General features: G+C 44.8%; 2 protein-coding genes across 6 annotated transcripts; one reads left to right on the top strand and one right to left on the bottom strand.

Annotated features, from left to right (window-relative positions):
- Positions 1–23,525: 23,525 nt before the first annotated feature.
- Positions 23,526–103,338, bottom strand: ARL13B (ARF like GTPase 13B). Of its 4 annotated transcripts, XM_088442032.1 has the most exons (12): positions 103,184–103,338; positions 101,645–101,808; positions 100,871–101,071; positions 96,184–96,254; positions 83,881–84,130; positions 45,685–45,790; positions 44,584–44,786; positions 44,142–44,253; positions 43,502–43,745; positions 35,508–35,624; positions 34,833–34,901; positions 23,526–24,132 (listed from the first exon to the last, which is right to left on the bottom strand). In XM_088442032.1, exons 3-12 carry the CDS (start codon positions 100,930–100,932, stop codon positions 24,056–24,058), a joined length of 1,311 nt encoding a protein of 436 aa, XP_088298158.1. In that variant the 5' UTR covers positions 100,933–101,071; positions 101,645–101,808; positions 103,184–103,338; the 3' UTR covers positions 23,526–24,055. The 4 variants fall into 4 exon arrangements, with proteins under 4 accessions (XP_088298158.1, XP_088298159.1, XP_088298156.1 ...); XM_088442033.1 differs by lacking the exon at positions 34,833–34,901; XM_088442030.1 differs by lacking the exon at positions 23,526–24,132 and having other exon boundaries at positions 34,447–34,901.
- On the top strand, positions 59,646–76,288 carry STX19 (syntaxin 19). Of its 2 annotated transcripts, none has more exons than XM_088442053.1 (2): positions 59,646–59,792; positions 75,289–76,288. In XM_088442053.1, the coding sequence occupies exon 2, from the start codon at positions 75,345–75,347 to the stop codon at positions 76,206–76,208; it is 864 nt and encodes a 287-aa protein (XP_088298179.1). In that variant the 5' UTR covers positions 59,646–59,792; positions 75,289–75,344; the 3' UTR covers positions 76,209–76,288. The 2 variants fall into 2 exon arrangements, with proteins under 2 accessions (XP_088298179.1, XP_088298178.1); XM_088442052.1 differs by having other exon boundaries at positions 75,284–76,288.
- Positions 103,339–103,596: the final 258 nt, after the last annotated feature.

The raw sequence follows: 103,596 nt of genomic DNA, 5'->3' as shown, positions 1-103,596 counted from the left end.
TCTTATTCCAAAATGGAATAAATTAATTGTTGTCTTCAAAATTCTACACACAATACCCCATAATGACAACATGTAAAAAGTTTTTTTGAGATTTTGCACCTTTGGCAGCAATTACAGCCTCAAGTCTTTTTGAATATGATGCCACAAGCTTGGCACACCTTATCTTTGGGCAGTTTCGCCCATTCCTCTTTGCATCACCGCTCAAGCTCCATCAGGTTGGATGGGAAGCGTCGGTGCACAGCCATTTTCAGATCTCTCCAGAGATGTTCAATTGGACTCAAGTCTGGGCTCTGGCTGGACCACTCAAGAACATTCACAGAGTTGCCCTGAAGCCACTCCTGTGATATCTTGGCTATGTGCTTAGGGTCGTTGTCCTGCTGACAGATGAACCATCGCCCCAGTCTGAGGTCAAGAGCGCTCTGGAGCAGGTTTTCCTCCAGGATGTCTCTGTACATTGCTGCATTCATCTTTCCCTCTATCCTGACTAGTCTCCCAGTTCCTGCCGCTGAAAAACATCCCCACAGCATGATGCTGCCACCACCATGCTTCACTGTAGGGATGGCGTTGGCCTGGTGATGAGCGGTGCCGGGATTCCTCCAAACATAACACCTGGTATTCACGCCAAAGAGTTCAATCTTTGTCTCTCATGGTCTGAGAGTCCTTCAGGTGCATTTTGGCAAACTCCAGGCGGGCTGCCATGTGCTTTTTACTAAGGAGTGGCTGCCGTCTGGCCACTCTACCATACAGGCCTGATTGGTGGATTGCTGCAGAGATGGTTGTCCTTCTGGAAGGTTCTCCTCTCTCCACAGATGAATGCTGTAGCTCTGACAGAGTGACCATCAGGTTCTTGGTCACCTCCCTGACTAGGGCCCTTGTCCCCCAATCACTCAGTTTAGATGACCAGCCAACTCTAGGAAGAGTCCTGGTGGTTCCGAACTTCTTCCATTTATGGATGATGGAGGCCACTGTGCTCATTGGGACCTTCAAAGCAGCAGATATTTTTCTGTACCCTTCCCCAAATTTGTGCCTCGAGACAATCCTGTCTCGGAGGCCTACAGACAAATCCTTGGACTTCATGCTTGGTTTGTGCTCTGACATGTACTGTCAAGTGTGGGACCTTATATAGACAGGTGTATGCCTTTCAAAATCATGTCCAAACAACTGAATTTACCACAGTTAGACTCTAATTAAGCTGCAGGAACATCTCAAGGATGATCAGTGGAAACGGGATGCACCTGAGCTCAGTTTTGAGCTTCATGGCAAAGGTTGTGAATACTTATGTACATGTGACTTCTTAAGGTGCGTACACACATAACGATTTTTTGAACGATTTAACTATAACGACGTCGATATCGTTAAATCGTTTGTAAAATCATTCATCTTTTTAAGCTGAACGATGAACGATAATCGTTCATGCGCGTTCACATTTGTAGTTCATAGTCCATTCCGACTGTCCAACAAATGATTTTCGTTCAGAAAATCATTCATGTTGTGCAGAATGAACGATTAACGATGAACGATTTCCATTCACTGTATGCATGATTAAAAAATCGTTCATTTTTTTAAATTGTTCATTATTGTAGTAACCAACGATTACTACAATAGAGAGAGGTACTGGTAGTATAAATGTAGAATGCAGTCATAATACCGGCCGCAGGGATTCCGGCTCATTAGAATGCCAGCGCCAGAATCCTGACACCTGTCAGAATCCTAGCGCCGGCATCCTGACAGTAAGTATTTCGGTTAGGTTTAGGCACCGGGGAGGAAGGGTTAGGGGTAGAGAGAAGGGGAGGGTTAGGATACAGACCAACAGGTGTCGGTATCCTAACTCTGTCAGGATGTTGGCATTTTTATTCTGACCGCCAGTATTCCGAATGCCGGCATCCTGTACCCAGCCCGAATGCATCAGCTTTGAAATTCATAACGAAAATGGGTATAAGCAGAGGTTGGCTTTAAAAAAAAAGTTTTGTTTTTTTTTCCCCAAAATCTTTTTATTACATTTTTGCAAAGTGTTTATTTACATACATCAATAGATATGCATGTTGAAACAAATTCAATCTATACAGCAATACACAATAAATTCAAAGAGTAAAACACATTAAGTTATATTCCCAAAATATTTTGCTGTAATTATAATCAATATTCAATACTTAAAAGAATCCAAGAGATGTAAACAGATAAAAGGTAAAATAGGGGAGGGGGAGGGAGGTCCCGTCTGGACACCATTTTAAATTTTTTCTATACCTCTTTGCAGTCAATAGCTCCATAGACGTATATCCATACATTATGGCAGCATCGGTAGACCCACTCATTTGTTATAAGAAGGGGAGGGTGGAGAGAAGATATACCCATCTGCTTATGATGAGGCGGAAGACAGTCTTCTAGTCAGTGGCGTAACTAGGGCAGGGCGAGCGGAGTACGTGCCCTGGGCGCGGTGGGACCGGCGGCGCGGGGGCACCGCCGGCCACGGTACCGGCCCGCCCTAGTTAGCCAGTGTAACGCCGACCACAGTGAGTGCGGTCAGCGCTACACATTTACACAGGACCGATGCTAGGCTTCCAGCGTCGGCACTGTGCTGCACAGCTGAGCCCCTTCCCTCCCCCTGAGCACTTGCCCAATAGCGCCAGGAGGAGGGTGGCAGGCGGGCGGGCTCAGACTGTGCTAACACACACATCGCCGCCAGCACGGCAGCGATGCGTGTGTTAATCAGCAGCCAATGAGAGTCAGATAGATGCTCATTGACTGCTGTGCGCCCACTGCAAGAGCCGGCTCCCGTTCGGCTCCTGCAGTGGGTAATGGGAGAGACGTCATGATGTCTCTCCCATAATGCAGAGCGCGCCAACCCGGGAGGACTGATGTGCGGCGGCAGGAGCGGTGTCCGGAGCAGGAGCGTGGATTCAGGTAAGTGTATTTTTTTTTTTTGTAACTTGTGTGTCTGCACTATGGGGGGGGGGGCTACTACTACTGGGGACACTATCACTTGGGGGGGTGCTACTACCGGAGACACTATCACTTGGGGGGGTCTGCTACTACTGGGGACACCATTATTGGGGGGGCTACTACTACTGGGGACACTATCACTTGGGGGGCTGCTACTACTAGGGACACCATTACTGGGGGGCTACTACTACTGGGTACACTATCACTTGGGGGGACTGCTACTACTGGGGACACTATTACTGGGAGGGGCTGCTACTACTGGGGACACTATTACTGGGAGGGGCTGCTACTACTGGGGACACTATTACTGGGAGGGGCTACTACTACTAGGGACACTATTAATGGGAGGGCTGCTACTACTGGGGACACTATTACTGGGGGCGTCTGCTACTACTGGGGACACTATTACTGGGGGGAGCTACTATTACTGGAGACACTATTACTGGGAGGGGCTACTACTACTAGGGACACTATTAATGGGGGGGCTGCTACTACTGGGGACACTATTACTGGGGGCGTCTGCTACTACTGGGGACACTATTACTGGGGGCGTCTGCTACTACTGGGGACACTATTACTGGGGGGAGCTACTACTACTGGAGACACTATTACTGGGGGGGAGCTACTACTACTGGGGGCACTAAATAGGTAGGACCACTACAGGGGGCCCTGTAGGCATTGGATAGGGTGGATCACTGCTGGGGGCCTGCATAAGGGGGATCACTACTGGGGGCACTATATAAGGGGCTTACTACTAGGGGACCACTACTGGGGGCACTAAATAGGGAGGACCACTACAGGGGGCACTGTATAAGGGGCACTGGATAGCGGGGGGGGGGGTCACTGCTGGGGGCCTGCATAAGGGGGACCACTACTGGGGGTATTGCATACTGGGGGTACTGTATAAGGGGAACTAATGGGGGGCTGCTTAAGGGGGACCACTACTGGGGGTACTGTATAAGGGGCACTACTATGGGCCTGCATAAGAGGGACCACAACTGGGGGTACTGTATAAGGGGCACTACTGGGGAATAAGGTGCATATGGAAAGTAATGTGATGATAAAGGGGTGTGTCATGTTGACACGCCCCACTTTTAAGTGACCACGCCCATTTTTCGCCAACCTCGCCTTCGGCGCACTCACATTAGGTCAATTTTTACATTTGCCCTGGGCTCCAAAGTCAAAGACCATGTAGTAGTTAAAATATTTTCATTATGTCAGATTGTAGTGAGTTATTTAAGTGTTGAATAAAAATTCCCCATCTGCTAAAGAATCTCTCCACTCCCCTCTCTATATCTGGAAAAGTGGATCGTCTATCAAAGTATAGAATCTCCAGCAGATTAGCTTGAACTGCTGACAATAAGGGGGCCACCGGCTCTAACCACATTCGCAGAATCAATTTCTTTGCCACCATCAGTAGAACAGTAACAAAAGGAGACACCTCAGATTTGTTATGGTTCTGTAGAAAAGGCACCCATATATCGAAATTGCAGAAGAGCATAGGTATGATATGCATAGGCAATCGCAGCTGCAATATTTCATTTATATAGTTCAAAATTTTATTCCAAAAACGTCTGACTTTCCCCAGAAGCGATGGTAAAAGTTAGCTCTCTGTGCCTTGCATGTCAGACAGTCCCCCACTGTATCTGGGACAAATTGGCTTCTCTGTGCAGGAGAAATATACGCTTTGTTAATGAATTTAATGTGGGTTTCCTGCTTTAAAGAGCTACGTAGCTATTTCAACGTATTGGGATAGTATTTTAAGACATAATCAGATGGACAGTGTCCCTCTGTGTAGGGTGTCCATGCTGCGTAGGTAGTGGACCATACTTTGGTTTGATCAGTCTCTGAGAGATCAGCATATAACAGTTTGATTCTGTATGGGTTAGTTTTAAGATAATGAAGTAATATTTCTATAACACCCGAAGGTGGCAAGTGATTAAGTGACGAAGTGAAAGTGAGGGCGTAATGTTGGACTTGTAAAATACATAAAGTAGTGTGTGCGTGGTATAGTGTATTTATCCTGAATTTGTTGGAATGAATACAACACACCCCCTGGATCAAATACATCCTTAATCTGAGCTATTCCTGCTTCTCTCCACTCAAGAAAAATTTAATTTTGAAGCCCTGGTTCAAAGCTTGCATTTCCCCAAATTGGAGTGTATCTATCTGGTCAAGATGTCCGCGCGACCCAGTTTTTTTATTTATAGTCAGCCATGAGAGATACGTATCCTTAAACAACACATTAAGGGGGTCATTCAGACCCACTCGCAAGTGGGTCGATGTTCCCCACTGCGCATGCGCACGACGGAGGGAGCTCCGTCGTGCGCATGCGCGAGACCCGGCGAGCGAAGGACTTTCCATCGCTACGGGTCTCGCACCAAAGGGGGTGTGCTGTCGATGTTGATTGACAGCACGCCCCCTTTGGTGGGCGTGCCGGGGGCGTGCCTGCCAGACGGAGGCGTTCCCATTCGAACGCCTACCGTCTCAAGCCGGCCCCACTGACATCACTAGTGATGTCAGTGGGAGTGATTTTGGCTCTGATAGAGCCAAAATCACTCCAGGGCTTGTGGTTGAGAAACCCGACCACAGGGTTTCACTCGCAAGTCCGATGGTCGCGAAGGTCAAGACCATCGCGACCATCTTGTTGGACGCTCGTATATGCTGTGGGTGGTGACCCACAGCTATACGAGCGTCCAGGAGGACGCTCCATTTTAATGGAGGAGGGCCCTGATTCAGAGCGAGCGCTTTGGTCACAGCGTCCGGCTCTGAATCAGGGCCAATGTAGAAACTGCACAAGGATCTTATGTCTCGGCGTCAGCACAAGAGCTGCCGGTGAATAGGGATGGAATAGCGCATTCTCCAGTTCTAAATTTGCAAATACTGATGTGTTGAGAAGCCGGTCTTTGACATATTTAAATTGTGCTGCATTCTGAAAGGCCAACAGGTCTGGGAATCCTATCCCTCCTTTCAATTTATTCTGAGTTAATTTCTTAAGAGCCACCCGGGGTTTTCCCCCCTTCCACACGAACTTCAATAACTGTTGTGTGCATCTACGTATGTCAGCATTGGACAGTCGGAGAGGTAGCATCTGCATACGGTAAGTTAACTTAGGAAATAGGATCAATTTGACAACCACCTTTCAGCCAAGGAGTGATAGCGGGAGATGCTGCCATTTTAATATTAAACTCTCTATAGAAAGTAAAACTTTGTTGTAGTTGGCGAAAAAAAGTTTTTTTAATATACAAGTGAATTGAAGAAAGATGTTACAGGTCAGTTACAACAGTGTTTATAACAAGGGTTTCACAAAATTAGCAATCCTTTTACTGAGAAAACTCATGCTCGTACAATTGACATAAAAGCAATATGAAAAAGAATAAAATACTGTATACAAAGGAGCTACTAGTAACATTGACATACAGTCATATAGTGTGATGTGAGTTTTTATATTATTCCAAATAAATACTCTGTGTTGCTACTGCTTTTTTGTCTATGGAATATATATATATATATATATATATATATATACACACACATATATATATTAGGGGTGTGCACCGGCCACTTTTCGTGTTTTGTGTTTTGGTTTTGGATCTGGATCTTTCTTCGTGTTTTGGATCTGGATTGGTTTTGCCAAATCCACCCTTCCGTGTTTTGGGTTCTGGGTTTTGTGTTTTGGATCTGTATTTTTTTGAAAAAAAGCATAAAAACAGCTAAAATCACAGAATTTGTAGGTTTTTCTGCTCCTATGCTATTATTAACCTCAATAACCTTAATTTCCACTCATTTCCAGTCTATTCTGAACACCTCACAATAGTGTTTTTATGTCCAAAAGGTTGCACCGAGGTAGCTGGATGACTATGCTAAGCGACACGAGTGGGCGGCACAAACACGTGACCCATCTAGGCGTGATACTGCAGTGGCAGACAGGATGGCAGTTTGAAAAACTAGGCCCCAAACTGTACATAATGCAAAGAAAAAAAAGAGGTGCAAGATGGAATTGTCCTTGGGCCCTCCCACCCACCCTTATGTTGTATAAACAGGACATGCACACTTTAACAAACCAATCATTTCAGCGCCAGGGTCTGCCACACAACTGTGGCTGAAATGATTGGTTTGTTTGGGCCCCCACAAAACAAGCTGGCAATTAATCTGTCCCTGCACAAACTGGCTCTACGGAGGCAAGATGTCATCCTCATCCTCCTCATCCACCGATTCCTCTCCCTCTTCAGTGTTGTGTACATCCTCATCCTCACAGAGTATTAATTCGTCCCCGCTGGAACCACAGGTCCCTCTGTACGTTCTGGAGGCTGGTCTCCCTGGAAGAGTTGATAATTCATTTTATGAACATCATCTTCTCCACATTTTGTGGAAGCAACTTCCTACGCCTTTCGCTGACAAGGTTCCCGGCTGCACTAAACACTCTTTCGGAGTACACACTGGAGGGGGGGCAACTCAGGTAAAATAGAGCCAGTTTGTACAGGGACCTCCAAATTGCTTCTTTTTCCTGCCAGTACAGGTACGGATTGTATGACATGCCTACTTGGATGCTGTCACCGAAGTAATCCTTTAACAGACATACGCACGCTTGTCGCTGCTGCTTTAAGGATGCAGGTGCGGCTACAGCCCACACAATTCACAAAGACAGAAAAAAAGAAGAATATTTTTATTGTTTGTGTAGCACACTTTGAGGGTGTCACCACCCTTTAACAGACAGACGCACGCTTGTCGCTGCTGCTTTGAGGATGCAAGTGCGGCTACAGCCCACACAATTCACAAAGACAGAAAAAAAAAGAACAATATTTTTATTGTTTGTGTAGCACACTTTGAGGGTGTCACCACCCTTTAACAGACAGACGCACGCTTGTCGCTGCTGCTTTGAGGATGCAGGTGGAATCTAGACGGAATTTGGAACCGGGGACACACTACCTCCATCAATTGTCTAAATCCCACTGCACTAATGGCGGATACCGGACGCACGTCTAACACCAACATAGCAGTCAAGGCCTCAGTTATACGTTTTGCTTCAGGATGACTGCTGTCGTACTTCATCCTCATCGCTAGGGACTGTTGGAGGGTCAATTGTTTAGTAAAAGTAGTGATGTTCCTACTTCCTCTCTGGGATGATGAACAACTCCCAGCAGCAGCAACAGCACTAGGAGGAAGTGGTTCTTGATCTTTCCCTATTTTATTTTTAACGGAGAAAGTTTGGTCCTCCATTTATGTTATATTGATATATACGTGCGGCTAAAGCGCACACAAACACAGAAAATATTTTTTTATTTTTGCTGGAGAGTAGTGCACTTTGTGGGTTACACCACCCTTTAAGAAATGAGCCAGCCGGCTCTTTACTTATGGGACACAGGCGCACGCTTGGCGCTGCTCCTTTGTTGATGCACGTGCAGCCACAGTGCACACAAGTCACAAACACAGAAAATATATATTTTTTTGGTTTGGACTGGAGTGTACTTTGGGGGTTACAGCACCCTTTAACGGTCAAGCCAGCCGGCCCTTTACTTATGACACAGGCGCACGCTTGGCACTACTTTGTTGATGCACGTGCGGCTACTGCGCACACAATTCACAAACACAGAAAATATATTATTTTTTTAGCACTTGGGGGGAGCACCCCTGATGGACAGAGCACCCCCTGGACAACGCTACAGCACCCCTTTAGGACTGGGACACTGCACAGGACTTTGGAGTGGACACAGCCCCTATGGAGAACTGACTGCACAACACAGTCCAGCCAGCCCCTATGGACATTGAAGTAGTGGACACAGCCCCTAATAACAACAGCAGCACAGCACAACACAGCCAGCCCCTATGGACTTTGAAGTAGTGGACAACAGCAGCACTACACTACACAGCCCTAACTCCCACCCTCCCTCTTCACTGTCCACAGCCGAGTGAGAAAATGGCGCCGACGCGGGTACCTTATATAGGATCCAAAACCCGCGAGACTCGGAAGGCGGGATGATGACCTTTTGCCTCGATTTCAGATCCGAGTCAGGCGGGAAAAGTCGAGCCTGGATCGGACTCGGATCGGGGGGGCTCGGATTTCAGAAATCCGAACCCGCTCACCCCTAATATATATACATATATATATATATATATATATATATATATATATACATACACACACACACACACACACACACACACACAGTCAGGTCCATAAATATTGGGACATTGACAGAATTTTCATGTTTTGTCCTCTATTCACCACCACAATGGCTTTGAAATGAAACAAACAAGATGTGATTTAACTGCAGACTTTCAGATTTCATTTGAGGGTAATTACATCCAAATCAGGTGAACGGTGTAGGAATTACAACGGTTTCTATATGTGCCTCCCACTTTTTAAGGGGCCAAAAGTAATGGGACAAACTAAACAATCCTAAATCTAATTTTCACTTTTTAATACTTTGTTGCAAATCCTTTGCAGGCAATTACAGCCTGAAGTTTGGAACGCATAGACATCACCAGACACTGGGTTTCATCCCTGGTGATGCTCTGCCAGGCCTCTACTGCAAATGTCTTCAGTTCCTGCTTGTTCTTGGGTCATTTTCCCTTCAGTTTTGTCTTCATCAAGTGAAATGCATGCTCAATCGGATTCAGGGGATTGACTTGGCCATTGCATAACATTCCACTTTTTAGCCTTAAAAAACTCTTTGGTTGCTTTTGCAGTATGCTTCGGGTCATTGTCCATCTGCACTGTGAAGCGCTGTCCAATGAGTTCTGAAGCATTTGACTGAATATGAGCATATAATATTGCCCGAAACACTTCAGAATTCATTCTGCTGCTTTTGTCAGCAGTCACATCATCAAGAAATACAAGGGAACCAGTTCCATTGGCAGCCATACATGCCCACGCCATGACACTACCACCACCATGCTTCACTGATGAGGTGGTATGTTTTGGATCATGAGCAGTTCCTTTCCTTCTCTTCTCTTCCCATCACTCTGGTACAAGTTGATCTTTGTCTCATTTGTCCATAGGATGTTGTTCCAGAACTGTAATGGCTTTTTCAGATGTTGTTTGGCAAACTCTAATCTGGTCTTCCTGTTTTTGTGGCTCAAAAATGGTTTGCATCTTGTGGTGAACCCTCTATATTCACTCTTGTGAAGTCTTCTCTTGATTGTTGACTTTGACACATATACATCTACCTCCTGGAGAGTGTTCTTGATTTGGCCAACTGTTGTGAAGGGGTTTTTCTTCACCAGGGAAATAATTCTTTTGTCATCCACCACAGTTGTTTTCCATGGTCTTTTGGTGTTGCTGAGCTCTCCGGTGCGTTCTTTCTTTTTAAGAATGTTCCAAACAGTTGATTTGGCCACACCTAATGTTTTTGCAATCTCTCTGATGGGTTTGTTTTCATTTTTCAGCCTAATGATGGCTTGCTTCACTGATAGTGACAGCTCTTTGGATCTCATATTGAGAGTTGACAGCAACTGATTCCAAATGCAAATGTCACACCTAGAATCAACTCCAGACCTTTTACCTGCTTAATTGATAATGAAATAATGAGGGAATAGCCCACACCTGTCCATGAAATAGCTTTTGAGTTGATAGTCCCATTACTTTTGGCCCCTTAAAAAGTGGGAGACACATATTGAAACTGTTGTAATTCCTACACTGTTCACCCGATTTGGATGTAATTACCCTCAAATTAAATCTGAAAGTCTGCAGTTAAAGCACATCTTATTTGTTTCATTTCAAAACCATTGTGGTGGTGAATAGATGCCAAAATCTGAAAATTCTGTCAATGTCCCAATATTTATGGACCTGACTGTATATATACACACACAGTCAGGTGCATAAATATTGGGACATTGGCAGAATTTTCATATTTTGGCCTCTATTCACCACCACAATAGCTTTGAAATGAAGACAAAACTGAAGGGAAAATGCCCCAAGAACAAGCAGGAACTGAAGACATTTGCAGTAGAGGCCTGGCAGAGCATCACCAGGGATGAAACCCAGCGTCTGGTGATGTCTATGCGTTCCAAACTTCAGGCTGTAATTGCCTGCAAAGGATTTGCAACAAAGTATTAAAAAGTGAAAATTAGATTTAGGATTGTTTAGTTTGTCCCCTTACTTTTGGCCCCTTAAAAAGTGGGAGGCACATATAGAAACCGTTGTAATTCCTGCACCGTTCACCTGATTTGGATGTAATTACCCTCAAATTAAATCTGAAAGTCTGCAGTTAAATCACATCTTGTTTGTTTCATTTCAAAGCCATTGTGGTGGTGAATAGAGGACAAAACATGAAAATTCTGTCAATATCCCAATATTTATGGACCTGACTGTGTGTGTGTGTGTATATGTATATATATATGTATATATATTAGGGGTGAGCGGGTTCGGATTTCTGAAATCCGAACCCCCCCGATCCGAGGCAGATCCGAGTCAGGCTCGACTTTTCCCGCCTGACTCGGATCTGAAATCGAGGCAAAACGTCATCATCCCGCCTTCCGAGTGGTGGTGAATAGAGGACAAAATATGAAAATTCTGTCAATGTCCCAATATTTATGGACCTGACTGTATATATACACATATACATACATACACTACCATTCAAAAGTTTGGGGTCACCCAGACAATTTTGTGTTTTACATGAAAACTGATTTTTATTTATCAATTGAGTTGCAAAATGAATAGAACATATAGTCAAGACATTGGCAAGGTTAGAAATAATGATTTTTATTTGAAATAATAATTTTGTCCTTCAAATTTTGCTTTTACAGCATTGCAGACCTTTGACATTCTAGCTGTTAATTTGTTGATCTGAATTTGTAATCTGAAATGTTACCCCATGCTTCCTGAAGCACCTCCCACAAGTTGGATTAGCTCGATGGGCACGTCTTGCGTACCATACGGTCAAGCTGCTCCCACAACAGCTCAATGGGGTTGAGATCTGGTGACTGCGCTGGCCACTCCATTACAGACAGAATACCAACTGCCTGCTTCTTCCCTAAATAGTTCTTGCATAATTTGGAGGTGTGCTTTGGGTCATTGTCCTGTTGGAGGTGGAAATTGGCTCCAATCAAGCGTTGTCCACAGGGTATGGCATGGCGTTGCAAAATGGAGTGATAGCCTTCCTTATTCAAAATCCCTTTTACCTTGTACAAATCTCCCACTTTACCAGCACCAAAGCAGCCCCAGACCATCACATTACCTCCACCATGCTTGACAGATGGCATCAGGCACTCTTCCAGCATCTTTTCAGTTGTTCTGCATCTTCTGTGTAATTCACAAACATCTCAAACTTCTAGGCGTCTGTCCATAACACTTTTTTCCAATCTTCCTCTGTCCAATGTCTGTGTTCTTTTGCCCATATTAAGATTTTCCTTTTATTGGCCAGTCTCAGATATGGCTTTTTCTTTGCCAATCTGCCTAGAAGGCCAGCATCCCGGAGTCGCCTCTTCACTGTAAACGTTGACACTGGCATTTTGCGGGTACCATTTAATGAAGCTGCAAGTTGAGGACTTGTGAGGCGTCTATTTTTCAAACTAGAGACTCTAATGTACTTGTCTTCTTGCAAAGGTGTGCACCGGGGCCTCCCACTTCTCTTTCTGTAAAAATACAATGTCACTGAATTGGCTTACTACAGCTCAGCTGCTGCACTGCTAGTCCATGTCACTTTGCTTCATCAGTGGGACTTCCAGCCAACGAGGGATGTGTTTCTTTAGGGTCAGTGATGTTGTTGCAGACCGGCATCATGAAGTTGGCTGTGCCTGGTGGGTGGCTGCTCCTGTACTGCTGCTCCCCCCGTTAGGTTTTCTGAGCTGCGGCTGCAGGTACAGAGCAAGGAAACGCAGGTGCAGTGCAATGACGTAACAAGGTCCTTCATATAATGCAGAGCATGGACCAGACCAAGTAACAGGGGTAACTGGGGGTGGCTTATTGATTTTTTTCCCCTACTTTCGCCACGCCGAACTGGTGGTAGCTGTAATTTTAGAAAAAACTATTAGATTCAGCAGCCCAGTTTTGGGGCCCAGAACCTTGGGGCCCAGGACAGGGGTACCCTTTGTACTCCCCTGTCGCCGGGCCTGGTGTGGCATTCAGAAGAACATCTCAGAACGCACAGTACATCAAAGTGGCCACTGAGAGTACAATACAGAGAGTGTTTTTGCATTTTCTGCTGAATTGCATTTACTGGGAGTAACTTTTCTTGTAACACACACAGCATCACAATGTGATGGGATGCACAGTCAAAGTACCGCTCTGCTTGGTAATCAGCCCCACCAATGGTCCTCTGTGCTGCTGTTACAGACAATCATGGCATTGGGCAACTACCATTGATAAATTATTGTGACTGGGTTTCAAAATACTCCTGTATACAGGTAAAATAAATCAATGAGGTTTTCTGCTGGGCTGACAATCAATTTGATAAAATGCCACTGTGCTGCAGACTGTGGGGGAAGGGGAGTGAAGCCAGGTGTAAGGATTCCGGAGCTGAATAGCACTGACACTTTATCCTCTCACAGGGCCTGATCAGAGGTGCACGCTAAATGCAGTGCACTCAGTAGTTGAGCGATTATTTGCTACTGCTCATGCATCACACTGAGTGAACGCACAAATGCGATGTTGCATAATGGACCACTGGTATCAGAATTGGCAAGGAAAAACCATGGGCACTCCTGGGTGGTAACTGGCCTGAAGTCTATGCAAAAAAAAAAAAACTGTTGCGTGTGCGTGTTGTGGGAGTGTCAGTGACAGCTGCTGAGTTCTCATACGCCGAGCCGCAGCCACAGGGGCCATGTTCAGATGGAGACACTGCACCTGATATAGGACTGGTGCAAGACCTAGATCAGTGCACGTGATGGTGTATTGTCCAGAATCACCAGCGGTGTTGCAGCGTGTAAGGGCATTGAACGTGGGCGTCTCAGGCCTTGCACATTCCAGTGCACCCTAGTATACAAGAGAGGCTGAAACTAGCATTTGCATATTATCAGGGGTGCCTGGGCTTGTTGGAGGGGCCCGGGTCCGCCGCCGCCCCCCCCTCCTCCCTGTCAGCTGAGCAGCCCAACACAGCTGCAAAGGGAGACTGCTTGCTGCCACGCCTCCTCCACTTGGGCCGACTCTTGGCAGCCCTGCATATCATCGCCGCGGTACCACATAAGACGCGGCTGCGACTGTGTGTACCTCTGAAACAGGCCCACAATGTTATAGCTGAGCTAAACAACCAGCTGATTGAAGACTTGATAATAAAGCTAAAAAACTTTTACCGACAGGGGAAAGCAAAAGAAAGATCTCTAATTGTGCCTCACTTGGAACTTCCATTTTCAGACTCATCGTATTGTGTAGAACAGAAGTGGTCAACCACGGTCGTCAAGGCACACGAACACTCAAGGTTTTAAGGATAGCCATACTTGAGTACAGGTGACTTAATTAGTACTTCAGTTATTTTGATTTAACCATTGTTAGGGTGATGAGACTTCCTACCCCTGGATCACAGTATGCAAAACACTACTCCTGTTCTTTATTTTCCTTCCAGCCAGCTGGGGAGATGATGAAAACTCAACACACACTTGTGATGAATCCACTCAGCTCTCAGAGGCACATCCCCTTTGAGCCGTCTTTTATAAGTTCAGAAAACTGCTGTCTCAAACATTTGCCAAAAATGGTTTGACAGAAAAGAATACATATGATTGGTTTAACAAGTACATAGGATGTGTCAATGCATCTTCAGTATGTCTTTTTTTTCCCACAGTGTCCAGACTTTGTAACCTATCCTGGGATCATTCAGCTGCTGTTGTCTTGTAACATGCTCGTTCAGTATAATGCTGGCTTAATCTCATATTTGTGCAAAGGAAAATGGCTTTTACTGATGAATCATACAGTATGTTTTAAATAAACACTATAAATGATTATAGACTCTCACACCGTCTGTGCTCAAGCATGGATATCACTAAAAGCAGGACTGTCAGTGTGCCTTGAGGACCGAGGTTGGGAATCAAAGCTATTCCAAAGATGACGAGATGTCGGGAGGGAACCTTTTTCTGGGATCTCATCACAAAAGTCAGTGTCTGAATTATGCTGAACATGGATAAGTCACAAACATTTTTGGAGCGAAGTCCTGTGTAATAGAAATTGGACACAACCACAAAGTATACACTTGGAGAAGTACATGTGAAGCATTTGAAGAAAAGGACATCTCGCCAACTGGGAAACATGATTTGGATTTTGTGTAGTAGCCATGAGACAGGAAAGAAAGACATTTCAGAAAGGAAACCATATAATTGGTGTTCTGCCAAATTGGGTGAGAAAGTGTCCAAAAGCAGAAAGACTTTTCTGGCTACAGGAAACATGGAGCTGTGATTTCTGCTAAAGGACAGTACAGACTGGCAGGGTGTCCAAGTTTGGCACTTAAAATATAAATTCATCAAATAAAGTCATTTTCGTTTCAACTGTGCAGAAATCGACCATGTTTATGTCAAGTTTGTAGCAGTGATGATTGTATTCACCTTATGCCTGCATGCAATTTGACCAAGGATGCCTAAACTTTTGTGTAGAGCTGTAAACTACAGTGTGTATATATACACACACACGCAACACTGTCTGTGATCCCAGTCTAAGATATACTGTAGGTGACAATGAATTAACGTTTTCTGTCTGGGATCCTGGTTCTGTTTTGCAATCAGTTTTATAAACCGTTGTCCATTTTCTCATTAATAATAGTATTCCTTTAAATTACTGAACTGTTTTCTACAAAATAACATAAATTAATGTTGTTAAAAACATAATAAACAGTATATAAGTAATTTGCACAAAAGTGTACAATGATGGAGGTTTATGTAATCTTTTCCACAGTTAACTGTGATAGACAGTGACAACCAATAGCAATCAGACTTTTGCTTTCAGTTAGAATCTGGCTAGTTGATTGGTCAGAATCTCCTTTTCAACATTAAAACAATATTCAATAAACATCACTCAGCATGCTTTCTTCAAAATCAACCGCAACCCTCAAGTTTTCACATCAGGCCATGTTTTGAGGATTTCGGTCTGTGAAAACAGATGGGATAATTACTGACCAAGAAAAATAGATTACCTCACTTGCACTTGTGTCACCAAAGGGTTGCGAGCTGCACCAAATGACACCATCCCAGGGGGTGACACCAAAATAGCAGAGCTGCTCTGCTGTTTTGGTGTCACCGAGCAGTCACACTGCAGTGAGAGGCAGGGGGCTGCCCAGCAGCCAGGCTTACTCTGTGAAGCAGCAGATACCGGGCAGTCTCCAGCCTCTAAGCCCATTGAGTGCAGAGAACGGGGGTCATGACATGCGGTCACTCCTCCAAGAGTGGCACACGAGTGGGCGTGTCTTCGCAGCATGAGACCGCGCAACAGGATCCCCGATCCCTGCACTGGGTGTCAGAAAGGTTAGTGACGCCGCTGCTCACCTGTGCATGATTAACCACTTGAATGGCGTGGTCACGTCAGATGCGACCAGTCAGAAACGCCCAGGGGGAAGCTGCCAGAAGATAATCTTCCAGCAGCCACCAATCTCAGCTGTACCTTCCAGCTACTCTGCACCCACCCCCAGTGTCTGCCGATCACTGCTGGTGACAGTGATTGGGCAGCCCAGTGGCACCCTCCCTGTATATACCTTACAGCTGCAGAGAGGAACAGACGCTGGGGAAATGTAGCCTGGCAGCGTGCTGCAACCCTCTGAGCAGCACCAAGCCATATAAACATAGCAGAGCCCCAGCCGTCTGTGTTTGCGCCGCATATCGATATTTATTTTCCAATATATTGAAGAAAAAAAAAATCGCTTTTGAGGTTTTTTTTTTTTTTTTTTAATATAGGTATTAACATGAAAATATGAGATATGGTAAGAACTTACCCTTGTTATCTCTATTTCTACAAAGTCCATTGGGTTCCACAGGATACCTTGGGGTATAGGTGTGACGTCAGTCGCAGGGCACCAAAGAGTTAAGCTTTCAGCCTCCCAGGATGCACCAGGTCCCCCTCCTATACCCCGCCCCCGGGCCAAGGCACCTCAGTTAGTTACCAAGCCATAGGCCGGAGGAGGAGAAGGAAGAGAGAGAACAAAGATCTGGACACATACAAGAATCACATTCTCACCAGAGGGAGACGGAAAACCGGTGACCAGAGCAAAGCCCATCTGCAGCACAGGTGCGACAGGGCGGGAGTCCTGTGGAACCCTATGGACTTCGTAGAAATAGAGATAACAAGGGTAAGTTCTTACCATATCTCATATTTTCTACTTCAGGGTCCATAGGGTATCCACAGGATACCTTGGGGATGTCCCAAAGCAGTATCCTTTAAGGGTGGGGACGCTCCTGTGCAGAAAGGAGAATCCGCCGCCCGAAGGAAGCATCCTGAGAGGCGAAGGTGTCAAACCTGTAATACCTCACGAAGGTATGGACAGAAGACCACGTAGCAGCCTTGCAGATCTGAACTGCCGAGGCACCACGTCGAGCTGCCCACGAAGGACCCACAGACCTAGTGGAATGAGCCTTCAGAGAAGGAGGGACCGGTAGGCCTTCATGAAGATAAGCTTCAGAAATAGCCATACGGATCCAAGCTGCCAAAGTTTGCTTTGAAGCAGGCCAACCCTTTTTACGGAAGCCATAGAGGACAAACAAAGCGTCCGACTTCCTAAACGAAGAAGTGCGGTCAACATAAGTCCTTAAGGCCCGCACAACATCCAAAGAGGCCTCACCCACGGAAAGACCCGGTGAGTTAAAGGCCGGAACAACTATTTCCTCGTTAACATGAAACTGGGAAACAACTTTGGGAAGAAACTCGGGCCGAGTGCGGAGCACTGCCCTGTTCCCATGAAAAACCAAGAAAGGGGGTCTACAAGAAAGAGCCCCTAACTCAGAAACACGTCTGGCCGAAGCAATGGCCAGAAGGAAAACAGTCTTAGCTGTTAGCCATTTAATATCCACTGAGCCCAGTGGTTCAAACGGCGGTCCTTGGAGAGCCCTCAGGACCACAGCCAAATCCCAAGGCGCCACAGGTGGAACAAAGGGCGGCTGAATACGGAGAACACCTTGCATAAAGGTGCGCACATCCAGGATTGTAGCAATCCTACGGTGAAACCAGACAGATAGGGCCGAAACCTGTACCTTCAAAGAAGCACGGCGAAGCCCATGATCTAGTCCCGCTTGCAGGAAGGCGAGAATCCGAGACAGACGAAACTCCCGCGGTGCATAACCTCTCGGTCGACACCACTGGAAGAACGTATGCCACACGCTATGGTATATCCTCGCGGAAGACGGTTTCCGAGCTCGTAACATGGTACGCACCACAGAGCTGGAAAACCCCCGGGACCTCAGCATGGCCGTCTCAACAGCCACGCCGTCAAAGACAGCAGAGTCAGGTCCGGGTGAAGGCAAGGACCCTGAGACAGAAGGTCCGGTCGTAGCGGCAACCGCAGAGGACTGTCCATGGACAGACCCTGAAGGTCTGAGAACCAGTGCCGTCTGGGCCACGCGGGAGCTATCAACAGGAGCGTCCCTCCTTCCTGTTTGAATTTCCGGATTACCCGTGGAAGAAGGGAGACCGGAGGGAACAGGTATGCGAACCGGAACGTCCACCGGACGGACAGAGCATCCACCATAGACGCCCCTTCGTCTCTTGTGCGAGACCCGTACACCGGCAACTTGTTGTTGTGCCGGGACGCCATGAGGTCGATTTCTGGAAGACCCCACCTGTCCACCAGTAGTTGAAAAACGTCCGGGTGCAGGGACCATTCCCCTGGATGAACGTCCTGGCGACTTAGAAAGTCCGCCTCCCAATTTAGCACTCCCGGGATGAAGACCGCTGATATGGCCGGAAGATTGCGCTCCGCCCAAACCAGGATCCGAGAGACCTCTACGAGAGCCGCCCGACTGCGAGTTCCTCCTTGCCTGTTTATGTAGGCCACGGTGGTAGCGTTGTCCGACTGGACCTGCACCGGGTGACCCTGGAGAAACCGCTGTGCCTGCAGAAGAGCATTGAAGACCGCACGGAGTTCCAAGATATTTATTGGAAGCTCCGCTTCTGTCGGCGTCCACCTGCCCTGGAACAAGTGTGGACCCGAAACTGCTCCCCAGCCCCGAAGACTGGCGTCCGTTGTCAACAGGACCCAATTTGGAACCCAGAACGGACGTCCCTTGTTGAGGTGGGTCGTCTTTAACCACCACGCAAGGGACAGGCGAACCTCTGGGGTGAGCACAATCGTCTGGAACTTCAGAGACTGAGGCAGCCCGTTCCACTTGGACAGGATCAGGTGCTGCAGAGGTCTGGAGTGAAACTGGGCGTATTCCACCATGTCGAACACCGACACCATGGAGCCCAGTAGCCTCGCCGAGTGTAAGGACACCCGGCGGCTGTGCAGACAACTGCGCACCCTTGACTGTAAAGCAGAGATCTTGTCCGCCGTCACGAAGATCCTTTGCTGTCCCGAGTCCAATAAGGCTCCAAGATGCAGAATCCTCCGAGACGGGATTAGAGTGGACTTCTGCCAGTTGATTAGCCAGCCGTGCCGTTGCAGCAGTGCAATGGTCAGGTCCAAGTGGTGTAACAGGAGCTCTGGAGATCCTGCCACCAATAACAGGTCGTCCAAGTACGGCAACATGCGGACTCCTTGCAGCCGCAGAGAAGCCGCCATGACCGCCATCACCTTGGTGAAAACACGTGGTGCTGTCGCCAGGCCAAAAGGTAACGCCCGAAACTGGAAGTGGTCGCTGCGGATTGCAAAAACGAAGGAACTCTTGATGGCGCAAAAGAATAGGGACATGCAGGTAAGCGTCCTGTATGTCCAATGACACCATGTAGTCCCCAGGTTCCAGCGCCAGAATGATGGACCGTAGGGTCTCCATCCGAAACTTCGGGACCCGCAAAGACTTGTTGAGTGCTTTGAGGTTGAGAATCGGACGATATGACCCATTGGGTTTCTGTACCAAAAATAGATTTGAATAGAAACCCTGGCCCCTCTGGGAGAATGGAACAGGCACTATAACTCCAGCCTGGAGCATAGTGTGCAATACCTTCAGCAGCTCCGTAGCCTTGTTCCGGTCTGATGGTAGACCCGTGGTGAAGAATCGAGCCGGGGGTCTGTGCCGGAAGGAGAGGGCGTACCTGTGGGAGACCACCTCCAGAACCCAAGTGTCTGTCGTAGTGAACAACCAACACCGGGAGAACTGCAGCAGGCGGCCTCCCACCCTGGGATCCCCCAAAGGGAGGCCCGGACCGTCAGGCCGCAGGCTTGTCATCTGGCTTGGGGGCCGGACGTCTGGTACTCCATGCCTGTTTCCGGGGCTTGACCGATTTCTTAGGGCCAGCCTGTCGAGGAAACGACTGTGGTTTGGGCCTGCCCTGGGCCCTAGATGACCGAAAGGACGATGGTCCAGAACCAGAAGGAGCAGCGGCCGACGGGAGACAAGCAGATTTGGCTGCCGCCAGCGTGGCCACAATCTTATCCAGATCCGGACCGAAGAGAACTTCTCCGGTAAACGGCAACGCTTCCAGACCTTTCTTGGAATCTGCGTCCGCCTTCCAGGATCGCAGCCACAAGGTGCGACGAGCAGCTACCGCTGCTGAAGAAATTCTAGACACCAGAGTACTAATGTCTAGAGCCACCTCGTTGATGTAGGTGGCCGAATCACGGAGATTGCCAATCAACTCCGCCTGTTCGGCCGGACAGTCGGATTCAAAAGAAGCCTCTAATGAATCCGCCCAGCGCTCCATCGCTCTGGCAACCCAGCAAATGGCCATAGCCGGCCGTGCTGCCCCCCCTGCAAGGGAATAAGCGGACTTCAGGCAGATTTCTACCTTGCGGTCCGTAGCATCCTTAAGGGAGGACATGGATGGCATCGGCAATGTGGCACTACGGACAAGACGGGTCACGTGAGAATCCACCTGTGGAGGGGATTCACACTTAGCAAAATAATTATCTGCGAACGGATAAGCCACCGCCAGGCGTCTCTGCGGCTGGTATCTTTTGCCAGGTTGTTTCCACGCCTCCTCTAAATGGTCCACCAACTGACCCGAAAGAGGAAAGACTGTGGCATCGCCCTTCACATCTTTGAAAAAGGCATACTTAGATTTAGCCGCTGGGGGAACTTCGTCCTCAATCACCAAGGCTGTGCGGACCGCCCGAATAAGTCCAGGAATATATACTTTGGACTTAGCATCAGCGTCCTTAGTATGGAGAGGTTCCTGATCGTAAGGATCCAGAATCTCCCCATCATCAGACGTCCCTTCGTCATCCTCATAAGGAGCGGACAGAGACGCCACCGGCCTTTTATGAGGCCGCATCACAGACTCCCCTTGCAACACATCCGACAAGTGCTGTACAGAACTCGTCAGGGAGTTAACCCACGCTGGCTCCTGAGAACCCGGGAGCGGGGAAATAGGGAGACTGTGGGGTACCACCAATTGTCGTGGGAACCCCTGCATGGGTGACGACACCACAGACTGCTGGGACAAACCCATCGGAGTAAACGCGGGCTGCGGAGCTAACTGGCCCACTAAAGCTGTTAACGCCTGAGCAAAACAAGCCCAGGGCGGCTCCTGTACCGGTGCTGTAACCGTAATAGGCCGCGCCATGGACAAACACTGCCGGCAAAGGCCCTCCGCGCTACCCTCCCCCTCCGCTAACGGTACTTTGCACGTGGTACACTGTAGCCGGAGGGGAAAATCACTTTCAGACATGATGGCACCACGTATGTGACCTCTCTCACCAATTAAGTATTAAATAGGCGAGAGACCACCCTGCAGCACCGCACTGCAAGGGCTTTAGCAGAAAGAACAGGGACAGTAATAAAGCTGACAGTTTTGAGAAGATAAAGTTACAGGCAGCAGCGCTAGCACAGTCACATACAATGCAGAGAAATAACAATTCCTGCACTAACAGCGCTGATCACTCAACTACACAGACACAGGGCCTGGTAGGACACAGCGCTGCATACACAGACCTGAGCCACAGCGGAGGAGAGGTATGCGGGGGGACCCAGACCACGATGCTTCCTTCCAGGCTTCCAGCAGCGTTCACCATGCGTTGCAGAGAAGATGGCCGCCGAGGAGCAGAGAGAAGCTGGCCTGGGGGAGGAGCGCTGACACAGGACCAGTCAGCACAGTGCAGAGAGGGCTGTGTGCAGCGGGGGAGGCGCCGGCTGTGAGACAGGGAAGGCGCGCTCCCCTGGCATGCATTTAACCCCTGGGACGCCGCAGCGCTACCGCTCTGCTGCGGTCCGCTGTCCCAGGGGGTAGTGGAAAGCGCAGGTTCAGTACCTGGCTCCACGCTGCAGCCAGTCCCCAGGGAGCCCCCTGCCTGGGGACTTAGGACCATGTGACCAGCGGGGACCCACCGCGGGACCCCGCTGCTTACCTTTGTCCCCCTTGGATCCGGCCATGGTCCGGAACATCTGGGGTCACCGCTAGCTGTGACCCCAGATGCTCACCAGCATCCCCGGATCGGTACCGGCGTTCTGGTACCGGCGGGGGTGTAGGGAAGACAGCATGGACTTCAGGACTGACTGTCCATGCTGTACATCCAGATGTGCAGCCACAGCTGCACTGAAGAAAGCTTCAGGGGCTCTTCTAGCCCCCACTCCGACAGGTGCACCCGACGCCGGCCGGGCATCAAACTAAACTGAGGTGCCTTGGCCCGGGGGCGGGGTATAGGAGGGGGACCTAGTGCATCCTGGGAGGCTGAAAGCTTAACTCTTTGGTGCCCTGCGACTGACGTCACACCTATACCCCAAGGTATCCTGTGGATACCCTATGGACCCTGAAGTAGAAAGCTAATTTCATGGATCATATTGACTATGGTGATCCCGTATCGATCAAGAATATCGATACGGTCCTCCAATTAGAGATGGCGAATTATCTTAAATCCTAAGTGTTTGATGTTTAAGTATCTGCACAGTAAACTAGGGAGGGCCATCGACTATCGCTGGTTTGCAACCATCGATGGTCTATAGCTGATGGCAAGGGATTTTTGGTGTGTGTCCCCCCCCCAGTTGATGTCAGGCACTGATGCCCACCCATCAATGGCAGCGCCTGTAGATAATAAAAGATAAGCAGTGCTGTCCAAATAGAAGTGGTCTACACATGCACAAAACGCATCCATTGATGGTTAAACCATCAGTTGTTCCTATCGATGGTTTAAAACCATCAACCATCGATAGTACAGCAGATGGCCAAAACTACAGTATACCATAAAAGTTGCTATTTTTATGGTACGCAGTTAAAAGATAAAAAATAAATTATATATTTTTTTTTTTTTAAATAAAATTGTGTTGTATAAGTTTTAAATAGATGTTCTTGACCTAATTTAATCATAAAAAAAATTACAATTTGAGAAGTTTTTTGAAAAAATATTAGCCAGTTAAGTGGTTAAAGAAATCCACAAAATGTAACCTGTTTGTGTCACTTGAGGACAAGAGCTGAGAAACGCTGTTCAAGATGGATCATGGGGACCCACCTTACATGGATTTACAATGTTTTCACTCTATTCTTTGCATTTGTAGCATTAATTCATTTTTATTACGTAGCTTTAGAAAACTCCAGACTAAACATATTAGAAAGAAAAAAAAAAATGCACATTTGCATTGTTGTTAGATATATTTATTTAATGTTTTAAAGTGTAGCAATATTGTGTTCAAATTATATACAGTTACTATTTACAGTGTTTTGGAAGGATATATTTAACAGTATTAACATAACAGAGACTGATGAATACTGGAAGGAGGTTGTTTAAATGCCAGTAAAATACTTTAAAAAGTTAAACAATGTTAAAATAGTCAGCAATTATTGTGCTTATCAGAATGACATAAAAATCACCTAAAAATTTGTACAGTTTTCAATATCATGTTTTCAAAAGTGTTATGGAAGAGTTTAATACTGGGTCAAAATACTTTTTTGATTTTCTGGCGCACAGTAGAAATGACGACGTCCATAGTTGCCATGTAATGTCATATGTACCATCAATCATTGATCAGCAACAAGTAGCAGTGGTTGTTCCAACAGCTGACACTCTGCCAACCTACAAGGCAGGTGAATCAAAGTCTTGTCTTCACTTCGCTACATCAGTTCCAATCGATACTTGCCTTATGCTTTGCATTTATAAAATAGTGGTCACCACTGTCCATTTCAAGAGATTACATCATGTGTGTCGCTGTTGGGTCTTTGCCGTAACATCAATGGTGGAAGCGGCTTCCCATAAAAATCTAATTCGAAACAAACAGCAAACAAAACAAAATGGTCCCATTAGTTAAACATAAGGTCTGGGGGGCTCAGAAAGTTGGATGCTTAGGATCAAATCTAAAGGGATGTAGTCAGCATCCCAAACAGTCACAATACCGACAGCGGTGTCTCAACTGTCAGAATCCCGACAAATTGCGGAGGTAAGTATTAGAGTTAGGGGGAGGGTTAGGTACTAGGGGGAGGGTTAGTGGTGGGCTGTTGGAGGGGAGGGTTAGGGTCAGACAGTGAGATATGAGGGTTAGGCTGTGGAATGGAAGGGTCAGAGTTAAGGGGAAGGTTAGGGCAAGGGTTAGAATCCCAACAGCTTTCTGCAAGGTTTATGACTGCTGGGATGCCGCTGTCGGTATTCTGACTGTCAGCATCCTGACCGTCGGTATCCCGTACCCAATCTAAAAGATGCCAACGCTAAATAAAATATTAAACAAATGATGTGGATGGTCAAACTGATGGGTACAGAACATATATTAAGTTAATTAAAGAAAACAAAAAAATTGTACTAAAAACATCCCCCTTGTACCCCACAAGCACAAACAAATGATCTGATGAAGCTGACCTATGCGGCTTGGGAACTACTGGTAACAGTTGCCTATCCAGGTGTATAAGCCTGCAGAAGTGACACAGTATAGGAGGCAGAGCTGAATAGGTATCAGCAAAGCCTCCCTGGAGAGCTATGCCCTATTTAGTTGGCTAGATCTGCAATGTATCCAATGGGGTGTATTTACTTACCAGCAGTTTGTCAAAGGAAACACTGATGTGTGCATCATTATTTTAGTATTGTATACATTAGAAGTAAAGTAAATCTCCCCTCTAGTCTAGATAGCACATCACTATTCAATTAACATACATTTGTTGTGGAAGTACTAAGTGCACAGCACAATTATTGTTTACTAGCAAAGGGCCTCAGTCCCCCCCACACACTGTCTGGCCCTGCCCACTCACAATTCTCTGCTCCGCCTCCTCTGCCCCTTCCCGCTACCTCCCCCTGCTTCCATACTTACCTGGTCCAGGAGGCCCAGAGGGTCCTTTTCTCTGGATAGGTCTGTCTCGTCTCTCTATAAGTGGGAGCTGTTGGGGGGGCAGCTCGCACCCCGGCTCCACAGCGCATGCATGTTGGAGAGTGGGCAGACCTTACACAATCACTATATAGATTTTATTTCAATGGTCTGTGCGGGCTGGACAGTGGTTTGGCTAAGCAGCATGGATAAATAATAAACTGCGCATTACATGTTCACAAAAATAACCCCACCACAATAAACACACATTTCAATGTCTTAGCTGGTATGTTAAGTACAAAAGTTTTCTGAGCGCTTAATACCACTTTAATTAAATTGGCCTTTTAAGCTTCCAAAACACTTTACAAGTACTAATCTCAACTGAGGTCTAAGGTTAATGAAAATGTATGGGCACCTCATCTTTATTAGGTGATTTACCAATTGTCATACAATGATTCAATCTCAATTATTTGGTGTTTTCCCTGTTGCAAGGCAGGGTTGTCATTCTTCAGAATGACATCACTATACCATGTAAGTAATAGAACAAGTAAAACCACTACTGTCTGGAAATAACACAGTACTGTATGGGAAAGTCCATGTATTACAGAGCTTAATAATATGCATGAAAATCCTTCCCCCATGAACATAGTTCTACATATCACAAACCAATCCGTGCCTGAACGCTGTGTGCTGGACGCAGGTGCACAGCATAACGGACCAATCTCCTGGAATGTCCGAGAGAGTCATACATTTAGGAGTCCTCCCTTTTCCCGTGAAGTGGTCGGGACAAGAGGCGTGATTAGATGCGAATAGTCATCAAGGTCCTGCAGCTGTCTCGTAATGTTGTAAATCGTTGTAAAGCGGACGGGACGGGGGGGGGGGGGCAACAGTTTACACTAATCTGATCATAAAACCTCCATCTCTCCCAACTGGACCTCGCCACAAAGGTTGGCGAGTAAGCTGCACAGTGCATATCTACACGGGGATCTCAAAATCAGAGAAGTCAGATATACCTCAGGGGGTCACAAACAAATTTAGGTGCATTTTACTGCCATGCAAATACCAGTTATTTCTTCTTCAAAGACAATATCAATTAGTTAGAGAAGAAATATTGTTGATTTTTGGAATAAAGATAGATAAAAAGTCCTGGAATCCATGGGTTTCCCCGCACGTTAAAAAGGAGAAGTCTGCATTTTACCGCAGATATTTCCTCGCAGCTCATGTGGGAAAAAAATCCACCCATAGTGCGTGGGGTTCCTGCAGTTAATTGAATAGGGCAATGCGTTCATCTCCCCCCATAGAGAGAGTTTATTAAAAAAAAGTTTACATGAGTAATGAAATTTGTGCAAAGGAGTTCACATAAATCTATTGGAACCTCAACTAACAGAACTCGGGCAAAGTGGTCCACCGAAAGTACCCTCAACCCACCCACCTATGATGCACAGATGCATCTCTTCAGTTAAAAGCCGGCATAAGTCTAAGTGTAAACTGCCTACAGAGACAATCGTTCAATGCAGCAGATCTGCAGCCATCATTGATTAATGCACTTATATGAGAAGGAGCACAAATGTTACCATGATTTTTAGATCACGATCACTGAATTGTAAAATACAAGTCATCTTCCATAAAAGAGTAAAAGAGCTACTAATAACATAGACATACATATATATATATATATATATATATATATATATATATGCAAGAGAGAAATTATATAAATGTTAATTTGTGAGTCAGAAAGTTGTTTGAGTATAGAAAAAGAACACATGGAAGTTTTGTGTGAGCTGTGTAGACATCTGGTAATCAGGTAGAATAGCCTAGGTAGATTACAAAGGATGTTTGGGAATTTGATAAGCTTGTCTGAATAGGGGAAAGCCTTTTTGCAGGAGGCAGAGAATCTCACGGAGGTTGCAGCCAGGGGAAAGTGAGGATCAGCTGGGAGATCTTGGGCTTGCGTAGTAAAGTAAGGACATGTATGTTGTTGCAGTTTTCCTAATAGCTTTGTTCAATAGTAGAGATCTGTTATACTTGGTTTGGTAAAGTAAGGACAATTAATGTAGAGACTGACAGGGAGGAGGAATAGTAGAAGAGTGATTTGCAAGGCGGCTAGCCGCTGCATTCAAAACAGAATGTAGGGGTGAAAGTTTGGTTAGCCAAAGACAATTGCAATAATCGATGAGACATATTACAAGTGCAGAAATGAAAAGTTTTGGAGGTGTCATTAGTGAGAAACGGGAGAGGTTTCTAATGCGGGCCATACCTCTATGGCCCGATTCCCTATTATGCCGACAACTATCCGATCAGTCAACCAAAACCTATGATCGGTGGACATCGATAATGGGAGATCCTTCGGGAAAATTAGATATGTTAAAAAACGCAGACTCGACGATTCCGACTATTTGAAGGTTGGAATCGGAGAATCGAGATTGTCCAACATGTTGCATTTCTCCGATCCCCCGAGCCAGGCATCGGCAGAATGGGGACATTTTTATTGATTGACTTTTTTTCACCCACGCCTGATCGGTAGGAAACTGACAAACTCAGGTGATCCAAGTGGGCAAAATGTATAGAATTTTTTAAATCCTCTACTGTGGGAAGAAGATAGAAAGGAAGGGGGGGAATAATTAGCGGTGACAGGAAACACAATAATGAGAAGATTTGTGAGTATAATGAACTGTTTAAGTGAAGGGTGGTTCCCAACATATCACATGACGACATAGATAACATTAATAATGTTATACATACACAAAAACAAATGTTAGAAAAATCAGTGGTTTATTATGAATGAAAAGCAACATCAAGCCATATACAAAAATACTTCTTTACTATGTGATTAAGTCTAGACATAACAATGGGAGATATGAAATGATTGCTTGTTATTATTTATTTTTGCAACTGAAAGACTTTATGCACAAAACCAAATCAGAAGGAAATGTACAGTAATGTAACATGCACGCTCTGGCAGATTCATACATCCCAGCTTTCTAGGAAAACCTTTGTGAAAGATATGACACCAACACCAGATATGGACCCTGGAGAATGTCATGTGTGGAGCTACAGACTTGGTACTATGGTTTGATTGTTAATACTAATAACATTTCTATGGAATTCTTTTTTTTCCTACAAGCTGGGATACGCGGCGTTGTCCAGGTTGAAGAATGGACCTTGAAGTACAGTATAGCCTTCATATTTTACACTCAGACAAACATTGGAGACCACGGCATATAAAAATGTGCTTGGAGCAATTAGTAACTGTCAGTGCAGGTGCAGTGTGACAGTTGATCCTCCGTTGGAACTCTGCCTGCCCCCCACTGGTACATATCAGCCTGTGCCTTCAGATCAGTGCAGTTTTAGGCACTGGAAGATATCCAGAGCGAACTTGCTTAAACAAAAACTTTAAAATCAGACTCCACGGCCTACTTTGTGGGCACCGTGTAGACCTCCATGGCCCTGACAAAGTTCAAACCTACCCAAAAACCTGATCCTGCTCAAACTACACCACCATGTCAAACTTGGTGGAGCTAGGTACAAAACTCTGGCAGTGCATAAAGGACTAACAGACACACACACTTTCTCCCTTATTATATAGACACTAGCTGGGATACCCAGCATTGCCCGGGTTGAAGACTGGACCTTGAAGTACACCTGCAGCATCTATTTCTTTACATTGTCCTCACCTATAACCTGGATAACTATGCAAATTAGGAGTAAATAACAGTGCAGGCAGGTGTATTCTCATACTGTTTCGAATGGGGTATATCAGGAGCAGACTGACCTACAGAACATACATCACTTGAGTTTCAGATATCACTGCAGAATAAATTCAGCTGCGGACAGATATGCTATTGCAGCTGCTAACATGTTAGTAGCTGCAGTAGCTGTAATATGGAAATGCAGCAGGAGGCGTCACGCCTCCTGCATGCATTACTGATTTGAGCTACGTCCAAGAATGCAGAATGGGATCGTCTGCGATCCCACTGGCTGGCTGAGTGACCATGGGGTCACGGAAGCCGGCCGCTGCAGATGAGAAAAAAGTGGCCAGAATATCTTCGTCAGCCATCTGGAGATCCAGGCCTCTTCCCTCCCCACCAACATCGGCGACAAACCTCTATTTTGGGAAACTGAGGCAGCCGCCGCCCCCTCCCAGCCCGGAAACAGCAATAGATGGTCAAGTCTTCTGCCGGATCGCAGATTCGTACTGCACATACGCAGTACGGGATCGGGGCAGGCACATGCGAAGATTCCCGATAATCTGGATTCTACATGATCCCTGTCACTGCGTTTGCAGCTGCATCACCCCCTGATATCACTCTGCAGATCAACATTGAAGACCATGTCTTGCAGGGCTGCCATCAAGGGGAGAATGCCTGGACTGGAGTCTGGTTCCCGGACAGAAGGGGGTCCGTCCACAGTGGCACTGTGTGGCTGTGATCAGGCTCCCCTGCTGTTTGTAATCTCCATATGCTAAACTTTGCCAGGATCAAAGATTGTAGTATGATTATGTTGTCTGACACACTCTGAATGTATTGAGTGCTGAGCTACTCATGAGCCTGCCAGACACTCTGCTAACACCCCTTTAGAATGTAAGCTCTCACGAGCAGGGCCCTCTTCCCTCACGTGCTTCTTCTTCCCCTACTTATACTATAATTTACTCCTAACTCCCCAAATGGCACCTAACACTTGGTTGCTGATGCCCTGCTGCTTATTTCAGTGTTATGCAGCAATGTTTATAAACCATGTCCTTGTCCTGCATTGTTTTGTACTGTTAAACAAACGAGTACACAAGAAAAACAGTTACGTACTTTGTAAGGCGCTGCAGAACCTTTGTGGTGCCATATAAATAAAGGACAATAATAATAATAACTAATAATAAAACCCCAGTTTATCATGCAAAAACAGAGGGCTGACTAACACTGTATTTCATGTATGCGGCTGCTGGAAAAGTGATATAACACAGCACTTTGGAAGAGAGGAGTGTGTGAAGCTGGGTACACACCAGAAAGAGATATCTGAAGATCGACTGATCTGCAGATGATGGTTGTTCATACACAGTGAACAACTATCACTGCCATCTGGCTGGGAACACCACTGGCCGGGAGTCTGACTGCCTGTACACACAGCATGATGTGCAGATATCAGCTGTGCTGCACAGCCAACGCGATATGTTCGTGAACGATGTCGTTCGCAGACATATCGTCTGTACACACTGGCCGACGCACACACGATATATATCGGCTGTTCATTGAACGGCCAATATGTAGGCCAGTGGGTACCCAGCATGACAGTGTGTGTATGAAGCCAGTCCCTGAACCTGTGTAATTCAAGAGTGTCTAGGTTTTTTGGGATTGTGTGACCCTCACGAAGTTCAAACCTAGGCAAAATCCTAATCCTGGTCAAACTACACCACCATGCCAGATTTGTTGGAGCTTGGTACAAAACTCTGGCTGTGCATAAAGGACAGACAGACAGACAGACAGACAGACAGACAGACACACTTTCTTGTTTATTATACAGATAAGAATGAGAAATGAGGGACTAGCGTTTCCTGCATGTTCGGACCCGCAGAACGTTTGCTCTATTAGTACAGTTCATTATCTGTGCAGTCCCGTAGGGTAACAGCAAGAACAATTCATAACATTGTTGTTATATTGTTGGTCTTGCATATATTGAAAGATGACCACACTTTGAGGAAATGTCACAAATACATACAAATTATATAAATGTATATATATTATATATTGCACTCTGCTAGTTAAGTCTACTCTGTTCTGTGCAGATCTGCATTTCTTGACAATGCCTAGCTACTTTTACCATGTGACAGGTCAAAGGTTTGAATCCTCCATTTTATCTTATTTAGTTTCTGTGTATGAGATGCTGACAGGAGCTGTGTCTCCTGTATCCCACAAGGCTTACAGTGCATCCAGAAAGTATTCACAGCGCTTCACTTTTTCCACATTTTGTTATGTCACAGCCTTATTCCAAAATGGAATAAATTCATTTTTGTCCTCAAAATTCTACACACAATACCCCATAATGACGTTTTTAGTTTTTTTTTATTAAATTTGCAAAAATTTAAGAAATCACATGTACATAAGTATTCACAGCCTTTGCCATGAAGCTCAAAATTGAGCTCAGGTGCATCCTGTTTCCACTGATCATCCTTGAGATGTTCCTACAGCTTAACTGGAGTCTACCTGTGGTAAATTCAGTTGTTTGGACATGATTTTGAAAGGCATACACCTGTCTATATAAGGTCCCACACTTGACAGTGCATGTCAGAGCACAAACCAAGCATGAAGTCCAAGGAATTGTCTGCAGACCTCCGAGACAGGATTGTCTCAAGGCACAAATCTGGGGAAGGGTACAGAAAAATATTTGCTGCTTTGAAGGTCCCAATGAGCACAGTGGCTTCCATCATCCGTAAATGGAAGAAGTTCGGAACCACCAGGACTCTTCCTAGCGTTGGCCGGCCATCTAAACTGAGCGATCGTGGGAGAAGGGCCCTAGTCAGGGAGGTGACCAAGAACCCTATGGTCACTCTGTCAGAGCTACAGCATTCCTCTGTGGAGAGAGGAGAACCTTCCAGAAGGGCAACCATCTCTTCAGGAATCCACCAATCAGGCTGTATGGTAGAGTGGCCAGACAGAAGCCACTCCTTAATAAAAAGCACATGGCAGCCCGCCTGGAGTTTGTCAAAATGCACCTGAAGGACTCACAGACCATGAGAAACAAAATTCTCTGCACTCTTTGGCGTGAATGCCAGGTGTCATGTTTGGAGGAAACCAGGCACCGCTCATCACCAGGCCAGTACCATCCCTACAGTGAAGCATGGTGGTGGCAGCATCATGCTGTGGGGATGTTTTTCAGCGGCAGAAACTGGGAGACTAGTCAGGATAGAGGGAAAGATGAATGCAGCAATGTACAGAGACATCCTGGATGAAAACCTGCTCCAGAGCGCTCTTCACTCTTGAACTCAGAAAGGGGCGACGGTTCATATTTCATCAGGACAACGACCCTAAGCCAGGGCAAAACCCGGGGGCCAGGTCGCCATGGCAACCAGATTTGGTTGCCTGGCGACCAGATTTTCAGCAACCCCCGGGCCCTGTAGTGCAGACCACGAGCGCAGTCCACACTACAGAGTAACATACATACAGCCGCCAGCGGCGGCTGTATGTTTGTTATAGCAGCCGATGAGAGTCAGACAGACTCTCATTGGCTGCTGCGTCGTCCACGGAGTGAGCCGGCTGGAGCTCACTCATGAGCTCTGCCTTCCGGCTCACCCCGAAGCAGGTGATGGGAGAGACGTGACGTCTCTCCCATAGTGCAGAGCGGGCCTGGAGGAGTGGACAGCGGTGTTCGTCGGCAGGACCATGGATCAGGTAAGTTGCGTTGTTTTTTTTTTTTTTTTAAGGGGCACTGCATAGAGGGTGTGGCCGTTACTGGGGATACTGTGGGGGCACTGCATATTTGGGTGGCTGCTACTGTGGGGGCACTGCATTAGGTGGGGGTGGCTGCTACTGGTGATACTGTATGGGGGGGCCACTACTGGGTCACTGTACAGGGTGGGGCCGCTACTATGGGCAATGCATAGTGGGGACTACTACTGGGGTCACTGCATAGGGGGGACTACTACTGGAGGGACACCTACTGGGGGCAATGCATAGGGGTGACCACTTCTGGGGGCACTGATTAAAGGGACACTACACAGGGACCACTGCTGGGGGCACTGTATATGGGGACCACTACTGGGGCACTGTATAAGAGGGGGGTGTTACTAGGGCACTGCATAGGGGGACGCTACTAAGGGCTATGCATAGTGGAGACTACTACTGGGGGCACTGCAGAGGGGGACTACTACTGGGGGCAATACAGAGGGGGGACTACTACTGGGGGCACTGCAGAGGGGGGACTACTACTGGGGGCACTGCAGAGGGGGGACTACTACTGGGGGCACTGCAGAGGGGTGCCCAAAGCATATTCTTGCATCTGGGTCCACCACTCTCTAGTTCAGCCACTGCCGGCGGTGGCTTTGCTTGCTGGGGTTTTTTTGGCTGCGGAGGGGTGGTCTTTCTGGGGGTTGGTTGCCTGGAGAGGGGGTTAGTTACTCAGTAATGTGGCTGTGGGAGGGTGGTTTACTTGGGGTACCCCATTAGTGGTGTGACCATGGGGGTTGGTTGCCCGGGGCATAGGTGCTCAGTAATGCTGCCCCGGGGGAAGGGGTGGTCTGGCTCCTACACTTTCATCCTGGCTCCTAGGTTTTAGAAAAATTTGTCAAGCCCTGCCCTAAGCACACAGCCAACATATCAAAGGAGTGGATTCAGGACAACTCTGTGAATGTCCTTGAGTGGCCCAGCTAGAGCCCAGACTTGAATCTGATTGAACATCTCTGGAGAGATGAAAATGGCTGTGCACCGATGCTTCCCATCCAACCTGATGGAGCTTGAGAGGTGCTGTGAAGCGGAATGGGCAAAACTGCCCAAAGATAGGTGTGCCAAGCTTGTGGCATCATATTCAAAAAGACTTGAGGTTGTAATTGCTGCCAAAGGTGCATCAACAAAGTATTATGCACATGTGATTTCTTCGAATTTTTTTTTATTTTTTTTATTATTATTAAAATGGCAAAAATCTCAAAAAAACTTTTTACACGTTGTCATTATGGGGTATTGTGTGTAGAATTTTGAGGACAAAAAAGAATTTATTCCATTTTGGGATAAGGCAGTAACAACAAAATGTGGAAAAAGTGAAGTGCTGCGAATACTTTCCGGATGCACTGCATATCTTATCTCGCATTGTTTATTCTCTTATTTTATTTTGTTACCACAAGTACATTGATCTACTCTACAGAACCACAGCTGTATTATATAGACAATCATTCCAGTCTGCATTAATAAAAGTTCAAAGTTCCAGAAATCTCACTGTCTGTGGATTAAGAGATGAACTTGGATTAGCTATCTGAAAATATGTACACAATGCTTACATGTAATGAGCGTCAGAATGTGTATATTATATATATATATATATATATATAGACACACACACACAGTGTATATATGCATGTATGTATATATCTCCTTGATTTACATGGTGCCACACAGTTCTGCAGCACCTTATAAAGTACATAGACAACAGTGACTTACAGAGCAAAACATTGCCGTACAAGGCCTTGGATTATAAATATTGCTGCTACAGTGGTCATAATACTCAAATAAGCAGCAAGGCAACAGAAACCAAGTGTTAGGTGCCACTGTTGGCAGTAGTATATTTTAGTATAAGGGAAGGAAAAGCACATTTTACAGGGAAGGGGCAGACATACAGGGGAGACAGTGAGCCGGGGGAGCAGTGGGTTAGGATGAAAGCTGAATTTTCTTCTCTCACTTACAAACACTGATATATATTCAGCAATCTCTGTGCCAGTCGCATTCTCTACAATCCCAACATTACCTTCCCTACATTTCATGCGGTTAATATTTAGAAATTAATAAACTAATGAAGGAGAAAGAAATAGGAGATGACAAGCCCAGCAGATTGATGCCCGATGCCTGTGAGACAACAGCCATGCAAGGGGAATACAATGTGTTAATGAGAGCGTGCAGTAAGTGCTGCTATAACCATGGACAATGGATAGTGATCTGCATGCGAAGAAACAGAAGATAAAGGCATTTTACAGTTACCATTATGATGTGTTTCTCCAAGGGGCTCAAGTTTTGGAAATCTAGTAACTTTTGGGGTTCCCCAGCCAACTACAGGAAAAACAAACACAATTTCACTTAAAATAACAGAACAAACTACTGAGAGTTGGCCCTGAGGAAACTGTAAAATGAAATAATTAGAAAAGAATGTGAAAGTTAATTTGTATGCTAAACATCTTAAAAAAAATATTTTAAATAATAAAATATAAAGACAGAGCAATTTAATATATCATTCTTTATACTAGCATATTTTTATAGCAACACAGTACCAATAATTTAATTTTCCAAAAATAAATTTTACGGTTTAAAAACTAATCAATCAACAATACTGATATTAACATATATAACATTACACAAAAATTGCATACAATAGTAATACTTAAAATACATGCAAATATATTTTTAGAAGAATATTTAAAATATAAGTTCTTTATAGCAGCCAAAACAAATTGTTAGCTAATGAAGTTCTTGGGTAAACTACTTTGTTGTTTCCATCTTAGAATCATGCTAGTGGTCATCCAATGATTTGAAGTGATCAGAGAGTCTGAGCCATCTATGTAAAAGACTCTTCAGATTAGAAGTGGTCCACAAATTAATAACAAAATCGTTGTCATTTATGCCGAAATCCTCTTCCAGATGGTTCATTTCTTTACTCACCAGGTAATTGAGGTAATGGTGTAGCTGGGCTTTTTGGATCAGATTCCTCCGCACTTAAAGGCTCTATTTTGTTACTTCTTTTTAATTTAGGCTTTTTTGTCTTCTTTTTGCTGTGAGCTACAGAAAACAAAAACATTACATTTTAGAACCACACTGAAACACAGGAGACTTTTGCTAGCTGAAATACTCACATTTACTAAGAATCGTGATTTGCTGAATCGTGTTTTTAGGTGGTGTATGTGATCGTTATTATTCCCGAGTACAAGTTCGGGCAGCCAAACTCACCCGAACTTGCAGCCTGCACATATCAGTAACATATGTGCAGGCTGCATGTGTGTATTTTGTGTCAAAAAAAGTTATGGTAGACTTACCTTTGTTAACTCTATTTCTTCGAGGTCCATAGGATGCAAAGGGATACCATGGGGTGTGTGTGTGGTTGGAGTGATCCAGGCACCAAACAGTTAAAGATTTAACTACCAGGATGGCCTGGTCCTCCTTCACATATACCCCGCCACCAGCCACAGGCAGACAGTTTTGTAAACAAGCCCAAATACAGGAGCAGGAAAGAAGAAAAGGAAGAACATTATTCTCAAGATACAATCTCCCAGAAGAAGGAATCAGTGATCAAGAGAGAAAATACCCATTGAAGCCAGGTGCATCAGGGAGGGCGCCCTGTGGATCGTATGGACCTTGAAGAAATAGAGTTAACAAAGGCAAGTCTACCATAACTCTTAATTTCTCCTTCAGGCTCCATAGGGAATCCAGAGAGATACCATGGGGATGTCCCATAGCAGTTTCCCTAAGGCTGGGGACGCTCATTAGCAGAAAGGAGAATCGGACGCCCAAAGAAAGCATCCTGAGAGGCAAAGGTATCAAAGGAGTAGAACCTGAGAAAGGGGTGGATGGACGACCACATGGCTGCCTTGCACAGCTGTTCAGCAGAAGCGCCACATCGAACCACCCACGAGGGTCCCACAGACAGAGTAGAATGTGCTGTGACCCTGTTTGGAACAGGAAGATCAGCTTGCGTGTAGGCTTGAGAGATTGTCATGCGAGCAAGAGTCTGTTTGTTAGCTGGCCAGCCTCGCTTGTGAAAGCCATAAAATACAAAAAGAGGGACAAAAGGAGGTTGAAGACTGAGAACCCCCTGAAAGAATGTTCTAACGTCAGGGAGGAGAGCAATCCTTCGTTGGAACCAGATTGACAGAGCAGAACCTGAACTTTAAGGGAGGCCAGGCAAAGACCAAGGTCTAACTCAGCCAGGAGAATGGCAAGCACCTGGGAGACCCTAAAAACTGTAGGGTCATAGCCTCTGGGGGTGCACCATTGAAAGTAAGAGTGCCAAACTCTGTAATAGATGCGGGCTGAGGCAGGTTTACGAGCCCTGAGCATCGTCTGGACCACAGAGTGAGAGAAACCCTTGGCTCTTAAGAGGGAAGACTCAAGAGCCACGCCGTCAAAGACAGATAAGGTAGGTCCAGGTGCAGGCAAGGACCCTGTGCTAGTAGATCCTGACATAGAGGAAATGGAGTGTCTATGGAGAGATTCCGTAGGTCGGTGAACCAATGTCACCTGGGCCAGGCCGGGGCTATTAGTATCACCGTGCCGCCTTCTTGCTTGAACTTTCAAAGCATCCTTGGGAGGAGGAAGATCGGAGGAAAGAGGCATGCGAGATTGAAGTCCCACCTCACTGCCAGAGCATCCACGAAGGCGGCTGAGGGGTCTATGGTCCTGAACCTGTACCTGGAGACCTTGTTGTGATGTAAGGTTTACGTCTGGCAGGCCCCATTTGCCCACCAGGAGTTGAAAGACATCCGGGTGGAGAGCCCACTCTCCGGTGTGTATGTCCTGACGGCTTAGGAAGTCTGCTTCCCAGTTGAGGACTCCGGGGAGAAACACTGCAGAGATTGCTGGGAGAGGACCTTCGACCCAGACCAGAATGTTTGCCACTTCCCGCATGGCTGCCCGACTTTGCGTGCCTCCCTGATGGTTGAGGTAGGCTACCGCAGTTATGTTGTCAGGCTGGATCTGGAACGGCCTGCTCTAGAAGAAATCCTGCGCTTGTGTGCTCTGTACACTGCTCGAAGCTCCAGAATGTTTATGGGCAGGCGACTTTCCTGAGTTGTCCACCGTCCCCGAAAGGAATTATGACCGATAACCACGCCCTATCCGCGAAGGCTGGGAACTACTCACTACAGATGCCAATCTGGAATCCGGAAAGGGCGACCCTTGTCCAGATGGAATGTCTGTAGCCACCATTAGAAGGAAAGCCGAACCTCTGGGGGGAGGAGGATCGTCTGGGACTGGATCAGAGTATACTGTCCGTTCCACTGGGAAAGAATCAGTTGTTGAAGGGGCTTGGAGTGGAACTGGGCGTTCTCCACCATGTTGAAGGTGGATACCATGGACCCCAGGACCTGCATTGCTGAGTGAATAGATACCCTCAGATTGTGGAGCAAGCTGCGCACCCACAAGTGTAAGGTTAAAATCGTGTCTGCTGGCAGAAAGATCCTCTGTATTCGAGAATCTAGGAGTGCACCCAGATGTATCAGTCGCTGTGTCGGAGATAGGGAGGACTTTTATCCAACTTGATGATTCAGCCGTGTGTTTGCAGGCAGTCCACGGTCAGCTGGAGATGGCGTTGGTAACACAACTGGTGAGTCTGCCAAGACTAGGAGGTCGTCTAAGTATGGCATCTGAGGTGTGCCGCCATAACCGCCATTATTTTGGTAAATACACAAGGGGCTGTTGACAGACCAAAAGGCAGTGCCCGAAACTGGTAATGTTGCTGCAGAACAGCAAACTGTAGGAACTGCTGGTGGGTTGGAGTAATAGGTACATGCAGGTATGCATCCTGAATGTCCAGAGAAACCATGAAATCCCCAGGCTCCATTGCCAGGATAATTGATCGTCCATGCAGAACTGGGGCATTCTGATAAACCTGTTGAGGGATCTGAGATTCAGAATAGGCCGATGAGACCCATTCGGCTTCTGAATCAAAAAAAGAGTCGAATAAAAACCAGTTCCTCTCTGAGCCGAAGGCACCTGTATCATCAAACCTGAACGCAGCAGGGAGTGAATGGTCTCCTGGATGGCCTGGGCCTTCATAGGGTCTGATGGGGGACCTGTACAAAACAAATGCTGGGGAGGACGCCTCAGGAAGGTGAGGGCGTACCCCTGAGAGACCACTTCTCAAACCCAGGCGTCTGTTGTTGATTGACTCCAAGAGACAGAAAATTGAAGAAGTCGGCCTCCCACCCTGGGATCCCCCAGGAGGAGGCCCACCCCATCAGGCGGAGGGTTTGTCAACAGACTTGGAAGCTGGATGACTGGCCGCCCAAGACTGGAACTAGACTGCCTGGGAAAGGCCTGTCCTCTTGCCTTACGCTGGGGGTGAAAGGACTGAGAAGAGGACAGCCTAGGCTTAGGGGCAGCTGCTGATGGCAGAAAGGCAGATTTTGAGGCTGCCACGGTAGCCACAATCTTGTCCAACTCTGTGCCAGACAACCTGTCTCCAGAGAAGTGTAAGGTTTCAAGTGCCTTCTTGGATCTCCCGTGTCCGCCTTCCAGGACCGTAGCCAAAGGACCCAGTGGGCGACTACCGAAGTCGCAGATGCCTTAAAGGAGATGTATGCCAGTTGTTCCCCAATAGCGTCTGATGGCAGGCTCTCATCCAGTGCCTCTGCCCATCCTTCAATAGCCTTAGCCACCCAGGCCGCAGCCATAGCCGGCCTAGTGATAGCGCCAGAAAGCGAGTAGACTGACTTGAGACAAGTTTTCTATCTGTGGCATCCTTAAGGAAGGATGTATATGGTAAAGGCAGCGTAGAGCTTCTGACTAAGCGTGCCACATGCGAATTAACAGAGGGAAGTACATCCCACTTAGTACACTCCTTAGTAGGGAGAGGGTAAAAAGAGGCTAGTCTTTTGGGACCTGGAACCGTTTGGCAGGAGTACCCCAAGCTTCTCCCATGAGCTCAGCGAGCTGTTCTGATTGAAGGAATTCAGCCTTAACCACCTTTTGACGTTAATGCTTTGGCCAGGGTAACCTGTTGAAAGGGTCCCCTGGCTGTGGCATTACACCCCGGCTAGTTTGAGAACGGTGCTGGTTTTAAAAATACAAAGATCCCCACAACATTTTTTCCTTGCATGTTTAAAACCAGGATTGGCTCACAAAGTCCAGTGCTGGGTCATAAGCTACGGGGGACCGCTACACATTTTGTCCCCCATATTTTTAGAACCAGGAATGGCTCAGGAGCCCGAGGCTGGTTATGCTTTGGGAGGACCCCATGTCGTTCTTTTTTTTTTTTTACTTTAACCCTTTTTTGGCTACTTACAGGCAGAAACATACACAGATCACACTGATCTGTGTATGTTTCTGCCAAACACGCAGCTCAGGAGGTAGTCTATTTGAAATTTCTATTTAGGACAGAGGACCTGATTCAGCAAGGAACGCAGTTGCTTATATGCACTCAATTGTTTGATTGTTGCGTACTGCGCATGCATCGAAGTGTGCGAAGTAGCCACTGCGATCGGAAAAGCAATCACAGAGGATTCGCAGACCCATGGCAGGAAGTGCGGTGGTAACAGGATGGTCGGCCGAACGCAGGCGTGCCAGTGCGTTTCAACAGCGTTGCAGGGGCGTACATAAATTAGCCACTGCAATGCCTTATGCAGCCTGAGGCCTCATAGCGTGTGACAAGGTTAGCAATTCCTGAGTAAGGTCAGAGCTTGTGCAAGTGTGCGTGAGGCTGCAAATGGTACTTGATGTTAACAATGGTTTTGCGGTCTCGTGTGTAAGGAAAATTTGGCACACTTATGTTGTGCTGCAGCGGCATGGCGATCGCACCAGAGGCCGCCTGTGGACTCATAGCGTGCGCTGAAGTAAGCCATTCCTGAGTAAGGTCTGAGCTTCATTAACTGTCCGATGTTACCGATTGTTTCTCATTGTTGGCCAAGTATACGGATGTGATTATGGGGAAGTGGGCATCCTTATGTCAGGCTGTGATTGCAATGCAAATGCAAACATTTAAATATCACCGCTGATATTAGCAACTGCGTTGCGTGCGTATAAGCAGAATAGCGATCCGTAGTGAACCCAGGCCCAGAGTTTGCTAAAATTAGATTCTTGGTAAATTCCCGAGTTGTATTACTGGCTATGAAAAGTACCTGCAAGTTTGGCCTATGGTGTATTTATTTCCAATTGTGTTTTCACCCGTGTTTTAAAGAGAGTTTCATAATTTCATACCAGAGTTTGCCTCTAGTAAATTTCCAAGTTCTAAAACACACCTGTGCAATCTCGACACAGAGCTTAGTAAATTTACCCGTGTATAGAGAGTAGGAGGAGCTGGCAATACCTAAGGACTGGGACCTACTACTGGACACCGCAGATGAACATGTCAGTCATTGGAAGTGGAACCAGTGGCATAACTAGGGGGCTGTAGCAGGCCCAGCAGAGGGGGGCAACACGGCAGAGTATCCTGAAGTTGCCGTTATACAAGAAACATCCCTCTGCAATGCAGCTTCCTGATCTGTGAGTCCTGGTCCGGCATCTCCTCTCTGAATCTGATCACATCTCCTCCCCTTCAGTCATAGTCATATTTTAAAATACAGTCATAGCTGGGAATCGAATCTGTACGACAGCTTACCATTGAGCTATCTGCTGTTACAAGGGAAGCCTGTGCATTCTAACCATATCAAGTTACTTTACATTCTCAATTTAAAATACAGTCATAGTTGGGAATTGAACCTTTCAATTCATGCTTTGCAGTCAGTCACCCTACCAATTGAATTCTAACTATATCAAGCTACTACACCAGTGGTGTCAAACTTGCGGCCCCCAAGCCACAGTAGACCTACACATCCCAGCATGCACTGCCACAATTTTGCTATTAGGGCATGCTAAAACTGTGGCAGGGCATACTAGGACATGTAGTCCCACAGTAGCTGGCTGGCCACGAGTTTGTATTTTAGATTAATAAGAATGTGTAGTACAGGGGTGTCAGTCACGTAGCAGGTGGCAACACCCATTTTTGACGCACGCCAAAGGGGGCGCAATTTTTCATCTTGCTTGGGGCTCCAAATACCCTAGTTACGCCTCTGAGTGGCACTGCTACTGGTGCTGGCTGCCGCCAGACCTGGCTGTCACTCACTGTGTGTGGGACACCGCACCGCCGCCATCACCTACTGTGCAGTGCACACCTGATCCACTCAACAGCTCCTCACCCTGGGAACTGTGGGAGGAGAGACGTCATGACGTCTCTCCCGTCCCAATAGGCTATGTGGGACTTGTCGGGAGGCAGAGTGACTGACATGCAGGGGGGAGGCTGCCGGCTGCTGCCTCTTCAGAGTAGAGCTGGGTGCCGCGCAATGCACTCTAATAACAGCGTGCGTCCGGCTGAGAGATTGCGCACCACCCTAGTTACAGCCCTGGTTTTTGGTATATTAATAAAATGTGTTATCTTATTTAGAGATTATTTTATTTCATTTTACAATGAGCCGTTTCATTCCTCCAGCGCTGTAAGTGCTATATATTTTTCTGCCACAGTGGATAGCATGGGTTTGCTTCAAACCAGGATCCTATCTAAGGCAGTTCTTATGTTCTCACCATATTGTGCGAGTTTCCTCTGGGTGCTCTGGTTTCCTCTCACACTACAAAACCATACTGGTAGGTTAAATGGGTTGGGTACGGGATGCCGGGGATCATGATCCCGGCGCAGAGAATCCCAACGCCGGCATCCTGACTAGGTTACAAAACCAACACCTACCGGTAAGCAGGCTAAACCTACCCCTAAACCTAACCCTACTTCCCCCCCCTCCCTCTCTGCAGCCTAAGCCTAACCCTCCCTCCCTGCAGCCTAAACCTAACCCTCCCTCCCTGCAGCCTAAACCTAACCCTCCCTCCCTGCAGCCTAAACCTAACCCTCCCTCCTTGCAGCCTAAACCTAACCCTCCCTCCAGCAGCCTAAACATAACCATCCCTCCCGCAGCCTAAACCTAACCCTCCCTCCTTGCAGCCTAAACATAACCATCCCTCCTGCAGCCTAAACCTAACCTCCCCCTCCACACCCTAACCTTCCCCCTAACCCCAATACTTACCGTCAGGGTTGCAGAGGTCTGGAAGCTGGCGTCAGACTTCTGACTGGTGTTGGGATTCCGCGGCTGGCATCCCGACTGCCAGGATCATAACTACATCCCGGTTAAATGGCTTCTGGCTAATTTAACATATATTATAATTATATATATATATATATATATATGTGCATGTGATTAAATATTCCTTGTAAAGCGCTGCATAATATGTAGGCTAATAAATAATAAGCAGCAGGGGCTAATTCATTAATTTATTTCACTTCTATGTTATCTGTAAGCTGACTCTGCTATCCTCTCTACCCTGCCTGATGAAGCTGCTACGATGCTTCTTAGTATTTCACAGGAGTCCTCAAGGTGTCTATTAGCAATTGTGCATCTCTAGCTATAGATACACTTACACTGTAGTTGGAACACGTTTCAACTGTTATGGCACCAAATCTTGGAGTTAGTAAAAGGATTTGTGCACGTTGATGGACAAGTCACTTGTTAGTTAGTGTGGGGCTTTTAGAAGCACTGGTTAAAAGGTTGAAAGTTTAATTTTACCAGTAACTCCTGTTTTACCAATAAACAAAGAACCTTCCACCCACCTGATTTACTTTGGAAGTTACAGCCGCCTTGTGCTTGTACATAATTAGCTGCTTGCAGTGAAGAAGAGTCCCAGGAGAAAGCAAAGGGAAACCATCCCCAGTCCCCCAACAGTTACAGCTACATGTAGTAGCTGTAACTTCAAAAGTAAATACACAGGACAAGGCAGTACGTGACAGGTGAACAAGGCTCTCTCACCCCTCTTTCAGTCGCTGTCAAAAACTGAGGAAAACATACAACCCCTTTAAACGCTTGAATGATCATTTCCATCCAGCAATAGGTATCCTGTGATTATGGCAATTTCTAAAACAAAAATACCTGATTCTCTTCCTTCGAAGGGTTCTACACGTCTATCCTCCTGCTCCAGCTTTTGGGCCAGAGCATCTTTGTAGGACTCTAGTAGATGTCCGTCCTGTGGTGCCTGGCTGTTCTGGCTCCCCTCGCTCCCAGAGTCCATCTCCTCCTCATCTGCCTTAACCTCCAGGGGAATTTCTCCTCCAGTTTGTCCATTCACCATCTTTTGTCGCTTTTTATCTTTTTCTTTCCTGATTTTAGTTTCATTCTGGCAATCAAATAAAAATATAAAAGTGATTTGAACCGATAATAATTTATAATTACTATTAATTCCATGAGCAGCTAACGGGCGGCCAACAAGGTGTGGTATGTTTGTTCCTGCACAGCTGTCACTTATCTACCAATATATATATATATATATATATATATAAATACAGTTTCCTTTATTCTTCAGAAGTACACAAGTAACCAGCTGTTCTAATTCGTTATATGAGTCATGGTCCGGCCATAAAACGCACTCACACCTGATGTACAATTACAGGGTAAGATTTGGAAATGTGAAATATGCCCAAAAGTGATATTTATTATAAAACCACATCCATATCATACATATCAGACTACATTCTTTATACCAACACTATAAATATTGCATTTTATAACATACCTCCACAATAACCGCAGATATAGGCTGGAAAGGATTGACCATAGGAACAGAAGTGTCTTCGTCAACTATATCTCGTCCGTCTTGCTCTGCCTCCTCCCTTTCCCTTTCTTCTCTGTACATGGTGAAATAAAACACTGATCATATTCAGCACACGTGTGATAATCTTCTGCACAACGCACCAACCAACAGATGATTACTGATCAGCCAGGAGTTCATGCCATTAGTAGTGCCGGCTGGTTATACCGCAAGTCCAGGTCACATGAGCCATAGGAAAACCTTACTGCTTGTGCGATTTGATATGCACTAACAAAACTTGGAGAGGCTAGGAGGTCATTGCTGGGAATTGTAGTACCACAGCAGATGGAGTGCCATAGGCTGCCTGCTAGTATATATTATGTGGAAACAGGTTATTGGACTAAACTGCCAGCATGTAACATATTACCTTTGCATCCGTACCCTTTTCACCCGCTCTGCTATCTTCTGTTTGTCCTGCTCTTCCTGGGCCCGCTGCTCCGCTGTCTCCCTTTGGATGCGCTCATATAATGTATCAAACTCTTTTGCTATAACTGCTAGTAACCAGTTCAGGCCTTTTCTTATATGTACATTATTCTTTTTCCCATAGCCTAGGATTGCTGAACATGGCTCCTGAAAGTAAAAAAAAGTACCTCTTTATTTCATCACACTTCATATATAAAAAGTTATCCTTATTGTAATCTAAAATTAAAATATATCTTAAACTAAAAATTGTTATAAAAGGTATAATGAGGACATCCTTACATCATCCCTGTGTCTTTGATAGACTAAGTGACTTGCAACATCATTATGAAGGAACACAATAAGAAAGTAATGTATCAAATTAGACCTAGATCTGACTGAGTATGGCCACAAAAAGGAGTTTTAGCAACTTTTGCAGTGAACCTGAATCCTGATTTTAGTGTATATTTTATATTAATATAGAGGTGCTAACATTACAGATACGATCCAATCATTTAAGTCCTTATGCTTTATTCAGGTTCACTCCATAAATCGGTTTGAATTCTGAGCTGAAATAAGCTAATTCAGATCAGAAAGTTAAACAGATTTATACCCTTTTCACATAGAAAAGGTCCCGGTAAACACCCAGTAAGTTGTCAAGTTGGCCCGGGTACATTTCTGTGTGAAAGGGTCAACCCGGGTCGAAATTCCTGGGACTTTGATCCTGGTCGTGACCAGGGTTGAAGTCCCGGGAATTTGCAACCTGGGTTGACCCTTTCACACAGGAGGAGGACCCGGGTTTTCCCGGCAAATTATCGGTCCAAATGCTTGACCCAGCAATTTCATCGGTCTTAAAGGGGGTACTGGCCTTGGACCTGGAACCGACCCGTGCTCCAAAAGCCGGGTAAAAGCCCCAGCTTCTGTGTGAAAGTGGCATAAGTAAAAGGGTTTTGTATCTGGTTTAATTTCAAAACATAGGTTTAGAGCGTCACAACCTCCAAGTACATTCCACGATAAAGAAACAACTTTAATAAGTGATGTTAAAAATAGTAAACCATAAAATACTCACAATTTGACATAAGCACTTGTTTTCGTTTACCAGTTTCTCTAGTGACAGAAACTCTATGATATCAGCTTCTGCCATAGCGCCTTCCCGGTCCTGTTTATTCGCCAAACTGCAATATAAAAAAAATACAAACAACAAACCTGATTAGTGAATATACATAAACATACATGTTCAGAATACTAGGCAGGGTCTGTAGCCCAATGTTTTGTGTACTAGATGTAAGTGGAAAATCTCAGTGACTAACCAGGGGGGTTACTGTTGGAAGGGACAAAGTGCAAGTTTCACAAGATAGAATAGTAAAATTCCTTATAGCAGAATACAATATTGTCCTATTTTTTTTTCCAAATATCACATTATATTTATAGATGCATTAAATACTATACAGCATAATCATTCCCTAGAGTAATGTATCAATTACATTGTACTGTAAAATATTTAGTTTCCAATTCACCAAATGGTAATTGGTAGTACTAGTACTACTATTGTGGTGGAAGTACAGACTGGGACACTTTACAGTATTGTGTTACTTACATTCGGTAGTTACTATTATATAAAACAATGGTGTAAATGTCTAGGTAATGGTGCATTTACACGGTCAGATTTTCCTTCAGATCTGTACAATAACGAAGTTAAAAAACTTTCATATCGGAAGGAAAATCTGACATATCTGAAGGCCCCCATACATCAGCAATTGATTGCAGCAATTCTGCAATTTGCAATCGATTGTGTATAAAAATATTTCCCTTTTTCAATCGATTGCAGAATTGCCACAATTGATTGAAAAAGGGAAATATTTTTATACACAATCGATTGCAAATTGCAGAATTGCTGCAATCAATTGCTGATGTATGGGGGCCTTGACATGTTTGTCAGATGAACGATGTGCGTTCCCGCTTATCAGATAACGATATCTGACATCTGATGTATTTGCAGTCAGATTTGGACGATTCCATTCATTTTAATGCGGCCAGAAATCATTCAAATCGTTGGTAAAATCGTTCATCTGACCGTGTGTATGCACCATAATACTGCTATAATACTATTTGCTTGTTTGAATTATTTAGTATAGTTACAATAATCCACACCCACTCAATAGCACAACATACCAACTTAAATTACATAAATAAAACCTCTCCGGGTGAGACTCTTCACATCCAAAATCACTGATTTACATGAAAACAGATAGATAACCTCAAGGCGACTTTGAAACAGTTGGCCGGCTTGATAAATTACTGCAATATTTTGAAACCAATATTCCCCAAATTTAAATGAAATACAGTGTGGATCGTAATTATGTGAGTGCAGAGCATGTATGATTTTTAATTTTTTTTTAATTTAAATGGTGTGGTCACATACCTCAGTGTCGTAGATTAAAGCTTATTGTTTATATGAAATTGTTGGGTCACACTTTCTCTTGCACCCCATTTTTCCATATGTAAGCCAATTCTTATCTGCCAATTCCCCAGATGCCCATTAATTGATGTGCTTGGTTCTGTCTCTTTCAGCTAATGAGCTAGCACCCCTAAACCCATGAGAAAAGGGAAGACTGACGCAGTTGACTGGGTTATGAAATTACTGCAACATTTTGGAACCAACATTCCCTGAATTTAAATGAAATACAATGTGGAGCGTAATCAGGTGCATGCAGAGCATGTATGATTTTTTTTTTTATTTAAATGGCACCTCAAGCACCACAGATGGTTGAGTGAGTATATATAGATATATATCTCGGATTATAGCTCTTGTATCTTTTTTTGTATTTATTTCAAAATATCACATTGCTTTATTATACGGCATAAGTTTTTTTCCATCTGAATCTGTGAGATACTTACAATCTGGCTACAATATTATACCTACAGTTAAGTGGCCTAACCATTACACGACTTTTTGCACGATGGACCAAAACCAGGAGGTTTTGGTCGCATCATACAGAAAGTCGTGTAATGGATAGCCGGCAAGGACCAGCGATGTGCGTGCACGCTGGATCCTTGCCGACCCCGACTATCTACTGAACATGCCCGTCAACCTGACGACGATCGTCAGGTTTGGCATGTTTAGAGATAGGAGGTTGGGCTCCTGCACTGAATGACGTTCAGTGCGGGCACCGCACCTCGGTGACCTGAAGGTCTGAACGCTAGCCGTTCAATCTTTCATTCGCCTAGTGAATAGGCCCCTTAAGGGACAAGAGAGGATTCATTTAGATCAAGTTGTAAATTTAGATTTTTAGGGAAATTTAGATCTCAGAGAATTTGAGATTTAAACACTGATGAATTTATCTAAAGTGGATAACTGCAGACTATGGGCCTGATTCATTAAGGTTCGCTACTGAGATCGCAGCTCCGTAATCGCATGCAGGTCTGCTGTGAAAATATGCTAAGGACTGCTATCGCAATGCTGTCGCACTGCCTCCCATTACCACTATCTAACATCCGTATATACCTTGCAAACCTCCACAAACATCGGTAACCTTGAGTACTATTGGCCCCTCACGCAGAATTACAGCAGCCCTTAGAAATTGCAAACCTCGTTGCACGCAGTGAGTACTCTAGCTGCGTATGCAAACACAATGGCTAATTTATGCACGCCCACGCAACGGCGTTCAAACAGACCGACACGCCTGCCTTTCTCTGACCACACAGCCCCGTCACCACCCCCCAAACGCTCACTGCCTGTCAATCACTCTGCGATTGCTCTGCTTGATCGCAGTGCAATCGCAGTTGTGCCTTCGCGCACGAGCAATGCATACGCATGCACAGTACGCAACAATCACCCAACTGCGTGCGCTGTTGCGAGCCTATATGAATCAGGCCCTATGTCAGCGTGCCCAGTGAGAAGGAAGGCTAACAAGCTGGCCAAATTGATCAGAAAGGTTAAGTACTTTTATACCCGTTTCTAGTTTATACCGTACATTGAGCATTTGTAACTCTCAGATACAGGTCATATGTTATTGTGTTATTGGAAACGTTTGTTATTGGCATTACCAGACAAATTATATGAAGAGGTCACATTGCACTGCTAATGATGATTAGATGATATAGATCAGGCCTGGCCAACCTGTGGCTCTCCAGCTGTTGTGAAACTATAAGTCCCATCATTCCCTGCCACAGTTTTAGCATTCCCTAAAAGTATAACTGTGGCAAGGCATGCTGGGACTTGTAGTTTTTCAACAGCTGGAGAGCCACGGGTAGGCCTGGCCTGATATAGATTAACATTTAGGATTAATATTTTTATAGAATATCAATAATTTTATATTATGTGATTTTTTTTAAACTTTGTTCTTGCAATAGATCAGTTTTATGATCCGTTATACGACTTGTTTCCAATTTACATACTCTACACGATTGTCCTTAATTATTGAAGGTTCAGAGATTTTGCTCCCTGATATGAGTGTTTATTTGTGCAGTAGACAGATTTTCAATTCAAAGAAGCAGCATAGAGAATATAAGATGGGTTTATATTTAAAACTAGAGAGGATTTTAGACCAAAGGTGTCCATCCACTAGAAGATTAAATTGAGCGATTGAACGATAACGATATCGTTCAATCGTTTGCAAAAATGTCTAAAACGACCAGCAATGTGCGCTCCAGCTGGTCGTTTAGACATCCATCATCGGGCAAACATGCTTCACAACCTGACGATAACATCAGGTTCAGCATGTTTGCAGATGATTGATTGTGCTTACACTGAACGACTGCTCATTCAGTGCAGGCTCATCACAGACTGACTAACGACTGCACTATTACAATGTGGTAATCGTGCAGTCTTTTTCCTGTCTTCTAGTGGATGGGCAGCATAAGTCTGGTCAAGTCTGTCCCACCTCCTACATGCATGCGCAGAGGGAGTAGACTTGCGTGCCGCCCCTTCATTGGCTCTGACTGCAGCGTGACTGGATAGACCTTAGCTGGAGCACCTCACTGCTCTTGGCCAAAAAGAGATAAGAAATGACAATGGGAGGGGACAGAGTGGGGGGATAGGGAGAAATGAAGTGACCTGGCACATGCAGAGTCCTTTTACTAGTCTGATTATAATCTGAAAAAATGACTCTGCCCCTTGTAGCCAATCTTGCCGCTGGGCATTGTCCTGAAACAGTATTGAAAACAACAGGTTTTGTAGATGCCATCTTCAGGAAGTCACATTTTTGATTAATACATTTACACAAGTTTAATACATAACTTGGGTCAATAAAGAGGCCGTTTATTAAACTGCGTTGAGAGATTTAAATTTCAAGTGACAATCCCTGATAAAAGTGATATATGCCCCTACAAAGCATTTGTGGAAACATAAACCAATACAGTACACAGCGTATGTATACAGGGCTTAATTGTATTTAATAGTGTGATTAAATTCTCAACAAAAACATTCTGAATAAAAACATTTCTCTGCATGTTTATAACTATTATTATAAATTGGATGTTATGTCTGTGTTAATGGCTAATATTACATACAGTAACTGCAAAATAAATAAATGGGCAGTGCCACCCATTAGACAAATCCCAATGACATATTGAAGATTGTTTACAGGACACAGTATTACCACAGCCAACTAGTTATTACCAATTCCAGAGAAGGACAATCCAGATGCCACCTCTCTTTTGGAGATAATTTTTTTTTTTTTTTTTTAACTCTTAAGAGGTGCAAAATCTCTCTCTATTCATAAATTGAGCAGGAAACTGAAATTACAGCTTCACAGCAGCAAAGTATCTAGCAATCCTAATCTTTCATATGGCAGGGTCTGCTATTGCCTTGTCATCCGAGACAGGCTCACTATGGGAGAAGTACTCTGGCGTGTGACTTTTTCATTGCCTACTTTGGATCTTAAGGTGTCTATCCACTAGAGGATTGAAATGAGCGATTGAACGATAATGATATCGTTCGATAATCGTTTGAAAATCATTTGCAGATTGTTTAAAAAATTGGTCGTGTAGACATCTATCATCGGGCAAACATGCTGGTCAACCTGACGATAACATCAGGTTCAGCATGTTTGCAGATGATTGATTGTGCCTACACTGAACGACTGCTCATTCAGTGTAGGTACATCACAGACTGACAAACGACTGCACGATTACAATGTGGTAATCGTGCAGTCTTTTTCCTGTCTTCTAGTGGATAGACACCTTTAGAGGATTTTTCCCAAAAGATATTTAAGTAATAAATTGGTGAGAGAGTCGTCTCAGGGTAGGTATACACTTACACGATATTGGCCTGATTCGGGCAAATCGGTACCCCAGATTGGGCATATCGTGCAGTGTGTATGACCGATTGCGCGCTCCCGCAGGTTGCATGCCATGTCGTGTGATTGGCCGTGCAGCACGGCCAATCTAACGATATTGCATGCAAGGCTGTACATATTAATGAAGGACAGAACAGTGATTGTTCCCTCGTTCATTAAAGTGTGTACCGGCAAACTCCTTTGGAGCATGAAGGGATATCGCCCTCTTCATTGGCACGAGTGTCGTAGATGACCTTCGGTAGTTTTTATTTAGCAACTTTTTTGGGGAGGGTTTTAAAAAAATAAAGTAAACTGGTGTTTTGATTTTGCAGGTGCCAGCAGGGGATGCACTTGTGGTTATCAAATTGTTGGCATGCCATGCCAGTCATTCTGGACATTGTCCTTGGTGCAGTGCCAACATGGACCAAAGTGTATTCATTCAATTTTTAACAAATTACTATTCTGTACCCACTATGCTTATGGGGTACAAGATGAGCCCTAGTGCCATCTGTAGAGCTGGGGGGGGGGGGGGGGTGTCGCACATCATTTTTGCAGGACCCGAACCCCCTTGGGAACCCAGTCCTGGTGCCATCCGGCCTAGGACTCATTGGAATCATGGTTGGGGAACCCCCACAGTGCGAGTCTCCCCTCTATAGATCATAGGGATGTATGAAGAGGTTGTAAACCACAGAGGGATAGGGGTTAAGAAATGGATAGTGATAGAGGGTGGGTTCGGGTTGGGTACGAAATGCCAGAGCTCGACATCCCAGCGGTCAGAATCCCGACACCAGCATCCCGATAAGGTTAGGATACCGACACTTGTGGCTAAGTATCACAACCCTCCCCTTCACCTTACCCCTAACCCTCCCTCCCCGCTACCTAAACCTATCTTCCCCCCAATACCTAAACCTAACCCTCTCTCTCTAGTGCCTAACCCTAACCTTCCCCCTAGTGCCTAACCCTAATCACCAACCCTAACCCTCTGCCTAACCCCAATACTTACCGCCAAGATGCCGGCGCTATGATTTTGACAGGTGTCTGGATTCTGGCGCCGGCATTCTAAGCGCCGGTATCCCAACATCAGGTATTTTGATCGGATCCCTTTTTAAAAACTAGTAAATGTTTTAATTCATGCTGCGAACCCATCGTCAATCTGCAGCGATGCCCATCAGTTTGCAAACTCGCCACTTGTTTATGTGTAACAGTTAGGTAAACACACTAACATAGTGCATCCAACATGTAATTCTTCGTAATTCTTTTTGCCGTAGATAATGTGAAAATATTAAAGCCATATTGCCTGCTAAACCGTCGATCATACCATAAAATGTGCATCTTACCACATATGTATATCATTTTGAGGTCTCCAGAAAGGCAGTATCATGCCAACCTTCAGATATAGTCCCTCATTCAGAGGAGTATGCAAACACGTAAAAAAAATTCACATTTATTACATTGGGTCCATCATCTTAATTCTGACTATTGCTCAGTATGTAATGAAAAAACTCTGTTCTACTAGAGGAAAAAAGGTTTATTCAGAAACCACAGACAGACTGTAATTATGATGGATTTACAATGCAGTCATAGCACACAACAGTGACAGAAAGAGGACGTTTGGACAACACAGCATGATGCAAAGTATTTGTTAGTACAAGATTTGAATATGAAAGCAGAGTGAAACAGCCCATATTGCTGACTGTGGCCGCTGACTGGTTACATATGAATGCACTAAGTCACACACTGCCAGCTAATGTACATGTGAAACCTACATTTGTATATAACCAATAATTACATCTTGTACAGTTTAATGACAAGTCAGATATGTTATTGGATGGTCATACATAAATCACATATCACTGGTAAGATTAAAGCCATCATTGCAGGAAATAAGAGGCTCCTAAAACTAGCTATGACAATGCAATCTCACATGCACAGATTACAGATGTCCTTCACCAGACCTCCATGTTATCTATGTAATTGTATCAACTCTATTTACTACTACTGTTTAGACTAATGCTACGTAAACATAAAATGTGACCAACAGGGAAACAATTTACATACAATAAAGCTCTAAGGATGTCAACAATGGTTGCAATGACTGTTAAGGGGGGTATCCACTTAGCGATTTTTATGAACGATAACGATCGTTCCATCGTTCAATTGGTCCTAAATAGTTTGCAAATCGTTCACAAATCAATTGCAAAAATGTCTAAAACGACCAGCGATGCGCGTGCCCACTGGTCGTTCAGGTTCAGCATGTTTCCAGGTGATTGATGACCCTGCAATGAACGTCTGCTCGTTCAGTGCAGGCTCATCACACGACTGACAAACGACTGCATGATTACAATGTCGACTGCATGATTACAATGTCGACTGCATGATTACAATGTGCAGTCGTTTTCAGATCTTGTAGTGGATACCCCCCTTTAAGCTGGGTATACACTGACCGATATAGTGGCCGAACATATTGGGTGTCCGTTGGCCAGTGTGTACAGGCGATATGTCTGTGAACAATGTTGTTCACAGACATATCGCGTTGGCTGTGCTGCACAGCCGACGGACAGATATATCTGCATATATATCTATCCATCGGCAAATGTGTACGGGCGGTCTGCAGGCTGCCCGTACACATGCAGTGGTTGCCGCAGGGAGGGAAGCGGACATGCCCCCGCCCCGCCCCCTCCTAGACACTGAACAGATGATGGTTGTTCAGTGTTTACGAACAGCCATCATCTGCAGATATATCTGTTTAGTGTGTACCCAGCATCAGTGTATATCCTATTTCCAGAGGATTGTGTGGAAGTCTGTGTGACTCATGAGTATACAACGGATACACTGTATCTGATTTCAATACATGTGCATGCTCGTTTTTTTTCTGAACAGGAATACACTATGGGGTCAATCCAATTGGAATCGGTATGATTTACCACCGGGACCCATGCCCGGCGGTTGGAATCCCGACAGCGGCATCCCGGCAGAGGAGGAAATCCAGATCGTCCTAAGGTAAGTACTAACTAACCTACTTCTACCCCCTAACCCTAACCTTCCTTAGGGGTGCCTAACCCCAACCTTCCCCCCCAGTGCCTAAGCTAATCCCCCCTCTAAGTGCCTTATCCTAACCCCCCCTTCCCCGCCGCCTAAACCTAAGTCCCCCAGGGGGGTGCCTAACCCTAAATCCCACAGAGGGGTGCCTAACCCTAACCCTCCCTTCCCCTAGCCTAACCCTAAACTCTCGGGGGGTTGCCTAACCCTAAGTCCCCCCCGGGAACCCTAAACCTAAAGCGACTATCCTATTCCCTTTGACAGGTGTCGGCATATCGTAGTAGTCCCCCCTATGCAGCAACCCCAGTAGTAGTCCCCACTATGCACTGCCCCTAGTAGCGGCCCCACCCTGTACAGTGCCCCCCCCCATACAGTGTCACCAGTAGCGGCCACCCCCACCTAATGCAGTCCCCCCACAGTAGCGGCCACCCAAACTATGCAGTGCTCCCACACTGTCCCCAGTAGCGGCCAGCCCCCCATGCGGTGCCCCTTAAAAAAAAAACGCAACTTACCTGATCCACGCTCCTCCAGACCCGCTATGCACTATGGGAGAGACGTCATGACGTCTCTCCCATCACCTGCTGCGGGGGGAGCCGGAAGGCGGAGCTCATGAGTGAGCTCCAGCCGGCTCACTCTATGGACGACGCAGCAGCCAATGAGAGTCTGTCTGACTCTCAACGGCTGCTACAACAAACATACACCTGCCGCTGGCGGCTGTGTCTTTGTTACCCTGTAGTGTGGACCGCGCTCGCGGTCTACACTACAGGGCCCGGGGGTTGCTGAAAATCTGGTCGACAGGCAGCCAAATCTGGTCGAAATGGCGACCTGGCCCCCAGGTTTTGTCGAGCCTTGCTCTAGAATATGTTGGGATTATACAAAGAAAAGAATCTCAATAATAAAATAATTATACTAATAATACACAGTGCGCCCTGAGGTAAGGCTCGCAATTTAGACTGCATATGCACCACAGTGAACATACATATGAATTGCTTATCTCCAAGAGACTGGGAGTCATACGCATCTCAGCCGTTTCTCTCAATCCATGAGAGTACGCGCTATAAAAGAACAGTCTCGAGGGCAAGTTGCACCATATTACACATCATGCCTATACCAATGTGATGCCTATTTCAGTCAGATCTCTTGCAACTAGCATGAGGTAGGTGTAAGGGGTTGGGTATGAAATCCCGGCTGACGGGATGCCGCTAGTCAGAGTACCAACAGCGGCATCCTGACAGCCGGAATCCCGATACCTATAGGGAAGACAGGCAAGCATTTTCCTAACCCCTACCCTAACCCTCCCTCCCCGATGCCTAAGCCTAATCTCCCCCACTAGTGCCTAAACTTAACCTCCCCATCCCCACACCCTAATCCCAACACTCCCTCTCCGGTGCCTAACCCTAACCGTCCCCCTAGTTCCTAACCCCGCACCCTAACCTCCCCCTAAACACCCTAAACACCCCTATACTTAGCTTCAGAATGCCGGTGGTCGGTGCCGGGATCCCGACCAGTCGGGATTTCAGCGCCGGTATTCAGACCGTCGGCATCCCGCACGCCGGGATGCTGACTAAATCTCAGTATAAATGCCTATAATAAATATGGCAGCTGCTCTAGCACACACAGAGCTGGGGGAGGTGCAGTAGCAGAGACTTGTGTGACTCAGTATACCGGCGGACACTCGCAATAGTCTTCCATGGAATTTTGGTTGCGTGTAACTCAGAATCCGTATGTTTAATCCATGGTACTGATAGAAAGTGACGATGCAAATAAGGCTTTCCTAGTCAGACTTCAGAGCGGAAATACTTCCCTTGATTCATATCACACTAACAATGTAAATGGAGACTTGAGCCTTTGTAAAATGACCCAAATGTTATGACTGCCCTGCTTGTTTATTTTCTGTAAATGGGGGACAAGGGGTAGAAGCACAAACATTTACTATATCAGACAAAAACACATGCATAACATCTAAACATAATACTGTACAATCTAAAACCAACTGTGTAGCGTTGACAGAGTAATAGGAAGCAGATCTTTACAACGCAGAACAGTTTGATGTGAGTGGAGTAAAAAGAAATTACCCACATACACAAATGTCAAGCAAAAGGTAGATTGCGCTTAGTGGCTGCTATCCAGTATTAAATATATACAAAATTATAACTATGTAACATATATATATATATAGCAGAGTAGAAACCAGGTGAACCTAATAGGGTGGCATCCACCCCTAAAAAAAGTCAGGTACTAGGGGTACATTTTAGGCACTGATTACCTAGGTGCTGCCAGTTGCCCAGGCCTTTGTAGTAAGTAATGTATTGGCAAAGTCGGGCTGGAACTTACTAAAATGAAAACTGCCATCATTTAACACAGCTGCTAACAACATTCATAGCTCTATATACATGATATGTGTAATGCTGGTGTCACACAGGTAGACAGATAGATGAAGTCGTTGGACTCAAACACATTGTGGAGGCCAGACTTCAGATCCAGCTATTTTGTGGTTGGGCAAAATGAGTGGATTAAAGTAGTTCTTGGTAGGATCATGGTGTATTTTACCACACAAGTAGAGTGACAACAGGCCAGTATGGTCTAAACCCGTGATCGGCATACGGACACAATTTTAGGCCCACATGGGTGGCTCTATAAGTTTCAAAAGGGCCGCACATTACAATCTCTTAATAAGAAGTTAAAACCATATATTTAATCAAAGAAAGAGACATCTATCTGTGCTAATAACATATCAGCAGGCATTGTAATAAATGTTACAAGCCACAACAAACAAATCTGACAATAAAGCAAGAAGTAGAGGAGGGCCGTATGTGACCCTACGGCTGCCTTTTTCCCCATCACTGGTCTAAACCAACCAAAATCCTACATTTGATTACTCCATCATATAAACAACTTGTGACATTTGTTAGACTCAGGGCCAAGTTCAATTTAGAGCGAAAAGCCACTTTCGGTGAAACTTTTTCGCCAATGACGTAATTTTCGCTTATTTAATTTATCCCGTATTCAATTTCAGCGTCTTTTCGGCAGCACAATAACGCGATGCAATGTAATAGGCGAAAAAGTTCGCCTCTGAACACCCGGCGGAAAAAAATGCAGTTTTGGGGTGCAACGTTGCAGCAACCACCCTGCACCCTTTGGACACCCCCGACGCTAATTGCGTCAAAAAACGCAACAAAAAAAACCCCACAAAAGGACACCCTTAAGATGCACTTCGAAAAAGTGGACGAAAAAAAAATAATAGTGGGGGTGCAAATTCAAAAACTAGCGAAATAGCCTTTGGGGGGTTCTGGAAGTATGGGGAGGTGTATTTTTGATTGCAGATGATTGCTGAAGGTGCGTTTTTTGGGCTATTTAATGCTTCACTTTAGCAACTTTAAAATATGCTTGCACCTATTTTCATGTACCCCAAATTTGATGGGAATACCTATTTTCCCCCAAAAAAGTAGCAAAATGCTATTCTTCACCACTTGCTGACAGACGCAAAGTAGTGCTTATTGAGAACATTCAAAGACCCCAAATACCTTCAGCAGGGCTAATCGGGGGTACCCAGTGTGATCCCTCATGTCAGAGCATCTTTAGGGGGGTGTCAGCCTGATTTCCCCAAAACTGACAGAACTTTTCGCCAATTTCAAATTGAATACAGGGATACGCGCAATACTTTTTCGCGCAGAAAATAGCGGCGAAGACAGCAAAAAGTCCGGCCTCTGACTTTTTGCTCCAAATTGAATACAGGCCATAAGGTTATGGGGGAATTCAATTAGTTTTCGGGTGCGAAAAACTGACGTTTTTCGGGATTTTTTGTTCGTGCTATCCATTTAGCCCCTTTTTTTGAGAAAATATCCGTGAAAAGGTCATTGATCTATGTGTTCGTGGCCGAGATCATCAGGGATTTTTGTTCCTCTGCCTCAGTCAGGTGAAAAAAAGTCCACAATGATTGCTGTCTTCGGGGCTAATTGAATAGCCCCTGGGGTATACGGTATTTTTGGTTAGCAACCCCTTACACACTGCAGTCAACACAACGCACAGCAACAGCAGAAATTTTATGGGCTCAGCCAAAATAGAGACAACACTGAGGCATAAGGCATTTCATTTGTTTACATCACAAAATGCAACTTGCACTGAAAGAACAAGATCCCTTCATTTTAAGGTTTGAAATATACAAATTTGGCCCAAATTATTATCTTTTACTTATAAAGTGCCACAATGGTCCCGTAGCGCTGAACAAGGGTGGGGTATGTTTATTCAGCTCTGTTTTAGCCATATTTAAATGGTTGGTGTAATGGTTAGCATTACTGCCTCACAGCACTGAGGGTCTCATTCAGACCCGCTCGCGAGCGCTGTACGCTCTCAAGCGGGTCGATGTTACCCAAATGCGCATGCGCACGACGGAGGCCGCTCCCTCGTGCGCAAGCGCGAGACCCGGCGAGCGACGGGGAAGCCGTCGCTCGGGGTCTCGCTCCACAGGGGGCGTGCTGTCGATGGTGATTGACAGCACGTCACCTTTGGTGGGCGTGCCGGGGGCATGGCTGCCCAGACGGAGGCGTTCCCATGGGAACGCCTACCGTCTGCGTCCGGCCCCACTGACATCACTAGTGATGTCAGTGGGAGTGTTTTTGGCTCTGATAGAGCCAAAAGCACTCCGGGCTTGCGGCAGACGAGACTACCACAGGGGTCTCGTCGCAAGTCCGATGGTCGCGATGGTCTTGACTTTCGCGACCATCTTTTTGGCCGCTCGCATAAGCTGTGGGTGGTCACCCACAGCTATGCGAGCGGCCAGGAGGCCGCTCCAATTTTAGGTAGGCCGGCCCTGATTTAGAGCGAGCGCTCTGGTCAGAGCGTCCGGCTCTGAATCAGGCCCTGAGGTCTTAGCTTCGATTCCCACCATGACCCTAACTGTGCGGAGTTTGTATATTCTCCCCGTGCCTGCGTGGGGTTTCCTCTCGCAATCCAAAGATATACTGGTAGGTTAATTGGCTCTAAACAATAATGAACCCTAGTGTGCATGTGATAGGGAATATAGATTGTAAGCTCCACTGGGGCAGGGACTGATGGGAATGAATATTCTCTGTAAAGCGCTGCAGAATGTATGTGCTATATAAGTAACTGGTAATCAATAAAACACACCTTCTGATGGCGACAAAAATATTTTAAAGGGCTTTATATCAGGTGGCTGGGAGATACAGGTTTTAATTTCTAAAGAATAGCTTTGATTTGACTACAAGCACCTGGAGTGCACATTCCATTGTTGCTGTAAATCCCCCCCCACCCCTTCCCCTCAGGTGATAACTGGCACCCCTGCCAGCATAGGACAAATGACGCCACTGTTTTATACTGCACAATGTCAATACATAAACTAAACCAACCAGTCTCATATCTGTTCCTTAAAATCAATGCTTAACCCTTTCAATGAAATTATGTATTATTAATATAATATCAGTTAACCATTACAGTAGGACAAGTTGGGCACATAAACAGATACCGGAAGTAATGACAGAAAGTATGATATCCTGGCTAGTAATAAAGCGAGACTACAACATTCTAATTTTATAACCAGTGTAGAAAATGTGAACAATAGATTCCTGTGCCCTTCCCTGATTGGCTAGTACACAGGTTGCCACACCCACTAATACAAAGCATACAACAGGCAAAACCAGATTCCTTGCAGTTCATATAAATGCAAAATACCAGGTCACTCTCACTCCTACTAATCACCGTGCTGGGCTTTTGTGTCTTCTAATGAAACTGAATGGACTGCAGAACAGAGGACATTGCAGGACAGAAAGTTGGGTGATAACACTTGTTCAACACTGGATTGTAAAACAATAATTAAAAAGACTACATCACGGAGGCTATAAGGGTAAGTGAATTCTATTTAAATTTGAAATAACATGAAACTTGTGGAAGATCAGACAATTCCAGGCTACTTACTGTGTGTGAGATTAAATAGAAGGGACTATACAAATTATAAATCAGAAAAGTTGTATACCTGTCATGTTAGGAACAGGAGATGAACAAACAGAGGTTACCTGTATAATGTTTTCACTCCTAACCCTTCAGTACGAGAAGTGTAGTATCGGAACAAGTACAAATAATTATACTATGAATCACGTCCTAAAATATGCAGCAATCATTAGTCTATTAATAGTCTATTAATATATGGATATAGTTCAGGTTAATAAATTGTGAACAAAAACCTGACACCCATTGCCTTTCATATGGCATATACCAGGGTTCTTAGCACTTTTCTTATCATGTACTTCCCTGTGTGTGTAAATGTTGACTAACTACAGCTGTAATATGTGCGTACATACTTATATCAATTAACCCCTTATGTCTATTAAGAGTTAAGAACATACCTCTATTGTTAAGGTACACTATTTTAGTAAGTAACCAAGTTCCCTCCAGTATGCGTATCTGTATCAATTAACCCCTCACATCTGTAAAAGCTCATAAAGTACCCCCTCTAATATGCATACAAGTATATCAATTAACCCCTTATAACGAAAGGTCTTCCTGCAAAACCATCTGACCTGGGATGCGATGTACGATCCCAGTCAGATGAAGGAGGGGGAAGCCGGCATATCGTGCAGTCTGCGGGGACCGCACGATTCCCGGTGGTGACAGCACGATCGATCGGCACCTAAAGTGCTAATAAAGTACACCTCTGGTGTGCATACAGGTTTATCTATTAACTACTTATGCCTGTAAAAAATAAAAGTATGTCAGTAAAAGCAACAAAATAATGCATGTAAAACATATACCACTAATTGGTGCAAATAGACCGCCGTTATCTCTTGTATAGGCGTTATTCTTACCAATAAGTAAAGCTGCCATTTTGAGTTTCAATAAACCCTATACACTCCTTGAATCAGTCTGAGACTGATCGTTTAGAAAAGTGCCGTGGTTAGGCCCGATAACGATGTGCGCTCCTGCTGGTTACTGATCTCTTCAACCTGCAGAAAGATCACGACCTGTCTTTCACGATTTGTCATCACATTGTTCCGCGTGTATGCATGATGTAATGGACATAGATACCACAAGCACCTGTGAAAAAGACACAGATGCAGGGATGGATCAGTGAGATCCGCCCATACACCTGTGTAAAAATAAAAGCTCAACCAGCCCCGGATTTGGAAATACAGGTGACAAAAAACATAGGGGACCCCTGGATTATCCATAATCAGCACCAAACTTTTTCTAGGGTGGTAATGCCACAGCCAGGGGAGCCCCTTTCACGGTTCCTGGCCAAAGCATAACCCCTGACCGCTAGTCAGCCCAGTATACTTGTACTATCATGGTGTGTGTGTACTGTGTTTATTTTAATATTTATTTTGCAGTGGAACTACAGGTATCAGCGGGCCCGCATGCTGCTACTTGTGGTTCTCAAGTACCAGCATGTGGGGGAGACTTGCTGGGACTTTTAGTTCTATGGCAAAAGACAATATTATTAACTCTTTCAATTACATTACACTATCAACCTGGCACCCACCGCTCCAGGGGTGCCAGAGATAGCCCTGTGCTATCAGCCTAGGCCTGGGGTGCCCTAGAGGGGCTTTTGTCCCCTGTATTTCCAAAACCAGGACTGGCTCAGAGCCCAGTGCTGGTTGTGCTAAATACAGGGGACATCTTTTGTCCCCTGTATTTTGACAACCAGGACTGGCTCTGAAAAGCCCAGTGCTGGTTGTGCCAAATACAGGGGATCCCTACGTTGTTTGTTCCCTGTATTTAGCACAACCAGAACCGGTTGTGAAAAGCCTGTTGCTGGTTGTGCTTGGGGAGGGGCATGCTGTGTTCTATTAATTTTTTTTTCATTTATATACTTATAAATATATACACTTAAGGCACACCTTAAGTGTGCCTTATAGATATAATACATGATAGTGTGCAAAAATGATCTAGAGATGTGATGTCACATATGTGTCAGGCAGTACAGGCGGTGTAATAGTTAGCATTTTTGCCTCACAACAATGAGGTTGTGGGTTCGATACCCACTAGGGGAGTTTGTGAATACTTTTTTTTTTTTAAATCTAAAAATACTTTGCAAAATTAGTAGCCCAATAAATTCCTTCTGATAGGTCTCGAACTTTACTGATGGCTATCTGCCTGCATCATCACTGATAAATTCGATATGTGATAAATGCTGAGAGACAGAATGTTAGGTTAAATATGCCACCAAATAAATTATGGAGGAGTTTGGGTAGAAGCAATACAAACAGCAACCAATCAAAGACTTCTAAACTGCACAAGATTAATCAAATGTAATTTGTTACCTTAATACAATTACAGTATATCTGGGTATCAGAGAGAAGAGGGGGACTAGACAGGAAATAGGAGTTACAATGACATAAATTCAACATCAACATGATAACTAATGCTGGGCATACACTATACAATTATGGGGCTGATCCGCCAGATATACGTGGATCGCCCCAATAATTGTAGTACGTGTGCAGTCGACCGTCGCTAAAATATTGATTGGTCGGGCATGCCGCATCGTCCAGCATGTCCATCCGATGCGATATTTTGTAAGTTAAAAGTCAGCCTCATTGGGCAGTGTATGCCTAGCCGAGGCCGACCGACATTTCCCGTTCCTTCACATGGGAGTTATGGCAAAATGTCTCCTCCCCAGGGGAGGAGCACAGATATTGGGGCCAATACACTGTGAGATATATCACAGTGTATGCCCATGACATGTGCAGAGTGTCAGGCTGCCAGATAAAATGTCTGTCGATCTGACAGGCATTTGATATGGCAGTGTACTGTATGCCTGGCATTGGGCAAATCGGAACAACAAATCGGGCAGTGTGTGTGCATGCTCCCGTGCTGCACGGCCAATCACACGATATCGCATGCGAAGCTGTACATATTAATAAACAATGGCAGGGCGACGGAGCACGTCTTGACTTGTGGGGATCTAGAAGGTGGCAAACCTGTGGCTCTACTGGTTAATGGCAGGTAATTTATTTAAAGACGTTTTGAACTGTACTTCTTTTTTAAATAATTGCAGACTGAGACAAAAAAAAGAAAAGAACTTAAAAAGAGAGATTTAAATCGTAACCAGTGGCTGGCACTTGTGGCTAGAGAAAATACTGGAGACCATTACCACAACCAGTGTAGACCACAATTATACCTGCGCCCAATCACAATCCATAGGCTGTGAAAGTCAGCTGACTGACATGCATGATAACCACCAGAAAAAGGCTCTACCTGGTATAACAGATACCTTATTGATGGAGATCTTTATTGCACAGTAGTCATGTGTTTGAGGTCTATACTGTAGTACAGCCACCAGAGATCTCTAATGGTATACAATGTAAAGTACAATCTAGATTAGATCATCACTGTTTTGTGGTCACCACTGGGCTATGTATTGTATGGTGTCAATAAGAACATGCCCCGTATTGTCTAGTAGTCATTAGAATACTCTCTGTACAGCGTCAGTTTTAGACAAGACAGGGTCCGGGGAGTGTGGGCATGGGGTCCCTATACTACAGATATTTCAACCTCGAGACATTGAAAGCAAGGAAACGAAGAGCCATCATCAAATATAATACAGAGCAGCCCTCAGATGACCAGTAAAGAATGCAGAACTGCTCTATAAATTGTACATTATTCTGGGCTATACCAAAAAAAACCGAAGGGGGGGGGGGGGGGGGGCGGTTTCCCGCAGCAAACTAAATTGTACCTGCAACAAAACTTGAAAACTATATGGTAATACACATTCAGAGAGTTTTATTGCATCCATTTGCTTATACATGGTAAGCCACCAGGCCAACTTCACGGCTTCTTTGATAACTGGTGGTCCCTACACTGCATGGTAACAGTACCCACTCTGGGCCATGTTATTGTCTGGTGGCTTACCATGTATTTGCAAATGCATGCATCAAACATCTCTGAATTCTATTACCATATAGTTTTCAAGTATTGTTGCAGGTACAATTTAATGTGCTATTTAGTGTGCTGGGAAACATCCCCCTTTCTGTTTTTTTGTTTAGTATGACTCCTTCCTTTCATGCACTTGAAGAGTATTGCCAAATTGATTTGAGCAGCTTCCACTTTGTTATGTTTGCCATTTTGAAAGGAGAGGATGGAACCAGCATTTGGAGGGCATGCTGGTTCTTGTAGTGCTAATTGGAGGTCCCAGGGGTGATTCCCAGGTAAGCTGGCTCTCAGTGTGGATGTATTTATGTATGTGCCTTTATCATGAGGCCTTACAATAGACAATAACATGGCCCAGTGGGTACTATAATCATGTAGTGTAGGGACCACCAGTTATCAGAGAAGCCGTGTAGTTGGCCTGGTGACTTACCATGTATTTGCAAACGCATGCAACAAATATCTCTGAATCTCTATTACCATATAGTTTTCAAGTATTGTTGCAGGTACAATTTAGTGTGCTGGGGACACTCCCCTTTCTATTTTAGTTTAGTATGACCCCTCCCTTTCACACACCTGAAGAGTATTGTCAAATTGATTTGAGCAGCTTCCACTTTGTTATGTTTTCTGGGCAATGCCAACTGTAACCATTCCACAATACCAAGCACGAAATGTACGATATAGAGATTTATTAGCTTTGTTTGGCTATGTGCTTTACATAGCAGCAGCAGTGCCAGATTAGACCATGTACAACCTACACCACCCACTATCCCAAGCACCCCTGGCTGTAATGTCACACTAGGCCGCTTGGCTGCCAGACGCACTTATTCACATTATATTTACAGGCAATTTTCCCCGAGTGCGATTGCTGAATGGCTTATCAACCACCCAGATGTCATAGGAACACCTGTGACAATTGCTCACTTCAAACCAATCACAACCAGCTTTTTGACTGCAGTTAAGTGTGAATTGGTAGTAGTGGTCAGGGATCAATCATCATTGCAACTGCTGCAGTTTCCATGCAGATCACCTTGCATTTGTGTGCAGCAGTCATTCGGTCAGCAAACACGTAAAAGCAGCCACGTCCTGTAGCTCATGTTCTATATATTAGTGGGTGCACTCTATGCAACAGTCCTCCTTCTGCTTTACATGGTTTCTGTAATGTACAATCAGTCACTAGGATAGGCCCTGTATTTGACAGCTGTTAGATGAGGCCGGTTTGTATTTGATTATAAGTTTAAGTAGTAACAATAACTTAACTGACAATTTTCAGAAATGTTTTTTTTTTATTTTTTAATCACTTAATTAGGTCAATAAAATCTATTAGGCAGTGTATGTAATTATTTTAGGGAGAAAAATGCACCTATGGGTGTCTAGCATCACCCTGGGAATGTGTAATGAAGCATTAGAAATGCCAATAGATTCCCCCGGTATCCATACATCACAATAGAGTCCATGGGTATCCAATCGTTGTATTTACACACAGACAGACCCTCGCAGTATCCTTACATCTCCAGTTAAATATTACCCACTTCACCCCCACCAGCAATAACTGCCTTTGTGGCAATACAGTCCACCACCCAGTGGCAGTAGGTGCGCCCACCCCAGTGGTATTAACCCCTCCACGGAGCCATTAACCCTTCCCCCTCAATGCAGATGATCATCCCACACTACAGAGATCAACCTAACAGTGCTCAGAAGGGAACTGAAGTTCCCCTCCTTGCATGGCATTCTGGGGCACAAAATGAGCAGTGATGTCAGCGGTCCCAGACTGTTACAGCACTGCCAGAGGAACATCGTTCTGCACATGTGCAGAACAGATTTCCTCTTTAAACCCCAGCGGGTAAAGCAGGTTGGCACAGTCGGGTCAGGGAAAGCCCAGCTGAGCACCGTACCAGTTAAGTGGTTAATGTTTTCAGAAATTTGTACAAGAATTTTCCACAGCTTGAGGGGAGAATGGGCACCTCCCAAAAAAGTATGCAACAAATTAATCTGAAAGAAAATAGCTGCTTTGACAAGCAGGCTAAGTAAGCAAGCAACATTTCTTCCTTTAAATGTTAAGACATTATTTAAAGTATTTAGCTGCATATGTAAATAAAAAACCCAGATTGACTTTTAGTATCTTCCCTTTCAAAATCAGTGAAAAGTACATTCTTCTGCAGCAGTCTAAATCTGTGGTTCTGATTTAGTTGTGTGAGCTATTATGGCTGATGCAGGGAACAGAATGGCTTAACCTGCACGTAAAGGAACTGCTTTCATCAGCTCAGTCAATAGGACAAAGTGATAGAAATAGCTGTGGATGGTACTTTCCCAGCGGCTGGTACCTTTCAAATAGTTCACATAACAAGGTTGCAGAGACTTGTCTCTAATGGGAATAACAGCTTAGAATTATTTAACACCAATCAACTCTCAGTATATGGTAAAACCACTGGAATATATCCAGGGACGTAATATAATAAAATTGTGCTGGGTCTCAATGAAGAAACCCATAGGCACAGTATTAATGAAATCTGGCACATTAAACACCATTATTATCAGTGCTTACATGGCACGATTTAGATGGACTTTCACACTTTATCATCATTTTCACATTGCAGTGTAACACAAATAGGATTGTAGTCTACCATGGTTTTAGAATTTGCAACTTTCTTTTAATCGTGGCAGTGTATAAAGATGTTGCGTGGTGGGACGCATGGAGGGAGGGGTTAATACCACTGGGGTGGGCGCACCTACTGCCACTGGGTGGTGGACTGTATTGCCACAAAGGCAGTTATTGCTGGTGGGGGTGAAGTGGGTAATATTTAACTGGAGATGTAAGGATACTGCGAGGGTCTGTCTGTGTGTAAATACAACGATTGGATACCCATGGACTCTTTTGTGATGTATGGATACCGGGGGAATCTATTGGCATTTCTAATGCTTCATTACACATTCCCAGGGTGATGCTAGACACCCATAGGTGCATTTTTCTCCCTAAAATAATTACATACACTGCCTAATAGATTTTATTGACCTAATTAAGTGATTAAAAAATAAAAAGTCATACTGGCCCAAGTCTTACCTTCTTTTTTATGAGATTAGCATCCCTGCCACACTACTATAGCACACAAGTCCACTAGTGGTGTACAGAGTAGGTGTACTTAGTGCCGATAGGTACAAATGGTCGACATGTTTAAAAAGGTTGCCACGAAAATAATCAACACACAAATGGTCAATGCATTTTTATTTTTTTAGGGTTAGGCACTTACCCCGACGGTTAGGGTTAGACACTAGGTAGGGAGAGTTAGGCACTAGAAGGGACTGTTAGGATCAGACATCTACCCGGAAGGTTAGGGTCAGGCACCAAGGGAGGGTTAGGTTGAAGATTAGAGATAGAAAAAAAAAATTAAAAATGTGTCGACCATTTATGACATGATGCAGGGGCAAACAAATGCTTTTGATGGAGCAGCTGGTTGTTAATGGGGACGGGCACCTTGCACATCAGTAGGCCACACCCCACCTCCAATTTTGGTCTCCAGAGATTTCTGTTTTGCAATGATTTCTGTTTTGCAATGATTTCTGAAACCCCAGTGATTTCGGAAGCTGTACTGATTTCTGTCCTGTAAGTCACTCTGCTCCTAATATACCCCATTCCAAACAGTCACAGAGTACACCTGCCTGCGCTGTCATTTACTCCTAAATTGCATGGTCATCCAGGTGTGAATGATTTCCATAGTCCTTGTCAAAGAGTTTCCCCTTTAGTATACCACATTCAAACCAATTACATTTCAGCCTTCAAGAGAACATTCACTGTTAGAGCACAACCAAAGGTTAAGGCTGGGTACACACTAGACTGTGTGTACCCAGCTGGATCTTGGCAGAGACGGGACCCAGCGCCGGATGCGGGCAGCAAAGTAGTGGTGGTGATGCTGCATTCGGCAGCTAGGCCCTCACTAATTATATCCTCTGTCAGCCCTGCATGTAGTGCCGACGGAAGATGTCGCTGACGACGGTGAAAGGGTCCCCTGGCTGTTGCATTACACCTTGGCTAGATTTGATTCCGGTGCTGGTTTTAAAAATAGTGGGAACCGCACACCATTTTTTTTCCCCTGGCTCTGGGAGTCCAGTGCTGGTTCATAAAAAAACGGAGGAACCCTATTCATTTTTTTTTTTCCTGTATTTTTGGAACCAGGACTGGCTCAGGAGCCCGGGGCTGGTTATGCTTTTTTTTTTTTATATATATATATATATAAACATTAACCATTTATTTCTTTTTTTTTTTTTTTAAAACACACAACCAGGCTGCATGTTCGGGTGAGTTTGGCTGCAGTCAGACTCTGGGAACTCGACAGAGAAATCTCGATCACATACACCATCGGAATACAAGATTTCATCAAATCCTGATTCTTGGCAAATTTGAGAGTTTCAGCAGGCAAAAAATCACCCGAGTTTCAGCAATGCAATTCGAGTTTAAACTCGAGCAATCTCGACCAGACATGATTCTTAGTAAATTTACCCTTTGGAGTCAAAAGTGCAAGTGCCACTCAGTTATAGACAATGAAACAGCGCTACCTAGATGGCAAACAAGTTTTGCATGTTTTACCACTTGCCTGGCGTGGTTGCATCAGATGTGACCACACAAGGCTGGGCTTTCGCCGAAATGGTTGCATCAGATGCAATCTCAGAGGGACCTCCTGGTCCATCTGCACTCTTTTTTCCTCTCCGTGAGTTCAATCACTGCTTGATCTGGCAGCCGGGCGCCACCCACACCTGGTGGCTACAGAGAGGACAGACCAGGCGGGGGAAATAAGCACTAACAGCGCACTGACTGTGCTGTCCTCCTCTCCCTCCCCCCACCCTGCTAACGACAGCTCGGCGCTGGCCCACCTGCACCCACAAGGTGGACGAAGCAGCCGCCAGGCAAACAGGATCTTCTCCTCTTCCTCCCTCCCTCAGCCCTGCTGGAGGCAGCCTGGGTAAATGGCCCCACCCCTCCCATGTATACCCTGCCCCTTCAGTGAATAAACAGCAAAGCCATGGCCTCACCAGAATGAAAATATATATATATATTATATATATATATATATATATATATATATATATATATATATATATATATATATATATATATATATATATATATATACATACATATACAGGCACACACACGCATATGTATTTATACTGTTCACTCTAGGTCTGGCGCCGGACCAAGAAAGGGCACTATAGCGCGACGTAAATGGGGCGTGGTCACAAGAAAAGGAGGCGTGTCTTTAGGACATACCGGGCTGCCGCCAAGCTCTCCTCTCTCAATGAATAGATGCGCATGTGCACGGCATCTATTCACCAGCAGTGATCACTACACTGCAATTTCCCCATCCGCGAGTGAGGACGGCACCCTTCCTGTTGGTTTAGCGGGGCACTGCCAAAACGGCAGGGCGCATAGGGCAGGGTGCGGCATCCTGCTAAAACAGCCTAGCGGAAACGCGCTATATATATATATATATATATATATATATATATATATATATACACACACACACACATACACGCACACATACACACACACATACAGAATTTTCATATTTTGGCCTCTATTCACAACCACAATGGCTTTGAAATGAAACAAATAAGATGTGCTTTACCTGCAGACTTTCAGATTTAATTTGAGGGTAATTACATCCAAATCAGGTGAACGGTGTAGGAATTACAACGGTTTCTATATGTGCCTCCCACTTTTTAAAGGGCCCAAAAGTAATGGGACAAACTAAACAATCCTAAATCTAACTTTCACTTTTTAATACTTTGTTGCAAATCCTTTGCAGGCAATTACAGCCTGAAGTCTGGAACGCATAGACATCACCAGACGCTGGGTTTCATCCAGGCCTCTACTGCAAATGTCTTCAGTTCCTGCTTGTTCTTGGGGCATTTTCCCTTCAGTTTTGTCTTCATCAAGTGAAATGCATGCTCAATCGGATTCAGGTCAGGGGATTGACTTGGCCATTGCATAACATTCCACTTTTTAGCCTTAAAAAACTCTTTGGTTGCTTTTACAGTATGCTTCGGGTCATTGTCCATCTGCACTGTGAAGCGCCGTTCAATGAGTTCTGAAGCATTTGACTGAATATGAGCATATAATATTGCCCGAAACACTTCAGAATTAATTCTGCTGCTTTTGTCAGCAGTCACATCATCAATAAATACAAGGGAACCAGTTCCATTGGCAGCCATACATGCCCACGCCATGACACTACCACCACCATGCTTCACTGATAAGGTGGTATGTTTTGGATCATGAGCAGTTCCTTTCCTTCTCCATACTCTTCTCTTCCCATTACTCTGGTACAAGTTGATCTTTGTCTCATCTGTCCATAGGATGTTGTTCCAGAACTGTAATGGCTTTTTTAGATGTTGTTTGGCAAACTCTAATCTGGTCTTCCTGTTTTTGTGGCTCACCAATGGTTTACATCTTGTGGTGAACCCTCTATATTCACTCTTGTGAAGTCTTCTCTTGATTGTTGACTTTGACACATATACACCTATCTCCTGGAGAGTGTTCTTGATTTGGCCAACTGTAGTGAAGGGGTTTTTCGTGGTTTTCCGGGTCTTTTGGTGTTGCTGAGCTCTCCGATGCATTCTTTCTTTTTAAGAATGTTCCAAACAGTTGATTTGGCCACACCTAATGTTTTTGCTATCTCTCTGATGGGTTTGTTTTGATTTTTCAGCCTAATGATGGCTTGCTTCAGTGATAGTGACAACTCTTTGGATCTCATATTGAGAGTCGACAGCAACTGATTCCAAATGCAAAGGTCACACCTAGAATCAACTCCAGACCTTTTACCTGCTTAATTGATAATGAAATAACGAGGGAATAGCCCACACCTGTCCATGAAATAGCTTTTGAGTTGATAGTCCCATTACTTTTGGCCCCTTAAAAAGTGGGAGGCACATATAGAAACCGTTGTAATTCCTACACCGTTCACCTGATTTGGATGTAATTACCCTCAAATTAAATCTGAAAGGCTGCAGTTAAAGCACATCTTGTTTGTTTAATTTCAAAGCCATTGTGGTGGTGAATAGAGGCCAAAATATGACAATTCTGTCAATGTCCCAATATTTATACACCTGACTGTATATATAGCGTTTGTGTGTGTGTTTGATGTTAATTTATTTAATCAATCATTTGTGGTCACATTTTCTCATGTATCTCTTTTAACCGGTTTCATTTAGCTTGTGTCAGCTGTTTTCCTAAGTGCTTTGCAACAGGTGTGCTAGGTGACTGTCTCACGTTTAAAAGCAAAGTTGCTGTGAGCTTTAAACCTTGATAGCTATTACATTAGTGTTAAACTCAAGGTATGCAACTTCTATGTTATAGATCCGAGTAATAGAGTAGGGACTTTGACGGAGACTGCAAGCTTGAATGCATTGATCAATTCATGAACCAAAACCCCAGTTTCTTGTTATTGGTATAGCATATAATCGTGGGTGCAGGATCATAGCAATTGTAATCTCATCCTTCGTCTGCTCGAACAGACAATCAGCACACCAAAATAAATTCAAAACCATCTTTACAGCAACAAAATTCAAACATGATAGATGCCATATGGTTTGGTATAAAATGCCAGCAGTTTGGATGCCTGCTGTCAAAATACCAACAGCGGCATCCCAATACTCGGTATCCCGACAGGGGCTGGGTAAGTATAATAACCCTCCCACCTTCTCCCCCTAACCATACCTTCTTGCACCCTAACCCTCCCTGGTAGAGCCTAAACCAAACCCTCCTCTCTTGATGCCTAAACCTAATTGTCCCGCCTTTGTGCCTAATCCTAACCACACACCCCCCCCCCAGTGGTGCCTTAACCCTAACCCTCCCCTCAGTGGTGCCTCACCCTAACAACATCCCCCCCGTGCACAGCTAAAAGCTTAGACGCCCCGATGTACTTTCGTTTGGGATGGTGGCTGTCGAGAATCTGGCGTTGAGATTTAGACTGGCGGCTGAATTTTGATGCCTATATTTAGTCCTGGGTCGGGATTCCGACAACGGGATTTCGACGGCCGGCATCCCGTCTGCTGGCATAATAACTACATCTCATGCCATCAGTTCACAAAAAGTGCGATAGTGCAATGTAATACTAATCAGCAGCAATTCAATGCAAGATCAAAAATGACTCAGGCAGAGGACTGGCGGCCATAGTTTTTGGTGTGTTGATTGTCTGTTTGAGCAAAACAAGGATAATTTTTAACATTGACGTCATAGGTAGTTGTATTTTTATTATGGCAGTCCTGTATTGATCAAGACTCGATACGGGGCCTCCAACTAGGGATGGTATACTATACAGTATACTAGGTATGGCCTTTGGCCACCGACCATCAATGGATTGCAAACCATTGATTGTCTATGACAACTGGTTTTTCCATTGCTGATAGATAACTTGCTGCACAATCAATAGCAGTCCCCCAACCGATGTTAAGAAAACATTGGCAGCTGTGATCTCAAACAATTGATGGTTTCTATCGATGGTTGAACCCATCGACGGTACAGCTGTCAATGGCCATCAAATGTTTTTGGCATGACAGATAATGAAACCTTTGATTTTTGATGGTTCAATGTACACAAACCATGTATAAGGCACAAATTATTAAAAATATTTTATAAAAGTATCTGCAGGCTGTGTGTATAAGGTAGCGTTCCCGCTGGGCTGTTCTAGCGGGGCGCCCTGCCCTCCTTCTGGAGGGCAAAAAGCGCCCTGCCCTCACAGCCTGCGGGTGCCGTCTTCACCCGTGGGTCGCAGTGTCCCGCGGATGGGGAAATGCGCGGTGACCCGGTCACCGCTGGTATCTATTCTCCCTGTCGGCAGCACTTGGGGGCTGCCCGGCGTGTCCTTAAGTGCCAGGCATGCCCCCAAGACTGACGAAAAGGGGACGCGTCTTATAGACACACCCCTTTTCATTGGCCACGCCCCCTTTTCCGGTGCGCGTATTGAAGTGCCCTCTCTAGCTCCGGCGCCCTGCCTGCTGTCGGAGCTACAGTGAACACTATATAAGGTGTATATGAAACATAAATTAATTTAATTTCTGTACACAAACTTTGTTTGAGCCACAAAATTATTGAATATATTGTATAAAAGTACCTGCAGGCTGTGTGTATAAGGTGTATATAACACATAAATGCATTCTGTGTATATTTGGGTCCTATTCCCAAGATATATCATTATGGTATGCAATTATTCCAAAATACGGAATATTCCGTTATCCAAAATACCCCTGGTCCCAAGCATTTTGGATATGGGAGACTCAATCTGTATACCATAAAAAATTGCTATTTTTATGGTATATAGGGCCAAATGTAATAGGGTGTCTGTTTTGGTAAATGGCGAGTTTGGTGCTAAACTCACAATTTTTCACAACTCTCCATTGTAATAGGGTGTCTGTTCACTAAAACTCGCATTTTTCAGAGTTACTAAAACTCTCCATTCTCAAACTCGCATCCAGATGTTTTCACATTGAAAACAATCAACTCGCCCAATGTAATAGAGTGTCTGTTTCAGACTCGCAAAAAAAAGATAACCAAAAGTCCCCAAATAATAGACCTGCTTCAGGCTAGCGAGTACATCCTGAGCAGGTCAGATTAACACAGAAACATGCACATATCCATGAGATATGTACATGTTTCTGTGTGTACTTATGTAAAATGTGTTTAAATTAAAAAAAAATGACGTGCACCCCCTCCCCAAAAGCATAACCAGCCCCGGGCTTTATAAAGCCTGTTCTGGTTCTAAAAATACAGGGGCCAAAATGCGTAGGGGGCCCCTGTATATTAAGAACCAGCACAGGGCTTTGTTGAGCTGGTCCTGGTTCTGGAAAATCAGGGGACAAAACGAGTAGGGGTCCCCTGAAAATTCCTGAACCAGCACCGAACTCTTTCTAGCAGGGGGATAATGCCACAGCCAGGGAAAACCTTTCACCGGTTTCCCCGGCCAAAGCATTATCCCTGACTGCTAGTCAGTCCAGGCCGGGGATCCCTGGGGAGTTGGGTACCCCCCCAATAAAGGGGTACCCCTCTCCAGGGCACCCCAGGCCTAGACTGATAGCCCGGGGCTATCCCCGGCACCCTAGGGCGGTGGGTGCCGGGTTGATAGTGTAAAGTGAAAGTGTAAAATTAAATTTACCATATTGTCTTTATTTGTAGAACCACAAGTACCAGCAAGCCTCCCCTGCATGCTGGTATTTGGAGAACAACAAATACCAGCATGCGGGGCATTACGGGCCCGCTGGCACTTGTAGTTCCACAACTAAAGAAATACGTAAAAAAACAAACTTACACCGTGAAAGTATAATTTTAATAAAACATACATGCACACTCACACATACTCCCCTATTATCCGAAGTAATCCATAGGGGTGTACCTGAAAAAAAAATCCATACTCACCTCTCCTATGCGTAGATCACGTCCTCTTCTCCAAGTAGGCAATCCAGGGGTTAAAATAAAAAAACGAAAAAAACCCGATCCATGCCGGACTGAGCAAAGGTATGTGTGTACACATACCTTTGCTCCGCGTAAATGACCGGGGCACGCCAGCCAATCAGGGAGCATCTCCGTCGGAGCAGCTCCCTGATTAGCTGAATGCGGCCAGCCTCTGTCTCCCTTAGACGTCTATGGTGAGAAATCCCCATAGCCCGTCTATGGTGAGAGCCGCTACATAGTAACCGCAAGATTAATTGATGTTAATCTTGTGGTTTACATCAATGATACAATGTCGCGACAAACCAGCTTCTGCCTAGCAATTTATAAATGTTCAAGAAAATATATAGAGGATGAGAACTTATATGGCAGTGTATGCATGTCAACCATATGTTGTGTGTTTAAAATCAATAATAATGTTTACTGTAAGCTCCTTTTTGGATAAATGGGGGGCTGCGATCATACACAATAGATGATTATTCCGGGGTAAGCAACATTGCATTTTACAGTTGATCTTAATTTTGGTCTGACCCTAAAAAAACTTTCCCTCTCTTACCTCCAGCGTCCTGGAGCAGCAGGGTAGCAGTTGATCTTCTGGCCGATGTACTAGTCTTGCGGCATGTCTCCGTGATCTGTTATAGGTGCTGTGGCCTTTCTAGCAGCAAGGCTACTCTTTAGAGGTTATATGTACGCTTTGCTCTCCGTGCCTCCGGCAGGTGCTGTGCAAGCACAGACGGCTCAGTGCTGTATGAGAGCTTCACTGCACCTCCGATACTTCACAGGGACTCCTGCATTTTAGTGGCCCCCGTTTCTCTGCTAGGATGGTGCGTGTATGTGTATATATATATATATATATATATTATATATATCCCCAAATAGCCTCCATCCATTTATAAATATACTTGGTAAATGCCAACCAGAAGACAATTGGTTGCTATGGGAAACATCTCCACTCTTTAGAATGTTTAATTCATTTCCCCCAGAATGTTTTACACTAGCAAATTATTATAACTTGTTTTTTCTTTTATCAGTTTAGAACTCGGAAAGCATTTCTCATTAAGCCTAAAGACTGCTACCTCAAATGAAGTCAAAATGAAGGATCGTCTGCAAGAGCTAATGCAGAAGGCGAAAGACCTGGAAGAAGCCAATGAAACCAGATCACCCACAGAAGAACCTGCGGAGTTCCGTCAGGAAGCAGTCGTCTTTGAGCGAGAACCGATGTTCGAGTCCTACTTGAATGAAATCAAAAAACTTCAAGACAACATTAAGGACCTTTCAGACAACGTGACAAAGTTTGAGCAGCAGCAACAGATATTGGTTTCCTCTATGAGAAGATTCAGCGTTCTGAAGAAAGAGGGCAATGTGGCAAAGGACATCAAGGTCCAAGCGGAGAACATTAAAAAACGTTTGGACACCTTCTCGCAGCTGGTTAAAAGAGCAGAAGCAGAAACAGGACAGTCCTCCAGCCTTACCAGGATACTGAAAAGCCACCATGCAAACCTATTCCGAAGCTTCCAGTGCACCATGCTTCAATATAATGAGGCCATCATGACCAAGCAGAACAAATGTAAAACCTTCATCATTAGGCAACTAGTGGTAGCTGGACAAGAGGCGGATGAGGAGAAAGTAAATGCAATGATGGAACAGGGCAAGTGGGAGGTCTTCAACGAGAACCTGCTCACTGAATCCAAAATCACCAAGACACAGCTGTGCGAGATTGAGCAGAGACACAAAGAGCTGATTAACTTAGAGCAACAGGTGAAGGATTTATCAGACCTCTTTCTCCAGATTTTTATTTTAGTCGAGGAACAAGGGGAAACTTTGAACAATATTGAAATGGGGGTAAAAAATACAGAGGACTACGTTCAAAAGACAAATGAGAAGTTTAAGTTGGCCGTTAAATACAAAAAGAAAAACCCATGTAGGATGTTATGCTGCTGTTGTCCTTGTTGCTAAAATATAACCAAATGTCCGCTATGGTTGTGTTATTTAATTTTGTACTAAAACAGAATTACAGAATTGTGTTTGAAATGACAGCACATGAAATTTCTGTCTCAAAGTTTTTCCTGCCGAGTAAAAGCCGGGTATAACAAGATCTTATAGATACTTACCTGGAACAGTGGTAATAACTGATGACAAGTGTATACATCATATAAATGCCATGTTTAGCAACCAGTAATACATCAGTCACCTATACCCAGTGGAGGCATAATGCTCTTGGCACTAGCAATAATTGCTGGACTAATGGAGCATACACACGGTCAGATTTGTCAGATGAACGATTTTACCAAAGTTTTGAACGATTGAACGATTTTTGACTGCATTAAAATGAATGGAATCGTCCAAGTCTGACTGCAAACACATCAGATGTCAGATATCGTTATCTGACAAACGGGAACGCGCATCGTTGATCGTCCATCGTTCAGGTATGTCAGATATGTCAGATTTTCCTTCAGATATGAACGACTGAACGATTTTTAAATAGTTATCGTTCAGATCTGAAGGAAAAATCTGACCGTGTGTATGCACCATAAGTAATGTCACTAGTGTTAATTGATAGCCACATAATGGCTGCTCCACTGTGGAAGCAGAAAGGTACACTATAAGCAGTACAGAATATACATACAGTACTTAAATAAAAGGTGTTTTGAGTTTTGTCTAGAATAGTTCTGTAAAGTATTTTGCAACATCAAATCATTTTTGCTTAAGAAATGTACTTCCACAGATCTCAATAGGATTATATCTGCATATAGCATACTGCTAATGTACCGGTATATACTCGAGTATAAGCCGAGTTTTTCAGCACATTTGTGCTGAAAAAGTACCCCCTCGGCTTATACTCGAGTGAAGTGTAGCGCTGACCGGACGGAGTTCGGTCAGCGCTACACAGCACAAACTCACAGCCGCCGGAGCCGGTGTGTTTGCTGTAATCAGCAGCCGCTGAGAGTCTGTCAGACTCTCATCGGCTGCTGCTGCTCCCACTGCGGGAGCCATCTTCCAGCTCCCGCAGTGGGTAATGGGATGGACGTCATGAGTAATGACGTCTCCCCCATGCAAAGCGGCCGGAGGAGCTGTCAGCGGCAGGACCAGGAGCGGGAGTTTCAGGTAAGTGATTTTTTGTATTTTTATTACGTCTCTCTCTACTGGGAGGGGGGGGGGGGGGGGGGGACTACTGGGGGCGACTACTACAGGGGGCACTACCAGGGGGGCATTAAAAGGGGGGATTACCACTGGGGGAATTACTACAGGGGGCACTAAAAGGGGGGGGGGGGACTACCACTGGGGACACTACCGGGGGGGGGGGGGGATTACTACTGGGGGCACTACCAGGGGGGGATTACTACTGGAGGCACTGAAAGGGGGGATTACCACTGGGGGCACTACCAGGAGGGATTACTACTGGGGGCATTACCAGCTGCTGCCATTTCCCACCCTAGGCTTATACTCGAGTCAATAAGTTTTCCCAGTTTTTTGTGGTAAAAGTAGGTACCTCGGCTTATATTCGGGTCGACTTATACTCGAGTATATACGGTAGTCATTTTTCAAATTAATATTAGGATTTAGTTTTCTTTGTGGGTGTGTGGTGGTTAGAGGGTGCAGTGGCAGGATTGCTCTTTTTTTTTTTTTTTTTTTTTTAAAGAAGAGGCTGGGGGGGTCAGTATTGATACAGCCTCAGGTCATGACCCCCTGATTTGATATTGCCACATGCCATGTCCTCCCTCATATTGATAGTGTCTCATGTCATGTCATTTACTGTATTCAAAGTGCCCAATGTCATGCCCCCCCCCCCTGTACTGATAATTCATATCATTCCCTTCCGCACCAGTATTGACCCATCTCCATTAACCTGACTATGCTACAGATCCTGTTCACATGAATCTCTATCAGCAGCAGATTCTTATTTCCCAGGTCCAATTCACATTTGGTGAAAAAGCATCTGGGGGTAAATTTACTAACATGGGAGTTCTGTTTAAGAAGTGATGTTGCCCATAGCAACCAATCAGAATCTACTTCTCATTTATCTAGCACCTTCTAGAAGATAATACCTGGAATCTGATTGGTTGCTATGGGCAACATCACTTCTTAATAGAACTCCCATCTTAGTAAATTTACCACCTAGTCTCATAAGACAAGACTGATCCAAGAGACAGGCTGACAGCCAATCATTGGGCAGGAGCCTGTTTCACAGATCGCACTGTACAGCGCTCACACCCCCACCCCAGGCCACTGCAGCAGCACTACAGATCCCCACATGCTGATAAATGGTGCACCTGGGCATTCACACTTAAAGTAAGGTTTGCCATTTGCGTGTTGTGGGCGTGTGCAAGCAACTGAGACCTATTCAGGGGCAAGTGTTCAAAAAGATCTGGTGATAAATGCCTCTTTGTATATACGGCCACGCCTCCCAGTACCCAGGCCCGTCTCAGCTCTCGATAGCTCTGCTCACAGGCGGTTGTACATGGATGACGGAATACAGGGGTAATTAAAAGCCATTTTCAAGCACACAATGCTGCCTCAAATGTGTCTGCTTTGCTTGTGACTCTGTACGTCTTTATATGCATTTTGTTATATAGTTATCAATTACTGCTCAACATACTTTAGTGTTCCCTCTAGCTCCGGCAGCAGGCAGGGCGCCGTAGCTAGAGAGGGCATTCTTGTGCGCTCCCCTTTTGTCATACTTGGGGGCGTGCCCGGCGCTTACGGACATGCCGGGCAGCCCCCAAGCTCTGTAGAAAGGGAGAATAGATGCCGGGCGCATTCTCCGGTGGTGACCGGGTCACCGCATGTTTCTCCACCCGCGGGACACTGCATCCCGCGGGTGAGAACAGCTCCCGCAGGCTGTGAGGGCAGGGCGCTTTTTGCCCTCCTCCTGGAGGGCAGGGTGCTTCTTGCCCTCCAGAAGGAGGGCAGGGCACCGCGCCCCGCTAAAACAGCCTAGCGGGAACGCTATACTGTCATCCAGGGGCTGTTTAGTAGAGGAGGGGCCCTGTGTGCAGACTCCTTCCGGGTCCCATCCTTTCTGCGGTGCAGTAGACTCTGGTGCTGTGCTAGAGTATACTGTACATGCGCATGTCTCTGGTAACATGGTCCCGGAGACTCCTCTATAGTACATGCGCAAGTCTACAGGAAAATTACCACCACGCCAGTTTCCCGGCGATTTTTGATGCTGCTGCAGCGCCGATGTGGGACTCAGGAGAGAGCTTTATAATGGGTGCAGGATGGGTGCTGTGGGCCTGTGTGCACTGCATACCCTGCACCCATTATAGATATGTCAATGCTATCATCCAGCACAGGATACCAACCGGATGGCCAGAATATTATATCATGTCAGCATACTGTATCCAGCACATACAATGCAGGCAATGATACCCATCAGTATCCAGCATATAATATTCAACACTGCCAACACATAGTACTCACCAGTGCCAAGCAGCACATGGCTAATACAATGTGAACCAATTGATTCCAACCAACTTACTAACACTAGCTGCACGACCTGTAAGTAATTTCACCACACATGTTATGGGTCTATACACAGATTTCATCACATTGCAAAGGGAATTGTATACATGTCTTTTCATTACACTACTGGGCTATTTTAAGACATCACACACCTAGGTGGGAGCTAGCAGATAAACCCCTATGTTATGTACTAAGCCTTGAAGAGATATAGTTGACAAAGTACCAATCGACCAGCTCCTGTCATTTTTCAAACACAACCTGTAAAGTGACAGGAGCTGATTGGTTGGTACTTTATCTCAGTACTATTTCTCTCTCTCCAAGGCTTAGTACATAGACCCCTTAGTTTTTCATCATTTAATATGAACACTGGAAACCAAATCTGCCAATAAACACTAAGCAAAGCTATACAAGCAATAAATATAAAAAAAAAAAGACTCTGCAGTTAATAGGTTTTGGGACATACAGTATGTTGTGCTCATCATTATATGTTGTTTTGCTAACACCAGGAGGTGTAGTTATACCCCATCATGGTAGAGACAGACCAAGCACCTGGCCCAGATCTTTCAAGATGGAACAGAATCGGAACCAGGAAGTTATAGACCAGTGAGCCTGGCTTCTGATGTAGGTACAGGTTGAGTCTCCCATATTCAAATATTCCGAAATGTCTGGCGCGATGCTGTTTCCGTGGCACTAAGAGCAGAAAACAGCATCGCGTCTGTAGTTTTGTCGGACTTCTGCTCGCACCCCAGGAGGCTTAACAGCGCGCTGAATTGAATAGCTATGGGAGCTCCTTCCCGGCGATATTCATTTTGCGTTGAATTGAATCGAGCCCAATGCTTAACTACCTTTATCATTACATAAGTCACTAATTAGATCATGTAATGAATACACTGGTGCAGCTTTGAACACCACAATGCAAGAATTACATAAGAGACCTAAGGGTTTATTTACCAGGCGTCGGGTTATAAAACCCATGCACTTCCCATTGTGTTTATGCTCCAAATTTAAAAAGGGGCAAATGATTTTACTATCAAAACACAGTCAGTAAAAGCATTACCCTTATACGATTTCGGGTATAAAACACAATAGGAAGCACCGGCTCGACTCTTCCGATTGTGTTTATACCGGAAATGTATATGGACAATGCTTTTACTAACTGTTTTTTAATAGTAAAATAATTTGCCCTTTTTAAGTTTGGAGCATACTCCCAATCATAAGTGCGGGTTCTAGATCTCGACTCACAGTACATAAACCCCTGGAGAGGTTTCAGAGATAGGACTCTGCAAAGCAAACAAATTATCAGATAAAAGTACTTTGCTAATTTTTCTCGGGCTCAAAAAACTAAATCAAGCATTGGTCACTTCAGGCACAAAAATATATATTTTATTGAACCGCGTGAAGAATTATTTTCAGAACAGAGCGTCCGTAGACTTAATGACATCCAGAAGATGTACACAGCGATGACTATCCTGCCGAAAATTGCATTTATTTTCAAGGTCTAATTGCGTGTGAGTCTGAATCAGGCCTAGAGTTGGAAGTATCAATTTTTTGGTTGACATGAACCTTGGGGGCTACTTTAGGCAAGAATGTAAGATTATGTTTATCTGAGTGTAGGTACAGAAGTGGTTCCTTGTCTCCTACAGCATGAAATCCTTCTCTTCTAGCGGATGTCATTGCTACCAAGAATATTACTTGTGCGAAACCTCAGAGTGATACCTAATAGAATGGTTTATCGAACATCCAAGGTGCCACACTAAAGATTTTATACAGCTGCGAATTCTTGTGGTCGCTTGAAAGATCACTTAGATAAATTGAAAATGATCTTGTATCCAACAATACACTCTTTGCCAATACCCATACCTACAATGTAACAGGGGCATGAGCTATCTAAGCCTTCCTGCAGAAAGTGCAGTATATGCTAGCAACAAGTGCTTTTATCAACTTGGATTTCCACCAATATATAAATGCTTTCCATACTTTGTAATATGCTTTAGAATAAGACTTCAATTTGAGAGACCCTTATTTTTTAATAATGACTGTTGACTCCCCATACATTCAAAAACCGATCCCTGATGTAGACGTCAAGGCAAAGGGTTAGAGGCCATGTTTGTTCTAGGAGCATCCCCTTTGCTACATCTGCAGACCAATATGGAAGCCCTGCTAATACTTCTGCTGCTTTGCTTTCAAGCTTCTTACAATAAGAGGAACGCAAGGGAATACATATCCCAGTTTGAACAGAGGGTCATTCCGTGTCAAATCAACACACTGATTTTACCTCACCAGCTCAGATTTGTTAAAATTTGGTATATGGAGAGTATATATGTAGTCTAAGAAAAATACAAGATACTACTGCTGCTTTAGGAAATACAGCCATAGGATGTAGCTAGGCTGATATCAGACTGCTAATCTAGAGTCCACGAAAGCAGTGACAGCCACCTCTGTGGATGCTGTACCTTTAGCCACAAGCATAATAGCATCCATTGAGACTTGATAAAGGAAGTAAATTCCTTTGGTCATGCTCTCCATATATTTTAGTTTCTTTTGTCTATTGACTTTATCTTGAGTATCAGTGGACAGATTGGCGATCCAAATCGGATTGCTCTGGAGCCAGAGTCACACTGTATTTAACGTTTGTACCTATGGCAGCATGTCATTTCTTATAGATCCTACAGACAGAATGACGGAGAAATGTTTTAAGTGAACCTCGGTGCTCTAATGGCCTAGCAGCTTTCGCGGATAGGCAAGCTACTGCAGATTGTATTTTGGATGTAGAGACCCAATAAGTGTTCTCAGTCTTTTAAAAGGGAAACATAGGGTCTGATGCAGAGTTGATCATATCCCCGTTTGAGGAGCATGTATTGGCGCGAGTTTTGTCCTACCCATCTACACCTGTCATTGAAGAGGTAGAATGAGTGTTTAATGGGCATCATCACATATGCAGAATTAAGAGGGGGAATATTTATGCTAATTCATCCTATGCAGACCTGGATATAAGTGAATATACACCTGCTTGGAGGTTTTCAGTTTGCATCTAGTATAGGGCAGGTGAAGTGCAACTGGGGATGAGGACAAGCAGCAAACCAAGTGCATATGCTACAGATAAAACACCCCTTGGTAGGGCTAATCTAGAATGGGTCAGTGTTCTGTGATACAGAGGTCCTGGCACCATACTGCAGCCTGGGTCAGTACTCAGTGATGTAGATGTCCCAGCACCATACTGCAGCCTGGGTCAGTACTCAGTGATACATACTGTATGTCCTGGCACCATACTGCAGCCTGGGTCAGTACTCAGTGATGTAGATGTCCTGGCACCATACTGCAGCCTGGGTCAGTACTCAGTGATGTGGATGTCCCAGCACCATACTGCAGCCTGGGTCAGTACTCAGTGATGTAGATGTCCTGGCACCATACTGCAGCCTGGGTCAGTACTCAGTGATGTGGATGTCCCAGCACCATACTGCAGCCTGGGTCAGTACTCAGTGATGTGGATGTCCCAGCACCATACTGCAGCCTGTGTCAGTACTCAGTGATGTAGATGTCCTGGCACCATACTGCAGCCTGGGTCAGTACTCAGTGATGTAGATGTCCTGGCACCATACTGCAGCCTGGGTCAGTACTCAGTGATGTGGATGTCCCAGCACCATACTGCAGCCTGGGTCAGTACTCAGTGATACAGATGTCCTGGCACCATACTGCAGCCTGGGTCAGTACTCAGTGATGTAGATGTCCTGGCACCATACTGCAGCCTGGGTCAGTACTCAGTGATGTGGATGTCCCAGCACCATACTGCAGCCTGGGTCAGTACTCAGTGATACAGATGTCCTGGCACCATACTAGTACTCAGTGATGCAGATGACCTGGCACCATACTAGTACTCAGTGATGCAGATGACCTGGCACCATACTAGTACTCAGTGATGCAGATGTCCTGGCACCATACTAATACTCCAGTGATGCAGATGACCTGGCACCATACTATAGTCTGGGTCAGTACTCAGTGTGGTAGAGGTCCCAACTAATCATCAAAACAACACTACTTGTTTAGAAGTGGACATATCGTTTAACACATTTTACATTTTTAAGTGCAAAATATAATAATCCATTACAACACAATATGCACAGTAAAACGGATGACTAAAACTGCAGTAAGAAATATATTTACTTACACTAATAATGGTTTTCCAGCTATCCTAGGATGCCTTAGAACTTCTGCCACCGTATCCTTTGTTTCCTCCATCCTCTCCACATCACTGGAATCAATAACAAACACCACTCCATAGGACTCGGCATAATAGTTTTTCCATATGCCACGGATTTGCTTGCCTCCACCAAGATCAAACATTGTGATGTCAAATCTCCCCTGTCTAATATTTGCTTTGGAGAATCCGACTGTTGGGGCCACATCTTCTGGAGACTCTGTTACAAAAAACAAAAGTTTCAAAAACACAATGCAACCAGTCACAATACAGGCTGGGTCTCCCATATCCAAAATGCTTGGGACCGGAAGTATTTGGGATATCTGATTTTTCCGTATTTTGGAATATATGCATACCATAATATCTTGGGAATGGGACCCAAGCCTAAACACAGAATGGATTTATGTTTCATATACAGATAGCCTGAAGATAATTTTATATAATATTTTTAATAATTTTGTGCATCAAACAAAGTTTACTTGCATACACAAAATTAATGTATGTTTCATATAGAGCATATAAACACAGCCTTACAATAGTTGTAAAAAATGTGTGTATTAAACAAAGTTTGTGTACATTGGAACGGCAGAAAGCAAAAGGCGTCACTATCTCAGTCACGCTTAAAAAAAAAAATAACGTTTTCCGGAATATTCCGATATGGGATATTCAATCTGTACTGATATTATATATACGTGCACTGATCATTTATATAACTATGATTACTGCTGATGGCACATGAGAGAAAATTATGTTGCTACAGAAACGGTTTAAAATTTAACTTTTTTTATGCTCCTTAGAATAAGTTTAGCTAAAATTGCATGTTTTTATTAATTTTTTGCTTTTGGAGGATATATTATAATAATAATTATAAATATAAAAATCTGGATCATCCAAGCCTCCTGATGTTTGCATCAGTCCCATTTCACTCTGGTAGCCCCATTATCTCCCGGCCTGGTGTCAGTCACCCTCTTCCTGAACGTTCATTCAAAATGGCAAGTACATGGTAAGTGGTAACATGTACTGCTTATGTGTATGTGTAGTAACATTCACTTTGTATTTTTAAATTCATTATTTGAATTCCGCCCAAAATGAAATATTTTGTTTTGGGTTAAGGTACCCTTTGAAAATTATAGTCTACAGACTCATTACAGTATTAGTATAGGAGCGCTGGTACTCCCATGTCTGAGGAATGTGTTGTAGAAAACCTATTCCGTAGCAATCAGTATTGTACTGTGTTCTAATTGGCCACTGGAGACCCTGTTCCATTGGAGAATATGGCTGGTACTTTATTTAACCCTGACTGGAATAAAAATATTGTAACTTATACTCTTGTCCAAGGATAAAAGGATAACGTAATATGTAATAATAATCAATTCTCATTTGTATCCCAAACCTATAGCAATAGCGGAGCTCCTCCTGTTAATGAATCACTGCAAGCACCTCTCCAGCTATGAAAGCCGGCTCTCCGACTCGGGTAACGTGGACTTCTAGGGAGGGTGCAGAACCCATTATACCGAGCTATAGATGGGGGAAAGGATTTACTGGGAGTTGTCCGCAGGCTTCCTGTCAGTAACCCCGTCACTGAATGTCACCTCAGCCAGTCATGTGTGGAGGAAATTGCTGGTGACAAAACAACAACGTGCGAACCGCAAACGGGAATATAATGTCAAAATACTTCATATATATTTCATGCAATGTTACATGTATTATATGTGATTGTTATTAATACAGTGTTCCCTCTTTATGAACCACCACTTAGTTCTACAAAATCCAATGTAATGATTATTGATATTAGCCTGATAATGAGAACTCATGACATCAGCCATAACATAAACCCCTCAGTCACTTCTCACCTCATAATCAAGGGCAGCTCAGTGAACACGCGTGGAACTGATGTCATGAATGATGTACTGTAATGAATCATTATGGACGCTTACATCTTAATCTGTATACCCAATCGCACCCTCTCCCTGGCCTCTTATACTTCCCAACCCTGCCCTCTCCTCTTCTCCAAAACTTATTCCTCCTGCTACTGCGTCCTTCTCTTTCACCTACCCCATCGCTCACATATCACCTGCCCGTATTCTATCCCTCTAACTCCTTGTGCCGGCTACAGGTGACATCAGCCCCAACCCAAGGCCTATCCAATCCCTGCAGTTACAACCCTGGGCTACAGTTACTATCGGACTCCCCATGGGAGTCAGAATACCTTAAGGGTTCACACTTAGGCAACTATCACAGCAGTCATAGCAATGCTATAGAGCCAATGTTTGTTTGTTGTGGACAAACTAAATCACAGTGGTGTATTTAACAACCATTGTTTCTGTTCAATAGAAACACAGACATTTACTTACCATAACGTAAGAACTAGGAAAACTTGAACACAATGACATCTCAATAATCAATTACAAGCTCTAAGATACATTCTACTGTAATAAAGCGGTAGCAGCTACATTGATATACACCTACACTAATATAGTGCAACTAGACATGAAATAACCTAAGTTGCACAATGGCATTCACATAACACAGTTTAAGAACTGAGTGGAGAGTAGCATGCCAATCTCATCCGATGAGAGAGTCTCCCAGTAGTTATAACCTTTTGTACAGTACTTTTGTTTTGATTCCCCTGCTATAAAATGTCCCAATCACATTGCACCTGCAGTATTTTTCCCATGCCCGCTCTCACACGCTCTCATTTTTTCTGTGCACTCTGGAACAATAGAAGAGTCTGCAAAAAAACACCCACCCATGATCTTTTCCCCTTCTCTGTCTCCAAACCCTTACAGAAAGCTGGATCTCCCCCTCAGACACAAAGGGCCTGATTCAGACCCACTCGCGAGCGGCTGTCAGCTCGCAAGTGGGTCGATGTTATGGACTGAGCATGCGCACGACGGAGGGAGCTCCGTCGTGCGCATGCGCCAGACGCGACGAGCGAAGGAAAGTCCTTCGCTCGTTGTGTCCGATCAAAGGGGGCGTGTTGTCAATGTTGATTGACAGCACGCCCCCTTTGGTGGGTGTGCCAGGGGCGTGCCTCCCTGACGGGGGCGTTCCCACGGGAACGCCTCCCGTCAGAAGCCGGCCCACTGACATCACTAGTGATGTCAGTGGGAGTGATTTTGGCTCTGATAGAGCCAAAATCACTCCGGAGCTTGCGGTTGAAAACCTCAACCGCAGGCTCCGGCTCGCAATTTCGATGGTCGCGATGGTCGTGACCATCGCGGCCATCACAATGCACGCTCGTATAGCCTGTGGGTGGTGACCCACAGCTATACGAGCGTCCAGGAGGACGCTCCATTTTCATGGAGCCCGGCCCTCATTCAGAGCGTGCGCTCTGCTCAGAGCGTACGGCTCTGAATGAGGGCCAAAGTCTCCCGTTGAACTCCTCTATGGCAGCCTGTCCTTCCTCCACAATCCTCATCTTAGCAACCATCATACTGGTGGTGGGAACATCCTTCTGTCTCATGCCTGTTATCTCCCTGAACCTTCCCTTATCTTTCCAATGTCCCCGTGGTACACTCTGCCAAATCACAAATACATTTTGTTGCATGAATTATCCATATAATCTCCATTTAACCTCCCTGTTTTTATTCTCAAAGATTTCAACATCCTCACTGACACCCTATTAGTTCTACTATGAAATGCCTCAAACTAATCTCCTCCTCCTCAACTCATAGGCTCAGCCAATGCCTCCTCCTATAGGCTCAGCCAAAGCCTGATGTCTCCCATACAGCGTGATTGTTACCACTTCAACAAAATCTTTTTCTACCTCCAAGACATCGCCAAGTTCCCCATTTCACGCCCCCCACCACTCTGACCACTATTTCCTATCTTGTTCCTATCCCAACCACCTGCTCACCCCCTCAAAAGAAAAAGTTGCACTCACTCTGCGACATCACAACAGTCTCAGACTTCTCCTTTTCGTGACTTCTCTTGAACTTCCCCATTTCTTCTGCCACAATGCTGTCTTTTCTCACTCTTCACCACACTCTCTAATGCCATTGATGCTGCAGCCACCTCCAGAAGTCCCACTACTACCCCATTTTAATTAACTTTAAATTCATTATTTATTTTGCCCCACTCTGTAAATCCCTTTCCCTGCATCCCCATTGCTTCCAAAATTAACTTCAAGCTGCTCACAGCCTCACTAACACGGACTATCTATACAACTCTGAAAGTCATGAGATACACCACAGCTCAACCAATCCACTCCACCTTGTACCTTTCACTATTTCATAGCTTCCCCACATGCCGATCTCCGAGGCTTCATCTGCGCTGCTACCAGTCTATGAATCATTTAGAGTGATACCCACCAAATTCTCTCCCAATCGATAATATTCTACTCACTGAATACTGGATTCTTCCTGCTTCTATAGTCAACCCCTTCCTAGATCATCAAGTAGATATAGTCCCTCTACTATGTGCCCTGACAAGTAGTGTAATCTCTACCCTAGGGGGTATATTTACTATATTTGCACACATACACTCTTTCAGCTCCACAGTCTGTTGTATTCTTATGAAGCCTTGACAAAGGTTCCGGAGTGGAACCGAAACGTTGGCAACTATGGATTATGTGCATGCTAATAAAGCTTAAAGTATGTTTTGAGTTCAAAAGCCTGGCGAGTGCCGTTATCTCTATGTATAGTAGATGTGATATCACACAATTTATATATATATATATATATATATATATATATATATATATATACATACATATATACACACAAAATTAGGAATAATCACACACACATACTTATTACATAAATACATTTTAAAAGAAGGAAATAGCACACACATTCAATAAATTTGTATTTAAGAAAAAAATCTTTAAATTTGCGAAAGTTTACGGACCCCCCCAATCCCCCTACAAAAAAACCCAAAAAACTACCTTTTGCATGAAATGCACTATTTATTTCTATAAAATTAAAAGTGAAAGGAGTCCTGAATATGAACAGATTTCATTAGATCGTCATAACACTACATTCATTGGACTGCCAGGTAGCTTGGAATAAGAGGCAACCATTAACAGCAATGGATCACTATCAATAATGAAGAAACCATAAAAAGCAGGTATTTTACTGTGCATGCCCCATTTGGTAAAGGGAATGTTGATTAATAATAATTAATAATAATAATAATAATAATAGAAAGTGTGCTGAAACATGCATTGATAAAAGATATTCCCCCTTCCAGCTTAAAAATAAGACTAAAAAAAATAAAATACATAAACCCGTAACAAAAAACAAACATTTCATCAGTTACAGATTTGCAAATATTATGGTGCGTACACACTAGACGATATGCTCCCTGAGCGATATCGTCTAGTGTGTCCCCGGCAGGGTGTGCTCAATGTCGTTTTTGACATTGAGCACAACCGCTGAACGATATCATTAACGATATCGTTCAGCGCCGGGCTCTCTTCCCCCATTCCCCAACATGCAGCAACCTGACGACATCGTCAGGTTGGCCTGCATGTTAACCCGATGAACGATGATGAGGAACGCGCGTCGTCGTTATCGTTCATCGTTTTAGTGATAAAAATGGACGATAAAGTGGACGACTGAACGATAACGATATCGTTCAGTCGTTCACTTTAATCGCCCAGTGTGTACGCATCATTAGGCCATTTATTTTTACATTTTAATGGTAAATAAAACAAGAGATATGGTAAGAACTTACCTTTGTTAACTCTGTTTCTACGAAGTCCATAGGGTCCACAGGTTGACCTTGGGGTATAGGTTGGGAACCAAATCTGGGCACCACGCAGTTAAAGCTTTTAACTCCCAGGATGCACTTGGGTCCACTCTCCCTATAACCCCACCCCCAAGCCAGAGGGACCTCAGTTTGTAAGTAGCCAAAGGCCGGAGGAGGAGAGAAAAAGAAAAAAAAACTGGAACACTCAATAACCATACTCACAGAAATGGGAGACGGAAAACCGGTGACCAGCCACACAGCCCATATGAAGCCAGGTGCGTCAGGGCGGGCGCCCTGTGGATCCTATGGACTTCGTAGAAACAGAGATAACAAAGGTAAGTTCTTACCATTTCTCTTGTTTTCTACTTCAGGGTCCATAGGGGGTCCACAGGGTTGACCTTGGGGATTTCCCAAAGCAGTTCAACCAAGGGTGGGGACACTCCTGTGCTGAGAGGAGAATCCGTCGCCAAAAAGGAAGCATCCTGAGAGGCAATGGAAACCAATGCCTAGAACCTTAAAAAGGTGTGGACAGAAGACCACGTGGCCGCCTAGTAAGGCAACACAGCCAAGGCGCCACAGCGAGCCGCCCACGAGGGTTACATGGCCCGAGAAAAAACAAGCATCAACAACAGAAAGGCCTACCCATGGGTAGACCCCTGAAGAAGACATACGAGGCCATCCAGCCAACATCTGGCTATAGGCCGGCCATCCTTTCCTGTTAAAACCAGAAATCTCAGAACACCAATAAGGAGTCCGATTTCCGTAAGGAACCTGAACGGATAACATAAATCCACAGAGGCCGGACCACAGTCAATGAGGCCACACCAGCCGAGAGGACTGGGGACTGAATGGCCGTGCCATAAGTTCCAGAATAAAATGGAACCTAAAAATCACTAAGAAGAAACACAGGGTGAGAGCAACTCACACCCTGACTTGATGCCCTCCAGAAGAGGGAGCCACATGAGAACGCTCCCAATTCCGACACTCACCTGGTTGATATAAACACCCTGAGAGAAAGAGAGAGAGCCAAAGCAATAGACCATGTAATGGCTATCACAACCAGCGGTTCCATGGACTGTCCCCGGAAGGAACGAAGAACCACTACTAACTCCCAAGGAGTCCCTAGGGAGGACTAATGGGGGCATAATCCAGAAAACACTCCAAAGGATGAACAGGATACCAGAGCGGAACAATTCCATATCTTAATCATACTGACAGTGTAGAGATCCGCACTGTCAGGAAGGCCAGGCCAAGGGAGCAACCCAAGCCAGCCGGAAGGAAAGCCAGAATATCAGGAAATCCTGGACACCGGAGGATTGTATCGACAGGTACAATACCATAAAAATTATGGCTGCCACAGTTTGTGGTAGGTCCCAGCAAAAACTGATCCATGTGCTCTAATCATTCCAACAATGACAAAGCCAGGAAAGCCGTAAGACCACTGTAGGGACGCAGTCAAAGACAAACGACCCAGGTCCAAGGCAAAACCAAGGACCCTGAGATAACAGGTCCGGGCAGTGAAGCATCAGGAATGGAGAATCGATGGAGAGACACCGAAAATCCAAGTACCCCTGACATCTGGGGCAATCAGGAGCCACCAGCAGGAAAGCATCTCCGTCTCGATTGAAACACTTCCCTCGAGGAAGAAGGAAGACCGGAGAACACAGGTACTCAAATTGGAAGGACCACTTCACCGACAAAGAGTCACTGAAGGTTGCTTCAGAACCCCCAGAGTTGGACTGTAACACCATAGTGTGATAAAGTCAGAAGGCCAGGAGGGTCACCTCAGGGGGGCACCCCCTGCTCACCAGGAGATGAAACCTCTCTTGGGGAAGAGACTAGTCCCCGGGATGCACTTCTTCAGGTTCACCGGGAAACGAGAGTTATGCCAGAGTGAAGGCCCAAGACAAGCTAAAGTTCCAACAAGTTAATTGACAGGGTGGAATCGACAGACGTCCAACTGCACTGAAATGGATGCGAACCAGACACTGTCTTTAGCAAAGAATACCCTGGACGAGATGACCATAGCCACCCGGAAAGGGACCGACTTGCCTCCGGAGAGAGCACCATCGTTTGAACAGTGATCAGACAGAAAAAACTCGTTCCATCTGGAGATAAGCCAATTATGGAAAGGCCTGGAATGGAACTGAACCCATTCCACCCTTCCAAAGGCAGACACTGAATAGTTGACCATGCATCCCAGAGTGTAAAGACATATGTCGACTGCGTAGACATCCATGTACTCCTAATGGAAGAGTGGAGATGCCGTCTTACGCCAGAAGAATTCTCAGATTCTGAGAATCCAGCAGGGCTCCTAGGTGAAGAATACCCAGAGAGGGATGCAGGGAGGACTTTTTCCCCGTTGATTAAACGTCTACACCCTGAAGAAGCCACGGTCATCCTGACCTGGCTGTAAAGTACCCCGGGGGTACCAGGAGGCCGTCCAGGTACAGGAGCATTGGGATATACTGAACAGGAGAACTGTCAGAAAACCCAAAACGCTGTTAAACCCCTGTGGGGCTGAGGACAGTCCCAACAGGTAGAGCCCGAAAAATTTGAAGTGCTGTGATACAGCAAAAATCTCAGTCCATGCTGAGGCAAGGTCTCTGTAAGTACCCGTAGGCACAGGTCCTGTATATCCAGTGATACCATAAAGTCCCCAGGTTCCAAACATAGTATGATGGAGCCTAGGGATTGCCTCCTGATCCCAGGTAGCTTTAGGAACTGGTTCAGGGAATTGAGACAGAGAATAGACCAAAGAGGACCATTCAGCCCCCGCACCAGAAAGAAAGCAGAACAACCAGTCCCTCGCTGAGAAAGTGGGGATGGCCTAATGAGCTCCTCCTACCGCAACAACTGTATAGCTTTCTGGATTAGTAAGGCCCTGTTCGGGTCTGAATAAGGGCCTGCTACCATCACCTGGAAAGAGGCCGCCTGAGCAAAGAGAGGGCGTACCCTCCTACCCACGTAGCCGCGGCAACTTGACACTAGTACCGGGCGAACTGAGAAAATCTCCCAGTGGTAGGCCTGTCTCGTCAGGCTGAAGATATATCCGTAGGTTCAGAAGCAGGATTGGCTGGCAGTCCAGGCCTCCTCGGTACTGGATATGTCGGCCCTCGTAGAGGCCGACAGACTATGAAGAAACAGACCTTTAGGCTGACCCAGAGGACAAAAAGACTTAACAGACTGAGTCTGATGCCTTGTAGTGGGCATAGCTGAAGGCGGTAAACTAGTACTGCCAATGTTACTACAATCCTGTCAAGGTCAGGACCAAACAAGATCTACCCTATAGATGCATCTGCACCTCTGCATTCCCAGAGCACAGCCATAGGGTATTACGGAGGATACAGTCACAGCTGGAACTCTGAAAGTTAGGAGACTGATATCCAATATAGGCATTTCCACCTATGACAACTGCATATATTACGTGAGCGACCAAATACATTTGAACCCCAGACGTGTTGGAGGGGAAAAAACATTACAAATGCATCAGCTCAGTATGCAATAGTATTAACCAACCATGCTATAACCATGGTAGGATGGGTAACAAGCCCTGAAAGAGAGTATACTGATTTCAGGCAGAGTTACCCCCCACGGATCCGAAGAATCCGACCACACAGGAATGGGAGGCGTCAACGTCTGTAATCAGACGAGTAACACGCCCATCCACCCCAGGAGGGGCTCGTGATGACCCTCAGGGAATTTGGGACAGGAGGCCAAACGCTGTTGTAATACCTCGTATCTGGCAACAGCCAGAGTCCCGCCATGCAATCCAGCCGCTAGTCAGCAACAGGGAACCCGAAGGCATGTTAGACTGAGGGTGTATGATACAGGTGCAGGTCAACATTCACTCTAACCAGAATGGACCTGCCACCAGCCCCAAAGCAGGGATAATAATACCTGAAATAGGCTTCCCCCCGTGTAAGAGGGAAAGAGCCCAAAACAGTATCCAGTTCACGGCAGAGCCAACTGGGAAGTAACCACAGGACGTCAACCACGCCACTTTGCATTTCGTAGAAAACGACATCCACCCAGGAGTTGCTCTGTGGTAATCCCTGCAAGGGGAATGACAGACTATGGTGGCACCAGGGGGAATTCATATACTGTGAAAAACCCCTGCCGGGAGCGATAGTCTGTGTCACAGGGGAAGAGTGCAAGAAACTGCGAGATACCCTGAGATGAAAAAGGGCAGTATGGTGAAGTAACCCCAAGTGAGGTACAACGGGGCCCGCCCGGCGATCCGCAATCGAGATGATCCCGAGAAAACAAACCGCCCAAGGGGGTCATGAAAGGGGCCGGCACCAGATGACACCACACACAGAACCCTTTATGAAACAAATCCTCCGCACTAACACCTGCAGCACATGGCTTGCAGGATAGTAAAAATGGGTGAAGTATAACGCTCTATCTCCTGGTCAGACATATCTGACCAATCTTGGCGGAAATATCAAGCAGCTCTATACTAGTCCTGACTGATGCCAAAATTAGCCGCAGGGACCCATTTTCTGCGTATGCAACACACAGTTCCACCTAAAATATGGCAATGTGCTGAACGCAACAGTATGTGACAAACCTCACAAATATTAACGAGTATATAAATGTGAGGTCTCAGAACCACCCTAAGTACAGCTGAATTAGGGCAGATAAAGAAAAGGGATAGATATATACTGACAGGTGAGAGAATTAAGTACAGACAGTCAGCACTAGCATAAGTCACATACAATGCAGAGATAGATATATATATATATATACACACACACACACACACATATATATACACACATATACATATATATACACACACACACATATATATATATATATATATATATATATAAGCATGATATACAATATACTGCACTATGTCACTGCATTCAACTTACCCAGATTCAGTGTCTGGGAAGGCTACAGCGCTGTGTACACTGACCTGATGGTGAGGTACGCAGGGGGACTGGACTCACTGCCATCTTCGGAGATTTCTGCTGCACCACAAGAAAATGGCCGCTGGAGACCTCAGAAGAAGCGTGGCCCGCAGAGGAAGCAGCTCAGCGACGCCAGACTATACATACTGAAAGCCGCGCTGAGCTGAGGGGAGGAGCCGCTGTAGCAGGGAAAGCTTCCTCCCCTGGATGGCTATTAACTCCCCGGGACGCCGGCTCCCAGCGCCGACCAGTAAGTCCCTGGTGGTCTAGTGGACACACGGAGTATGGGGGGGGCCCGCCGCCACTGCCGGCACCTCCGGTCTGTCCCCAGAGACCGGAGGCACAGGACTGCATATTAAATGCGCGGATCACCACAAGCAGTGATCCGCGACCTTACCTGCTCCCCGTGGATCCAGCAGCAGTCCTGGGCGCCCGCAGAGTCCGGCTAGTACAGACTCTGGGGTCCCGCTGAGATCCCCAGATCTGTACTGGCGTCTCAGCGCCGGTGGGGTGACGGAGCGGCAGCTTAGATGTCCTATGGACAGTCCGACGCTGCCGCTCTGAAGAATCCAAAGTAAAAATTTAAAAGAAAACTCTGTTCTTTAGAAAAAAAATATAAAGCTTAGGGGCTGTTAATCAGCTCCCCACTGCACTAAACGGTGACCCGACTCCGGCCGGGCACCAACTTAAACTGAGGTGCCTCTGGCTTGGGGGTGGGGTTATAGGGAGAGTGGACCCAAGTGCATCCTGGGAGCTAAAAGCTTTAACTGCGTGGTGCCCGGATTTGGTTCCCAACCTATACCCCAAGGTCAACCCTGTGGACCCCCTATGGACCCTGAAGTAGAAATAACAATACAGAACGAGCAAATAAATAAACCCACTTTATGGCGGTGGGGGAGGTGAGTGAGCGGGAGTGCCAATCAAAAGATGCAGTCCCTTGATTATGACATGAGATTAGTCTTCCAGATAATCCTCTTCCTATCTGGTTGTCAGACAGGGCTGTCACAGAAACGGAGGACTGTCTTAAAAAATGGCTGCACCCCCCAGGAATCTGGCTAGAGGGAAGGGTTACCTAGGACAGTATTTTTCTCAGTGGCAATGCAGCTTTAAGATAAACTATGTTAACTTGCAATTGCTGTCTGTAACGAGCTCCAGGGACTCATAGCCAAGTGGCACAGGCCCAAATATCTTCCTGTACCAATAGCACAAGGCCAAATGGGTGAAAGTAATAACCGCTCATGAAAAGTTTCATTAAAACTTAAAAAAAAAAGAAATAAATAAATAAAAATAAACTTTCCTCCTCTGGATGATTTTCCTACAAAGATAATTTCAGGTGAAAACACCCAATTAGAATCGTCTCCTTAGAGACAATAGTAAAATGTAACCTTATTTGCAAATAGGGTTCATTTTACTCTACTGTAAGCCAAGCATATGGAGTACAGTATAACTACAGTATGTAATAACAGACAATAACTAGACAAGAGGCGCCCAAGGGGAAACATATGTGAATTCTACTCTCAGGGCAATTATGAGAAGAAACATTACCAGGTTTATTCTTTGTTTTACGAATAAGGACTAAACGTTTGACCCTCAATGAAAAGTATGTATAGCTGTATCCGGGCCCTGAAATGGGACACATGGTGAGTGTGTGGCTCACCTCCTTGGATGCCTTTCACAGTTGCAGTCTTGCCAGCATTATCCAGACCCACCATAACCAGAGTCACTTTTCTACAAGGAAGCAAAATTAAATAATTTAAAAAACTATTTTACCTGGGGGGAAAAAAATAGTGTAAAAGATATATTTGCAGATGCATGCTCACAAATGACTATTCTATAACCCTAACAATCCAAGTTTCAAGGATATCCATTCTTGTGCATAGAAGATTATATAATCAAACTAACTGATGTACTAATTAAGTTGTCTGTGCTTGAGCATGGATATCCTTAAAACCTGGACTGTTAGGGTGCCCTGAAAACAGAGTTTTGAAAACTAGGTAGAACTATGCTGTAAATGCTAACCACAAATCTGTTGCTGCAATGCATTGCCGATTTTACTATTAGTGGTTATCATAACAGTTTTCGAAATATTATATTTTTTTTATAAACAAAAATGATTGTAATTGTGAGAATGCATAAGATTCCTAAACCCAGTACATCATAAAATAAGTCAGGCCTCATGAATATTAATGATGTCAGCGTTTCCTAAAAACCCCATGGACCTCTTCACTTTTGGTGATGGTTCCATTTACGTTAACTCATAATAAACATACATATTAGGAACTGCTTTACGGAAACAATACACAGACAGGAGTGTTATCACTTTTTATAAGTTTTAAAGGAATATTTTATATTAACTTATTGTATAAGTATATAAGCTGATATTTTTTACCATGAAACTAACTGTTTTTGTATTAACAATTCAAGATAGTTAACAAATTAAATCTTGCTATGTATATTGAAAGCTGTACAGTCAGGTACATAAATTTTGGGACATTGACAGAATTTTCATATTTTGGCCTCTATTCACCACCACAATGGCTTTGAAATGAAACAAACAAGATGTGCTTTAACTGCAGACTTTCAGATTTAATTTGAGGGTAATTACATCTAAATCAGGTGAACGGTGTAGGAATTACAACGGTTTCTATATGTTCCTCCCACTTTTTAAGGGCCCAAAAGTAATGGGACAAACTAAGCAATCCTAAATCTAACTTTCACTTTTTAATACTTTGTTGCAAATCCTTTGCAGGCAATTACAGCCTGAAGACTGGAACGCATAGACATCACCAGACGCTGGGTTTCATCCCTGGTGATGCTCTGCCAGGCCTCTACTGCAAATGTCTTCAGTTCCTGCTTGTTCTTGGGGCATTTTCCCTTCAGTTTTGTCTTCATCAAGTGAAATGCATGCTCAATCGGATTCAGGTCAGGGGATTGACTTGGCCATTGCATAACATTCCACTTTTTAGCCTTAAAAAACTCTTTGGTTGCTTTTGCAGTATGCTTCGGGTCATTGTCCATCTGCACTGTGAAGCGTCGTCCAATGAGTTATGACGCATTTGACTGAATATGAGCATATAATATTGCCCGAAACACTTCAGAATTCATTCTACTGCTTTTGTCAGCAGTCACATCATCAATAAATACAAGGGAACCAGTTCCATTGGCAGCCATAGATGCCCACGCCATGACACTACCACCACCATGCTTCACTGATGAGGTGGGATGTTTTGGATCATGAGCAGTTCCTTTCCTTCTCCATACTCTTCTCTTCCCATCACTCTGGTACATGATCTTTGGGCCTGATTCAGAGCCGGACGCAATTAGCGCTCGCTCGTCCTGAAAATAGGGGTGGCTATTCAAATGAACCGTTCGCTCTTTGCGGTCTGTTCACGCCTCTAGGTCTGAACGAGCGTACAAAACTTGCGGTCATTTTTTGGGAAACTACACCCCCTGGCCGCTCGCATCCTACGTCATGTCCGCTATTTATTAGATTAATCGAGTACATCGAACAGGGTATGAACTGCTCGCTATTCTTGGGGTTGGTTTTTGCTACCACAATTTTGCGAGCAGTTCTGGCTTAAAAAAAAACCCAGTGACGTTGTCAATGACGCTGCTGTTTTAAATATGCACACCCATAAAACGCCCGTTTTGACCTTTAAGCACGCCTGGGATCGGATCTCCACTCCCCATTTTCAAGCACCTTCCCCTGTTACCACCCACATACGCCTCATCCTGTCACTCAAATTAGCAGGCATTCGCTATTTTGCGAGCACATGAATTTCGGCCGTATGACTGGTTCGCGCATGCGTATAACCCTCCGTACGCATGCGCAGTTGGGCAAACATCGCTCGGAGCGAACGAGCTGCCGCTTACGAGTGGCTCTGAATCAGGCCCTTTGTCTCATCTGTCCATAGGATGTTGTTCCAGAACTGTAATTGCTTTTTTAGATGTTGTTTGGCAAACTCTAATCTGGTCTTCCTGTTTTTGAGGCTCACCAATGGTTTACATCTTGTGGTGAACCCTCTATATTCATTCTTGTGAAGTCTTCTCTTGATTGTTGACTTTGACACATGTACACCTACCTCCTTGAGAGTGTTCTTGATTTGGCCAACTGTTGTGAAGGGATTTTTCTTCACCAGGGATATAATTCTTCTGTCATACACCACAGTTGTTTTCCACGGTCTTCCGGGTCTTTTGGTGTTGCGGAGCTCTCCGGTGCGTTCTTTCTTTTTAAGAACGTTCCAAACAGTTGATTTGGCCACACCTAATGTTTTTGCTATCTCTCTGATGGGTTTGTTTTGATTTTTCAGCCTAATGATGGCTTGCTTCACTGATAGTGACAGCTCTTTGGATCTCATATTGAGAGTCGACAGCAACTGATTCCAAATGCAAATGTCACACCTAGAATCAACTCCAGACCTTTTACCTGCTTAATTGATAATGAAATAACAAGGGAATAGCCCACACCTGTCCATGAAATAGCGTTTGAGTTGATAGTCCCATTACTTTTGGCCCCTTAAAAAGTGGGAGGCACATATAGAAATCGTTGCAATTCCTACACCATTCACCTGATTTGGATGTAATTACCCTTAAATGAAATCTGAAAATCTGCAGTTAAAGCACATCTTGTTTGTTTCATTTCGAAGCCATTGTGGTTGTGAATAGAGGCCAAAATATGAAAATTCTGTCACTGTCCCAATATTTATGCACCTGACTGTATGTTTGGATGGAACTATAACTACAAAACAAACATTTTAGATGTTTTGGTGTGTAGAAATGTATTGCATTTTAAGGTTTTATTTGTTGGAGTTGTCAGAGAAAAGTTGCTCAATACATGCTGCCAAATTTCTGCAAAGTCCTCTCAAATCACTGACTTGCAGTGAGCAAAGCAATACATTTGCTACTGTGAATAAGACGACTGTATATTAGCAATTTGCCACATTAGGATATTTTTTTTAAGTTTTATTTCAACTTTTAATTTACCTTAGGCGAATACCAATTACTTGACTAATTATTCCTCTTTTACACTATGCCCTGGACCATTGGCACTTTTCGAGTTCTCCCAATGCAGTAACCTCAGGTATCCCAGCTCAGGTACATGTGCTGACATCCGTAATAACTACTACACTGAATCATACAGATTACCCAAGCTTTAGATTATCCTCTGATCAGGAGGCTGGGAACACACACCAGGATCATTTGTTGTGTCTTTCACACAGTCACACCAGTTATGCACTCAGCAGAATACGCTAATTAAATGTCCAAAAACAAAGCTACATACATGTGTTACTTGTATTACCAATGAGGAACATACTTGATTTTAACTACAGTCAAACACAGAATAGTATGGCAATGTTAAGACTACAATTAGCTGTTAAATTACACACTGTCCAATCCTCTCTTATTAAGACATATAAATGCATTTATTTTTTAAATACAGAACACCAGCAACCAACCTAGATAGAAGATAACCTATCATGGAAACCATTTTATGATATCATGTGACCACCCTACATCCTTCTGATCAGCAACTTTACACCAAGCTTGTGTTACTAAATTCAGCACCTACAATGGCATATAATTCAAGCCAAGAGAAAACAAGAAGGCAACAACAACTAGACACAGCCAGAGATTTAAGATCACTGATGTGTAGGTAATAGGGGCCCAGACTTTATCAACAAGTGATATTCTTGTCATCACTCGTTACTTATCTTAAATGGTGCGCCAACCAATCAGCTCCTGTCATTTTTTCAAACACATGACAGTTAGGAGCTGATTGGCTGGAGCACCATTTAATATTATTAACGAGTGACAACAGAATATCAATCATTCATAAATCTGGCCCAGGATGCTATAAACCATGCCAACCTATCAGGCGTGTGTTTTGACTTTCCTAAATGTCTCCCTATGAAGACCAGTATAGCGCTATAAGGGAAGTCCCTCTGATCAGGGAAGGTCTCCCCTAGTTCACATAGTTTTAACATCTGTGTTTTTATTATGGTGGTTTGACTCTCTATTATTAGACTGTAAAACAACATCTCTCACACATATAGAGGGGAATTCAATTTAATACAATGTGCTGCATGGTCATTGCTGCACACCTCTATGGGGTGCAAGGCAAAACTTGTGATGTAGATGGACGCGTTTTGTCGTTCTGGAATGGCAAATCATGTTGAATTGAATTCCCCCCCCCCAATAAACGCTCTTGCCCTTTCTGATCTGAAACTGTGAGGACTAATTTACATACATAGCTATACACATCAAATAATTCTGTCTAAATACTAATGATCTACTTAGATGAACATTTCACACATTTACAAATTGCCCATTAATCTTTAACTCACCTTACCGGTTGGCGCAACCGTTTGAAACAATTACGACAGCAATTCGCCATGAGGCTAAACATATGAGATCCAAAATATAGTACTTAAATTAAAAAATAAAAAACAAAACACTGGTATAGATGTCTTAGGAGGGCTTCAACATCATGGCTGCTGTATATCGGCTTCCACTTTCCTCCAATACTCAAATCAAGATTTTCAGACCTGACAAATTAAAGAGAAGCAATTTAGCAATCTAGACTGCCCAGGACACAAAATGGCATTTAAATACATACATGATAATATCTATAAGACTGCAATCCAGCATTCTGTCAAATAATTAGCCTTTAAATACTGCGTACAGAGCACAATACTTAAGGGCAGGTTTAGAATTGTGTGCAAGTTATACACTGCGTGCACGCATATAAAGCTGGCTAATCACCTGAATGCACACCACTCCCATCCATACACTTGCTCAAATAACAGTCATCATTAGCAAAACGCACTGGCACCGGTCCTGAAATCAGATGGATCTCTGCATAAGCTTAACTCAGAACAGCCCGCAATTCTGACTACATACCCTCACTAAATTCAGCCTATGTACAAACGCCCGTTACCACCCAATTATGCCCATTCAGCAATAAGTGTCACCAGTAGAGGCGTGCTCTCCCCTATGGAGCATATGCAGAGGTAACAACTGCAAGATCCATCCGCCAAACAGACTTGTGTGCAATTCTGATGTGTCTCTTTACTGTATAACTATATAGTGTACCCAATGCACCTATGAATCAAGCTGACCTGGACAGCGTTGATGATGCTTGGGACTTTTATGTAAGGAGCAGAGACTGCACTACCCCAGTCTCAGGTCCGCACCTTCTTCCTCACCCTCTCTTCATAGCTATGATGTCTTATATGTAGGATTTGTCATATCCGCTGTCCAATGTGGCAGAATTTTGTGGTACCTGAAAATAAAAGATGATGAGGATGAGTTGGAGGGCTTACATATATAAAGTTAGGCTGTATGTATAAATTGGCGATAATGGCAACATTACAGTCTGTCATATGCCTCACACCTCTCGATATGAGGCATATTTATTCACCATTTGTTCCACTCATTCTGATGTGTACTACCTTGATGTGAATGAATACACATCTAAAAACACAAGGGGTTTCAAAAACACAGGGAGAGATGTATCAAATCTTCTATAGAGGAGAGGTAGAGAAGTTACTCATAGAACTAATCAGCTGCTAGCTGTCATTTTATAGAATGGATTTGATAAACAATAGCTAGAGCTGATGGGTTGCTATAGGCAACTTCTCCACCTGTCCTCTTTAGGTTTGATACATCTGTTCCAAAGTTACTCGACATCCAGCAACGATCGCCAAACATTGGGCATGATTCAGCTTGGATCGCAGTTGCTAATAGGCAAGCAAGTGGACTATTGTTTCATTCTGCGAATGCATCGCAGTGCCCATGCGCGAGACAGTCACGGCGATAGCAGTGACTATGCAGACCGATCGCAGAGTGATTAAAAACAGGAAGTGCCATTTGTGGATGCTGACTTATGGGGGGTTGGCGAAGCGCAGTGTTGCCAGTGCGATTGAACACCGTTGCAGGGGCGTGCATTAATTATCCACTGCGATGCCATACGCAGCCTGAGGCCTCATAGCGTGCGCTGAAGTTAGCAATTCCTAAGTAAGGTCAGAGCTTGTGCAAGTGTGCACGAGGCTGCGATGGTACTCGATGTTACCGATGGTTTCACAGTCCTGCTAAACATTACGGATGTCTGGAAGGTAAAGTGGGCGTCCTTATGTAGTGCTGCGGCGGCATAGCGATCGGAATGAATTAGCATACTATCGCAGTGGAACTGCATGCGTTATCGCAGTAGTGATCCTTGCTGAATCAGGCCCATAATTCTCAAACAATTACATCTGACTTCAGCTGCTCTATTTACATCCGTCTGTCATACAGGTCCCCCGGTATGTAGCCCTTAGCAACAAATAGGTTTCATTTCCATTTAAAACTAAATAAATCCAACTATATGAATATACATGATGTTACTATATACCTCAGATAGGAATGAGCCATGAGCTCCCATATGAGATGCGCATTACACAGCCTCAACAAGAGGACAGGGGAAGGAATGGGGACGTGTGACAGGACACTGCTCAGGTATAATACTGTCATGCAAACAGCATCCATTAGCTCAGTCTTCTATTAATGGAAATATCCATAGAGGACCCATATGTAGAGAGTGCATCAGATGCTTCATAATATCCCAGTGCTGAGCCTGACATCACTCACACACACTGTGCCCGTTGCAGGATCAGACCTACCTTCTAGCCACCCTCCGGCGTGTATGACACGCACTGTGCGGGGTCAGTGAGGGACTGACAGGCCGGCGGCCGCTGCACTGTGCGGGTAAGGGCGGCCGTGGCTGTACTGTACGGTGTATACCGGAAGCCGCGCACTCTATGGTAACCCAGCAACACTTTCCTGCGGCCCGCAGACACGCCCACTTACCCTTACAGCAAATCGCTAGTCTGAACAGAATCCACTAATGGCAAGGCGGCTCTCATACGCTCTCCCATGGACAGATGAAAGAAGAGCTGGGCAGTGGGCAGTGGGCACGCAGGAGTTATGCCCAGCAGGGCAACTGTGCTGCATACTGTGTGAACTGCTGCCCAGTATAGTAATGTACAGTACATGTAGATGCCATTAGTACAGTCAGTCAGTGGCAGTGACTCAC

This window comes from Taudactylus pleione, unplaced genomic scaffold (assembly GCF_031769625.1).
Source record: "Taudactylus pleione unplaced genomic scaffold, aTauple2 ptg000303l, whole genome shotgun sequence".
NCBI classification, from domain to species: Eukaryota; Metazoa; Chordata; class Amphibia; order Anura; family Myobatrachidae; genus Taudactylus; species Taudactylus pleione.
The sequence above is the reverse complement of the archived record's forward strand: the minus strand, read 5'-3'. Positions and strand labels throughout refer to the sequence as shown.

Coding starts and splice junctions, on each gene's coding strand:
- STX19 (XM_088442053.1), top strand. CDS start 75,345: ATGAAGGATCGTCTGCAAGAGCTAATGCAGAAGGCGAAAGACCTGGAA.
- ARL13B (XM_088442030.1), bottom strand. CDS start 100,932: ATGTTTAGCCTCATGGCGAATTGCTGTCGTAATTGTTTCAAACGGTTG. Junction 96,255..100,870: donor CGGTTGCGCCAACCGGTAAG/GTGAGTTAAAGA, acceptor GCTTCCTTGTAG/AAAAGTGACTCTGGTTATGG. Junction 34,902..35,507: donor ACCATTACCTCAATTACCTG/GTGAGTAAAGAA, acceptor TTTTTCCTGTAG/TTGGCTGGGGAACCCCAAAA.